The sequence below is a fragment of the Anomaloglossus baeobatrachus genome, chromosome 5 (genome assembly GCF_048569485.1).
Source record: "Anomaloglossus baeobatrachus isolate aAnoBae1 chromosome 5, aAnoBae1.hap1, whole genome shotgun sequence".
Taxonomy (NCBI): domain Eukaryota; kingdom Metazoa; phylum Chordata; class Amphibia; order Anura; family Aromobatidae; genus Anomaloglossus; species Anomaloglossus baeobatrachus.
The window spans coordinates 366,921,701-367,065,879 of record NC_134357.1 but is presented as its reverse complement, the minus strand read 5'-3'; the positions used below and the strand labels follow the sequence as shown (position 1 = coordinate 367,065,879).

Sequence of the window (144,179 nt, the reverse complement as noted above, 5' to 3'; positions counted from 1 at the left end):
GTGCCTGGGGTGATCTTTGGCCAGTTGAGTATGAGGCCTACTCCTTAATCTTTCTCTGCTGTTTTAGGACACTGCACTTTAGGTTTGCAATTGCCCTCTTGCTGCTGGGACTTGTTGTTCGTCCCCTTTTCTGTGTGGTAGACTGCGCAGGCCCTCTCTGGTGCTTCTCTGCTGGAGCCCACACCAGGCCCTTGGGATGCAGTTGTACCTTCAGATTGCTTCTGGGACAGGGGGCTTGCAGCTCTCCTGCCCTCCGGATTCAGCTACCAGGGATGGATTTTATGCCCTGGCAACTACAGACTCCGATGTCCGAGTCTCTGCTGTGCCTCTCTGCTCCCCTTGCTTCACTGGGCCAAGCTATCCAAGCTCTAGGCCCCAGTTTCACAAGGCAGCACTACCCTGCGTCTGCACTCTTTCACTCCTGTCTCCAGACTAAACCACTACTTCCTCCCTTCAGCCAGACTTAAGGAATCCTCCCTGAAGTTCCAGGTTCAGAGCTCCCTCTGCTGGCCGGAGGGAGAATTGTGTTGAGTGTTAACTTACTGGCCAATAGATCTCCCAATTACCTCCAGGCTCAGCATTAACCCTTTGGGAGGGCAATGCTGTTGTGGCGACCAGGTCCTGGGGCGCCACACTGGTAACATCAAACACTACAGAAAAGCCCTGTTTTTCCCCAACATTCCCCCATAGATTGGTACCAGGCTAGGGTTGGACCAATGGATGGCCGCCTAGTGGTGGAGCCAGTCCAGTCCACTAGCTGACCAGGTGGGAGGGGTAGACAGTGGACAGTCAGACAGGAACAGAGAAGGGAGTTAAGCAGTGAGAGTGAACGTGAGTAGACTCGCTGACAGGAGTGAACAGTGACCTGAGGGCCTAGACGGTTAGTTGCCGGTGGAGTACGGTGGAGTGCTCCCGGAACTACGGACAAATGGGGTACAGGACCCTAGGTCAGGCAGAAGCTCCAGGCAGGCCTGATAACACCTGCACAGTGAGGGGACCATCAAGGACCTCACTGACCTTGAAGTTCGGGACTCAGCAGCAAAGGGAGAACCGGGGACAAAACCAGAGACTCCAACCTCACAGGGTACTCGCTACCGTCATATGGACTGCAGTAGAAGACCACCAGGAGGGGAGCCCCAGCTGCTCTACGCCACGGGGACCCACAAACCAAAAAACAGGTGCAGGGGAAGAAGTCACCAGGTTACTAAACTGGCACTGGGACTAAGGGCACCTGAAGGTGAAACCAGCCGGCCTCGGGTGACCAGTTACCACCAGAAAGTGAGTAAAGAGCCAGCTGCACTGAACCCCTTGTGTGGACTACCTTCTTCCGACACCCGTCACATCACCTACCCTCTGGGGCCCGGCACTGCTTGTGTAGGGCCTAACATCCAGGCTGCCATTAACACCAGCCCCAGCAGCAGGAACTGCACAGCGGTGGCTCCATCTATATAGCCATAAAACCGCAAGTGGCGTCACATGTGGACATTATTCTAATCCCCTGTAAATATTCCCCTTTTCAAAAAGCACCCAGGGAATGGGACCTGGCAACGGCCACCAAAGTGACATTCCCCAGTTATACACAGCCCGGGATCGAGTACCCCATAACCCTGGGCGACACATATGTCAATTTCATTGTCTGCAGTAATTGTCATGCAGTAATGTAATTATTCAGCCACTGGGGGCCGCTGTCTTACTGCACAACAGAAAGGTTGTACACAGTGGCGTAACTAGAGTTTGATGGGCCCTGGTGCAAAATTTGGATCGGGGCCACCCCTCCACGTACACCGACACTTAGGGTACGGGATAAGGACATTGACACTCGGGGTACAGGATAATGATGCTGACACTTGGCTCTTACCCTCAGCACCCAGGTTTCCCATGATCTGAAATCCCTCTATCAGCACACAGCTTTCCCATGTTCTAATATCCATCTTGTCTTCGGCACCCAGCTTTTCCCATGCTCTGCTATACATCATTCCCTCAGCACCCAGCTTTCCCATATCAGAGCATGGGAAAGCTGGGTGCTGAGAGATGTACAGCAGAGCATGAGAAAGCTGGGTGCTGAGGGAAAGAGCCTTTTTCCCTCAGCACAAAACATTCCCATCCCATGCTTGTATCTTTGTCCCCCCTCGTATATAGTTCTCCAAATACTATAATGGCCCCCACATAGCCTTCCATATAGTATAATGGGTCCCACATAACCGTTCATATATTAGAATGCATCTCCATAGTCCTCCATGTATTATAATGCATTTCCCATAGTCCTCCATGTATTATAATTCACCCCATAGTTCTCCATATATTATACTGCACCACAGTCCTCCATGTTTTATAATGCATCCCCATAGTCCTCCATTTGTAAAGTAGCCTCCATAGTCCTCCATATATTATAATGCAGCCCCTATAGTCCTATATGTAGTACAATGCAGCCCCATAAACCTTCATATTGTATTATGCAGCCCCATAGACCTCCATGTATAATGCATCCCCATAGACCTCCATGTATAATGCAGCCCCATAGACCTCCATGTATCATGCAGCCCCATAGACCTCCATGTATTATGCAGCCAGCCCCCCCAGGGCCTCCATGTGTCATGCAGCCAGCCCCCCCAGGCCTCCATGTGTCATGCAGCAAGCCCCCCAGGGTCTCCATGTGTCATGCAGCAAGACCCTTCTCAGGCCTCCATGAGTCATGCAGCCAGCCTCCCCCCTCCAAGGCCTCCATGAGTTATGCAGCCAGCCCCCCCAAGGCCTCCATGAGTCATGCAGCCAGCTTCCCCTGGGCTTCCATGTGTCATGCAGCCAGCCCCCCCCCAGGGCCTCCATGTGTCATGCAGCCAGGCCTCCCCCAAGGACTCCATGTGTCCTGCAGCCTGCCCCCCAGGGCCTCCATGTGTCATGCAGCCAGTTCCCCAGGGCCTCCATGTGTCCTGCAGCCAGCCCCCCCCCAAGGACTCCATGTGTCCTGCAGCCAGAATCCCCATGTATTCACTGATTTATAAAAAAAAAATAAAAAAACAAGTACTCGCCTCTCTTCTCCTTCCACCGCAGCTCTGTCCTCACCTCTACTTGTTTCACCGCTGCTCGTACTCACTTCTGTCCTCATTCCCCCATGGCTCCGGTCGGCGTCCTCCTGCGTTCTGTGCTCTCACCACACGCAGCAGTCGCACAGGAGTGACGTCACCACGCAGGCACGGGGGAAGAATGATGATGCATAGTGCGGCTCCGGCCGCTCTATGCAATATCAAAGCCGTGTGCGGTGACGGGAGCGTGGTGACGGGAACCTGGTGCCGCCACCGCTGACACCAGGCAAGCGGGCCCAGTGTCAGTGGCGGCGACCGGGTCATATAGCGGCCGCTGCGCTGCATGGTCTGCGGCAGAGCAGCGCAGCTCCTCTCTCACAGAAAGGAGCTGGCTGCTGATCTGACGGGCGGCCCCGGGCCCCTAACCTCCCGGGCCCGGTCTCAATGGTGACCGCTGCAACCGCGATAGTTACGCCCCTGGCTGTATACACATGGATGTTAAACACAGGTAGGGGAAGTGCGGCCATTTTGAAGAGCAGTCAGGAGTTACCTAGGAAGAGGCAAGTCGTGCACAACAGGATCCAGGGTCATCTGCATGGAGAAGTAGCTCTACCGGACCAGAGCTTCGGCTGAGTGAAGCCAATCCTATCGTGTCTGTGATCAGATCCACAGCAAACAGGAGAATATTGCTGCCAGGAATGCCGCTGAAAGAGGGGAAAAGACCAGAGCCCAGTGTGAGCTGTATTAGAGACCATGTGGGTGTTGAGTCATTGCCATCTGCACCACAGTTCACCTGCCAGAGGAGATTCTTATCCATCTATATCCATTGGTTAGTTGTCTGGAACAGCCCATTAAGACAATGAAGACTCACTGCGCCACCACAGTGATTAACTGTACACGCAATACATTACGTTTTGGCATTAAAACACTTGAAAGTAAGACTGAACCTAAGGTTTATTGCAAGATCAGCCACCGGATCCTCTGGTGTCACTGCTGTGTTCCTTATTTCCTTGCTGCTATAAAGGACTTAATACCCACACTTAGGTGCCATCACAACATGCAAAAGATTTTGGGCCATATCTGAACTTTTATAGGAACAAGCTTCTGAAAGACATTTTAGGGTGAGATAATTGCTTAAGTTTGTTAAACTTAGTTTTCAGCGTAGCAGCTACTGCATTTGATTAAGCGTTTAAGTATACTAGATGTAATTGAGAAAGGATTATTTCTCTGATTTTCTAGGTCATTACTGGGTGACAGCCCTTGCACATAGTACATAGGCTTTACCAGTGTAGGAGTCCCACTCTTAATAATTGTAGTAAAAAATGTTGAGGCCTTCTTCTATGTGTCTTCATGGGTGTATTGGAATTTCTCCTTCTAATTTTTGGCAGCACTTGAATATAGTGCATAGGCTTTACTAGTGTAGGAGTCCCACTTTTAATAATGATAGTAAAAAAAATTCTGAGGCCTTTCTCCATGTGTCTTCAAGGGTGTATTGCAATCCCGCCTTTAAAGTTTTGCCTTGCACTTGCCCCTTGCCACTTGCCACTTTACCACTGTAGAAGTCAAACTTTTTTTAAAATTGTCTCAAAATTTATTCTGAGGAGATCCGCTGTGTGTCTTACAGGGTGTATTGCAATCTAGCCTTTAAATGTTTGCAAGGCTTTACTAGTGTAAAAGTCAAACTGTTTTAAAATTGTCCCAAAATTTATTCTGAGGTCCTCCTCTAGGTGTCTTCCAGGGTGTATTTCAATCCCTCCTTTAAATTTTTGCTAGGCCCTGCACTTAGTGCATAGTATTTACCGCTCTAGGAGACCCACTGTTTTTAAAATTGTCCCCAAATTTATTCTGAGGTCCTCCTCTACATCTACATTTCTTCCAGGGTGTATTGCAATCCCTCCTTTTAATTTTTGTAGGCCTTGTACTTGGTCCATAGGCTTTATAAGTTTTGGAGTTCCAGTTCCTAAGAATTTTAACAGAATATGTATGAGGCCTTCCTTTAGGTCTATAACAGGGTGTATTGGAGTGTATCTTCCTTCTAATTTTTGGCAGTTCTTGCATTGTCTGCATAGGCTTGTGAGTTTGTGTCCCTATTTCATAAATTAAACAGGATGTATCTGACCATGTCATACATACCACATGCCCAGATAAGGTAGAAAAATGTTAAAATTACATTTACCAATGAATGCGTTTTTTACCATTGAAAGCAATTAGAAAGTGCAAAAACGCTACGTGTGAACATAGCCTAAGAGTTGAAGGCACCGTTTTTTGTTTCTTTTTTTTTAATTTGCCTTATATAAGTCTTTATACGTGAAAGAATGTTTCTAACAATTTTTCCTGTAATAACGATTTTATCTTCAGTTTTGTATGTTTTATTGTCACTCCTTAAACCCTTCCTCCCCAAGCGATTTTTGAATTTTTCATTTTCATTTTTTCCTCCACTTCTTCCGAGAGCCATAACTTTTTTATTTTTCCATCAATATTGCCATAAATGAGCTTATTTTTTGCAGGACGAGTTGTATTTTCAAATGAAATCATTAGTTTTACCATATAGTGTACTGAACAATAAGAAATAAATTCCAAGTGTGATAAAATTGCATAAAAAGTGCAATTGCACAATAGTTTTGGGGTCTTTTATTCACAGTGATCACTATATGGTAAAACTGATGTGTCCTTATGATGCCTCATGACGGTACAAGTTCGTAGATACCAAAAATGTTTACTTTTATCTATGGGGTTAAAAAATATTCAAAAGCTTGTCCAAAAAAAAGAGTAGCACTTTTGTCTTTATTTTTCGAGACCCATAGCATTCTCATTTTTTGGGATCTGTGGCTCAGTGACAGATTATTTTTTGCATCTTGAGCTGATGTTTTTAATTATACCATTTTTGTGCAGATGTTACATTTTGATCGCCAGTTCAGGGCCGTATTTACCATTAGGCACCCGTGGTCCCGTGCCTGGGGTGGCAGGATGCGGGGGGGCGGCACCTTCTAGTAGTAAAAAAAAATAATTTTTTTTTTTTTACACATCCATTAAATCCGCTGTATTTTCGGAGGAGGGAGGGGGGAGAGGCGCACCTCCATTTATTTGTATCCGCGTCAATTAAGACGCGAATGCAGACAAACTGCGGCGGCAGGGCACAGAGAGCTGATTGACCTCGGAACTGCCGGCGCCTGCACTTCCGGGGTCACAGGCGCTCCAATCAGCTCCTTCCTCTGTGCTGCGTCCAATGCTGTGTGGACGTCACATGCAGAACTCACAGCAGGACGCCGTAGAGGACGCCGCGATGGAAGCTGGTGTCAGAAGAGGATACTCACATGAGCCAGGAAGATGACGGCGGGCCCTGGAGCAGGTAAGTGCTCGCAGAGCTGAAGTTTCATAAGGAGCGTGGGGGTGTCTCTAATGCAGACCGGAGACCTGCGCATGTGGTGGGGGGAGAGAGGCTAATACTGGGGGAGACTTGGGGGAAGAGACGCTGATACTGGGGGAGGCTGGGAGGAGAGAGTCTGATGCTGGGGGAGGCTGGGAGGAAGGAGGCTGATGCTGGGGGAGGCTGGGAGGAAGGAGGCTGATGCTGGGGGAGGCTGGGAGGGGGGAGTCTGATGCTGGGGGAGGCTAGGAGGGGGCAGGCTGATGCTGGGGGAGGCTAGGAGGGGGGAGGCTGACGCTAGGGGAGGCTGACGCTGGGGGAGGCTGGGAGGAGGGAGGCTGATGCTGAGGGAGGCTGATGCTGGGGGAGGCTGGGAGGAGGGAGGCTGATGCTGGGGGAGGCTGGGAGGAGGGAGGCTGATGCTGGGGGAGGCTAATGCTGGGGGGAGGCTGGGAGGGGGGAGGCTGATGCTGGGGGAGGCTGACGCTGGGGGAGGCTGGGAGGAGAGAGGCTGATGCTGGGGGAGGCTGGGAGGAGGGAGGCTGATGCTGGGGGAGGCTGGGAGGAGAGAGGCTGATGCTGGGGGAGGCTGGGAGGAGGGAGGCTGATGCTGGGGGAGGCTGGGAGGAGGGAGGCTGATGCTGGGGGAGGCTGGGTGGAGGGAGGCTGATGCTGAGGGAGGCTGATGCTGGGGGAGGCTGGGAGGAGAGAGGCTGATGCTGGGGGAGGCTAGGAGGGAGGAGGCTGATGCTGGGGGAGGCTGGGAGGAGGGAGGCTGATGCTGAGGGAGGCTGATGCTGGGGGAGACTGGGAGGAGGGAGACTGATGCTGGGGGAGGCTGATGCTGGGGGAGGATGATGCTGGGGGAGGCTGGGAGGAGAGAGGCTAATGCTGGGGGAGGCTGGGAGAAGAGAGGCTGATGCTGGGGGAGGCTGATGCTGGGGGAGGCTGGGAGGAGAGAGGCTGAATCTGGGGGAGGCTGATGCTGGGAGAGGCTGGGAGGGGGGAGGCTGATGCTGGGGGAGGCTGGGAGGGGGAGGCTGATGCTGGGGGAGGCTGGGAGGAGAGAGGTTGATGCTGGGGGCAGAGAGGCTGATGCTTGGTTCAGAGAGGTTGATGGTGGGGGAAGCTGGGGGAGAGCGGCTGATGCTGGGGGAAGCTGGGGAAGAGAGGCTGATGCTGGGGGAAGCTGGGGAAGAGAGGCTGATGCTGGGGGAAGCTGGGGAAGAGAGGCTGATGCTGGGGGAAGCTGGGGGAGAGAGGCTGATGCTGGACGAAGCTGGGGGAGAGAGGCTGAAGCTGGGGGAGGCTGGGGGGAGAGAGGCTGATGCTGGGGGACGCTGGTGGAGAGAGGTTGATGCTGGGGGAGAGGCTGCTGCTGGAGACGGGGGAGAGAGGCTGCTGCTGGGGGAATGGGAGAGAGGGGCCAATGCTAGAGACAGAGGACAAGGGTTGAGGGATAGTGCAATGACAAAATCGATGGGGGGCAGTGTAAAGACTCAGAATGAAAGGGGGGCAGCATTGGGAGCTCATTATGGAGAAGGATCAGCATGTGTGGGCTCAGTATGGAGTGGAGCAATGTAGGGGAGTCAATATCAAGAGTGGGGTAGTGTGTGTGGGGGGGGGTCTCAGCATAAGCGTTAGTGTGGTGGTCTTAGTATGATGAATGGGGCAGCATGGAGGTGTCATTATGGAAAAGAGGAAGGCAGCATTAGGAGCTCATGGAGAGGGGCAGCATGCATGGGACATTGTGAGGAGGGGGCAGCATGCAAGGGACATTGTGAAGAGGGGGCAGCATGCATGAGACACTGTGAGGAGGGGGCAGCATGCATGGGACATTGTGAGGAGGGGGCAGCATGCATGGGACATTGTGAGGAGGGGGCAGCATACATGGGACATTGTGAGGAGGGGGCAGCATGCATGGGACATTGTGAGGAGGGGGCAGCATGCATGGGACATTGTGAGGAGGGGGCAGCATGCATGGGACATTGTGAGGAGGGGGCAGCATGCATGGGACATTGTGAGGAGGGTGTTACGGTTGCTGTGGCACTGGAGTCTACGTCCAGATTTCTTGCTACTGCACATGTGCGAGCACTGGAGACTATGTCCAGATTTCTTGCTACTGCACATGTGCAAGCGCTGGAGACTAAGTCCTATCTTGGAGCCATTGCACATGTGCGGGTGACATCATCGCTGACACGAGGTCACATGTCTTTGACACCTTCTATGCCAATTGGCTGCTGGTCATGTGCTTGTGACACGTGGTCAAATGTCTCTGACACCTTCTATGCCGATTGATCGCTGGTCATGTGCTTTTGACGCTTTGCTCGGTGATAGGCCAGCGTGACGTCATTCCTGTCGTTCTGGCTGGCAGCGGATTGGCTCTGGTGTCCTCCATCTTGGATGAGGCACAGAGTCTATATAAGACCCTGACGCACGCCGCACGGCGCTCAGTCCTCTTGGTTCATGCATGAGAGTAGACGCTCTGTGCACGTTCCTCTAGGCATCTCTCTGTCTATGCTAGGTGAGCGCTACCGGCAGGGTAGCGTTCTTATACCTTACAGCTTCGGCTGCAGTCCGTATCCTTACCTCTTAGGGGAGTGGACATAGGCAGGTACTTGAGGCACATGGTCCGGCTGGGCCTTGTGATTCTACTCGTAGGTGGACGTTGCCGCTAGGGTAACATTCCTTATACTGCATCTGGCAGTTGTTCGTATCCTCGCACACTAGGGGAGTGAACAGAGGTAGGAGCTTTGTGCGGCTTACGCTGCTGTTCGTCTCTTTTGCACCACTAGAAGAGCGGACCTAGGCAGGTGCCATATCTAGTGGTTCGTGTCCTCGTACACTAGTGGAGCGAACGCAGGTAGGAGCTTTGTGCGGCTTACGCTGCTGTTCGTCTCTTTTGCACCACTAGAAGAGCGGACCTAGGCAGGTGCCATATCTAGTGGTTCGTGTCCTCGCACACTAGTGGAGCGAACGCAGGTAGGAGCTTTGTGCGGCTTACGCTGCTGTCCGTTTCCTGGCACCACTAGAGGAACGGACCTAGGTAGGTGCCATTTCACACTCACTGCCTTTGTCTCTGTGAATATTAACAGAGACCATTCCACACACCCTCCAAGTAAGGGAGGAATTGCCTTATTTACTAATTATATTCCTCTGTGAGTTTAACAGAGGTATTGCACTCTGCCATAGTCTGCAGCAGAGTCTTTGCACGGTGGACCCTGACTGTCTGTTACTCCTTTAGGTTTTATTATCAGACAGCCCCCCGTAACAGAGGGGGCAGCATGCATGGGACATTGTGAAGAGGGGGCAGCATGCATGGGACACTGTGAGGAGGGGGCAGCATGCATGGGACATTGGGAGGAGGGGGCAGCATGCATGGGACATTGGGAGGAGGGGGCAGCATGCATGGGACATTGTGAGGAGGGGGCAGCATGCATGGGACATTGTGAGGAGGGGGCAGCATGCATGGGACATTGTGAGGAGGGGGCAGCATGCATGGGACATTGTGAGGAGGGGGCAGCATGCATAAGACATTGTGAGGAGGGGGAAGCATGCATGGGACATTTTGAGGAGGGGCAGCATGCATGGGACATTGTGAGGAGGGGGCAACATGATGTGAGGTCAATGTGGAGATCATATTTCATAATTGAGGAAGGTGTGGTGGGTATAATTTATAAGGGAGGGCAGTGTGTAGTTTATTAGGGCCAGTGTGACAGTCACAGTATATAAGTGGGGACGGTGTGATGGGAATATTTTATACTCATGCTATGTTTTCATGTGCCTGTGGTGATCCCCATTGGGGGGGGTTAGTGCCCGTTTCGTTCGGGTTCGTTTCTCATTGATACTTTTTCAAGTGTTTTACAGAGTAGATCTGCCTTAAAAAGAGGTCGTGTGCGAAAACTCAGTGTTACGTTGTCACTAAGGGGCGCGAACACTTAAAGTGCCTAGGGCAGCATGAAGGCAAAATACAGCCCTGCGGCCTGTTATTGCATTTTAAACTATTTTTGTGGTGACTAAAAACTTAATTTTGGTGTTTGGATTTCTTTTCTCGCTACGCCCTTTACCGATCAGATTAATTGATTTTAGATTTTGATAGATTGGGCATTTCTGAACGCGGTGATACCAAATACGAGGGGCTGCTGATAAGTCTTTGGCTTTGTGATTTTTTTTGTTTCTATAGTAACGAATGTTACATTACATGAAAGCCTTATGTGTCCAATATATGTTTTCAAAATTTTGTGTTTGTTGTTTTTGCAACAGTGTTCTACATACGTGGGAAAACAAAATGGCGGAGTCTAATGCAATATTCACAGCAACTGAGAGCAGAGGAGTGATACAATTCTTGTTTCTGCAAGGAAAGTCTGAGAAGGTTATTCATGGTGATATGTCACAAACATTGGGGGATGAATGCCCTTCATATTCCACAGTTAAGAACTGGGATGCCAAATTTAAAACGGGCCACTTCAGCACCAATGATGAGGAACGTCCTGGACGACCGTGAGTGGTTGTTGTTTCAGAGATCGTCAATGCTGTGCACAACCTCATACTGGAGAATCGACAAATTTCAGCTAAAGCAATAGCAGATATCATGGGAATTTCCCGTGAATGTGTTTGTGTCATTATCCATGAACATTTGGATATGAGGAAGCTATCTGCAAAGCGGGTCCACAAATGTTAGACAACAGATCAGAGAAGCATGTGAGTGAAAACTTCCCAGTCCAATTGTTAGTGTTTCTGGACTGATAAGAACTTCCTGGATCGACCGGTCGCTATGGATGAGACCTGGATTTATTTATATGACCCTGAAAACAAGGAGCAGTCTAAAGAGTGGTGGCACAATGGTTCTCCTCATTCAAAGCAGTTCAAGGTGCAAAAATCAGCCACTAAGTTGATGGCGTCTGTGTTCTGGGATAAGGAGGGTGTGATGCTAGTGGGCTACCTTCAAAAGGGTTCCACCATCAATGCAAGTATTACATTGAACTTTTGGACCAATTGAAGGCAGCTCAGAAGGCCAAAAGGTGCGGCAAGCTGTCCAAAGGAATCTTGTTCCTGCAAGACATCGCCTCCGCTCACACTGCACAGGCGACCACGACAAAACTGGCAGAAATGGGCTTCCAGCTGATTGACCACCCTCCTTATTCACCAAATCTAACTCCCTCCGACTATCATCTGTTTCCAAACCTGAAGAAACACCTCAAGTGTACCAAATTTCACACTATTTCTGCCATGGCTGCTACGGATACCTGGCTTGAGGCGCAACCAAAATCCTTCTTTTTGCTAGGCTTACAGAACTTGGAATACCGATATAAGAAGTGTGTTGACATCAGTGGAGAGTATGTGGAATAAATGTAAAGTTTCATCATCCTATCTCATTTCTTTCTGGGTAAAACTAAAGACTTATCAGCAGCCCCCCGTATGTGTATAGTTTTTATTTTTATAAGTTTTATCTTCAATGTGGGGTGATTTGAACTTTTAGGTTTTTTTATTTTTTTTAAAACTTCTTATTTTACATTTTTTATTTATATTACTAGTCCACCTAGGGGACTTTATTACTGCAGTGTCCAATCGCTTGTTCACTTCTGCTGATCAGAGCAGCATCGCTCTAATCAGCAGAGATTCTCATCTCCTGTGAGTGCTGGCTCTCTGTTGGCTCTCACAGGAAGTTCTCCATGGTAGCGTGAGGTGTCATCCACTGACCCCGTGCTACCATGGCAACAAATTGGTGCCCCATAATAGCGTCATGGGGCCGCCGATGGCGGCGGGGAACGGCGCAATCCCTGCCGTGGCTATTTTATATTGTATTTGAAAGCATGATCTAAGGGGTTAACAGGAATGGCTGGATCTCCAATCCACCTGCGCCTGTTAGCCACACATCTCTGCTCTATGTTCCCCATGCGTTCCCCTTCCATTTGAAGGCCATTGCTCTCCATTTCAGTGATTTTCCTGCCCCTTAGACCTCCTGGAAGTGTCTGCCGAAAAAATGTTCCAGTTTCCTATTGACTTCCATTAGCTTCGTTACTTGAGTCGACCCCATCCTAGCGTCCGACCTGCTCGGATCAGGAAACAAGCACTCAAGCATTTTAGTGCTCGCTTATCACTAGATGTCAGCCACTCACCAAGCCCATAGTGAGTGAGCATACAGCAACTCCGGTGTCCGGCTGATGTGCTGAAGCCACGTGACAGCCCTGCACTTCTTGCTTATTAGCAGTGTTGTGAAAATAAGACTAAAGCCTGCTTTACACATTGCAATTTCGCATACGATCTCGTATGCGATTTGCAACGCCCCCATCATATGTGCGGCACGTTCAATTTGTTGAACGTGCCGCACAAACGATTAACCCCCGTCACACGTACTTACCCGTCCATATGACCTCGATGTGGGCGGCGAACATCAACTTCCTGGAGTGGGAGGGACGTTCGGCGTCACATCGACTTCATGCGACAGCCAGCCAATAGATGCGGAGGGGCGGAGCTGAGCGGGACGTAAACATCCCGCCCACCTCCTTCCTTCCGCATAGCTGGCCGGGAGCCGCAGGAGGCAGGTAAGATCTGTTCATCGTTCCCGGGGTGTCACACGCTGCAATGTGTGCTACCCCGGGTACGATGAACAACCTGACGTGCAATTCTAGAGAAAGCTACGATGTGTATGCGATGAACGTTTTACCGGTCAATCGCAATCGCACGTACCTGTCACACACTGCAATGTACCTTACAATGACGGATATGCGTCACTTACGACGTGACCCCGCCGACACATTGTAAGATACATTGCAGCGTGTAAAGCGGGCTTAAGGCTAGGGCCAGATGGTGACGTGTTGTGCAACAGCAATTCTCCAAAAAGTCAGGCATCAAAAAACTCTGTGTAGCTACTCTGTTACTTGCTGTAAAATGTATGGGTGTAACAGGGTCCGTGTTGGAGGAGAGCCTGTCTATTTCAAAATTTGAAACACACAGGGTCCAAAGGTAGATCGCATAGCTATACAAGCAACAACTCATAGATCATAATAAACAAGAGCGGATAGAGTCTTTATATTTGCTTAATGATGAATAAGATACCCAAACAAGCAGAATTTGAAAAAAATATTAAATATTTATTACAATAAGGTGCTGTGAGGTATAACAATAAATACATACAATGTAAGGTAGAACCGGAGGGGAAAGTGCTGAAGGGGAAAGAACCCCACATGTCCCGGAGAATGGAGAAAAAGGTTTTTCACTCCAAAGTGATCATAGAAAAGACTATAGGCATTTGCCCCAAGGCAACAAGAAGAGCTGCATCAAAGTAAATCAGAAGCTCACATGGAGTAAGGCACTTCCATGTGTAGCAGAATAAGGGCAGCACTACTCACCAAGCCAGATCACCGTAGACACCGGGGTAAACACGTGGGGACTGGCGTCCCAACACGTGTTTCGCATTGGTATTCTTCGTCGGGGGACTCTGTTGTTTTCCACCAGGTGGCGCTATAGGTGGTTTCATTGTGTAGCGCATGGCTACTTTACTATACCTAGACACCACTTCTATGCCTATAGCTGCCGCCATTCTCATGTTAATGGCAGTGGACAGGATATGGGTGGACACGCTGTATATATGCATTATTGATATGTCTGTTTGTTGCAAAGGGTGCATCCTATATCTTACAACCTCACAGATTCTTGGGCTTAGATGAGGGATAACTATGATTTCCATAGGGACAGCATCCGTTAAGCAGAGGCACCAAGTAATATTAGGGTGTTCTTCCGCTGTTAGGCAGGTGTTTTGCTTGATCAGGGTAAAGTTAGGGTCAGTTATAGAGCCAATCATAAATATACTAATCCAATTGGCAATTTATCGGTAACTTAATATTCTCTTTTATTGTATTTTGGAAGTTTTGTTTTGGGAGTAATTGTATTTTTTAAGTGCCAATTAATAAAAAAAATTTTAATCTGGGGTAAAGATATTTATATTGTCAGAATTTGGACCCTGGAAATGTATCTATCATATGTATACCTTTCATTATATGCAAGTAAATTCAGGTACAGGTATAGCAAATACTGTACATCTTTCATTCTCCAGTCTAACATAGCCCGGGCCTTTCAGGAGGATTACAGACATGACCTTATTCTCCTCCACAGATGCTGCCATAGAGTGAGGAGGCTGGTTTGTCTGCATCCTACTGATATACTACTACATGGGTGCACGTGTTTCGCTGTGGCTATAATTCCCCCAGCACTGCTATGCCACTTTCCAAGAACTGCTCTTTAGAGTTGTTGTCCCTGTGCAATTGTTCTTCAGCAGGGCGTCCCTTCCTCACTAAGGTCCCCTTTTTCTGCTGGCCTGACAATGTTTCCGCGCTTATTCACACAGCTTGCCTGGTAGTAGTCCCCGTTCGCTCAGTCAACCTCTGCCTCTCCCTTACTAGATTGTCTCTCTTGCTCCCACTACACAACAACAACTAAGGCTAAGTTCACATTTCCGTTGATTTGTATCAGTCACATGCGTCGCTTGACGCATGTGACTGATGCGCTGTTCAACGCTGTACAACGGATGACAAAGAACAGAATTCTTTGTCGGATTCCGTTGTGTGCGGGGGGCGGAGTTCGGGGGCAGAGCCGAGCGGGGGGCGGGGCCAGGCGCTGAGGATGTCAGTGGAAGTGCTGCGGTCTGCATGGCTGGGGACAGGTGAGTGTATCTGTGAGTGAGTGAGTGTGTGTATGTGCATGTATGTATGTATGTATGTATGTATGTATGTGTGTGTGTGCACATGCAAAGTGCGGGAGGGGGCGGAGCCGAGCAGGGGGCGGGGCCAGACGAGGGTGTCAGTGGCAGTGCTTGTCTGCATGGCTGGGGACAGGTGTGTGTGTGTGTGCATACATGTGCGGAGTGCGGGAGGGGGCGGGGCCGAGCGGGGAAGTGTCGGCCTCCCTGCACACGTAACCAGCCTAAATATCGGGTAACAGCAAAGCACCCGATGTTTACCTTGGTTACCCGATATTTACCTTGGTTACGGGCCTACACCGCTTAGCGCTGGCTCCTTGCACCGTAACCAGGGTAAATATCGGGTAACCAACCAAAGCTGGTGACGTGTGCAGGGAGCCAGAGAGCATGCGCAGCGAAATCCGACGGATCTCGCTGCTCAAAAAACGTTACATGCTGCGTTCTCCCCGCCCGGCGGTCAGTCGTTCCACGACTGATCAGTCGGGCGGAGGGTGCAACGCAGCATCATCAGTCACAATCCGCTGCTCATACAAGTCTATGGGAGCAGCGGAATCCGCTAAACGGATTCCGCTGTTTACAAGAGCAGCGGATTGTGACTGATAGATTTTAGCGGAAATGTGAACTTAGCCTTAACCGGAAACTGCTTCCTCCATATATCCCCTACCCCACCCCACTGTGGGCCGGCCCTGCAGTTAACCCTGCCATAAATATCCCTGTTGCTGCTGTCTTTTGCTAAGCAGGCCTACTCTCTCACCCAGTACTATACAGGAGTGAGCAGGAGAACAGTGACCTCTTGTGACTATTGGCAGTACTGCAGCTGTGAGGGATTCAAACGTTACAATAACTGATCATAAAATGCACGTCACACATTTATAATAAAGCCATTAATGTCTTCAGGAGGGTAAATGACCATAGGTCCACCCTCTTACGTAACTCCCCTCTTTAAATATAGTTGTCCCTGACCATGTGGCCTAGATGAATTCAATCATAAAAGCATACATAAAACCAGCATGAACACTTTGCTTCTCCGGGACATCAATGTTTTCTTTCCTCGGGTCACCAAGATTCTAGTCTCACTAGGTTAGGACCCCGAAACAAGTATTTTTATCAATTTTTAACAGTTACCCACAGGCCAATAGAGCATCCGCTGTTAAGGTTCCTGACCCGGCAGTATCATCGGGTTGTTCGTCCCCCTCCCCCAACAACAGTCCTTAAGACTAAGAAACAGCCACTCATTGTCAAAGTTCATAGGGATTTTTGGAAAAAGTCCATGTGTCTTTTAGGGCAAAGTCCATGGGGGGTTAGGTAAAGTATATGGCTGAGCGGTTATCCTACTCCAGTTATGCCTGCACTTCAGGAATCGGCTGAAAAGGGTGCAACAGATGCAACAAAAATAAAAGTCCAGGTCTATCCAGCCACGAGGGCAATTTTATTATTATTATTTATTTATAAAGCACCATTAATTCCATGGTGCTGTACATGAGAAGGGGGTTACATACAGAATACATACACAAGTTACAGTAGACAGACTAGTACAGAGGGAAGAGGGCCCTACCCTTGCGGGCTTACATTCTATAGGATTTTGGGGAGGAGACAGTAGGTGGGGTGTAGATTGGTTGGGCGGCGGCTCCGCTCGGTGGTCGGGCGGTGGCTCCGCTCGGTGGTCGGGCGGCGGCTCCGCTTGGTGGTCGGGCGGCGGCTCCGCTCGGTGGTCGGGCGGCGGCTCCGCACGATAGTGAAGCAGTGAGGTCATTGTAGATTATAGGCATTTCTGAACAGATGGGTTTTCAGGTTCCGTTTGAAGCTTGCAAGGGTAGCAGATAGTCTGATGTGTTGAGGCAGTGAGTTATAGAAGACTGGGGATGCTCGGGAGAAGTCTTGGAGTCGGTTGCATGAGGAGCGAATGAGAGAGGAGGAGAGAAGGAGATCTTGGGAGGACCGGAGGTGACATGTTGGAGTGTAGTGGGAGATTAAAAACAACCCTCTCTTAAAACAGTTCTCATTAAGATGCTGCTCATTAGAGAAGGTACGTGGAAATATAATCTGGAACATATGCCTCATTCATTACCAGAATGTTCCCTAGAGAAGGATCAGACAGGACAAAGCACTATCTCCCTCAGTATAGACGATAATCAAATTGTGCATATATGCAAATGCAAATTAGATGTGGGATGAGTTACAGAAACATGAAATATCAAATCTCAGCAATCAGCTTTATCTCATAAGAAAGCTGTATCAGTCTAAGCTGTGTGATGGCCAGATTATGCAGGACTATATAAGAAACACCCTAGAGATTGTGGAGTGCCTCAGGGATATTGGAGAAGAAATTAAAGATTTTCATGTTGCTGCTCTTCTACTAAGTGGCCATCAAGAAAGTTCTGACACACTTGTCACTGCACTAGATGCCCGGCCAGATGATGAGCTCACACTAGTTACATAGTTACATAGTTACTTAGGTTGAAAAAAAGACCTAGGTCCATCTAGTTCAACCTTCCTCCACCAGTTCTACATTTGGTCACTAAGTCATTTATAACCAACAATGCTTTGTGTACTGAGGAAATCATCCAGCCCTTTTCTTAAAGCTGTTATAGTATCTGCCATCACTACCTCTTGTGGTAGGGCATTCCACAGTCTGACTGCTCTAACTGTAAAGAACCCTTTCCTATTTAGATGTCTGAATCGCTTTTCTTCCACTCGCAGTGAGTGCCACCTGGTCCTTAGTATTGTCTTTGGAAGAAATAAGTCCTGTGCCAGTCCTTTATATTGACCACACATGTATTTATACATATAAATGAGATCTCCTCTGAGACGTCTTTTTTCTAAGCTAAACATATCTAACTTTTTCAACCTCTCATCATATGGGAGGCCTTCCATTCCTTGTAGTAGTCTAGTTGCCCGCCTTTAAACTGACTCTAACTTCTGAATGTCCTTTTTAAAATGTGGAGCCCAAAACTGGATCCCATATTCCAGATGTGGCCTTACAAGTGATTTATAGAGGGGTAACAATACGTAGGGGTCACGGGATCTAATCTCTCTTTTTATACACCCTAGAATCTTGTTTGCTTTTGCAGCCGCTACCTGACATTGAGTGCTGCTGCTCAGCTTATTTGTAATGAGAATACCCAAGTCCTTCTCCTGTTCTGTAGTCCCGAGTTTACTTCCATTTAATGTATACGCAGTTATAGGATTACTCCGTCCTAGGTGCATTACTTTACATTTATCAACATTAAATCTCATTTGCCAAGTATCTGCCAATTCTGACATCTTATCCAGATCTTTTTGTAATATTGTATTATCAAGGTCAGTTTTTAATATCCTACATAGTTTGGTGTCATCAGCAAAGACTGACACTTTACAATCCAATCCCATCCAAGGTCATTAATAAAGAGATTAAAAAGAATTGGTCCTAGTACAGATCTCTGCGGCACCCCACTGCTAACTATAGCCCATTTAGAGAATGTTCCATTTATGACTACTCTTTGTTTCCTATCTTTCAGCCAATTCCTTACCCAGTTGCATATAGTTTCCCCTAGTCCTTGCTTCTGGAGCTTTAGTATAAGGCTATTATGTGGTACAGTATCAAATGCCTTTGCAAAGTCCAAATAAATCACATCAGCTGCATTACCAATATCCAGGTTTGCACTTACCCCCTCATAGAACCCCAACAGATTGGTTAGACATGATTTATCTTTCATGAATCCATGCTGTTTGTCAGTTATTATATTCTTTTCTGCAATATATTTTTGCATGTCATCCCTTAAAATGCCCTCAAAAACTTTGCATACTACTGATGTCAGTCTTACTGGACGGTAAGTGCCTGGATCTACCCTCTTACCTTTCTTAAATATTGGTACCACATCAGCAATCCTCCAATCCTGAGGAACCAACCTTGTTATAAGCAAGTCTCAAAAGATGAGATACAGCGGTCTGTCGGTTACAGAGCTCAATTCCCTCAATATTCGTGGATGAATGCCATCTGGCCCGGGGGATTTGTCAATGTTTAATTTACTCAGATGTAGTCGTACTTCATCTTGTGTTAAATTAATTATATCGGGTGGTGAACTTTGATTTTTCACTTGTTGAATGATCCCTGGAACAGTCTGTTCCTTGGTGAACACGGATGAGGAATGTCTATTTAATATCTCAGTCTTTTGTTTGTCCTCGATAACTAACTTGTTATTATATTTTAAGGGGCCGATACTATCCTTTGTGTCACTTTTGGAATTAATGTACTTATAAAAGATTTTGGGATTTATATTAATGTCATTGGCGATTTTTGTTTCAGTAGCTATTTTTGCTTGCTTGATTTCTTTTTTACATTTCCTATTGATATCTTTATACTTCTGAAATGCTATTTCTGTATTCTCAGCCTTTAAGATTTTAAACGCCCTTTGTTTTTGTTTTATTATACTTTGTAGTGTCTTATTTATCCATAGTGGTTTCTTTTTATTCCTGGACATTTTATTACCAGAGGGTATAAGTTTTTTACAGCACTCTAGCAGTATATCCTTAAACTTACCCCATTTATGTTCGGTATCCCCAGTTACCATGACTTTGTCCCAATCTACACATTTAAGCTCTTCCCTTAATTTGTTGAAATCAGCTTTCCTAAAATTCCAGGTTTTAGCATTTCCCCTTTGAAATGTTCTATTGAATATTACGTTGAAGCTTACCATATTATGATCGCTGGTGCCCAAGTGCTCCCGGACCTGTAGATCTGAAATTGTATCCGGTCTATTTGACAGGACCAGATCTAGCAAATTATCTCCCCTGGTCGGTTCATCTACCATCTGAGAGAGGAAGTTGTCTTGAATAGTAGATAAGAACTTACAGCTTTTAGCACAACCAGAAGATTCTATGTCTCACTGTATGTCTGGATAGTTGAAATCCCCCATAATAGGAACCCTATTATTATTATTATTATTATTATTATTATTAGCTGCCTTTTCAATTTGTTGCAGCATTTCACCCTCTACTTGTTCAGGTATGTTAGGAGGCTTATAGCAAACTCCAATTAGCATTTTTCCATTATTCCCTTCCCCATGTACATTTACCCATACTGACTCTACATTGGTGCAGTTCCCCCCAATGTCATCATTCAACACAGGTTTTAGGTTAGATTTGATAAATATACACACCCCACCACCTTTTTTGTCTTTCCTGTCCTACCTAAATGTACTATAACCCTGTATGTTTGTCACCCAGTCATGGCTTTCATCCAGCCAGGTTTCCGTAGTGCCCACCACATCATAATCCATGGTTGACATAAGAGTCTCCAATTGATTTATTTTGTTTGCAAGACTTCTTGCATTTGCCAGTAGACATTTAATACTATTAACACCTCTATTACTCATAGCCTCCCTATGTTCCTTGCATGTCCCATCCCCCCTAATCCTTCATTGACCCCTACCGTCTCACTGTCTCTATCTGCTCTATCTATCCCCTTTTTTGCTCCACTACCCTCCCTCCCCCCGATCCTAGTTTAACAGCTCCTCCATCTGTCTGACCATTTTCTCCCCCAGCACAGCTGCACCCTCCCCATTGAGGTGCAGGCCGTCCCTACCATAGAGCCTGTAGCCGACTGAGAAGTCGGCCCAGTTCTCCATGAACCCAAACCCTTCCTTCCTGCACAAATTTCTAAGCCACATATTTATCTCCCTAAGCTCCCGCTATCTTTCTAGTGATGCTCGTGGCACCGGTAGTATTTCTGAAAACACCACCTTGGAGGTCCTGGACTTCAGCTTCTCTCCTAGTTCCCTGTAATCATTTTTAAGGACCTTCCACCGGCCTCTAACTTTGTCATTAGTACCAATGTGCACCATGACCGCTAGGTTTTCCCTTGCCCCACCCAGAAATCTGTCTATCCGATCCGCAATATGCCGAACCCGAGCACCCAGCAGACAACACACTGTTCGGCATTCACAAGATACACACCTGGTAGCATTGTTTATGGAGCACCTATTAAAAGGGGATAAACAGTAAAGTAGAAAAACAAAGAAAAAAAAAACAATGGGAAACGTATAAGAAAAAATTCAAAATATGTTCTTGTGTCAAACTATGAGATTGTGTTTAAACTATGCCTCACTTATCTGCAATCCCCGCACTTTGCTGAAGCACCTCGCACGCTCAGAACCTCGCTTGTTCTGGCTGGTTTATATAGTTCCACAAGGACTACCAGAAGCTTGTAGAAACAGGTGTGGCTAATACTACTAATTAAATCACAAGATAAACTTTTTTTTTTTCCTTTTTCACAGTAACACAGACAAACAGGCAAACAATTCCCTAATGAAATTAAACAATTACAGTTATCACCACTATAAGATTGTGTTTAAACTATGCCGCACTTATCTGCAATTCCTGCACTTTGCTGAAGCACCTCGCATGCTCAGAACCTCGCTTGTTCTGGCTGGTTTATATAGTTCCACAAGGCTTACCAGAAGCTGCCAGAAGCTTCTAGAAACAGGTGTGGCTAATACTACTAATTAAATCACAAGACAAACTTTTTTTTTTTTTTTCCTTTTCATAGTAACACAGCAAACAGACACACAATTCCCTAATGAAATTAAACAATTACAGTTATCTATCACCACTATGAGATTGTGTTTAAACTATGCCGCACTTATCTGCAATCTCCTCACTTTGCTGAGTATGTCAAAGGCAAACTTGTAGATGAGTACAAGAGAAAAACAGAGACTTAGGGGTGCTTCACACACAGCGAGCTCGCTGCCGAGATCGCTGCTGAGTCACGCTTTTTGTGACGCAGCAGTGACCTCATTAGCGATCTCGCTGTGTGTGACAATGAGCAGCGATCTGGCCCCTGCTGCGAGATCGCTGCTCGTTACACACAGCCCTGGTTCGTTTTCTTCAAAGGCGCTCTCCCACTGTGACACACAGATTGCTGTGTGTGACAGCGAGAGAGCGACAAATGAAGCGAGCAGGGAGCAGGAGCCGGCGTCTGGCAGCTGAGGTAAGCTGGTAACCAAGATAAACATCGGGTAACCAAGGTGGTTACCCGATATTTACCTTCGTTACCAGCCTCCGCAGCTCTCACGCTGCCTGTGCTGCCGGCTCCGGCTCTCTGCACATGTAACTGCTGTACACATCGGGTTAATTAACCCGATGTGTACAGCAGCTAGGAGAGCAAGGAGCCAGTGCTCAGTGTGCGCGGCTCCCTGCTCCCTGCACACACAGCTAAGCGGTGTGCGCTGGTAACTAATGTAAACATCGGGTAACCATACCCGATGTTTACCTTAGTTACCAGTCTCCAGCTTCCAGACGGCGGCTCTGTGCAAGCGCAGCGTCGCTTGCACGTCGCTGCTGGCTGGGGGCTGTTCACTGGTCGCTGGTGAGATCTGCCTGTTTGACAGCTCACCAGCGACCATGTAGCAATGCAGCAGCGATCCTGACCAGGTCAGATCGCTGGTCGGATCGCTGCTGCATCGCTAAGTGTGAAGGTACCCTAAAAGCAACAGTAATGTATCCAGAGCACAAGGAGCACTAAATACACATGTATTTTCTAAAAATAAGAGTAATGTAAGAGAAATTCGTGAATGTTTTGTCTGTAAAATGCCTGGCCGCCTTAAAGCAGACTGCAGAGTTTGGAAAGCTAGAATGAGTCAGTTTAAAAAGCAGGACAGTCCTCAAAGAGTTAAAACAGCAGTAAAGGAAGATTCTGCATGTATTGAAGCTGCATTAAATACCAGTACAGGCCAATCTGCAAAGCATATATGGTGTATAAATTCTGGTGCAACCAGTCATATAACAAACAACAAGGATTTCTTCTTTGACCTTAATAAAAGCAAGTCAGAAAAGGTCATCTTATCTAAAGGTCATTATACTTCAGAAGGAGTAGGAGATGGCTATCTCCACTGTCCAGTTTCCTCAGCATAAAGTAGAAAGATCCCAGTGAAGGATGATCTCTATGTTCCCAGCATTGAAAGCAATCTTCTGTCAGTAAGGGGTGCTTCACACACAGCGAGATCGCTACTGAGATCGCTGCTGAGTCACGGTTTTTGGGACCTCATTAGCGATCTCGCTGTGTGTGACACTGAGCAGCGATCTGGCCCCTGCTGTGAGATCGCGGCTCGTTACACACAGCCCTGGTTCATTTTTTTATTCTTGCTCTCCCGCTGATAAGCACACATCGCTGTGTGTGACAGCGAGAGAGCAACAATCCTGAATGTGCAGGGAGCAGGAGCCGGCGTCTGACAGCCTGCGGTAAGCTGTAACCAAGGTAAACATCGGGTAACCAAGGTGGTTACCCGATATTTACCTTCGTTACCAGCCTCCGCAGCTCTCACGCTGCCGGTGCCGGCTCCTGCTCCCTGCACACACAGCTAAGCGGTGTGCGCTGGTAACTAATGTAAACATCGGGTAACCATACCCGATGTTTACCTTAGTTACCAGTGTCCGCAGCTTCCAGACGCCGGCTCCGTGCAAGCGCAGCATCGCTTGCACGTCGCTGCTGGCTGGGGGCTGGTCACTGGTCGCTGGTGAGATCTGCCTGTTTGACAGCTCACCAGCGACCATGTAGCGATGCAGCAGCGATCCTGACCAGGTCAGATCGCTGGTCGGATCGCTGCTGCATCGCTAAAGTGTGAAGGCACCCTAAAGAAGCTCACACAGCAGGGGAATGTAATTACTCTTAAAGATAACAGCTGCATCCTCTCAAAGAAAGGTCACACTTTTGCAGAAGGAAAAATCAAAAATGAACTTTATTAGCTAAAATGCAAAGAAAGCGTGTACAGTGCTAGACAAGATCTGCATAAGAAATTTATACATGTATGACACAGATGTCTTGTGCACTAGTGATGTGTCGGTCGCGAACGATCCAACACAAAGATCCGGCTCCCTGCTGTGACTGACAGGAGCCAGATCACCAGTGTGAGCCAATAAAATCTCTAAATGGCTCTTTTCGCCGCCAAAACCCCGCCCACCCACGGCTAAACTCCGCCTATTCAACAATCTAATTGGTCGTGTGTAAGTGGGCGGGGATTAGTCGCGGATGGGCGGGGGTTTAGGCGGCGTTACTATAATCTTAAATATGTGTTCACCTGGGGTGAACACATATTTAATAAGGAGCCGAGAATGATCTGAAAGATCCGGCTCTTTTTGGTGAGCGGAGCCATGGGAACCGGATCACCAAAAAGAGCCGGACTGCCCATCACCATTGTGCACAGAGACCGACAAGCAGTAATGAAGCTAGCTCAACTTGCAAATGGTATTGAAACCAGTGTAGTCACATGATGAAGTGTACAAGCTGTTTTAAAGGGAAAATGTCCAGAAAATCCTTTCCTAAAATTAGCACCACTGGATCTGCACAACCACTGGATCTGCACAACCACTGGATCTGCACAACCACTTGATTTGATACATACAGATGTGTGCAGTCTAATGAGTGTTTAAACTCCTAGCAAGAAGAGATATTTTCTCACATTCATTGATGACTATTCCAGATACAGAGTCAGTTACATTCTTCACAGTAAGGATGAAGTGCCACAGAAACTCGAAGAATATCTTGCAGTAGTGTTAACAAATTTGAAATAATGCCAAAAGCTTTGTGTGCAGATAATGGAACTGAATTCACAACTGGTAAGGTGCAAACCATTTTGAAAAAGAATGGAACCCTGTCCCAGACTACCATTCCATACAACCCAGAACAGAATGGCATTGCAGAGAGAAAGAACCGTACTGTTACGCACGAGGACGGTTAGAGCAAAAACTAAAAAAAGCTCTAACATCTCCCGAGATCCTCTGGGCAGATGGTAATACTGTATTCTGTGTTCTTCTTCTGTATTTTTCTATCTATGTGAGAGGATACTTACTACAGAAGCTCCAGATAGAAACACACATAAATGATTGCTTGCTAATTTACTAAGCTTCATATTTGTTCCTGATTGTTCTTGAATAAACCAACAGTAATTGTTGCACGCTTGGAGAGTAACGCTGATAATCTGCTCCAACAAGCATCCTCCCAGAAAGTACCAAATCTACGTTCCTGAAATTACTGTGTATTTAGCTTAACAGTGCACAGTAATTTAGTTGTATTTAGCACAATAACCTGAACCTTGCCTGCCTTAGGCCTGAAACACATATCCGTGAAACACGTGCGTGTTTGGTCCGTTTCCGTGCATACTGGAGACACGGCCAAACGTGCACCAATGTTATTGTATGATAAAAGCTCCACGTGCGTTTTTGATGCATGTCCGTTTGTCCGTGTCCGTGATCCGTACCTGTGTGCGTTTTGCACGGAAGCATGTCCGTTTTCTGCACGCAACACGCAGCACGGACCCAATGAAAGTCAATGGGTCTGTGCACACGTCCGAGTGACACGGACGCATCTCTGTTTGCTCCTTTTACCAGCCAGATAAAGCCATACGACTGAAGGCTGGTATTCTCAGGATGGGGAGCTCCACGTTATGGGGAGCCCCCCAGCCTAACAATATCAGCCAACAGCCGCCCAGAATTGCCGCATACATTATATGCGTGGTGGTGACAGGAGCGGCAGTGTCTTCTGCAGCTCCGGTCACCTCCATGCAGCAGAGCTGGATGCGACGCTGGAGGTCCGTGGATTACGCCGGACATGGAGGGCTTTGTCGGGGTTAATAAATTGGTGATGATGGACTTTGTTAGTGTTTTTTATTTCTAATAAATTATTTTTTCGGGTGTGTGTGTTTTTTAACTGTCACTTACAGATTAATCATGGAAGGAATCTCGGGGAGACGCCTGACATGATTAATCTAGGACTTATTGGTAGCTTTGGGCTGCCAATAACTCCTTATTACCCCGATTTGCCAACGCACCAGGGCAAATAGGGAAGAGCCAGGTACAGTCCCAGAACTGTCGCATATAATGTATGCAGCAACTCTGGGCGGCTGCTGACGGATATTGTTAGGCTGGGGGGCTCCCCATAACGTGGGGCTCCCCATCCTGAGAATACCAGCCTTCAGCCGTATGGCTTTATCTGGCTGGTATTAAAATAGGGGGGGACCGCACGCCGTTTTTTTTAATTATTTATTTATTTATTTCTATACTCCATAGTGACACGCCCACCGGCGGTTGTGATTGGGTGCAGTGAGACACCTGTCACTCAGCGTGGGGGCGTGTCTCACTGCAACCAATCATAGGCGCCGGTGGGGGGAGAAAGCAGGGAATACGAGATTGTTTAATGAGCGGCCGGCTTTTTCAAATTAGAAAAAGCCGCCGGAGCAGTGTGAACGCCATGCAGCGCCAGTGATCGGTGAGTATGAGAGAGGGGGGGACACTTCAGTCACTCGGGGGATTAGCGGTCACCGGTGAATCCTTCACAGGTGACCGCTAATCAGTACACGGCACACAGACAGAGCCGCAGCATGACAATGAAGTCGGGTGAAGTTCACCCGAGTTCATTCTCATCCCGCTACTCTGTCTTCCGACATGTAGTAACGACATTTTGCATCACACACGTACATTTCACACGGACAACACACACACATGTCAGTTATTTCACTCACGCACAAACGGACATTCCACACGCACATACGGCTAGCATACGGGATACACATGCAGGCCACACATACCATAAAAACGGAAAACGGACCCGAAAAATGGTCCGTTTTACACGTGCGTGGTTTTCAAGGACGTGTGTTTTAGGCCTTAATCTGCTTTAAATGTTCCCTCCATTGCATGTCACTGATTCTGCAAACTGGTGACCCCCAACCACCTTATCTAGACTATCAGCTTTGAGTCCCTCATCCTCCTCTCATCATCCCCTCCCCCACCTCCCCAGCTTCCAAAGTGTGCCAACTTCCAGGTAGCTCAGTGACACATCAATCTTTAACCATTTACATTAAGATAATAAGTTATATTGCATAAAAGGCTGCCAGCTGCACAGCCTGGAATGCCTGCTGCAATTTTTTGTAATATATCTTATCTTACCGATTTTCTTGTATGTCTGAGAAACAATATCGCATTGCACATTATTAAATAAACTCATAGAACTGGGAGAATAAACATAAAGCTAAGCTGGTACACAAGACACACTTCTGCCTCACATACTTTATGTGCCAGACTAAGGCTATGTGCGCACGTTGCGTACAAGCCCTGCAGAAATTTCTGCAGCGATCTGAAGAGCACATGTGCGCTTTAGATCGCTGCAGAAATGTCCGCAGTGAGCGCCGATTCCATGCGCTCTGCCTGCAGCTCCTGCCATAGACAGAGCAGGAGCTGCCGGCAAAGCGCAGGAAAGAAGTGACATGTCACTTCTTTTTGCACAGCGCTTCGGCAGTAGCCGAAGCGCTGCGCTCTTAGACGCCACGTGCGCACGGCCCCTGCACAATCTCCATAGACTGTGCAGGGGCCGCAGGACGCATGCAGTTACGCTGCGCTACAAAGCGCAGCGTAACTGCATGTTTTTACGCAACGTGCGCACATAGCCTAACAGTGCCGACCTCTCCTGATTTATCGTCAGCAACGGTCAACACTCTGTCACACTACGCACGCAGAGCCAGAGACCCAAGTCACAGGCAGAGACTGCAAGGCTGCAGCTCAGCGCTGCTGACCATTTCTATTGGAAGTAGTCAAACAGGGCAGCTCCTTTCTCACTGAGATGATTCAGATGCTTCTCTGCAGGTACTAGAGAGGAAAAGAAGCAGGCATTGGCACTCAGCTCAATATATAATGCATGACAATCAATATATAAATAACCAGAAATCTTTTATTGAAAACATACCCCAATAAAAACATTTAAAAGGCAAAAAACACCAGACAAGATAAACAATGATATGAAATAACCCACCATAACAGAAGTACATCACTGTTAAGAGCCTAAGTAAGTAAAGTAGCAATCAGAAGTCTGGTGGATCCCCCCATACCCAACGCGTGTCGCTCATCAAGTGAGCTTCATCAGGAGAGAATTACTTAGGCTCTTAACAGTGATGTACTTCTGTTATGGTGGGTTATTTCATGTGTGCAATTATCCAGCTGTGCCATTATATATGTATGTTTTTGCATCTCTTGAATGGACTCATTGATATGTCCTATGGCTATTTTGTCCTTTGCTGGTTAATATTTTGCATCATTGTATAGCACCACAGCTTATCATTGTTTATCTTGTCTGGTGTTTTTTGCCTTTTAAATGTTTTTATTGGGGTATGTTTTCAATAAAAGATTTCTGGTTATTTATATATTGATTGTCATGCATTATATATTGAGCTGAGTGCCAATGCCTGCTTCTTTTCCTCTCTAGTACCAATTGTTTACAGCAGACTGTGCACCCTCATTTTCTTATATTGGTTGGCTGTGCATTCCCTTTTTCTTGCTTCATGCTTCTCTGCAGGGCGCGTCTCCAACACTGTGGGTCCCAGTCCCAGTCGCGACCCCTGCAATATCGAACAATACACCCCTGGCCCTGAGACACAATACCATTCATGAATTTAGATGGAAATCAAAAAATGAAATCTAATGCGCTCCGGCATGCGCGGCCCCGTGACGTGATCAAGGAGCACCAATGACAGCGTGGGGTCAGATGATAACTAATCTCTTTACCATGACTCACTTCCTGTGACTGTGAATGCTGGCAGAGCGCTGGTGTCGCAGGCGGAGGAGGGGATGCTGCGCTCACCCACTGCTCGGGTCCGGCTGCTGCTGCTGCTCGCTCGCTCGGTGGCTCGAGCGGTGGGCCGGATCCCGGCGACTCGAGCGGCGCTCCTCGGCCGTGAGTGAAAGGGGGTGGTTTGGTTTAGGGATATTGTCCGTGACGCCACCCACGGTTGTGGTGAGGTTGTGACACCACCGCTGCTCTGGATCGGGATCCCGGGAGCGAAGACAGGGAGCAGCTTGGATGTTGGTTCTCCCCTCCGTGGGTAGGGGGTTGGTTGTCCCGGGTCCCGGTGAGGGTTAGGGATGGCAGGCGGGTTACGGGGCCTGGTGAGGTGCAGGGTCGCGGGGGCAGCGCTGTGCTGCACGGCACGGTGGTACTCACTCAGCCAGTAATTTACACGGAGTCTCTGGTCAAACAAACGGCTGGATGGACGGGTCCCACAGACGGCTGTGGTGTTTTTCTCCTGACCCCAGGTTGGTAGTGTAAGTCCTTTCCTTCACCTTCGTGTACGCTCCTCCTGTGCTCCGGTTTCCAGCTGGCTCCCCGTTTCAGTACCGGACGGGCCACTACCCTGTCCCGGCTACCTACGGTTCCACCAAGACTGTCTTCCCGGCTCCTGCAGACGGCCACTACCGCCTGCCTCACTGGCTACACGAGGGACCTAGAATCCAACCTAGGCCCCAGTCTGCGTCTGCCTCTCTGCAGACCTCCTCACTTTTCCTCTGCCTGGACTTGTCTGAGCTGGTTTTTGCCTCAGGCCAGCTAGACTCCTCGGTGGGCGTCTCCATCTGCCTGACTCCGCCCACCTGGTGTGTCTGTCTGAACCTGAGGGAAGAAATCAGGTCTCACTGGGGATGTCTGCTGTGAACTGCTGGGGGTGGGGGTGTGTGTGTGTTGTTACCTGTGGCCCCTGGCTTGTCCAGGGCGCCACACTGGCACTCACAGGAGATGGGCATTTCTGCTGATCGAGCAATGCTCTGATCAACACAAGCGATTAGACTGTGCAGTAATAAAGTCCCCTAGGGGTACAAGTAAAATCATTAAAAAATGAAAAAAAAAGTATTAAAAAATATTAAAAAACCCCTAAAAGTTAAAACCACCCCCATTTTGCCCTATTGAAAATAAAACAATAAATTAAAAAAAATGCACATATTTGGTATCGTCGAGTTCTGAAATGCCCGATCTTTCAAAATATACAATCAATTTATCTGATCGGTAAAGAGCATAGCGAGAAAAACAATCAAAATACCAAAATTAAATTTTTTTTTGGGCACTAAAATGCAATAACAGGCAATGAAAGCATTGCATCTAGCCAAAATTGGTATTATTAAAAACGTCAGCTCAAGAAACAAAAAAATAAGCCATCACTGAGCCCCAGATCCTGAAGAAGCAAAAATCAAGCCTTATAAGGTTATATTGACCGAAAAATAGATACCGTATTTTTCGGACCATAAGACGCACTTTTTCCCCCCAAAATGTTGGGGGAAAGTGGGGGGTGCGTCTTATGGTCTGACTATAAGGTTGCGGGTGCGGGGAATGAGGGTGCCGCGGTGGAGCGGGTCATCGGCGGCACGAGCAGGCTGTAACAGCCTGCCGTGACCACGTGGGCCCGCTCATTACATATGCACGCCCATCCTCCCGCCCATCATCTCTCAGCGAAACCGGCGCTGACAGGTTGGCGGGGTGATGGGCGGGGGGGTGCGTGCATAATTAGCAGCCGGCCGTGATCACTCCAGGCTGTAGTTGCCAGGGGTGATCATGTGCGGCTGTATTCACTGCTCCCCGTGCATCATTATCAGCGCGGGGTGCAGTGAATCAGTGTACTCACCCGTCACCGTGTGTGGAGCCGCCCCCCTGCAGCATGGCGTCTTCCTGTCTGTGCCGGCGGTCAGCTGATCTGGACACTAGCGGCGCGCACCGCGATGACGTCATCGCTGTGCGCGCCGCTAGTATCCACCAGAATCGATCAGCTGACCGCCGGCACAGACAGGAAGACGCGATGCTGCAGACACCGGTGACGGCTCCACACAGCGGCGCTGCAGCTGAGACAGAGATCGGTGCTTCAGGGAGTGAGGAAGGGTAAGTATAAACGTTTATTTTTTTTTTCCTGTGCCACAGGATACACGCCATTTACCAGGATGGGGGCATTTCATGAGCAGGATGGATGGGGGCATTTCATGAGCAGGATGGATGGGGGCATTTCATGAGCAGGATGGATGGGGGCATATCTTGAGCAGGATGGATGGGGGCATTTCATGAGCAGGATGGATGGGGGCATATCATGAGCAGGATGGATGGGGGCATTTCATGAGCAGGATGGATGGGGGCATATCATGAGCAGGATGGATGGGGGCATTTCATGAGCAGGATGGATGGGGGCATATCATGAGCAGGATGGATGGGGCATTTCATGAGCAGGATGGATGGGGGCATATCATGAGCAGGATGGATGGGGGCATATCATGAGCAGGATGGATGGGGGCATTTCATGAGCAGGATGGATGGGGGCATTTCATGAGCAGGATGGATGGGGGCATATCATGAGCAGGATGGATGGGGGCATATCATGAGCAGGATGGATGGGGGCATTTCATGAGCAGGATGGATGGGGCATTTCATGAGCAGGATGGATGGGGGCATATCATGAGCAGGATGGATGGGGGCATATCATGAGCAGGATGGATGGGGGCATATCATGAGCAGGATGGATGGGGGCATTTCATGAGCAGGATGGATGGGGGCATTTCATGAGCAGGATGAATGGGGGCATTTCATGAGCAGGATGGATGGGGGCATATCATGAGCAGGATGGATGGGGGCATATCTTGAGCAGGATGGATGGGGGCATATCATGAGCAGGATGGATGGGGGCATATCATGAGCAGGATGGATGGGGGCATATCATGAGCAGGATGGATGGGGGCATTTCATGAGCAGGATGGATGGGGGCATTTCATGAGCAGGATGGATGGGGGCATTTCATGAGCAGGATGGATGGGGGGCATATCATGAGCAGGATGGATGGGGGCATTTCATGAGCAGGATGGATGGGGGCATATCTTGAGCAGGATGGATGGGGGTATATCATGAGCAGGATGGATGGGGGTATATCATGAGCAGGATGGATGGAAGGTATATTATTAGCAGGATGGATGGGGGGTATATTATTAGCAGGATGGGGGGTATATGAGCAGGATCATATACAAGGCAGGAGGATCCTTATCAGAATGGGGTACCTTAGTAGAGAATTTGGGGACATTACCCCCATAACAGTGTCAGCAGCAGATCCTCGCCCCATAACAGTGTTTCATGACCATATTTGTTGGTTAAAATTTTATTTTCCTATTTTCCTCCTCTAAAACCAGGGTGCGTCTTATGGTCAGGTGCGTCTTATAGTCCGAAAAATACGGTACATTCTGGCTGTTGGAAGATGGGAAGGAAAAACAAAAACGGAAAATCCCAGTTCAATTCCCTAACAGTATGTCTTTAAAGTGTGGAAGGAAACTTTATTGATCAGTCCATGGTAGAGCTGACCCAGCAGCTTTGCTATGCCGGTAGACACCTATCAATCATGTAATTGCCAGGTTCTATAGAATCGTGGACAATAACAATGCCTCTGTACACTTCATAACACTGATTAAGTAAAAATAGAATAAAAAAGCGTTAATAAACCGCCTTTGTCTTCCCTCCAGTATCCCCGGCTTTATCTGATAGCCAGAGACCCAATCTGTTCATACTAGATTGCAGGAGCAAGAGTTTTACCCTAGGTCAAAAAAACATTAAAAAAAAGCACTGAATGAAAGCCCAGGACTAGTGATGGGTGAATGTGCTCGGCACTGCTCTTTACGCGATCGAGCTTCAGGGTGCTGGGGTACTCGGGTAGTCGCAGAGCTCGACCAAGTATTGCAGGTGCTCTGATATTTTGTCCGTAAAACAATGACCACAACACACAGGCTTGCTTCACTGCATGATGGGTGCAGGTACCATAGGGAGAGCCATTTGCTGTCTCTGAATGGCTCTCCCAAGGGATAACACAACTCAGACGTAGTGTGACAAAAATAAAAACCTTGCCCTCCCACCCCCAGAAATGCTCCGTATATGGTGTTTCGACTCAGCGTTTGGCCACTTGTATGAGCAGTAAAGTATTCTTAATTAGGCCAGACATATGGGTTATTTGTTTATTAAATCAAGAAAAATTAACCATCGTCTCTTGTCAAACTGATCGGAGCCCTATTGTCTGTATATGTGTTTTCTCTTAACCCCTGACTGACTCTCATGTCTCCACCTTTGGCTGTATGTGGGTGGAGACCCAATCAGGCCAATCATTGACTTTCCATAATGCTGGTTACTTGCATCAAGCTCTAAGGAATAACGTTTGGAACACCATTCTAAGTCTGAACTGGGTGCAAAAACCTAAAAAAACATCACTATGGGGAGATAAGGTATGCACACCAGTGACTATGTAAGGGGAATACATGAAATAGCAGAAACTGCTGTGTGAATACTGACTTGAAAAATCCAATAGCTATATGTAAGAGTGAAAATGTGAAAAATGGAATCTGCATTACTGCCATGAACATATGAATAAAGAGAAATTTAGCTACTGAATTGATCAATGCAATAGAGCCCCAACACTACGCCAAAGTATTTCTCTACGTTGGGGTCCCTAGCTTGTGTGTGTCCTCTCATGCAGTTAAAAAACTTACCGTGTATGGGAAGCTGAGACCCAGGCTATATATGCGTATGATATGGATTGGCAATAGGTGTGAGTGGGGAGGGTTCACAAACGAAAAACTACTAACAATAAGGAATAACGTTTGGAACACCATTCTAAGTCTGAACTGGGTGCAAAAACCTATAAAAACATCACTATGGGGAGATAAGGTATGCACACCAGTGATTATGTAAGGGGAATACATGAAATAGCAGAAACTGCTGTGTGAATACTGACTTGAAAAATCCAATAGCTATATGTAAGAGTGAAAATGTGAAAAATGGAATCTGCATTACTGCCATGAACATATGAATAAAGAGAAATATACCTACTGAATTGATCAATGCAATAGAGCCCCAACACTACGCCAAAGTATTTCTCTACGTTGGGGTCCCTAGCTTGTGTGTGTCCTCTTGTGTGGCGTAGTGTTGGGGCTCTATTGCCCTCCCCACTCACACCTATTGCCAATCCATATCATACGCATATATAGCCTGGGTCTCAGCTTCCCATACACGGTAAGTTTTTTAACTGCATGAGAGGACACACACAAGCTAGGGACCCCAACGTAGAGAAATACTTTGGCGTAGTGTGGGGGCTCTATTGCATTGATCAATTCAGTAGCTAAATTTCTCTTGATTCATATGTTCATGGCAGTAATGCAGATTCCATTTTTCACATTTTCACTCTTACATATAGCTATTGGATTTTTCAAGTCAGTATTCACACAGCAGTTTCTGCTATTCCATGTATTCCCCTTACATAGTCACTGGTGTGCATACCTTATCTCCCCATACTTGCATCAAGCTCGTCCAAGCATCTGACCAGCTCAAATCAAGGAATGAGCATTCGAGCATCTTAGTGCTCGCCCATCATTACTTAGGACCTAGCCCCATAAACCTTATGCACTTAGTCCTTATCAGGTTAATGTTAAACTATCAAACAAGAACTCAAAAAACTGTTTTTCACCAAACTTTGCAGGTTTTATTCCAAAATAGTCTCTCGCTTGGCACAGTACTATTCCTCCCACGCTAAGCTTCCTGTCTCAGACCAGCAGACACATAGCTTGCTCTTTCGCTTCTTTAGCAGCAGCGTTTCATTGTTTAATAGACTTTACAAACAGTGGAAATTCATTATAAATTTCACCACAAAAAATTAAAAACTCCTTAAAGCTGGATATAAGAAATGCTTATTGAGTTATAAGGGGATAGACACAAATTGTTCCAGATTTTATTGGAAATAAATATGCTTTTGATCAAGCTGTCTTATATGAAGTAAAAATATTTATTGACATCTGTCAACTATTAAATAGTTGGGTCACCCTGACCCGGATTGAAAAACTCCCTGGGGCGGACTCCATTAATGGCCTAATAATATCTGATTACAGCTGGACACAAAGCAAATGAAGACATTCGATGGATACTGTGGAACCCATGGAGTGTGATGAGTGATAGTGAAGGCTTCACCAGATGCAAAGAGGGATGAATGTAATATAGAGGCTTCCATTTATTAAGTTCCCATGCCAGATTCTCCACAATAGTATACAAGCAGCGTGTTCGCACAGTGATTGTTCGGACTAAATTAAATCTTTATCGGGTATATGTGTGACGCTCCTGGACTATCAGGTCGTCACAGGGTATTGCACAATCTGCCCTCCCGTGCAGTATCCACCTCCTTCTTGGTTATGGATCCCCAACTATATGGTGTTGCCTACATCAGCTAATCAAAACCCTAGGTACACTCTGCACCACACCCACCAAAGACACCAGTGGACGGCTTGAGTGGAATAAAGTCGCCCACCTGGGGGGGATGGAAGGTCAGGAGTGTCAGGAGAAGAGAGTTGTAGTTTGGAAGTGAAGGAGAGAGGAGGTCAAGAGCAGGGCTCCTCGGAAACTATCTAGGTGGCAGACGGTGGACTGGGCCTAGAGGGGCTGGACCCCCGGTCGCAGGGGATCGTGGCAAGGGGCATGGAACTGTCGAGGAGGACAGCCGGTGGCCTTGCACCATCACCGGGCTGGGACCAGGGCACAGCAGTGTACATGGACCCTAGGTCAGGGAGTAGCTTCAGGCAACCTGACAATTTACCCGACGAGAATGGAGCCTTCAAGATCCGCTCTCCACCCGCTCCAAAATCGGGGTGCTAGCGCAACGAGGGGGATAGGACTTTCCACTGAAAACGGTCCAGAAAATTCTAAGCATGAACCCTGAGAGCAAGCTCCCACACTTAGCCATAGTGGGGAGCGGGACCCGGCAAGTTCCATACTACCGGGACCAACAGAGAAGTAAACTTAGTGCCAGGAGGCAGGTCACGGATCACCAGGCAGCACCATTAGGGATGGGGCCCAAACTAGCTCCCCTCAGTGGCAGCGGTATCCAGAACGTTGGTTTATCCAGTTGTCGGTGTCAGCTTAATGGACTGAGTGATGCGCAAGTGACCCCCTTCGCACCCAACGGCACTCTCCCACACCATCACCAAGTCCCCGGGGTATTCCCCCTACCCGTGGAGAGTCACAACACCTGGCTGCCCCGTTCTATCATCCCCTGGTACTCCCAACTGCAGTGGTGGTACTCCAATTATCACATACCACGGGTGGCGTCACGAACTTTACAATCCCCTGTAAATACCCCCTTTATTTGAGTGGCTGCACGACCCCCAGGTCCGGAGACCGCTCGAGCCACTGCGGATCCGGAACCGAGCAGCTCGGCTGCTGGCACAGAGCGGCACACCTCAAATTTCTGGAGTCACGAACAGGATACGAGCAGGACCCACTTACCTGCGTGACGTGCGCCTTAGAAGTCAAAACTGCGAGTCAAGATCCCCGTTTCCCAAAAATTACGCCATCTTCCGCAATCTTTTGGCACCAAAACGTCATCTTCTTCACGAAAGCGAGCGAAGTAGAAGCCCCGCCCTTTGCCCTGAGAGTGAGCCGGAACCGGAAGTTCCTGAAGGGCCACAGCACCAAAGTGAGTGGTGAGCGAAAACCGGGGAAGCGTGACGGCATGTAGCAGCGGAAAAGAAGCAGGGACGCCAGGACTCTGCAATAACGTTCCTGGACCCTGCAGAGGAAAGATGGCGGAGCATAACTGGTCACCGGAACGTGCTGTTCCCGGGACCGCGAGCTGGATTGAGGAAGAGACGGAGCAGCTTTGCAGAAGGATGCGGACACAGTTCCTGTTCATATTGGATCACTGGAGGGAAGAGATGAGGAGCCTAGCTGTGGCGATGCGAGCCAGTGTGATCAAAATCCCACGTGAAGAGAGGGTAAGCAGTTGCCCAGTCCCTGTTGGTTACCCTAATCCAGCTGATGCGGCTGAGGGATCCGGACCGCCCCCGCTCCTGGCAAGCACTCCGCCGCCACCAACCCTGTCCTCGGCGGACGCCGAGCTGCCTGCTTCCTACCATGGCAGCGGAACTTTCAGCCCCCATTTTTGAAGATGCAGCTGCAGAACCCCCGGTTTCGTCACCTGACCCGGTCACGACAGCGGTCATCCCGACACTGGCCCGACCATACCCGGCCGCATCACCGGGTCCATCCTTAGAGGCGGAGCACCCGGACCCTACAACCCCGGCTGTGGAGCAGTCGGTTCCTTTTCCCACAATGGCGGAGGTGGAGCTTGAAGAGTTGCCGGTTCCGCCACCCCACGGCATCCCAACGGCTCTTGGGGCCGCCAGAGTATAACCAAAGCCTATGCCAGCTAGGGAGCCGAGGCCGGACACTGATGCCCCCTACTGGGAACGAAATCAACAGAAGCTGCAGATGGAGATGACAGCACGAGACCGGCGATGATGGGAACTTGCCGCCCGCAACCGAGAAGAGAAAGAGCAGGTGAGGAACGCAGCTTCCCGAGTCCGGGGGCCACGGTGCCGTGGTCTGGTGGATCATTTTGACCCCGTACACGGATGGGGGTTCATCCGGGAGGCAGGCCTCAAAGCTGGGGTGTTTGTATCCCGACTGGATGTGGCACCGCACCTCCCCAGGGGACACCCCCAACGAAAATCTAGAGCCAGCAGATATGGTCACCTACACCCGGCATTGTGTAGAGCAGGGTTGGTATGCCTTAGATGTGAAGAGGGTCACTATGGTTGATGAGCGGGTTCTGCCAGCCGCCGCCATTGACTACCAGCCTCCAAGAGAGTGGTACCTGTAACATGAAAAGTCTAAATTATTAGGTATCTGTGTTTCTTTTATTGTTTTACAAAGTTTGTTATTTTTCATATAGAAATGTTCGCAAACAACAGTGTTTTAATCAACAAGGTTTAAAACAGCAGAGAAAGATACCTGATTGGAAAGAAGATTTTATAGTGTGTACACCGGGTGCATGGACTTCGTTTTGTTTATGCACCAATATTTTGTAGTAGTAAAAATTGGACCATGATCATGGGACTGGTTGTGACCAACACAGACTTGTGTATTATAAATAGCTGCACCTCCTGTGCCCACCAGAGTCGTCTTTTGCAACACCCAGGATCTTAACCTGGTCACAGACCCAGAACAGGTATGCAGCGGGTCAGATTGTTTGGGTGGCGGGTTAATGGGATCCGGAACATTGGGACTGGACTGTCGCAGAAAGAGGCTGCAATGGAGCAGGTTGAGCCTCCACTACTAACTTAACCGGTAGCGTTCCGCTGTTGAACTGATGAACTTAAGAGTTACGTAACATTTAAGTACTGAGCCTCCCTAATGTGGGATGAATCTTGTAAATGAAAATGTTCTTTTTTTCTACTTTTGCAGTTTTGAAAAAAAAAATGAAACCTCTGATGTCCTGTAGCTCGAGGACGAGCTACGTTTAACCAAGGGGGAATGTAACGCCCCTGGACTATCAGGTCGTCACAGTCTATTGCACAATCTTCCCTCCCATGCAGTATCCATCTCCTTCTTGGTTATGGGTCCCCAACTATATGGTGTTGCCTACATCAGCTAATCAAAACCCTAGGTACACTCTGCACCACACCCACCAAACAAACCAGTAGATGGCTTGAGTGGAATAGAGTCACCCACCTAGGGGGGTTGGAGAAGGGTGGTCAGGAGTGTCAGGAGAAGAGAGTTGTAGTTTTGAAGTGAAGGAGAGAGGAGGTCAGGAGCAGGGCTCCTAGGAAGCTATCTAGGTGGCAGACGGAGGTCTGAGCCTAGAGGAGCTGGACCCCCGGTCGCAGGGGATCATGGCAAGGGGCACGGAACAGTTGAGGAGGACAGCCGACGGCCTTGCACCATCACCGGGTTGGGACCAGGGCACAAAGGTGTACGTGGACCCTAGGTCAGTGAGTAGCTTCAGGCAACCTGACAATTTACCCGACGAGAACGGAGCCTTCAAGATCCGCTCTCCACTCGCTCCAAAATCGAGGTACTAGCGCAACGAAGGGGATAGGACTTTCCACTGAAAACGGTCCAGAAAATCCCAAGCGTGAACCCTGAGAGCAAGCTCCCACACTTAGCCATAGTGGGGAGCGGGACCCGGCAAGTTCCATACTACCGGGACCAACACAGAAGTAAACTTAGTGCCAGGAGGCAGGTCACGGATCACCAGGCAGCACCATTGGGGACGGGACCCGAACTAGCTCCTCTCAGTGGCAGCGGTGTCCAGAACTTTGGTTTATCCAGTTGTCGGTGTCAGCTTAATTGACTGATTGAGTACGCAAGTGACCCACTTTGCACCCAACGGCACTCTCCCACACCATCACCGAGTCACCGGGGTATTCCCCCTACCCGTGGAGAGTTACAGCACCTGGCTGCCCCCGTTCCATCATCCCCGGGTACTCCCAACTGCAGCGGTGGTACTCCAATTACCACATACCACGGGTGGCGTCACGAACTTTACAATCCCCTGTAAATACCCCCTTCATTTGAGTGTCCGGAGACCCCCTCGAGCCACCGCAGATCCGGATCCTAGCAGCTCGGCTGCTGGCACAGTGCGGCACATATGCATAGAATAAAAATAACATTTATTATACTCACCTGCTGTCACTTTGTGGGTTCAGCCCTGGCTGATTCGGTGGTCTGTGCCAATAGAAGCGATGATGTCAGGCCTAAGCCACATGGCATGAAAATCGGACCGAGTGGAATGCGATAAAACATCATGTGACGCCCTGGTCAAGCCAGGTAGTCACAAATAGGGCCCCGCATTACACCTGTCCCTCATAGGTAACACACAACCAAACACTAAAACCCTAGTCATCCCCTCAGGGCTTGATGGACACACCAGGGGGCGGAACCAGGCTGTTGGAAGACGCCCACCTAGGAGTCTCAGACAGCCTGAGGCGGGAAAGTGAGAGAACAGTTTGAGAGTTTAAGTTGGAGAGATGTGTGGGCTGGAGCTGTGTGCAGCTCCAGCAGAGGAGAGAAACCAATTTCAGCAGATGCCAGGGTAGGAGCTCTGGTACCTTTGGCTAGGAGGCAGACGCCGGTCTCCGTCTGTAGGAGCCGGGAAGACGGCTCGGTGGAACCGAGAAGGACCGGGACAGGGTTGTAGCCTGCTGCTACCAATCCGGGGAACCGACTTGGAAACTGGAGCACAAAGGGGGGTACTCAAACCCTGAAGCTAGGTCCAGAAGCTACTAGGGGCTAGCTAATTAACTGATTGAGGCCAGGACTAGAGGTCCTGTCCCAGCCAAAGTTCCGACTGAAGACAACAGCCCAACGAGGGGGATAGAAGGCCACCGCCATGGCTCAGAGATCCCACGGGCCAGCGTCTGCGGGCAACGGGCTCCTTAGGCGACCACAAGCCGGGAGCAGACTCCTGAAGTTGCAAGCACAGGCAGTCCACCATTTCACACAGGTGCAGGAGAAAGACAGAGACCACCAGCTGGGTGGGGGACCGGACTGCAGCCGGCTCTGGGCACCGACCACCATCACCTTGGTTTACCAGAGACTCGTGTGTTTACTAATAGTGAGTACATCAGCACCCTCCGGTCGCCCATCTCTCTGCACCGCCAACCAAACCCAATGGGTCCCGGGGCCACCATCCCTGCCCATGGAGGGGTTAACAACTTGCTGCCGAACATCTCCCCCAAGTGCCCCATAACTGCAGCGGTAGTGTCCACCTTCACCACATTCCGTGTGTGGCGTCACAACCTTAACACGGCTCCGGCCATACACCTACGTCCCCAAACCACAACCCCCTTTTCAGTTGAAGTGACCGCGAGACCCCCGGTTCCGGAGACCCTCGAGCCACCCACTGAAGGTCTGGATCCGAGCAGCTCAGCTTCCAAGCACGGGGCGGTACTATCACATTCCACTCGGACCAATACGAGGGGCGATCCAAAAGTAATGATAATCGGTTATTACTATTGCACACAGAAATTAAAATAAAATGTTTTCTTCTCTCTTAGGTACCCACTAGTCCAGGAAAAAAAAATCACTTAGATAGGCCACGATTCCCAGGAGCTACATTTATTTGAATATGAACTGCTGAGGAGTGAACATCAAAATGGAAAAAAACGAGCTCAGAGCTGTCATCAAATGCCTCTGCTTGAAAAAAATGACTACCAAAGACATACACAGCGACTTGGTGGAAACATTGGGGGACTCTTCTCCTCCATATTCCACAGTTGCACACTGGGCCAAGGAATTTAAGCTGGGAAGAACATCGACGGAAGATGAACATCGTGAAGGACGCCCATCCACGTCCCTCAATGAAGAAAACGTGAAAAAAGTTGAAGAAGTTGTAATGGCAGATCGAAGAGTGACTATCAGGCATGTAGCTGAGGTCACAGGGATCTCATATGGCAGTATTCAAAGAATCCTTGCAAAAGAATTGCATATGAGAAAGGTCTCCGCGCGTTCGGTGCCAAAAATGTTCACCGACGAGCAAAAGAAGAAACGAGTTGACATTTCAATAGCAAATCTCGAAAAGTTCCAAGCAGACAAGGACAATTTTTTGTCACGTTTTTTGATCATGGACGAGACCTAGATCCACCACTTTGATCCCAAAACTAAACAACCATCGATGACATGGAAACGAGCCGACGAACGGATGCCGAAGAAATTCAAAGTGTCAAGCTCAGCAGGGAAGGTTATGGCGTCCGTTTTTTGGGTCACTGAAGGATATTATGTTGGACTATTTGTAGAAGGGAGCCACTATTACGGGCTCCTACTATGCAGAACAAGTAAGAAGATTGCGGGAGGCTATCAAGGAGAAAAGGCGCGGCAAACTGCGGGCTGGAGTGCTGTTTCACCAAGATAACGCGCTGGCTCACAAAGCTGCAGTTGCCATGGCAACCATTTAAGAAGCGGGCTTTGAACTGGTGGAACCCCCCCCCTATTCGCCAGATCTAGCCCCCAATGACTTCTTTCTCTTTCCTCGCCTCAAGGAACACCTCCGGGGCAAGAAATTTGACGACAATAGCGACGTGATAACCGCTGTTGGGGATTTTTTTGAGGGTCAAGATCAAGAATTTTTTTCGAAGGGAATTCTAAGTTTAGAAAAGAGATGGACTAAATGTATAGACTTGTTAGGAGACTATGTAGAAAAATATATATTTTTTTTAATATATTCATTCTGTTTATTATTGATTATCATTACTTTTGGATCGCCCCTCGTAATAACCTATGTTCCAGCACCCATGAGCGATTATTTTCTCGGACACAATCGGACTAAGAAAACAATCGCAACATGCTGTGATTTGTAATCTGAGACTCTTTCTCTCACACTCATTCAAGTCTATGGGGCGAGAGAATAATCGAACTGCACTCACGGACACCGGTGTACCGCGAGTGCAGTGCGAGAATAGCAATAGCCGGCTATGGAGGAGAGAGGGAATTAAATCCCTCCCTCCCCTCCGCAGCGCCGGCCCGCCCCTCCTCAGCACTGGCCCGCCCCTCCTCAGTGTCGGCCCGTCCCCCGCAGCTGAGGTCCGATCGCATGATCGGACCTCAGTCACAGTGGCACTCGCATGACACACGGCTCCTGCTTTGCTGCCAGCGCAAGCCAAGTGTCATGCGAAGATCGCATTAGTCCCGTGTGGCCTTGGCCTCACTGTTCATCTGAGGTCTGTGATTGGCTGCAGCATACAGGTGACTATAATTGACAATCAGTGGATGTTTCTCTGATGACAAGTTTCAGTCACCTGACTGCTTAGTCAATCACAGGCCTACGACAGAAGAATGCTGATGTCATCGATTCCAATGAAGACCACCAGAGTGGCCGGTGCTTAATCCTTAAAACTGACAATAGAGAATGCTTGATTTTGCTATTTTAACAATACAGTGGAACCTTGCTTAACGAGAACAATCCGTTCTGGGACTGTGCTTGTTAACCAAGTTACTCGTTCAGTAGAGCAAGATTTCCCATAGGATTCGTTCCACAACTTGTTAAATGTCCCATCCTGGTCCCCTATTCTATCATTCCACACATGCACAAACGCACACAAACAAGTACAAACACACACAAACTCACAGAAACACACAAACACACAAGCACCCATGCACACACACATATTATATGCTCACCTTACCTTCCATTCCATCGCCGGTCTCCTGGGACTTGCTGTTCTCTGGTATGGGGCCGGGCTGTGTATCGGGTTACCATAACGACGAGGGAGGAACTTCCGCGGCCAGAGCGCTGACGTCAAAGGCAGAGCCGCTTGCCTCTGATTGGCCAGCGTGCTGCCTTTGCGTAGCAGTGACAGGAAGTTCCTGCTTCATCGCTATGGATGCCGATGCACAGCCTGGAGTGGAGCGGAGCGGCGAACTACAGGACCCAGGAGGCCGGCGATGAAACTGAAGGTACACATATTATATGCTCACCTTACCTTCCGTTCCACCGCCGGCCTCATGGTACTTGTAGTTCGCCGCGAGGACATCGCAATGTACCCAGGAACTACAAGAACCATGAGGCCGGCGGTGGAACTGAAGGTAAGGTGAGCATAATACTGTATGTGTGTGCATGCATGTGTGTTTGTGTGTGTTTTGTGCATACAAGTGTGTGTTTGTGTGGACTGCAAGTGCGGGTTAGAGTGCAGTGGATGTACGGAATCGGAAGTGTGTGCAGTGAGGATTTTGCTCGTCCAGCAAAGCTTTCTCGTAAACCGGGTTACAAATTTACAGAAAGCTTTGCTTGTTAAGCGAAATTCTCGTTAAGTGGGTTACTCGTTAAGTGAGGTTCCGCTGTATCCTAGCTCTGTAAAAGTTATTTTTATAAATCGAATAAACCCTTTAATGCACATTGTGATCTATGGTATGATAATCAAATAAAAGTAGTAGAATATTGTGTGACTGTAAAACTTCAGTAATGACATGTTTCCTTGATAACTGAAATATTTTGTAGGGTCATCTATTTATTATATTGAACCCCTTCCAAAAAATGATCATGTTTACACTGTACCCTATAGTAAGGTAAGTAAATAGGAGAAGTACATGTAAATTATAAAGGGTACCTTGAAGTCACTGACACAAAGGTTTCAATACTAAAGACAGGACCGTCCTGACTGGGTACACCTTGTTGTGGTGGGATGGCATCTACGCTTTTTGATCAAATAGTGTCAACCAAGTACCCTTTGCTATTTACATGTACTACTACTATATACTTATATATTTACTTACTATAGGGTATATACTCATTTTGATTTTTTTTTTCTCTTGGGTTTTATTTATTATACTGCCAACAGTGTGTTAAAGTGATGGATTTGGTCTTTGAGACCAGGAAGATGTCTGGGATCTTTCGTGGACCTGGAAACTCATAGAGACATGTCTGATTTTGATCTGAGGGTCAAATCAAAATCGGCGATGAATCTCTACAGGTTTCTGAAAAAATGGACCTAAGTGTGGTCCGATTTTCACGGACTATCAGAAAGAAAAAGGTGAAGAGTTTTTGTCTTTTTTCTCCGTGTATGAGAGAAACTGATGACTTTTGGACCACACTCTGATCCAAAAATTGATACAATTGAAAATGGGAGTATTGTTTTATTTTGTTCTTAGTATACTTTTTTAGATATTTGTTGATTCTTTAAAAAAAACACAACAAAAAACAAATAATGGAATATTTGAATATTCTCCTAAAGTCTTAGTTCAAAATAAGTCTTAGAAATATCTTTCTATACAAAATAATGAAGAATAAAGCCAAGATGTGTGAAAATACATAACTCCTTTACTAATATCTGCCAAAGGTGAGAACATCGCTCCTTGCTATGTATTTTCTAGTTTAGACCATGTGAAGTAAGTTGGAGACTGGAATGAATACAATGTAAAAGCAAAATAAAGTGACATTTATGTGATAAACTGTTTTAATAACACCTTATATTTCTTGTAAATATAGAGTATGATGAAATACTTTTACATCAGATATATAAGAAATACATAATTCTTATTGAAACCAATCTTTTTTTGTCCATTGAATTAAATGAATGTGAACCATAACTAACCCAATTCATCATTGTCTTTGCTCCTTTTTTGAGAAAAAAAAAGGGTGTAAGGCTATGTGCCCACGCTAGAATGTCCCTGCGGATTTTTCTGCCTGAAAATCCGCGACTTTCGCGGCAAATCCGCACCCGCGGATTTGCCGCGAATTTACCGCGGATTTACCGCGGATTTGCCGCGGATTTTGATGCGGATTTCATTTTTTTTTTTCCCCCATTCAAAACCAAAAATCCGGACCAAATCTGCACCAAACAATTGACATGCTGCAGATTTTTCCGGATCAAAATCCGCGGCAAATCCGCAGCGGAAAAATCCGCACAATGGACACAGCATTTCCAAAATGCCATTGAAATGGCTTGGAAGTGCCGCTGCTGCAGATTTTCGGGAAATCCGCGGCAAATCCGCGGTAAATCCGCAGCGTGGGCACATAGCCTAAGGGTGCAACAGTAGGTTCACAAGAACATATGGAAAAAAATGGACAGCACATGGACCAATGTTAAACAATGGGGGAGAACTGATGAACACATTTTTCACTGACCGAATCTACATGTGTAAAAAAAACGCAGTACTCACTAGTATCTTCCATGTGTCAGGTCAAACTAGTCCATTCGAGTGTATAATTGCAAAACAAAAATGGATTCTTTAAGGCTCACCTCACATCAGCAGTATTTTGCCGCAAAATTGAATCCGATACAAATGCGTTTCAGTTCCATTCATTTGAAATGGAATCGAGGCAAGATGCGGTCACATGCGGTTGTGTATGACGCACGCAACCGCATGTGACTTCATCTTGTAATTCCATTGGAAATTAATGGAACTGAAACGCATTTGTACCGGATCCAGTTTTGCGGCAAAATATTGCTGATGTGAGGTGAGCCTAAAATAGGTCCCGTAACTGAAAATGGTCTTGAAAACTATTGATAGCAGCTGTTAAAAAAATGAATTATATACAGATTGCACACAGATGACAAATGAGAAAAAAAGTGTCGGAGTTTTCTCGATGAAAGTGGTACAATTTATTATATGCTCGTGGGAACCCAGCTTAATAGTGACTGTTATATTTGCATCTTATTTCTTATTTAATTTGCACCTTTTCTAAGATAACATTACTTGTTTTCATTTGTTTGGCTGTTTTTTTTTTCGACAATATTGGTGTGGTTTTCATTATCTGTCTATTTTTATTATTGCACAGATGAAGACTGATGTAAGACATTTTAAAGTCTGATGTGACTTTTTGCTCTAAAATGAAGCAAAAAAAGGTAAAAGACAAAAAAAAACATCTTGGACTTTGCACAAAAATCATGATCATCAACCCATTTGGAAAAAGTAAGTCACTTAAAAAACTAAGTTAAACAAAACGGAAATGAATCATTGGGGTCTATATGTTTTTAGGTAAATCAAATATCAAACTAATGAACTGTTGTATAAAGGAGACTGCTTTGTGAGCACCAAAACTCTATAAGCTCTTGCACAGTATAATTTTATACACCTTAAGGCTATGTGCGCACTACAGCAAAATACCCGCGGATTTACCCGCGGATTTGCCGCGGAAATTTCTTGAGAAATGTCTGCAATCTTTGTGCAGACATTTCCCATGAAATTCTATGAGAAAAAAAAAAAAGCTGTGCGCACTGGTGCGGATTTTTCTCAAGAAAGTTTCTTGAGGAAAATTTCTCGAGAAACTTTCTTGAGAAAATGAACATGTCCATTAAATCCGCAGGTATCCCACGGATTTCTGCAGTACAGACTGCAAAAATCCGCAGGGAACCACCCGCGGGCAAATCGCGGCAAATACGCGGTAAATCCGCGGCTAATCCGCGGCAAATACGCGGCAAATCCGCATGCGGTTTTACCGCGGATCTTTTCCGGAGGTCAGCAATTCTTCACTCCCAGAAGTTTCTCGAGAAGATTTTCTCGAGAAACTTCACATCTCTAGTGCGCACATAGCCTTAAGATCTATGGAGCCATGATATGGCAACCATAGCAGTATAAGAGGCCATAATATTCATCTCAATGTCTCTTATTTCATACAGTGCTATTCTGAAGCTGATTGCTTCTAGGGGTGAATACGTTTGTAATATGGTGGTTGGTGGCTATGGCTTTGTTCTACAGAGCCAAAGGGTCACTACGTGCCAGCATATACGTTTTGGGTGTAGTTCCCTAAAATGTTATTCTCAATTTCTATATTCATGATATATCTTTGAAAAATGCCATAAATGTACGATAAATGGGAATCCCATTGCTGGGACTTCCATGTATCTTGAGAGTGGTGTCCCCTTCACACGCCATTGACAGAGGAGAAATAGCCATGAATGTGTAGCTCTATTCATTTATTTTTCCATTTGTCTATACAAGTAAATAAGTAGAGCTCACTATGTGCGGGTACATCTTCGCCTACAGCGGCATGTAACTGGACTCCATTCTCAAGATAAATGTGGGTCCCAGTAGTGGGTCTGCAAACTGTCATACATTTATGGCATACCCTTTTGATATGCGATCAGTGTAGAAGATAAGAATAAACCTTGAAAATACATGTGTAAGCTTGTTAAGTTGCACTTCTCAATCTTTTTTGACTATTATCCCTCTAAAGCTGAGGCCACACGAGGATTATTGCATGTCCTTGCATGACAGTTTTATCTCATGCTCACAGCACAGCGGGAGCCGAGTGTCACGTGAGGGTCATGCGACTGTGGTCCGATTGTACGATCAGACCACAGCTGCAGGGGGGGGGCGGCACTGCCGAGGGGAGGGCCGATGCTGCGGAGGGGGGGCTGGACCTGCAAAGGTGACGGAGGGATTTATCTCCCTCTCTCCTCCATTGCCGGCTATTGCGATTCTCGCACTGCACTCACGTTACACCGGTGTAACGCGAGTGCAATGCAATGTTTCTCTCACCCCATAGACTTGTATGGGTGTGAGTGAAACAGGATCGCATTCCACTTGCAGAATGCTGCGACTGTTTTCTTACTCCGATTAGGGCTGAGAAAATAATCGCTTATGGGAGCGGCCCCATAGAGTAATATTGGTCCGAGTGGAATGAGATTTTTTATCACATTCCACTTGCTCCGTCTTTCTTGCAGTGTGTCCTAGAACTAAGACAATGTCCTAACCTCATTCTGGAATATTTGTCTCCTCTATTGACCCTGAACCTGTGTTGAACTCTCAAAATTGTAAAGTATATTATTGTTAGACAATCCTAGAATGCAATATTTTGCCCTTAAACAACAATTTCAAGATGTATGGTTTCATTTTGATGAATGATTCTCTTGACGATCATGACATTCCCTTCAAAGATGGTCATTATGATAAAACATTAGAATAGGAAACTCTACTTATACAGGAATTAATATGAATGCCAGTACTAAGGAATAATACCCAGAAATAGTTGTCCTTATAAATTCACCAGACTTTTGAAGCCTTCATATGTGAAAGGAGGAATCTGAGGTGCACATGGTGGGTTCTTGGAGACGCAGGCAACAGGGTTCACGTCACAAGAACCATAGTTCTGTTCACTCTGGAAATAAACTGCATCTGGTGAATTCACAGAAGGGTCTACATCAAAATAATTAAAGGGCCTCAGCAAAAATCCCACAGCATTGCCTGGAGTGGCCGTGTTTGGCAGGTCCTCGGAGTGTGGAATATGAAGAAATCCAGCTGTGATCCAAGCAACCAAGTCCTAAGGCGACAAAGAGAACAGGTTGGACTCCAAATAGACAAGAGGTGCATGATGAATATGCATTCATTTGATTAATTAAAAAAGTAACAGTATATTTGTAATGTAGATGGTGTGTTTCTACAGCTCCTCTGTAGGCCTTTGTATCTCCACCGTTACCGATACGGTTATGGACTAAAAACACACCATGAGTGATCTGTTCTCCTGCAGAGATGTGTCTCTCCCTTGTGTCTGCCCTCTTTTTTTGTTACACTTGAAGATAGGGCAGATGGGCAGGAAAAAGGATTATACAAAAATTAATAAGATTTTAGTAATCAAAACTATTTACTATGATCAATTAGCAATAACATTAAAATGCATCCACATAGAGTAAAGGCAGTGCAATATACAGTAATATCCATAATGTGGACCATTCCAGTATTTGACTGGGGCCCCCTGACTGCTGTGCCCCGTAATAATGGGTTAATCTGGTCGTCCCATGTAATTTTATGCCTCCTCCCAGTTTGTTGCAGCCAATAATTCTTCTCTCCTCCTACTCCTGCTTCCCCCTTTATAATTTCAATCCCTTCTTTTTCCGGTCTCTCCCCACTCTGTGGGACCCAGAGGCAGCTGTCCCCGCTGTGCACCTGGAGAGAGTGAGTACGGCAGTCGATCTAACCGCTGCCATCCCAGACTATCAGGAGGGATGGGGATGCATGGCTGTCATCCCAGATCTCTGGCCAGTGTCCCGTCCCTCCTGATGGTTAAACTCCTGTCCCTGCTCACAGCCATGCCAGCAGGAGGTCAGCGTGCCTGCCTGCATCGGCCCAGTGGAGGCAGCGTGCACCTCCTCACTCACCTCCCCCTCCTCCCTCCCAGCCTTGATAGTCTGCTCTGGCTGCTCCTCTGTCAGTAAGGCTAAGTTCACATTTCCGCTAAAATCTATCAGTCACAATCCGCTGCTCTTGTAAACAGCGGAATCCGTTTAGCGGATTCCGCTGCTCCCATAGACTTGTATGAGCAGCGGATTGTGACTGATGATGCTGCGTTGCACCCTCCGCCCGACTGATCAGTCGTGGAACGACTGACCGCCGGGCGGGAGGAACGCAGCATGTAACGTTTTTTGAGCAGCGAGATCCGTCGGATTTCGCTGCGCATGCTCTCTGGCTCCCTGCACACGTCACCAGCTTTGGTTGGTTACCCGATATTTACCCTGGTTACGGTGCAAGGAGCCAGCGCTAAGTGGTGTAGGCCCGTAACCAAGGTAAATATCGGGTAACCAAGGTAAACATCGGGTGCTTTGCTGTTACCCGATATTTAGGCTGGTTACGTGTGCAGGGAGGCCGACACTTCCCCGCTCGGCCCCGCCCCCTCCCGCACTCCGCACATGTATGTACACACACACACACACCTGTCCCCAGCCATGCAGACAAGCACTGACACCCTCGTCTGGCCCCGCCCCCTGCTCGGCTCCGCCCCCTCCCGCACTTTGCATGTGCACACACACACATACATACATACATACATGCACATACACACACTCACCTGTCCCCAGCCATGCAGACCGCAGCACTTCCACTGACATCCTCAGCGCCTGGCCCCGCCCCCCGCTCGGCTCCGCCCCCTCCCGCACTTTGCATGTGCACACACATACATACATACATACATACATACATGCACATACACACACTCACTCACTCACAGATACACTCACCTGTCCCCAGCCATGCAGACCGCAGCACTTCCACTGACATCCTCAGCGCCTGGCCCCGCTCCCCGCTCGGCTCTGCCCCAGAACTCCGCCCCCCGCACACAACGGAATCCGACAAAGAATTCTGTTCTTTGTCATCCGTTGTACAGCGTTGAACAGCGCATCAGTCACATGCGTCAAGCGACGCATGTGACTGATACAAATCAACGGAAATGTGAACTTAGCCTATCAGAGCAGTAGCATCGCCCCCACCCTTTGTGCTATGCCCTAGTAACTGCACTGAACCCGTGGTTGGACTGTGTGGACGCTCCATTCTGGCCCCGCCCACCATCACTGAGCGATTGCCACGCCCCCTCTATACAGGGAGTGCATCGCTACTATTTTAACTACCTGCACCCACCGTGGATGAGCTTCTACCCTGTGGATGAGCCTGGAATGTATGGGCTCTTCCCAGGTGGTTAGTCCTAGAGTGTATGAGCTCCTTCCAGGTGGATGAGCCTGGAATGTATGGACTCTTCCCAGGTGGTTAGTCCTGGAGTGTATGGGCTCCTTTCAGGTGGTGGATGTGGCTGGTTTGGTTGATGGACATGGGATATTTCCTCGTGTCCGCTATAATAATTCCCACCCTCCTACCCCCATTATAGTGTATATGTAACAATAAATAGAACATTTAAAAAAAAAAAAAACAAACAAAACAAACGTTTATTCCCTCTAGAAATGTTGGGCGGCATGGAGCCCACACATTGTAGAATCTATCCCACCTATATACTGCCCCAATATCAAACCCACCCTGCAGTGTTAGTTGCCTCTATAATGGGCGAGCGCAGCGCCTCATTCAGTGGGGTCCATGCTCTGCATCATAGTAAACACACGTGATGTGCGTGTTCCCCTCCCCGCAGCTATAAAACCACTGCATTACTGCTTCTGCCCCCCACCCCATTATTAACCCCTAAACTGCATGTGCTGCCTCCTGCTGGCATGGCTCTTTAAACCCCCCCCCCCCCTGCCCCCTCCTTGGTCCTTGAGCATGCGGGTGCTGGATCCCCGGCATGGCGGTGCTGCCATTACAGCTGTGGTACCCGCTCCGCACGGTGACGCTCCTCGGTATCAGTCACTGCTGGCCGGCCCGTAATAGCCGGAGCAGTCGTTTGCATTACCACAGGCGTTCAGGAAGGAGTCATCGCTCAAGACGTTTGCCACGGCGTTCACCTTCATTGTCTGAAGAATCCCTAATCATTGGCAAGGCCCCACAGAAGGGCATGTTACAGGTCCTCCCGCCGACCCTCCAGCATCTGCCTGGGCCAGCCGGACTCTCCTGGTTCCTCCTGACAGCGGTGAGTACCCTTGGGTTGATTAGTCTTCCATGATCCCAGTTTATAATAATAGTAATAATAACAACTATAATGATGTCAGTAAAAAAAAAAAAAAAAAATGCTTTAGTTAACCAGATCCCCAGGAATTAAGGGTACACTAACCCCTGCTAGTAACCGCGGTATCCTAAAAGAACCCGCAGATGAAGAAGAAAAAAAAAACAAAAACAGGCGTTTCCAGTTCAGGGTTGCGCTATGACTAGTTATATAGCCTGTCGTACAGCGGTTTGGTGAGAGGGTTATAGCAGGTAGGCATCCACCAATTAAAGTGCAATGGATGAGAACATGGCGTCAAGTATTTGATCCCTGCGCGTTTCTCAGAGAGACGCTAAGTTACCGGGTTGCCATTTGCTTTTGGGGGTTTGCCCATGATGCTTTACTTGTTCTCCCATACTGGGGTCTCTGGATCCATCCCCGCTCAGGGTCAGTTTGTGTTAGGACACCCCTCTGCTGCCCCCTATCGCCAGGTCACCTACCTAATTATTATTAACCATTCATTATTAGATGATGTCGCGGCTATCTGCATCCATGTGTTCAGCCTTAACCATGGTGTTTCTAATAATGTCTTACAAGAGTTCATTGTTAACCCCGATATATCCGATAATGACATTTACACAAGTGTGTTTTTGTATGTGTATATATAGAAATATATATTATACTGTAGCTATCAGATTCCATCTCCTCTCTCAGGTTTACATCAGTAACATGCATCATCACACATCGGGTCCCACACTGTCACCGTTTTTTCTGCATTTTTGGTTACTTTGCAGACTTCAATTTATGACACGTTTCTTCTTTCGTTGTTTTATTCATGTTATTACATTCAGTCATTTTACTTCTTTCCTTTAATGGTCATTAATTACGTGACGGGGTCTTTCCATCATATGCCACCTTGATGATTTAATGCTTCTCAACTTTATTAACCACGTTTGTCCCTTTTTGTTTGGTCCAGTGTTCCTTATTTAGAGCCGCACCCTTTGTGATGGGTACTTGTTCATTTCGGGTAGTGATTCCCTCAGCGGGTGGCATTTTCCCTCCTCTGTTTTTTTTTTTTTTTTTCCTTTTCAGACTTGGCCTTTTGCCGTGATTACGACATAGCTCAATGGTAGTGTGCAGGTTACAGATAGAGCTCGGGGTTCAGTCCCATTCGTGGACATTTTTACATTTCACCATCGTGGTATCCTATAAAAATATTGTATAATGCTACATCCTTTTATCCTATAATTGCCTTACTGCAGTCCCTGGGTTGGGATTTTATCTTTTCAATGTTGTCGGTTCTGTGCGTTGTGGGGTCTAGGGTTTGGATACTTCACCTAGAATTTCTGTGTTGTTTCCCATTGATACTACACTTGATACCACACCCGGACTTGTTTTTGCTTTTGGTTAATAAACATGAGCATTCCTATTCTTAAACCCCTTACCCTCCCCCGGTACATCGCCTGTTAGGTTATTGTTCTTTAGTGTTTGGTTTCCCCATACCCGTGAAGTATCGTTGCTTAAGCCCCTCCTTGCTTTCATTATACTCTGAAAGTTTTGCCCCAATGCCCGAATGGAGGGGATCCATTTCCATCATGATGCGCTCGGTTATTGATGCTGGTGAAGTCGTTGGCGGCTCCACAACATGGTGAGCTTACGGTAAAACATGATGTGAGTGATATTCGTTTTCGATCACCATTTCTTCATATGTTTACTATTAAGTGTTTTTCCTTTTTCACACCATCGAGCCTTTAGGTATTGGTTCTTGCGTTCCTTGTTTTCTATCCTTGGACCAATTTTCTCCTGTCCTTAGTTTCTACTGACCTTTCTTTTGCAATCAATGTTTCTCCATACATTCACTGCTAAGTGTTAAGTGATTGCTTCCAAAAGTAGTAAGAACTATAAAAAAGAAAAAAAAAAAGTCCAAATGAGCGTAATCTAGGTTTCCAATAGTTTTATTTATTTTCGCCAGTCCATGTAATGGTTGGCAGCTGGTCTTTTACGCATATATACATATATAGTGTTTTTCAGTATTTCCTTATTGTACAGGTGATGGAATTATTAAGATGAAATCAGACATTGCCAAAGGTTCTCTCTACAGGATATCCTCAATCATGTACAGGAGCCTTGAAATGACTTCTAGACTGATCTTACTGTATTGTCTATTTCAGTTATACAATTTCACTTATGTAAAAAAAAAAGTACTTTCTTGCATTACTAAAGGCTGTGATTTAATTGCGAAGGATATACTGTATAGGGTAGTCTTGCACATTTGCACACCAGATACGACGCAGGGTGCTGACTATACATCAATTTCAACAAAAATTAGGAAATAAGGCCATCATGAGAAAAAGAAATAAAAATGATTGGAATGGTCAAACAAAAAAAAAAAAAAAAAACATTAGCTCTTAAAAATAGGTAGGTGCTACTTCTGGTAGGTGTGGTTAAGCGCCTTTACGCTGCTTTTGCATACTGGGTGATTTGCAGTGTCCCAATCATGGGAGGAGAAGTGGAATAATACAATTTTGTTCCCCAGAACAAGTCCTGGTGATCTTTGTTATGATACCGTAAGTTTTGCAGTTGGTCTTTTCAGTTCGGATTCCAAGGTCAAATCACAGAGCCTTTATGTACTGATTGTTTCCTCAGGTATATTAGACCAGTTTATTGCTTTGGTAACAATTTTCTCTTTTTCAGATGGTGTCAGATCCGTGCTATGGATTTTTTTTTGGCTGCTCACCATGAACAGCCCGGAGAATGGAGAGCTATGCAGGTGGAAGTGGACGTTCATTGGAGAGGCATCAGAGACCGGTTTTGGCAGTAACGATCTGCCAAAAGAGTTATGATCTTACTGGACGCATTTTTACATGTTACTTTTTGGGATGACCTCTGCCTCTTCCTTGTAGATTCTCACTATGATGAGTTCCAGGTTGATTTAGGAGCGAATACTGGTTTAGTCAGGTCATTCCTTGTGATCTTGTATTGATTTAGTCAAAGGTCATTCATCGCGTGGTATGACAGAGCGGCTATTGATGGATTGTTGGGTACACTTCATGCTGGAGTGCCACGTTTTATTTGAGGCGAACGATTCAGAGCTTCTGTTTCTCACTGGTATACGTTTAACATGACTAAAGCCCACTTTACACGTTGCAATTAGTTGTACAATCGCATTTGCGATGTGACACGCCCAGGTTGCATACGGGATCTATCAGATTTCACGTTGGTCGTTCATTTGCTGTCACACGAGCGTTAGTAGTCTATGTTAAATTGGTCAATTTTGTGTGCGATCCTTTAGATCATGTGTTCTGTGACGTATGCATTGAGCACCTTTTCTTTTTTTTATTTATTGACTTGCCAAGCGTGTGTAATGTGGGATGCGTTTTTACTATGTCATCTGCCATTCAGCTCTGCTACATGGCCGCTAACAGCAGACACAGACAGCCATGTAGCAGAGCTGAATGGCAGATGACAGCAGACACAGACAGAGCCGCACTGTCAGAATGAACTCGGGTGAACTTCACCCGACTTCATTGTGATGCTGCGGCTCTGTCTGTGTCGCGTCCTGATTAGCGGTCACCAGTGAAGACTCACCGGTGACCACTAATCCCCTGAGTAACTGAAGTTAGCAGCCCTCTCTCATATACTCACCGATCCCCGGCGCCGCGTTGCACGGCATTCACACTGCTCCGGCAGCTTTTACTGTTTTGAAAAAGCCGGCCGCCCATTAAACAATTTCGTATTCCCTGCTTTCCCCGCCCACCAGCGCCTATGATTGGTTACAGTGAGACACGCCCCCACTCTGAGTGACAGGTGTCACACTGCACCCAATCACAGCAGCCGGTGGGCGTGTCTATACTGTGTAGTGAAATAAATAATTAAATAATTAAAAAAAACGGCGTGCGGTTCCCCCCATTTTTAAAACCAGCCAGATAAAGCCATACGGCTGAAGGCTGGTATTCTCAGGATGGGGAGCTCCACGTTATGGGGAGCCCCCCACCCTAACAATATCAGCCAACAGCCGCCCAGAATTGCCGCATACATTATATGCGACAGTTCTGGGACTGTACCCGGCTCTTCCCGATTTACCCTGGTGCGTTGGCAAATCGGGGTAATAAGGAGTTATTGGGAGCCCATAGCTGCCAATAAGTCCTAGATTAATCATGTCAGGCGTCTATGAGACACCCTCCATGATTAATCTGTAAGTTACAGTAAATAAACACACACACCAGAAAAAAATCCTTTATTAGAAATAAAAACACACACATATACCCTGGTTCACCACTTTAATCAGCCCCAAAAAGCCCTCCTTGTCCGGCGTAATCCAGGATGATCCAGCGTCGCATCCAGCGCTGCTGCATGGAGGTGACCGGAGCCGCAGCAGACACAGCCGCTCCGGTCACCTCCACACAGCAAATGAACACAGCCGCGCGATCAGCTGCTGTCACTGAGGTTACCCGCGGCCACCGCTGCATCCACCGGTGGCCGCGGGTAACCTCAGTGACAGCAGCTGATCGCACGGCTGTCTTCATTTGCTGCATGGAGGTGACCGGAGCGGCTGTGTCTGCTGCGGCTCCGGTCACCTCCATGCAGCTGCGGTTGAAGCGACGCTGGATCATCCTGGATTACGCCGGACAAGGAGGGCTTTTTGGGGCTGATTAAAGTGGTGAACCAGGGTATATGTGTGTGTTTTTATTTCTAATAAAGGATTTTTTCGGGTGTGTGTTTATTTACTGTAACTTACAGATTAATCATGGAGGGTGTCTCATAGACGCCTGACATGATTAATCTAGGACTTATTGGCAGCTATGGGCTCCCAATAACTCCTTATTACCCCGATTTGCCAACGCACCAGGGTAAATCGGGAAGAGCCGGGTACAGTCCCAGAACTGTCGCATCTAATGTATGCGGCAATTCTGGGCGGCTGTTGGCTGATATTGTTAGGGTGGGGGGCTCCCCATAACGTGGAGCTCCCCATCCTGAGAATACCAGCCTTCAGCCGTATGGCTTTATCTGGCTGGTTTTAAAAATGGGGGGAACCGCACGCCGTTTTTTTTAATTATTTAATTATTTATTTCACTACACAGTATAGACACGCCCACCGGCTGCTGTGATTGGGTGCAGTGTGACACCTGTCACTCAGAGTGGGGGCGTGTCTCACTGTAACCAATCATAGGCGCCGGTGGGCGGGGAAAGCAGGGAATACGAGATTGTTTAATGGGCGGCCGGCTTTTTCAAAACAGTAAAAGCCGCAGGAGCAGTGTGAATGCCGTGCAGCGCCAGGGATCGGGGATCGGTGAGTATATGAGAGAGGGGGATAGACTGACATGGACTGAGAGTGAGGGACAGAGATAGTGACGGACTGACAGAGATTAGTGCATGACAGACATTGTGAGGCGCTTCAGAACGCAGCTTTTTAGCTGCGCTCTGAAGCAGACCTTTTTTAAGCTGTGGTGCAGAGCGCACACCTGCGCACATAGCATCAGACAACAAAATCGTATGAGGGATGTCACACGTTACAATTGACTAGGTTCGTGCAACAAAACGCTCAATTCTAGAGAATGATACGATGTGTTTGCGATCAACGGTTTTGCGTACAATCCTGATCGCATGTAGCTGTCACACGCAGATACCTCACAAACGATGCCGGATGTGCGTCACTTACAACTTGACCCCAACGACGGATTGTGAGATATATTGAAGCGTGTGTAGCGGGCTTTAGGGTTGATATTTCTTTGGTTTGCAGGTTGGTATTTAGCATGCCTTAGTTTCTGGGTGGGGGTCGGAGCACAGTTTGCCACTTTGCTCCTCCTTGGCAGTCAATTCAACAACGTTGGTGGTTTTTTGGTACAAAAGTTACCCCTGCCGGGAGTCCGGCTGCGGCACAACGCTTTGTACTGGTTTACTGTGATTTATTTCAATGGTTTTAGTTTGATATTTTGGGCTGTGACCGACCACCATCCACTAAAAGATGAGATTTGATTATTAAATCTCCATAATAAAGAGTTCTGATTTTATATACCTGAGTCTGATTCTTCATTACATGGGACGATTGGTTGTGGGTTTGTTGGGGTCTCAGCAGTCATGTATAGTGTCCGATTTGCTTGATAACTCCAATTTGTTTAGGGGTAATGGGTAGAGATAAGCAGACCCCTGGAAGTTTGATTTGACAGGTTCAGCTGGACTTTAGATAAAGTTCGGTTTGGGACCCAGACTTGACCTGTACCCCAATGGAAGTCACTAATTGGGCAATTCGGGTCTCATCCCACATGCAGTCAGCCATAAACAGAAAACGTCTGGAGGAGGGGGAGGGTTTTTTCATTTTTTTTTTGTTTGGTGCACACTATATCTGATAATGCTGTTCTTACCCCCAATGTGAGCCGATCAAACACAGGGATGGTCGTGCGAGTGGTGTTGCTCATACGTAAGGCATCCAAACTCTGAACCCACACACTTTTTTTTTAAGTAAAGTCTGTGTTCAGTATGAACACTGAACACCAAACTTTGGGTTCGCTCATCTGTATTAATGGGAACAACGATTACAGATTCTCTCCCCCAATAATATACAGTGTAGTGTTGAGCGAGTATGCTTGTCACTAATCGGTACTCGCACGAGTATCACTGTACTCGGGCTACTCGGCGGGGACCGAGTAATCTCGCGATACTCGTGCTGTACTCGTGGTCTTCAACCCAGCATGTTGGCGCTCATTTGAGAGCCAGCCCTCATGCAGGGATTGGCTGGCAGACCACTGCAATGCCACAGCCCTGTTAGTTGTGGAATTGCAGTGATTGGCCGGCCTGCACAGCGTGACCGAGCCTTTATACCGGCGGGCGCGCTGTGCTCTGCACACAGCCATCCAGACAGTCAGTGCAGGGAGAGTGTTGCTGCTTCAGGGAAAGGTTTGCGGCCCTTTATAGTTATTTCCGTAGCAGGGCTGCAAACAGTGTGAGCAGAAGTCCTTCTCAGGACTATTGTAGTTGTATACAGGCAGGCAGGGTATAGCCAGGTCGGAGTACAGGAGAAGAGTCCTTCTCAGGACTATTGTTGCTGTATACAGGCAGGGCAGGCAGGGTATAGCCAGGTTGGAATACAGGCTAGTGACCAGAAGAGTCCTTCTCAGGACTATTGTAGCCGTATACAGGCAGGCAGGCAGGCAGGGTATATAGCCATTCCTAGTGGTGATCGTATACCAGCCTTCATCATATCTGGGGCTGGTGTACACAGTCTAAAACAGTCCTGATAGTGTCAGACTTCTCAGTAATTGTCGCTCCTAAAAACCTGTTAGGTTCTTAGTGCGTCCGTACTTGCATTTAAAAACCGCACGTGTGTGCCTGTCGGTAGCAGCGTACAGGTGCACTTGTGTGCGTTTTTCACAAACTAGTATATAACGCACAAGTCTAGTGAATAATACACGTCAGCAGTGTCTGATAGTGTCAAACCTCTCAGTAATTGTCGCTCCTAAAAACCTGTTAGGTTGTTATTGCGTCCGTGCTTGCATTTAAAAAACGCACGTGTGTGGCTGTCGGTGGCAGTGTACAGGTGCACTTGTGTGCGTTTTTCACAAACTAGTATATAACGCACAAGTCTAGTGAATAATACACGTCAGTCAGCAGTGTCTGATAGTGTCAAACTTCTCAGTAATTGTCGCTCCTAAAAACCTGTTAGGTTCTTATTGCGTCCGTGCTTGCATTTAAAAACCGCACGTGTGTGGCAGTCGGTGGCAGCGTCAGGCTCCACATTGTCCCTGGATAGAGACGTGCATGATGGCCTGTAAACCTGAAGTGCCCATTGTAAGGAAGTGGGTCTATTGTAGTATAGCCCTTAGGCAGGGCAGCCAAAAATTTGGAGGCTCCACATTGTCCCTGGATAGAGACATGCATGAGGGCCTGTAAACCTGAAGTGCCCATTGTAAGGAAGTGGGTCTATTGTAGTATAGCCCTTTGGCAGGGCAGCCAAAAATTGGGAGGCTCCACATTGTCCCTGGATAGAGACGTGCATGAGGGCCTCAAAACATTGTTCCCATTGCAAAGGAGCGGGTCTCCTGTCGTTGTAATGCCCATTCTGAAAGAATGGGTGAAAAAATTTGCCACTGGGGGTATACCTGAAACAACGGCCTAACTATTGTAACGGTCATCATGGTGGCGCATGAGGAGAAGGAGGAGCAGTCCAGCGATTAGCCAAAGTCCAGAAGTGTGTACCCATGGGTGAGTGGAGGTACATGGCAAATTCCAGTTACAAACTTTAAATTCCGCTGTCATTTGCTGGTGAAGTCTGGCCCAATCCAACCCTTGTTCATCTTGATCAGAGTCAGCCTGTCAGCATTTTCAGTTGACAGGCGGGTGCGTTTATCTGTAATGATTCCACCTGCAGCACTAAAAACACGCTCTGACAAAACGCTAGGGGCAGGGCAGGCCAGGACTTCCAAGGCGTAGAGAGCCAATTCATGCCACGTGTCCAGCTTGGATACCCAATAATTGTAAGGCACAGAGGAATGTTGGAGTACAGTTGTTCGATCTGCAAGGTACTCCTTGAGCATCTGGGCAAACTTAGAATTTCTTGTGGTACTACCCCACACCTCAGGGGCTGTGGTATGTGAGGGGCTGAGAAAACTGTCCCACATCTTAAAGACTGTTCCCCTACCTCTGGCGGATTGGACTTGTGCCCCTCTTGGCTGTACGCCTTGGTTGTCCACTGATTCCTGACCTATGCCGCTAGCGTTTTGTCAGGGGAATGCTTTGCCTACTTCCGTGACTATGGCCTTCTGGAACTGCTGAATTTTGCCTGACCTCTCCGCCTCGGGAATAAGAGACATAAAGTTCTCCTTTTAGCGTGGGTCTAACAGTGTTACCAACCACTAATGATTGTCGGCCAAGATGTTCTTAACGCGAGGGTCACGAGACAGGTAGCTTACCATAAAGTCAGCCATGTGCGCCAGACTCTTAACAGCCATCACTTCAGTATCCTGACCAACACGATGACTTGACATGCTGTCCTCCTCCTCCTCCTCCTCATCTACCTTGTCCTCTGGCCAGCCACGCTGAACCGAGGATATGACTGCATGTCATATCCTCAATTTGGCCGGAGAGTTTCTCCATGTCTTCATCCTCCTCCTCGTCATAGTCCTCCACTGCACGTTGTGATGAGACGAGGCTGGGCTGTGTGTTATCACCCACACCCACTACTGTTTCTTGCTCCAACTCATCGTTCTCCGCCTGCAATGCATCATGTTTGTTTTTGAGCAGAGACCATTTTAGAAGGCAGAGAAGCGGTATGGTGATGCTAATAATGTTGTCATCGCCGCTCACCATCTTGGTGGAGTCCTCAAAGTTTTGGCGGATGGTACATAGGTCGGACATCCATCTCCACTCCTCAGGTGTTATGTGTGGAGTTTGACCCATTTCCCGACGGCTTAGGTGATGCAGGTACTCAACAACTGCCCTCTTCTGCTCACATATCCTGACCAACATGTGCAGAGTTGGATTCCAACGCGTGGGGACATCACACACCAGTCTGTGAGCCGGAAGATGCAAATGGCGCTGAAAGCCGGCAAGGCCGGCTGAAGCAGTAGGTGACTTTCGAAAATGTGCAGACAGGTGGCGAACTTTTACCAGCAGATCAGACAGCTCTGGGTATGACTTTAGAAACCGCTGAACCACGAGGTTGAGCACATGGGCCACGCATGGAACATGTGTCAGCTGGCCTCGCCTCAAAGCCGCCACCAGGTTCCGGCCATTGTCACACACGACCTTTCCTGGCTTTAGGTTCAGAGGTGTGAGCCAGTGATCTGCCTGCTGTTTCAGAGCTGTCCACACCTCTTCTGCATTGTGGGGTTTGTCACCTATGCAGATTAGCTTCAGCACAGCCTGTTGCCGCTTCGCCGAGGCAGTGCTGCAGTGCTTCCAGCTTGGGACTGGTGTGGAGGGTAAAGTGGATGAGGATGCGCAGGAGGAGGAGGAGGCTGAGGAGCATGACATTCCGGAGCTGTAGAGTGTAGGTGAAACCCTGACTGAGGTAGGGCCTGCAAACCTTGGTGTGGGAAGGACGTGTTCCGTCCCTCGCTCAGACTGGGTCCCAGCTTCCACAATATTAACCCAGTGTGCCGTCAACGAGATGTAGCGGCCTTGCCCACAAGCACTTGTCCACGTGTCTGTGGTTAGGTGGACTTTGGCTGAAACAGCATTGTTCAGGGCACGTGTGATGTTTTGTGACACGTGGTTATGCAATGCGGGGACGGCACACCGGGAGAAATAGTGGCGGCTGGGGACCGAGTAACGTGGGACAGCTGCCGCCATCAGGTCGCGGAATGCTTCTGTCTCCACCAGCCTAAAAGGCAACATTTCCAGCGCAAGCAGTTGCGAAATGTTAGCATTTAGAAGTGTGGCATGTGGGGCGTTGGCAGTGTATTTGCGCCTGCGTTCAAAGGTTTGCTGAATGGATAACTGAACGCTGCGCTGGGACAAGGACGTGCTTGATGATGGTGTTATATCTGCGTGGGCAACTGCAGGTGCAGGGCCAGAGGAGGCTTGTTCGCGGGCAGCATGGACAGGGGATTGGCTCGCATGCACAACAAGCGAAGACGCAGCAGTGACATCAGCAAGCACTGCTCCTCGACTCTGTTGTACATCTCACAAAGTCGGGTGCTTGGCTGACATGTGCCTGATCATGCTGGTGGTGGTCAGGCTGCTAGTTTTGGTACCCCTGCTAATGCTGGCATGGCAGGTGTTGCAAATGGCCTTTTTAGAATCAACTGGAGCCAACTTAAAAAACTGCCAGACTCGGGAAGACCTAACATTTGTACAGGCACCTTGTGTCGTGTTGTTGTTCCGGGGAACGGTTGCCTGACTTCTGCCTGGGGCCACCACCCTGCTTCTTACTGCCTGTTGGGATGCTACGCCTCCCTCCCCCTGTGCACTGCTGTCCTCGCTCTGCATATCCTCCTGCCAGGTTGGGTCAGTTACTGGATCATCCACCACGTCGTCTTCCTCTTCCGCACCCTGCTCCTCCTCCTGACTTCCTGACAATTGTGTCTCATCATCGTCCACCCCTTGTTGAGACACATTGCCAAGTTCGTGAGAACGTGTCTGCTCAAATATTTGGGCATCTGTACATACAATCTCGTCATGACCCACTTCAACAGGAGCTGGCGAGAGGCCAGAATGTGTGAATGGAAATGTGAACAGCTCTTCCGAGTGTCCGTGGACGTGTACTCGGCCTGGTGGTAGGAAGGAGGATCAGGTTCTGAAATGTGCGTTGCAGTATCACGGCTACTGACACTTGACCGTGTGGAAGACAGAGTGTTTGTGGTGGTGCCAATCTGACTGGAAGCATTATCCGCTATCCAACTAACAACCTGTTGACACTGGTCTTGGTTCAAGAGCGGTGTACTGCTGTGGTCCCCAAGAATTTGGGACAGGATGTGCGAGCGAGTAGATGTGGCCCTTTGTTGTGGCGAAATTAGAGCTTGCGCACGACCTCGGTCTCTGCCTGCACCACCATCATGTCCACTTCCTTGTTTGTTGCCAACGCCCTTGCGCATTTTGCAATGCTGTGCTGATGTGTATTCACTAGACTTGTGCGTTATATCCAAGTTTGTGCAAAACGCACACAAGTGCACCTGAACGCTGCCACCAACAGGCACACACGTGCGGTTTTTAAATGCAAGCACGGACGCACTAAGAACCTAACAGGTCTCTATCCAGGGACAATGTGGAGCCTCCCAATTTTTGGCTGCCCTGCCAAAGGGCTATACTACAATAGACCCACTTCCTTACAATGCGCACTTCAGGTTTACAGGCCCTCATGCACGTCTCTATCCAGGGACAATGTGGAGTCTCCCAATTTTTGGCTGCCCTGCCAAAGGGCTATACTAAAATAGACCCACTTCCTTACAATGGGCACTTCTGGTTTACAGGCCATCATGCACGTCTCTATCCAGGGACAATGTGGAGCCTCCCAATTTTTGGCTGCCCTGCCAAAGGGCTATACTACAATAGACCCACTTCCTTACAATGGGCACTTCTGGTTTGCAGGCCATCATGCACGTCTCTATCCAGGGACAATGTGGAGCCTCCCAATTTTTGGCTGCCCTGCCAAAGGGCTATACTACAATAGACCCACTTCCTTACAATGGGCACTTCAGGTTTACAGGCCCTCATGCACGTCTCTATCCAGGGACAATGTGGAGTCTCCCAATTTTTGGCTGCCCTGCCTAAGGGCTATACTACAATAGACCCACTTCCTTACAATGGGCACTTCAGGTTTACAGGCCATCATGCACGTCTCTATCCAGGGACAACGTGGAGCCTCCCAATTTTTGGCTGCCCTGCGAAAGGGCTATACTACAATAGACCCACTTCCTTACAATGGGCACTTCAGGTTTACAGGCCCTCATGCACGTCTGTATGCAGGGGCATTGGTGAACCTCACAATTTTGGACTGCCCTGGCAAAGGAAAATACTACAAAGACTCACTTCCTCAAAATGGGCACATTAGACTCAAGAGGCCTTCATGTACGTCTCTTCTCAGGGACATCGGAGTGCCACACAATGTTTTCACGTAAAATCTTTCATGTAATCTCCAAAAGTAACATACATTAGCTCTATCTCACTATTGGGTATGTGCCCTTAACATTTCCGCCATGAAAATTCATTTTGGTGTAATTTTTGAAGGTTTTCTGGTGAGTCCGTAAAAATGGCGTAAAACGCGGACAAAATCGTTCACAGCTGTGACTTTTGAGTGATAAATGCTTCAAGGGGTCTTCCCCATGCTGTTGCCATGTCATTTGAGCACTCTTCTGAGACTTTTGTGACATTTTTAGGGTTTCTACATGCTGCCGGGGGGTCATTTCATAAAAATACTCGGGTCTCCCATAGGATAACATTGGGCTCGGTGCTCGGGCCGAGTACACGAGTATCTTGGGATGCTCGGCCCGAGCCTCGAGCACCCGAGCTTTTTAGTACTCGCTCATCACTAATACAGTGTACATGACTGCCAAAAATAGACATGAAGCATGAACCAGTATAATATGTAATTCGTCATTTATATGTTTTCCACCCAACCTGTGTACACGGCTCCTCCAATGATCTAATCCTATATTTGAGCATACATTAATATTTTTATGGGCATGTGAAATGAGACATTTAAGTGCCCATGTGATATATATAACTGGTATTCAGGTCCGGTAATGGACATAATATACTGCTAGTATCTCTGCTATATATTACACTGGGAGTATATAATGATGCAGTGATGGAGATTTACAGATAATGTAGCACTATAAAAACCACATAGTCCCCAATCACAGTGATACCAAATATGTCAATTTTTTTTATTTTTTTTTAATTGTTTCAATGTTATTCTCAATTTAGCTTCTGCTTTACTGGGACCCAAGGCAATTGTCTAGTTTGCCCCCCCCTTAACTGTCTACCCATAGTATAGTGGCACATTGACATTGGTCACCAATATCAAAATCGGCACTGTTACATTGTGATATGACCAACTGCAGCATTTCCACTAGACTATGGGCTGATTGGTGGCATTGTTTATACAAGACATTAATACATCTATCCGGATGACGGCTTGTTGCTAATATTTTTAATATAGTGCTAATACTACTGATAGCATTATACATCAGTGACTATAAATCAGTTTTTAATGAAATTTAAAATTAGCTTTTTACAGTACCAGCAAACGCGATGAGATGTCAGGAATCTCATGCACACAAATGCTTTTTCTTGATTGAAATGGAAAACTTCAGGATATAAATTCTTTCAGCGGTTTTGCAGTTTTTTTGTAGCGTTTTCTCACTATAGAAGACAATGAGCAAGTGCAAAATCGCAACGGCTGTGTTTTTGCTGTTTTATTAATGAGTGAAACTAACTTTATTTGTGCTGTAGACATCTGACACGTGTAATCTGTACCCAAAATGCAGCAAAAACGCAACAAAAAGAGCAGTAAAAGTGCAAAACCTGCCTTTTGGAAGCAGCTCTTTTTTGTTTTACTGCCAAGAGAACAGTAAGGCTATGTGTCCACAGTAAAAGGTCCCTGCGGATTTTTTTGCCTGAAAATCCGCAACTTTCGCGGCAAATCCGCACCCGCGGATTTGCCGCGGATTTACCGCGGATTTACCGCGGATTTGCCGCGGATTTTGATGCGGATTTTATTTTTTTTTTTTTCCCCATTCAAAACAGAAAATCCGCACCAAATCCGCACCAAACAATTGACATGCTGCAGTTTGTTCCGCATCAAAATCCGCGGCAAAATCCGCAGCGGAAAAATCCGCAGCATGGGCACAGCATTTCCAAAATGCCATTGAAATGGCTGGGGAGTAGCTGTGCTGCAGATTTTCGGCAAATCCGCGCTAAATCCGTGTCAAAATCCGCGTCAAATCCGCGATAAATCCTGTAGCGTGGGCACATAGCCTTATTGGCTGCAGATAAAAAGCTGCAAAAAAGCATCATGTGACCATAGCCCAGGGAATCATAGAGGATACCGAGATTTTACCCACTCAATTTACTGTTAATATTTTAAGGTAATATAAAGAAAAAGTAAGTATAAAAGGGTCATTCCCATCCCCAACATCCTATCCCAATATGTAGTAGGTGTAATAATAAGAATATTAGCAAATACCTCTAATTAGAAATGTAGCATAGTTCTCCTGATATAGCCTTACCTCTTACCTCATGTGTAGGCATGGCTGTAGCTTAGGTATCCATGGTTACCACCACGAGCAGCTACCTAACTGTCTCTATAGGCCGTAACCATGGATACCTTAGCTACTATAATGCCCTGCACATAAGGTAACTGACATAGCTTTTCAGTAGAACTAGACTACATTTCTAATTAGAAGTATTTGCCAATATTCTTATTAATACACCTACTATATTTTGAGATGGGATCTTGGAGATGGTAATAACCCTTTAAATGCCGCTAGAGAAAGCTGGGTCATTAGTGAGGCCCTATTGGTATATTTGTTGTATCTTAACATTTTTAATGCATTGAGTGTCTCCTCTCAGACAGTCATCAAAGCATTGTAGTGTAAGAAGGGAATAACATTTTTAGTTATAATGCATGAGAAAGGAGGTTTGATGCAAAGTTTGCTTTGGGGCATATAGTATTCTAATTATGCCACAGTTAACTGGCATCAGCACTCTGCTCAGAGCCCTGCTGCCAGTATTATGGTCCCTGACTGCAGAGGCAAGAGATTTGCTGCAGTGGTCACATGCATGCTGGCGTTAAGGCTGGGGCCACATGAGCATATGGCATACGCTCTATTCACAGCTGCGGAGGAGAAGGTGGGCGCTGCGGAGGTGAGGGAGAGATTAATTTCCCTATCTCCTCCATTGCAGGGTGATGCGATTATCGCACTGCACTCCAGTGTCATCCGAGTGCAGTGCGATGTTTCACTTGCACCCACAGACTTATATGGGTGCGAGTGAAGACAGATCGGATTCCACCCGCAGCATGCTGAGATTGTTTTCTCCATCCGATTAGGGCTGAGAAAATAATAGCTGATGGAAACAACCCCATAGAATATCATGGGTCCGAGTGGAATTCGACCGTTTTACTTTCCATGTGTCATAGCCCTAAACAGAAGATCTGGAAGACAAGGGAGCATCAGCGCTGAAGAAAATAGTTAAGTAGTGTTGATTTTTTGTTTTATAACATCTCACCAGTTAAATTATCTGTTTTTATGTTTGGTGTCTAAATATTAATGTTCAACAATAGACAGATTCATATTGGAAAATATTCATGTTCTTTGCCCACATTTTCTTACCTGGTTCTGAATATTCTCATTATCTATAAACTTAGAGAACGTTACACTGGGATTCCAAGGATCATTTTGATTGTAGATGGAGCCACTTTCAGGCTCTGAATCCTTACGTTTGGTCACTGCTAACTTGTACCTTGAAAGTAATGAGATTACGGATAAATATTCACATAACTACCAGATTTCTCTTCCAAATAAACCAGCAGATCACAGACTCTTCACTCATTTATTACATGTTTGTAGATTAGGAGCATTAGCATTGCAAGTTTTAGAGACTTAAAATGACAGAAATATAAATTACATTACTACATTTAGCCATAAAATAAATTGATTTACTTTCCTTCAGTAATTATGAGGCATTTTAAACATAGCCTAGTTATATTAGTAGTTATATTTATAGCAACTGTCGCGGGCGGGGAGGAGGGTGTCAGCACACCGCGCTCACCCCTTTTGCTCGGGTCCGGCAGCTGCTCCTGGTGGCTCGAGCTGTGGGCCGGATCCCGGGGTTTCTCGAGCGACACTCCTCGCCCGTGAGTGAAAGGGGGTGTTTGTTGGGTGTGGGGATTGTTATAGTTCGTGACGCCACCCACGGTTGTGGTGATTTCACCACCGCTGCTCAGTATGGGGGTCCCGGGGATGGTGATGCGGAGCAGCCAGGTGTTGTGTTGCCCCTCCGTGGGTAGGGGTTGGTGATCCCGGGGCCCGGTGATGAGATGTAAAGTGTAGGGCCTGGAGGGCGCAGGGACGCGGGGGCAGCGCTGTGCCTTGCGGCACTATGGTACTCACTCAGCCTGACACACGGACACAGTTTGTACGGTAAACCAACGGCTGGTAGGACGGTCCCACAGACGGCTGCACCTGCACTCCCGGTAGGTGACGGTGATGTCTCTCTTCCTTGCACCTGTGTTGACTGATGGTAGCGGTGGATTCCCTCCGGTTACCCGCTCCCCGGCTGCAATCTGGGCCGGAGGAGCTCTACACTTTGCCCGCAGGCGCTGGCCCTGAGAAACTTGTGCCGTGGCGGTGGCGGTGTCTCTCCAATACGGGTTGGGCTGTTGCCTTCAATCGGGACTTGGTTGTTGGGGGATCTGCGTCCCCGTCACTGACGGATTTGGCAAATCTGGCGACTCCTAGCCTTGCCGGGGTCCGAGAGGCCCCTGCCCTGGTGCTGACTGTCCTTCGGAACACTGCTCCAGACCACCGGGCACACAGCCAACGGGGTCCTTCCAGGAACTTCCAAACGGTCCCCCTCCAGACAGTCACCGCCGTTGCTGACCTTGCTGTTCTGGCCCTCACAAAGCTGGACCCTTCAGGCTGTCTTTCTCTTCTGTCACTTTACTTGCTTTTCCTCCTTTTCCACTTCTCTACTCTCACTTTCTTAACTCCTCACACTTGCCCTGCCTGGGCTATCTGCTGTTCACTCAAGCTCGTCCCTGAGCTGACTGCCTGGTTACTTCCTGCCTCCAGAGCTGTGAGCTCCTTGGTGGGCGGAGCCAACCGCCTGGCCCACCCCCTGGTGTGCATCATCAGACTCCTGGAGGAAGGCAACAAGGATTTGTAGGTTAGCTGTGATGTGCCTACCTGGAGTGTGGGGTGTGGTGGTGTTGTGACCCGTGTCCCCTGGCTTGCCCAGGGCGACACATTCCCCCTTAGCAAAATGCAGACCGTCCGCGGGCTGCCGTCCTACACCGGTTTTATTTTTCTGTAAAAAGGGGATAACAGGGTTAAGCAAAACATAAATACATTTTTAATCAAAACTCTTCCCAAGACGGGAGGCACATTTACTTAAACGTTGCAACGGTATACGGTCACGGTTTCCGCTCTCTCCCACCCAAGCAATCTGGCCCTGATGCTGCCCCTAAAACCCAGGCAGCACCCCTTGACCCACAGTCCAGCACAAGTCACCCGAGCGGGATCTGTCCTTCCCCTCCAGAGGGTGGCCACCGGTTCCTTTGGTGGCTGGGCCCTGGCCTGCTCTGCTCAGGGCCCTCCCTCCAACCTGCCTCTCCGGAGACGGTATTGCGGAAACGGTAACGGTACCCAACATATTTACAAGCCACTTAACGTTTGTGGTGCCCTGCAAGTTCACGGGCTTGTCCATGGATAGTTCCCATGCTTTTTAAACTTTAAACGGTCCCCACGGGGACAACGGTGCCAGCTCCTGCCGGTTCAATCACAAAAGCAAATCAGGTAACACTTCAGGCATTTTCATTTTCTTCATTTTTAAAACTTTTAAACAAACTTGTAAACATGCTGACTGGTGGTCCCAACGGGGACAACTTTTAGGCGGAGGACCGCCGGCTTAGCAGTCCATCCTCAATCGCGGGGCTCTAGTGCCACCTTCACATGGTGCACCGCCGTGGACCCCGATGGTAGCTAGCTGCGGGTCATCTTCCTCCATATTCGTGCGGGCATGCACATCCGCTCTACACCCCTCTCGGGCATCGATCTCCCTGCGCAGCTGCTGTTGCCGTCGCTCCCAGCCGGGAGTACTTTCTTTTTGCTCCGGTTCAGCGTGTGCGGGGGACGGGCCCAGCCAGAGTCCCTCTGTGTCGGCTACGACCGGCACCTTCAGTAATGAGGGACCCCGTTTTGACATGGCCTCCTCTGCCTCCTGGCAGCTGCATCCCCGCCGTGGCTCCGGTGCATCTTTGCTGACGGACTCAGCCTTTGGCTTCTTCCATAGAAGCAGTTTAGGGTGGTCATGAGCTTCTGCTGCAGGTCGGTCCACCGGGGCGGATTGGCAGGGTACCGCTACCGGTGGTGGTGGTAGCGGGCCTAGTGGCGGGGCAGCAGCAGCTAACGCGGGTAGCGGGAGAGGCAGCAGGGTGAACGGGTGTAGGCCGGGCCCCTCAGCCGCAGCGGCCGATCCCTCGGGAATACAGGGACGTGGGTCTCTTACCCGTTCCTCCAAATCTTCCTCCACCTCACATCTCCGCGTAGCAGCCACCACTTCCACCATGTCGGCCTCCCACTTCTCCAGGAGGAGCTGCATGCGGACCTGCAGACGGCTGCTTAGCTGGGCGGTCCGGACTTCCACCCACGCCGCCATGCCAGGCGCGGGGACCACGGTGTTGTTGGTCGGACTCAGCATCTTTAGCAGCGGCCTCTTCCAGGAACCAATAAATGGCCGCAGGGTCCTGGCGTCCCTGCTTCCACAGCCGCGCTCACATGCGGCCAGCCGCCATCGCGTCCCCCTTAGCTCTTTCCGGCCCCTCCTCTCTCGGGGCGGAGTTTTGGCCTTCGCGCTTCTACTGCTCGAGAAGACGCTCGAGCGGGAACTTTTCGCGCCAAAGATGGCGGCTTCTGAAATTTTTCTGTCGGATGCCTCCGGCGGTAACAAGGCGCACCTCTACCTGACGGCAGAGCGGTAGGATCCTGTTCGTGACGCCAAGTTGTCGCGGGCGGGGAGGAGGGTGTCAGCACACCGCGCTCACCCCTTCTGCTCGGGTCCGGCAGCTGCTCCTGGTGGCTCGAGCTGTGGGCCGGATCCCGGGGTTTCTCGAGCGACACTCCTCGCCCGTGAGTGAAAGGGGGTGTTTGTTGGGTGTGGGGATTGTTATAGTTCGTGACGCCACCCACGGTTGTGGTGATTTCACCACCGCTGCTCAGTATGGGGGTCCCGGGGATGGTGATGCGGAGCAGCCAGGTGTTGTGTTGCCCCCCCGTGGGTAGGGGTTGGTGATCCCGGGGCCCGGTGATGAGATGTAAAGTGTAGGGCCTGGAGGGCGCAGGGACGCGGGGGCAGCGCTGTGCCTTGCGGCACTATGGTACTCACTCAGCCTGACACACGGACACAGTTTGTACGGTAAACCAACGGCTGGTAGGACGGTCCCACAGACGGCTGCACCTGCACTCCCGGTAGGTGACGGTGATGTCTCTCTTCCTTGCACCTGTGTTGACTGATGGTAGCGGTGGATTCCCTCCGGTTACCCGCTCCCCGGCTGCAATCTGGGCCGGAGGAGCTCTACACTTTGCCCGCAGGCGCTGGCCCTGAGAAACTTGTGCCGTGGCGGTGGCGGTGTCTCTCCAATACGGGTTGGGCTGTTGCCTTCAATCGGGACTTGGTTGTTGGGGGATCTGCGTCCCCGTCACTGACGGATTTGGCAAATTTGGCGACTCCTAGCCTTGCCGGGGTCCGAGAGGCCCCTGCCCTGGTGCTGACTGTCCTTCGGAACACTGCTCCAGACCACCGGGCACACAGCCAACGGGGTCCTTCCAGGAACTTCCAAACAGTCCCCCTCCAGACAGTCACCGCCGTTGCTGACCTTGCTGTTCTGGCCCTCACAAAGCTGGACCCTTCAGGCTGTCTTTCTCTTCTGTCACTTTACTTGCTTTTCCTCCTTTTCCACTTCTCTACTCTCACTTTCTTAACTCCTCACACTTGCCCTGCCTGGGCTATCTGCTGTTCACTCAAGCTCGTCCCTGAGCTGACTGCCTGGTTACTTCCTGCCTCCAGAGCTGTGAGCTCCTTGGTGGGCGGAGCCAACCGCCTGGCCCACCCCCTGGTGTGCATCATCAGACTCCTGGAGGAAGGCAACAAGGATTTGTAGGCTAGCTGTGATGTGCCTACCTGGAGTGTGGGGTGTGGTGGTGTTGTGACCCGTGTCCCCTGGCTTGCCCAGGGCGACACACAACAACCATATGTCATAAATCCAGAATAAGTGTGGCTGTATTGTACTAAACTTACTTCTGAAAGAAATTGGTGAACTTACCTTTATTAAAAGGAATATGTCAGCAGGATTTCACCCCCAAACTATATATAAGGGCATGTATACACAAGAGGAAAAAGAGTATATGTGCAAAAAATAGACAATTTTATTAGATATAAAAAAAAACACAATAGACAATTAAAAACATGATAAGACATCACTAAAATGAATCATCTGGGGGAATATAAAGATTGTTACACAGACAGGGATGGTCTCAGGAAAACCACCAAAAATACTCAGGATAAACATAAATCCTGTAATAAATCGGTCACAGTGTGATTGATTGCATTAAAATCTTAATCAGGTGAATCCTGAGACCTCTGGTCAGTGTTGAAGTGTCACAAACTGAGGGTGTAATGACTAACCAGGACTATACGTCTGAATGGCTTAGGACAGTTATAAGGCTCAATATAGGAGTAATCCCATGTGGAGTGTATCTAAGCAAATCAGCCATTCACCTCGTGCCTCTCCATCTTGAAACAGCTCTTGTACCATGCGAAACGCGCGTCGATGAAGTCCAGGTTCCTCAATGGGGAGTCTCTCAAACTGAAGGTTTAATCTTTATCCATCTGACTTCCAGGTAATTAACTTTCTATTTGTTAGGCATTATATTGAATGGCTGATTTGCTTAGATACACTCCACATGGGATTACTCCTATATTGAGCCTTACAACTGTCCTCAGACATATAGTCCTAGTTAGTCATTACACCCTCAGTTTGTGACACTTCAACACTGACCGGGGGTCTCAGGATTCACCTGATTAAGATTTTAATGCAATCAATCACACTGTGACCGATTTATTTACAGGATTTATGTTTATCCTGAGTATTTTTGGTGATTTTCCTGAGACCATCCCTGTCTGTGTAACAATTCTGTCCGTGTAACAATCTTTATATTCCCCCAGATGATTCATTTTGGTGATGTCTTATGTTTTTAATTGTCTATTGTGGTTTTTTGATACCTAATAAAATTGTCTATGTATTGCACATATACTCTTTGTCCTCTTGTGTATACATGTATCTCTGAGTAGTGCAGTCTGGGGTGGTGGTCCTTTGTGACCGTCTATCAGTACTATTGCCTCTAGTTCTAAATGTTGAGGTTTCTGTATTTGATATATATAAGTGCATGTAGCTCTTTTTAAAGACAAGCCTAGCAATACTGCTAAATGGCCAGTCCATTCATTTGTTAATGAGAAATCAGCTTTTGAATTGATATGCAAATAAAGCTGAAGAGCTATGATAGATCTGAGGCCTCTGTCACTCCAGCTCTATTCGCTGCCTAGTACTGCCTCCTCCTGCTTTACTCACAGCCTCTATACTAAGTGGTAAGTGGATAGCAAGGGAGCAATCAGTCATGAAAGAAGTGGGAAATAGAGCTGGAGTGACAGACGCCTCAGATCTACCTTAGTCCTTAAGCTTCATCTGCATATAAATTCAAACACTGATTTCTTAGTAACAGAGAAACAGATTTTTGCAGAGATCACATCTCAATGGCCATGTCCAGAAAAGGATGGGCCTCATATCAGTAAACAGGGTACTCTCTTAATAAGCAATTATCACCTAACCACAAGACCCACAACATCCGAGATCCCCACTGATTGCCAAAATAGAGGTCTCATATCCCCATTTCAGTACAGTAGTGATTGAACATGAATGCTGCTACTCCTTGGAAAGCGTGTTCTATGCAAAAACTTAATTTCAACCAAAGTAGAGTTGCAATTTCTGGCTATCTATCTCCACTAATTCCAACAAATACAGGATAGAAGTCATAGTTCAAAGAGAACGGCTATGGTTGCCTTACTAAGATAGTTCCTGCACACTAGTCCTCAGATATTTATTTCCATCCATAGGATGGGGTAATTGGTAACCTTACCATGGGGATTACTTTGACTTTTACAATCATTACTAATTAAAGAGAACCTGTCAGGTCCCATATGCGTTCTGACCTACAAGCAGGGTGATGTGTGGCCTAGAAATCCCTTCCTACCCATCCATGTGTTGTAATATTGTGTAATATGAATGTATAAAAAAAATGTTTTATTACTTACATATTCCCTATGTAAATGATCAGAGGGTCTAGTCCCATGGGCGTCACATCGCCCTCCTTGGGGCGTTTGCATGCATTCCGTGGTATCATGCCCCTGTGGGCGTGATACCATGGATTTACATGAGCAACGTCACCGTCAGCTCCTTGAGATCCCGCGCGTGCGCACTTGCCATTCACGCCCACGTGATACCATGGAAAGTATGTAAATACCCACGGGGCGATGTGACTTCCACTGGACTAGACCCTCTGGTCATTTACATAGGGAACATGTAAGTAATAAAACTTTTTTTTACATTCATATTACACAATATTACAACACAGGGCTGGGGGTTTCTAGGCCCCACATCACCCTGCTTATAGGTTAGAACGCATATGGGACCGGACAGGTTCCCTTTAACTGCTTTGTGATATATACTGACCAGCAGGTCCCACAAACTTTGATACTAGCTGGTTCCCACCTCTTGTTTTCTACTAAAAGACCTCCTCCTCTTCCTCGCCGAGCTATGCTGCATTTAAGCGGGCTTTACACGCTACGATATCGTTAATGAATTATCATCGGGGTCACGTTGTTTGTGACGCACATCCGGCGTCATTAACAATATCGCAGTGTGTAAAACTTAAGAGCGATCTGAAACGATCACAAAAGAGGGCAAAATCATTTGCCGCGGAGAGGTCGTCCTGAAATAAAAAATCGTTTTCTGCTTTTTAGCGAGGTTGTTTGTCGTTCCTGTGGCAGCACACATCGCTGTGTGTGACACCGCAGGAGCGACAAACATCTCCTACCTGCGTCCACCGGCAATGCGGAAGGAAGGAGGTGGGCGGGATGTTTACTTCCCGCTCATCTCCGCCCCTCCGCTTCTATTGGACGGCTGCCGTGTGACATCGCTGTGACGCCGCATGACCCTCCCCCTTAGAAAGGAGGCGGTTCGCCGGCCAGAGCGACGTCGCAGAGCAGGTATGTGCGTGTGACGCTGCCGTAGCGATAATGTTCGCTACGGCAGCGATCACCACATATCGGCCGTACGACGGGGGCGGGTGTTATCGCGCTCGACATCGCTAGCAATTGCTAGCGGTCACAGCGTGTAAAGCCCGCTTTAGTCTCTCTCCTTTCATGTTGCACACCACTACTGAGTGCTATTGTCTGAGCTGCTCCCCATTGCAGTGTCCTTAGTAGTAAATATAGTTTCAAAGCAATCACTACTATGGATCTAGTCCTATCTCTATTCTACATCTCTGAATGCTGATTAAGTCATTGACCAGAATTTTTGAAAAAAGGACTGAATGTACCTGTGAAATGCTTATTATTGCATACAATTTCCTGCTATTATCTTGTTTTATAAAAATCCTGGTCTTGGACTATTCATTTTAACAGAGCGGAATAGCATATCATTGGGAGTCTAGAGGTGGGGCTGCTAGGAAAATTCACACTATACACATATTTATTACATTTCTAATTTAAGCTGAGATAGATTTTGCTAAATAACCTCTTTTTATGAAATGTGGTGCACAAAAAAGTAGTTCTACAGTGGAGTTAGTCTACAACTACTCAAGACTGTATATTATTGTGTGCTATCATATTCTATAACAAAGAAAATAAACCTTGACTTTTCTTACCTGGCCCATCCCATGGCTTTTTCAACTGGACTTTCTTCTGGTAAAAAGTCTCCTGCAAAGCTGACGATCTGAATCCTGTAGGAACGAGGATGACCCCATTTGTTGGTTGAGTTGCTTGAGAAATGAATATAACGAGGTGTCTTGGCGTGAAGCTCAAATGCTGCTTGATTCTCGTTCTCCAATACGCTTCTTACCACTTTTGGTCGTTGTATCTTAACATTTGGCTCCCATGGTAAGTTTACAGGATTAAATTTCATATCCTGAGTCATAATTGAATTGTGAGTTCCTAGAAATACAAATTGGCTAATACATCAGCTTCATTAGTTGCAAAGTAATAGTCACAAATTTATCCTTATCTCTGCAGTTTTTATAAATCTCTCGTATTACACATGCTTCATGAAATAACCAGATCGTTCATCATGGAAAAAAAATAGTCCCTTGAGGGCTTAAGAAGACTTTTCCAAATAGTCTAAAGAAGGGACTTAGCTATAAGCTTTTGGGTTCTGGTGCAAAAGTCAACCTTGGACATTCTTAAGCTGTGCGATGATGCTGCAGGTATTGTTGAGGTGTGATTTTTAAAGTAGAGTTTAAAGGTTTTCATCATGAATGGTGAAGAATCATGTCATGGAAGGAATGAACAACTGTGTAGAGGTCCTGTGAGTTCTGTAGTTTGAAGCTTTACCTGAATTGTAATATTTCTTTTCAGTTGATATGAGAAATGTGGCAGCATCAGGCAGGGGCGTATCTAGGGGGGGGCTGGCGGGGCATCTGCCCCGGGCGTAACTGTGAGGGGGGGGCGCTGTCAGGCGCCTGATGCAGCTCTGTGTAAGTCTCCACGTGGGCTGCGGTTGCCACTCTGCAGTGGGAGCCGCTATTCTCTGAGTGCGGCGGTTACACTGACAGCCGCACTCATAGAAAGTGCACCGCACGGCTCCCACTGCTCAATTGTCCTCGTATCTGTCAGACACGAGGACAAGTGAAGCAGTGATGCCTGGCGCTGACTTCCGGGTCAGAGCGATGGCTTTCATGTGATCATGTCAGCTGATCACACTGCTGAAGTCAGGCCCGCAATGCAGAGGCGGCAGAGAAACGCTGATAAATGCTCCACTGTGGAGCTGAAGACACGGACGGAGTAACATTATGAGGTGAGGGGGGAGGTATCTATGCACACGGAATGGGGGGACAGAGGGTGGGGAGAGGGAACTATTAGTGGACACATTATGAGGGGATAGAGGGTGGGGAGGGGGCAGTATCTAAAGACAGTATGGAGGAGAGAGGATGGGAAGGGAGCAGGATCTATAGATACAGTAAGGGTGAAGGGGAACGATATTTTGACAGTATGGTGGGAAGAGAGGTTGGGGAGGGGGAAGCATCTTTGGGCACAGTATGGGGAGAGAAATGATGAGGGATGATGTATGGTGAGAGAGATGATGAGGGATGATGTATGGGGAGAGAGATGATGAGGGTTGATGTATGGGGAGAGAAATGATGAGGGGTGATGTATGGGGAGAGAAATGATGAGTGATGATGTATGGGGAGAGAAATGATGAGGGGTGATGTATGGGGAGAGAGATGATGAGGGATGATGTATGGGGAGAGAGATGATGAGGGATGATGTATGGGGAGAGAGATGATGAGGGATGATGTATGGGGAGAGAGATGATGAGGGATGATGTATGGGGAGAGAGATGAGGGATGATGTATGGGGAGAGAAATGATGAGGGGTGATGTATGGGGAGAGACAGGATGCGGGGTAATGTATGGGGAGAGGGAGGATTCAGGGGTGATGTATGGGGAGAGGGAGGATGCGGGGTGATGTATGGGGAGAGAAATGATGAGGGTTGATGTATGGGGAGAGAAATGATGAGGGATGATGTATGGGGAGAGAAATGATGAGGGGTGATGTATGGGGAGAGACAGGATGCGGGGTGATGTATGGGGAGAGGGAGGATGCAGGGTGATGTATGGGGAGAGGGAGGATGCGGGGTGATGTATGGGGAGAGGGAGGATGCGGGGTAATGTATGGGGAGAGGGAGGGGTGACGTATATAGAAATGGTATGGGGAGCAAATGGGAATAAAATTTTGAGGACATAGAATAAAGACTGACATGGTATGAGGAGCAAGTGGGCAGGATGGAGAGTGAGGTGGAAAAGTATAAGGACACGCAGGAGGTAGGGAGGAAGACAGTAAGGGATGAGAAAAATGTGAGGGGGCACAGAATAGAGACTGGGTAGTGGAGGGACGTGGTATGGAGAGGGGCAGAATTGGAGGACAGTGTGAGGCCATAGCGAGGAGGGGGTGTGATGAGAGGGCACAGTATAAAGACTGGGCAGTATAGGGTGATACATTGAGAGCACAGTGTGAAGAGTAGTATGGAAAGGAGAGGAAGTGTTTGGGGCATGTAAGATAAGAGGGACAGTGTGGGTCATATTTTGTGCAGAGAACACAGTGAGGGGCCATTATTTGTTCAGGGGCACAGTGTAGGGCAGATATTTTTAAGTAGAAGTATTATAATTATTCTGCTATTTTTAGGGGCATCGTGTCTGGATGTGCTGCAGAAAACCGGAGAAGATGGAAATCTGCAGAGATGAGATGTGAATGTGAAAAGTCATCATGGCATCAGGACAAGGTGAATAGAAAAAAACGACTCAGAGGCAACATCATCTATAAGGTACCTGAATGTAAATGTTTATTTGTGATACTATGTCCCATCATTAGGCCTTGGTCCCACTTGTGCATTGCTTCTGATGTGAGCACAATGGGACCCCCACTGATCAGCTGCTCTTGAAATGCTTATTTCTGGATCTGCTCCGTCCTCTGATGGTGTCCACAGCCGGGTACTGCACATCAGCCTCATTGATTTTAATAGGAACCTGTTGCCACTATCAGAAGACGGAGCAGATCCAGAACTGAGCACTTCCGACTACCTGCCACCACCGACATGGCACCTAGAACAGGCGATTGGCAGGGGGGGTGCAATGTGCCGGATCCCGACCAATCAGACATTGGTGACCTATCCTAAGGAAAGGTCTTCAGTGTTAAAGTAGTGTACAATCTCTTTAATAAAGTCTTGTGCCGTCTGACAAGTTAAGGGTTACTCTCTTTTTATTTATGTTGTTAGGAGCATTAAAGGGGTTGTCCAAGTTTGTGATGTGTCTGCAGTCACTCCTTTGTCACTCTATGTGACTGCAGACTTCTGAATTCTCACAGTGTGCACACTGCACGCTGTGAGGATTCTCTGATGCCGGCAGTGACAGTGGGAGGTTATGAAGCTGCAAGTATGCGATTTACATAGATGTGGTCTTGTGCTGAACCGACATGCTCACTGAAAATGAATTGACTGAGGCTGAACACATCAAACCAGAATGTGGCCAGAAGTGTACAAATCTCATACTTGTGCTCACATGATCGTCCATTCTTGTCACTGGCACCGGAGAATCCTAAAAGTGTGCAGAGCATGCATTGTAAGAATTCAGAAGCCTGAAGTCACGAATAGATTCACTGCAGACTTTCATCTCTAATCTGGACCATCCCTTTAATTACAAAATTAAGCAGTGTATTATCCTCAGTTCTAACAGCATGTAATATACCCACTGTCACAATTCAGCTCTGCTCGCTAGTCACCACATGGCCACTCTACTCATATGGGATTTTCATACTTACATGTGACAATTAGCTTTTCTTCATACGTTTCTCATTGAACATTGAGAGAATTATTAAGAGAAGCTTGTTACCACATGACTGTAACTGTGCAAATCACATATGAGTGACTGGTCACATGACGATCACCCAAATTGCTTAATGGGGGGGGGAGCCAAACGGAATTCTTGTCCCGGGTGCTGGAAAGCCTAGATACACCTCTAGCATCGGGGACGGAGCAGGGAGTTAACATTTTAAATAGTTTCTTGGGGTTATAGGATATAGAAATGAGAGTAGCAGAGTAGTCCTGTTTGGCAGAAGTGAGTTCAAATTTGAAGATGTGCGTAATAAGCTCTACTTTGGTTAGTCTACTTCCAACCTTCTAATGCTGTTCTGTGACCTTGGATGCTTGTTTCAGTTTTTTCATCTTAATATGGCAGAACTTTGCTGAGTTCTAATGTATGTAGAAATTAAACAGTATAGAACTAATGTAATTCTGGTGTTATAGAATGCAGTGGCTGCTTCTGTGTCATGAAATAACTTGGTATGGTCAAGATTGTGAGATTGGTAGGGCGAGAACATGAGAGTGTCAACTCATAAGGTTCCTATGAGGATCTGTTCATTTCTAAACTAGTTTCTAAAGTAGTTGAAGAGAAAAAGATGAGATAATACTAATAATACTAATAAGACTGGGTGGATTAAGGTCCAGTCACACTAAACAACTTACCAGCGATCCCAACAACGATAGGGATCGCTGGTAAGTTGCTAGGAGGTTGCTGGTGAGATGTCACACTGCGACGCTCCAGCGATCCCACCAGCAACCTGACCTGGCAGGGATCGCTGGAGCGTGGCTACACGAGTTGCTGGTGAGCTCACCAGCAACCAGTGACCAGCCCCCAGCGCTGCGTGGAAGATGCTGCGCTTGGTAACTAAGGTAAATATCGGGTAACCAACCCGATATTTACCTTGGTTACCAGCTCACGCAGCTACACGTGCAGAGAACAGGGAGCAGCGCACACTGAGCGCTGGCTCCCTGCTCTCCTAGTACAGCACACATCGGGTTAATTACCCGATGTGTGCTGCAGCTACACGTGCAGAGAGCAGGGAGCAGCGCACAATGCTTAGCGCTGGCTCCTTGCTCTCCTAGCTACAGCACACATGGGGTTAATTACCTGATGTGTGCTGCAGCTAAATGTGCACAGAGCAGGGAGCAGCGCACAATGCTTAGTGCCGGCTCCTGCTCTCCTAGTTACAGCACACATCGGGTTAATTAACCCGATGTGTCCTGCAGCTACATGTGCACAGAGCAGGAGCTGGCACTGACAGTGAGAGCGGCGGAGGCTGGTATCAAAGGTAAATATCGGGTAACCAAGGACAGGGCTTCTTGGTTACCCGATGTTTACATTGGTTACCAGCCTCTGCAGAAGCCGGCTCCTGCTGCCTGCACATTTAGTTGTTGCTGTCTCGCTGTCACACACAGCGATCTGTGCTTCACAGCGGGACAGCAACAACTAAAAAATGGCCCAGGACATTCAGCAACAACCAACGACCTCACAGCAGGGGCCAGGTTGTTGCTGGATGTCACACACAGCAACATCGCTAGCAACGTCACAAAAGTTGTTCGTTAGCAGCGATGTTGCTAGCGATGTTGCTTAGTGTGACGGGGCCTTTAGGGTAGAGGTGAGATTGAGAGTCAGTTGAATGGCATGTCTCAATGTTGAGATAATCCATTATGATGACGACAGATCCCTTGGAGGTTCGACGGGGACTAGAATCAAAGAGAGAATACTTCAAAGGAAGGTGAGGGAGCGTAGATGTAGGCTTGCAGATGTAGATATGTCTGCAGACAGAAAAGGTAACCCATACGATTCCCCTCAAAGTACAGCTAATGGTCCTATCAAAAGATCTTCTTGACCAGCTTATTTTTGAGGGACACCTCTCACCAAAGAAATGTTATGTGAAGGCAATCACTTTAAGTAGCAAGTGTCTCAAATTTTCTAGATTAAATTACTTAAAAGGAACTTGACATTAGCAAATTGCATAATCTGGTCCGATACTTCTGCAGGCAATTGTGTGATAATAATAATGGTGTTTCTACCAAAGCTGTACAATTAGTTGTGGCATAGTTATAACATCTAATGTGGTTTACTATGCCACGTGTGGCTGCAACCTTATATATATTGGACTCACTACACATGAGCTACGGTTGCGCACACGTGAACATGTTAGAAACATCATGGCAGCCTCTGATTTGGACTTTGATGACCCATGTCTGACTACACTACTCCGTCATCACAAGGTGAGCCACGGATGTGACCCAACTCACTTTAAAGTGAGGGGCATTGACGTGGTACACCTTGGGATGAGAGGTGGTGATTATAGTAAAACACTTGCCCAAAGGGAGTGTGCCTGGATCGTTCGCCTGGGGACCATGACGCCGAATGGTCTCAATGAGAAACTCAGCTTTTCGCCTTTCCTGTAGTTATAGCATACTACTTAATTAATTATTATTAATTGACTTTGTTCTGTCTCTCTGGGGGCAACCCATGTGTGTATTTTTCACATATGTGTTGCTTAATTGATTTTAATTTTTTTTTTTTTTCCAATTTAAGATTTTATTAATTTTCCAGGAAATACAAAATTAGAACATACATCCATACTATTGCAAATGAAACAGATCAGAAGTTAATGCTAAACCAAGCCTTCGCCGGCTTCGCAACATTCTATGGATGGTATAAATGGAACATAGATAATCACTTAAAAAAAAAACAGAACAATAAAACGATAAATCAAGGAGAAGATATTCAAACAAGAGGAAGTCACAGAGTCTAGAGAAATAGGGGTAGTGCAGAGAAGGGAGAGAATAGAAAGCAGAGTGAGGCGACCGGGACTGATGCAATGTCCGTTGAGCTGAAAATTTGTCAAAAGTGCGGTGTGAACTATCTGGAAAAGAAAAGGCCAGAGTGCCCCCCGTCCGGAGGTTAAAGTAGTTCAAGAAGTGTTTTACTAGACAAGAAGGAGTCCCATTGGAACCACTTGGAGGCCGTTTCCACCGTCTGCCCTCGAGATTGGGCCATCACCATTTCCATGCGGTGAATAACATTTACCTCTGTTATCCACTCATCTACCGTCGGGGGGTTAGGATCTTTCCACCGCCGAGGAATCACGGTCTTGGCGGCCTGGAGAAGGTGGCCTAGGATCGATTTCCTAAAAACCTTTTCTGATACGTCAAAGATATACAGTAAAACTGCCTCCGGGCGACTGGGGACCACAATTCCTGTGGCCCCCCGTATGGCTGCCAGTACCTTGCTCCAAAAGACCGACAGGCTCGGGCAGTGCCACCAGATGTGGGACATGGTGCCTCCCGAGGCTCCACATCACCAGCAAGAGTCAGGTATTTCGGGGCACCACGCGTGTAGAGACGCCGGAACCCTGTACCACCTGGAAAGTATTTTATAGCTAGTTTCCTGCATCCTAGTGGCAATCACGGACCTGTGGGTCAGGCGATAACAACGTTCCCATTGGCTCCCGGTAATCGGTTGGTTGAGCTCTAACTCCCAAGCTTTACAGAAGCGAGGAGGCGACGCCTCTACTGTACTCGTCAGAAGCTTGTACACCCTTGATATAGCATGGCGCGTATTAGAGGAACCAGTGCATAGATTTTCAAAAGGGGTTTGGGGTGAGGGGTGAGTCATGATAGTATCTTGGGAAGTCAAGAAGTGCTTGAGTTGGGCATATTCAAAATGAAAACGTAGTTTAAAATTACAACTCTCTACTATCTCCTGAAGTGGGATAATGGACCCACTCGGAATCACTCGATTTAGCCTCAAGGGGTTCAATTTCGTGCTTCCTAGAAAATTGTTGGATGATGCCCCCGGCAGAAACTCCGGGTTGTCCGTCAGTGGCATAAGGGGCCCTCTAGGTTGGATCAGGAGATTACGTGACGGCCCAGAGTGCACCATTTTCAGAGTCTGCTTGGTGCTATAAGACATCTCAATCTTATGTTTGGTGAGGAGTGGCCAGGTCCACGGCAGGGTCGGAATTGATAAGGGGCATATTTCTTGTGCCAGGCTAACCCACAGTTTAGAGCTAGAATTATGTAGAAGATCCAAAACCCTGGCATGAGCTGCCGCCAAGTAGTATCGCCTACAATCGGGCAGCCCCGTTCCTCCTGCACCTTTGGTCCTAGTCAAGACGCCACTTCCAATACGAGGGCGTCTTCCAGACCAGACAAATCTACCGAACATGCGCTGCATCTTGGCCCAATAGGTTGCCGGTACATAGACCGGGGCCGTCTGCAGCAAATATAGCAATCTCGGGAGGGCCGTCATCCTGAGTGCACTGATCCTGCCAAACCATGAAAGAGTGCCCCCATGCCACCGAGTCAGATCCCCCTCGAGCCGTGACAGAAAACTCTGGTAGTTTAATTGAAAGAGTCTGGATAGGTCAGATGGAATCTTGATGCCTAAGTATCCGATGCTACCATGGGGTGGCCATCTAAAGGGGAAGTTTGGTTTTATAACATTTACAGTCGATTGGGGCAAGGAGATATTTAGGGCCTCTGATTTATCAAAATTAATTTTAAAATTGGACCACTTACTAAACCGGTTTAGTTCCAACATTAAGGACGGGAGGGATGTGGTGGGGCTACTTAAATATACCAGAAGATCGTCGGCGAAAGCAGCGCATTTATGCTCCCGATTGGCAATCCTAATTCCCCGTATGTCTGGGTTAGCCCGGATGGCTGACAACAAGTGTTCCATGACTAATACATATAGTAACGGTGACAAGGGGCAACCCTGTCGTGTCCCGTTTCGGATGGAGAAGGGTTTCGTCAGAGTGCCATTAATCCTAAGGAGAGCAGTCGGGGAGTGATACAACGCCATAATTTTAGACGAGAAAACTGGCCCCAGGCCTATATGGTCTAGGGTCTGTGATAACGACTGCCAGGAGACTCTGTCGAAAGCCTTCTCAGCATCCAAAGACAGTAACATCATGGGCAGCTTTTTATTCTGTGCATGTTGGATTAAATCCAGGGTTTTTATGGTATTGTCCCTTGCCTCTCTACCTGGGACAAATCCAACCTGATCAAGGTGGATCAAGTTAGGGAGCAAGGGGCTAAGTCTGTTTGCCAAAAGCTTGGCATAAATTTTTAAATCTACGTTAAGTAGTGATATTGGTCTATAACTGCTACATGTCATGGGATCTTTTCCGGGCTTTTGAATTAGGGAAATATGAGCTGTGGTGGAGTGGGGCGGAAAGGGGACTGAGTCCGAGATTGAATTGAAGGAAAGGAGCATTAGAGGCGCTAATTGTTCCGAGAAGGATTTATAAAATTTGGCGGGGAACCCGTCAGGGCCAGGACACTTATTGCCCGGGGTATCGCGAATCACTGCCAATAAATCTTCCAGTAAAAATGGACTTTCCAGGTTGTCTATTATAGAACTGTCGGGACATCTAAAAGGTGAGGGCATTGAGGGATTTACATCACTCGGTCTATGGGGCTCGACAGGTAGATTATACAACTTGGAATAATAGTCATGAAAGGTATTTGAGATGTCTGGGGTGGCGTATGATTTTAATTTTTTGTTCCTTTTCCTTTCTCTTGTCCCATTGTGTGGCTTTTTGCTATAGGCAATTGAATCCTCCTGTGGTCCCTTGAACATTATTTAACATATGAAATACCCGTTTTGGTCATTGAACATTCCATACCTGGATCAGGATGAGCATATATACAGTCAAGCTATACTTTTATACTGCATACCTTCAGATGCACAGATGGAGATAAGAAGAAATATGTGGAATTATTACTGAATATTAGTTTCTCCCCTTTATATGTGCTATCTGATGTATATACAAATGACTGTTTTTCATCTATGTGTCTCAGTATGGGAGTTTATATTTTGTTTTCACTATTGGACCACTATTATATCTCCTATATATGCCCCGTCTCCCATGTGTGCTCATGACTTTGGAGTTTCGTCCCCACGATCCACATTGATCTACTTATATACCTGCGGGGTTATGGTGGACTTTACATCACGTCTTTATGATGTTTGTGTCCTGCCCTCTCGTTTATTTATGGTGTTCTAATGTGGCCCGGTGGTGACGCTGCTCCCGCCATGTTTAGGATGGGCCTGTGAAGCTGGGGACGCCCACTTCCTTACCCACAATAGAGATGTCTGTGGCGCATGCCTCCTGCCGTTCCCTGTCTCGCCCACACTGAGGATCTCCTTAGCGGTGGGAGGTGACGTCACGAGTGAGTCACTTCCGCCGACGAGACCCGGAAGTGGTGGGCGAATGGGGGACGCCCGACGGGACGCATGCGGCGCAGGTGATGGCACTCTCTATCACCTTTGGAGCATATATGGGTGGATTTGGAGGTACACTAGTGTGACGCCCTGGCACAGCCAGGTTGTCACAGAAAGAGTTAATCCTCCTTGGTAATCTGATCTCACACCGGTGCAGCCAGACAAACCACAGCCCCCAGTGTAAGAGAAAAGCAGAGGAGAGGGGAGGGGCTGGAGCAGAGAGTGTGTGGAGAGCAGACAGGACAGAAGTCTGGAGTTTAGCTCCCAGGCTGGGAGTGAAGCGTGCTCTGAAAGGGCCGGGACAGGCCGTAGTGAGGAAGGGGCCAGAACAGGTAGCCGGAGCCGGGCGGTGGCCCCTCGGTACCTGGGTACCCGGATCACTGCAGGGGAGTGGATTCCCCGTTCCTGGCTGAGGAGAAAGAGGAAGAGAGAGGAGAGAAAGGCACTTGGCTGCAGGGAAGGAACAACAAGGGCTGCTGCACCGTGTGTGGGACACTAACACCCCCGTACCAAAGGCTGCGGACACCGGCAATTCCTAGTTTACCAGTGACTCCGTGTGACTTTCTTGTGAGTACACCCGTGCCCTCGGGCACCGCACTGCAGCACTGCGCCCTGCTCCCTGCTTACCCCATCACCGGGCCCCGGGACAACCAACCCCCTACCCACGGAGGGGAGAAATAACATCTAGCTGCCCCATACCATCGCTCCCGGGATCCCCGTCCAAAGCAGCGGTGGTGTTCCAACCTCACCACAACCGTGGGTGGCGTCACGGACAATCTCCCTTAACAAAACCCCTTTTACTTTGGATCCTGGGATCACAGACCGGGTCACGCCACCGTGAAACCCACAGAAGTGACTCTGTGGCCCGGATCTGAGTACCCCCTGGTCCCCGGGCGAAACATTTGGCGTCACGAACAGGATCGAACCCATCCAGTTACCTGGAGGAAGTGCGCCTTGCCCCGTCCGTCAGCGGCGTCCCGCTGAGGAAAAATCCCGAAGTCCGCCATTTTAGCCGCCATTTTAGGCGCCAAAAACAACAACTTGGCGCCTTCTTCTCCGAGCGGCGGGCGCGAAAAAGAGGCTCCGCCCCCTGAGAACGCGGGCGGAAGTGAAGCTCCGGAGGACCGGAAGCGAAAGAGAAACTTTAAAAGCTGCTGGAAGGACTGCTCCCGAGTACCAAGGGGGAGCAGTAGGAAGGAACTGCAGTTCATGTGACCAGGACTGTAAAGGCAGGGACGCCAGGACTCTGCCAGCTTTTGGTTCCTGGAGAGGCTGCCGCAGCGATGGACCGACCCGTTACCCCTGTTACCGGTAGCGGAGCCCGCAGCACCTGTTGGGGAGGACCCAGACCTGGGGTCCCCAGGCCTCTCCTTTGTGACCGCCCTGCCACCGGCCCCGGCAGTCCGCCCGGCCGCGACGGAGATGACGACGGCTCCGGCAGTCCGCCCGGCCGCAACGGCAGCGAAGTACCGGTCCCGTTGACCAATCTGGAGCCGTTTCTGGACTGGGGTCAAGGGGTGTTGCCTGGGTTTTAGGGGCAGCACCAAGGCTAGGTTGTTTGGGTGGGTGACTGAAGGACCCGTTACGTTAACATTATTAAAAGTGTTATTTGTTGTTGCAACGTTGAAGCAATGTGCATCCCGCTGTGGGAAGATTGAAAATGTTTAAAATGTTTTATCCTTTTTCCAGTTTTAATAAATGTTGGTGCCTCGACGGCCCGAGGACGGGCCATGTTTTACCAAGGGGGTGTGTGACGCCCTGGCACAGCCAGGTTGTCACAGAAAGAGTTAATCCTCCTTGGTAATCTGATCTCACACCGATGCAGCCAGACAAACCACAGCCCCCAGTGTAAGAGAAAAGCAGAGGAGAGGGGAGGGGCTGGAGCAGAGAGTGTGTGGAGAGCAGATAGGACAGAAGTCTGGAGTTTAGCTCCCAGGCTGGGAGTGAAGCGTGCTCTGAAAGGGCCGGGACAGGCCGTAGTGAGGAAGGGGCCAGAACAGGTAGCCGGAGCCGGGCGGTGGCCCCTCGGTACCTGGGTACCCGGATCACTACAGGGGAGTGGATTCCCCGTTCCCGGCTGAGGAGAAAGAGGAAGAGAGAGGAGAGAAAGGCACTTGGCTGCAGGGAAGGAACAACAAGGGCTGCTGCACCGTGTGTGGGACACTAACACCCCCGTACCAAAGGCTGCGGACATCGGCAATTCCTAGTTTACCAGTGACTCCGTGTGACTTTCTTGTGAGTACACCCGTGCCCTCGGGCACCGCACTGCAGCACTGCGCCCTGCTCCCTGCTTACCCCATCACCGGGCCCCGGGACAACCAACCCCCTACCCACGGAGGGGAGAAATAACATCTAGCTGCCCCATACCATCGCTCCCGGGATCCCCGTCCAAAGCAGCGGTGGTGTTCCAACCTCACCACAACCGTGGGTGGCGTCACGGACAATCTCCCTTAACAAAACCCCTTTTACTGTGGAGCCTGGGATCACAGACCGGGTCACGCCACCGTGATACCCACAGAAGTGACTCTGTGGCCCGGATCTGAGTACCCCCTGGTCCCCGTCGAAACACTAGTCACACACTACACCCCGAAGAAGCAGACGCAGTGAAACGCGTTGGGGTCTCCTCCTCTGTACCGGACTTCTGCCCTGGCATCTGCCAAAGCACTACTGCACTTTATTTATGGGTAAGCGGCAATCTTAGCGGTGACATATTTATTTCTTCCTTGGTATGGGATTGCTGCGGGCCCATTTGTATATCCTTTGTGGCAGAGGCCCATGGTCTGGGAAACACCTTGTTCTCTGGGACGTCTTTCCTGCACTTATGTATGTTTAGTATTCATCATGATCACTGTCTCCTTGTTCATTATTGATTGTATAATAAATTATTATTTTGATATTCACAAGGAGTCTGTACATGTTTTTGCATATCATATGGGCCTTTTAACACTCCCTCTTTTTCTCTGTTTAATTATAACATAAAAATCAGCCTACTTGTGTGAAAAACCACTACCCTGCATCTTAGGGGTATTCCAGCATCCTGACCTAGTCACCAAGTCAAATCTTTTCTCTTTTGACCAGTTGTTCCAAAGTATGTTGACATCAGAGCAGATGTCTTTCTGAAATCATGCACATCCTCTTTTAGACTGAATCCAAAATGCCCCTGCCACGCACAGTAAACCGAAGCTTACTGTGCATGATCAGTATCCATCCCACACATCACCCCTGCGTCTGATCTTAATCTGCATCATACACTTGGGAGAGGTGTTCTGAGCCTGGACACTAAAAGAGCATGTGCGGCACTTAAGAAAAATCTGCTGTGACATCACCATACCATGGCACTATCAATCGAAAGACGTGTTTACATGGATTACTAGGTGACTTGTCATAAATGGTGTAATGTCCTGATGATAATTTTTACGAAACATTTATTTTGCATAAGAAGACACATTTCTATTTTATAACCATGCAATAACAACTATTGTACATCTGATCAAAAAACATTATTATTATTATCATTCACTTGCTTGAAGGAGCAGAGCATGCGTCAGATTAATATGCAAATTGCTGATGGAGGGTTTCCTATATTGTACATGATCAGTGCACTTATCCAGTTATTTATTAAAGAGGCTTCCAATTTATAATCCATTTTTATACTCAATATTCTGAGGTAGTGGAGTGTGTGTCTGTATGTTGGATAAAGAAGGTAGTCATTGCCGAATACTCATTTCCAACAGTAGAGGAGAGTGGTTGCGTAGATTTTCTTTTGCTTGGACCTGTCCTGTCTAGCATTACACAGGGATCCCATTGTTTTGAAATGCATTTTATTGCTTAATTTCCCCTTAGGTGGTGCTTTATGTGAAGTTGAACACTTAAGGCTGCTTTCACACTATGTTTTTTTAACATGCGTCATGAACGTTTTTTGCTGTAAAAGCGGATCCTGCTTTTACAGCAAAAAAACGCATGCAAACGCTTGTGTTATTTTGCAGGATCCTGTCACTTTAAGTTTATGGGTGGTCATTGGAGTCATGTGATCGGGAGTCAGTGGAACTGAACGTGATAGACTGGCAACCGGCTTCTGACAGCTGCGGAGGCTCATAACTAAGGTAAACATCGGGTAACTTGCTTGGATACCCGATATTTACGTTGGTTACGAGCATCCGCAGGTGCTAGAAGCCGGGCTGCCTGCTCCCTGCCCACGTAACCAACGTAAACATTGGATAACTAAAAGAAGCGCTTTGCTTGGTTACCCGATATTTATCTTGGTTACGAGTCTCCGCAGCTTTCAGGCAGGGGAGAGAGAGAGGAGAGGGAGAGGGAGGAGAGGCAGAGAGGGAGGGGGAGAGAGGGAGGGGGAGAGAGGGAGGGGGAGAGAGAGACTGATCACCCGAGGCTGGTTTCTGGGCATGCTCAGTAGAGCAAGCAGGATCCTGTCTATCAGCATGCCAGCGTTCACCTGCGTTTGGATGCAGTATAGTCAGGATCCAGCAATTTGCAGTATTTGGACGCAGCTCAAAAACACTACAAGTAGCGTTTTTGAAAAATGTTAAAAAAAACTGCAACTCGCTGGATCCTCACTATAACGCACGCAAACGCAGGTGAACGCATGTTGACGCGAGTCCATTGCAAATGCATTGAAACAAAAACGCATTTGCACTGGATCCGTTTTTGCATTAAAAAAACGTTCATGACGGATGTTAAAAAAACGTAGTGTGAAAGCAGCCTAAGGGTGCTTTACATGCTGCAACATCGCGAGCGATTGCTAGCGATGTCGCGAGCGATAGCACCCACCTCTGTCGTTCGTGCGGCATGTGGTGATCACTGCCGTAGCGAACAATATCGCTACGGTAGCGAACAATATCGCTACGGCAGAAGTCACACGCACATTCCTGTTCAGCGATGTCGCTGTGCCCACCAAACAATCCCTCCCTCAAGGGGGAGGTGCGTTCGGCATCACAGTGACGTCACAGCGGCGTCACTAAACGGCCGCCCAATAGAAGAGGAGGGGAGGAGATGAGCGGCCGGAACATGCCGCCCACCTTCTTCCTTCCTCCTTTCCGGTGGATGCAGGTAGGATGATGTTCGTCGTTCCTGCGGTGTCACACATAGCGATGTGTGGTACCGCAGGAACGATGAACAACCTGCGGAATGAAACACCAACGACATTATGATTAGGAGCGACGTGTCAATGATCAACGATTTTTGCCATTTTTGCGATCGTTGATCGTCGCTCCTAGCTGTCACACGCTGCGATGTCGCTAACGACGCCGGATGTGCGTCACAAACACTGTGACCCCGACGATATATCGTTAGCGATGTCGCAGCCTGTAAAGCACCCTTAACTGCCAGTTTTCCCCTGGGAATTGGTCACTGAGGGTCCCATAGAAAGATACTGTACTTTGTGATCTGTTCCCCATCAAAGAACAGTTCTATCAATGAGGAATTGTTCAATAATGAGAACCTTTTTAACCTTTGTCAGGCTGCATAATTTTACAACATTAACAGGCTGCAGAGGTACAATTGTACCTTCATATATACCTCCACTGTGGGAAGACGTTCTCCTTTTCTTGGTTTCAGAAACTAAAGTTCATTCAGCTACAAATGTTATGCTGATATCTATTGGCCAGTATTGTTACTGCTCACTTATGTTGCTGTCAATTAAGTTGATTCAAACTGGGAGTGGCTTCTACTTCTCTTCCTGCCTCCCTCCTCTCAGTAGCCATTTTGCTGTTCATCTCATTGCTGTGAGCACACACATTTCTAGGCTTGTGAAGTCTTCAATTTCTTGTATACAAAGGTAGGAAAGTCTCACAGCATCTAACAGCCAGTTATACCTTCATTCACCTTATGTGGGGACAGAACAGTCAGAAATTGTCTTTGAGCCTGGACGTGGCTTACATATATTTTGTATGAAACTTATCACTATAGGTATGATTTTTACACGAAAAATGGATAATAATTAGTATCTACAGATTGTTTTACGATGTTTTACTTCTATTCAGCACAAAATAAAGATGGTGGCTTTGTTACAATTTTCCTATTGGTCGAAAAAACAATCGAAGATGGAATGAAAATTCTGAAACCGTATACAGTTTACATAATATATAAATGACATATATAAATAATTATCACTAGAAATAATTTACTTTTTTATCTGCACTTTAGAATCGAGTTTCATTCTACTTGCTACGTGTTACTGAACTAAATTACGAAGCCAAAATTCATCTACCAAGTCATCATGAGTGATAGTGATGCTGGCTCTAGTTTCTGCCATAATCCAAGTAAATGTGTTTGCAGGTTAGTATCATTTTGTGAAAAGCCAATAAGGTAGTATTGTGTAGTATTTCGGAAAATTATTTATTTTTCATTTTTTCATATTTACAGATTTATGTCTGACGAAATAATGCGAATGCTAGAAGAATCTGATTCTGAGCATGAGGAAGAGCCATATGTTGCATCTGATGATGAAAACTATGTACCACAAGTGGATGTTACTGAAGAAGATTCAGACATTGAACAAGAAATGGTCATAGAGCAGGAAACAGAATACGAATCAGACGAAAGTGTTGAGGATGAGTCTGTGCCTCAAAGTGCAGGCGACATTTGGACTGCTAAGGATAAAACTCAATGGTGTAGTGATCCACTGCCAAATGCACAAACAAAATCTCGTAATGTCTTACGACAAAGAGGTGGCCCTGCAGCAATCAGCAACCTGTATACAGCAAAAGAGCTATTCAAGTCAATCATGACTCCCGAGATGTGTGACATCATATTACGAGAAACGAATCGAAAGGCCAAGAGAGTTTGTGATGTAGTACAAACCAAATGATGATGAGAAACCATTTTCTTCGAGGTGCAGTAGAAATGGTGCTTGGACAATGCATTCTGGTAGCATCGCAAGCAGCAGCTGGCCCTCAAATACCTCATGGTAGTCATGGACCCTCCCCTGTTGTTGGTAGTTGCTATGTCTGCCAAGACCTGAGGCGAAAACAACGTAAGACTAGAAAGTCTTGTGTGGTTTGTGTGAAACCCATTTGCGATGAACACTCAGTAGTAAAGACAACATGCATTACTTGCGAAGAAAATCAATAAAAAAAGTTTCTTACATTTTCTTTTATAATGTAAATGAACAGTTGTTTTACTTGTTTATAATAATAAAATAGCATTATCATTAAAAAAATATTACAGCCATATGAAAACGTTTGGGCACCCCTATTAATGTTAACCTTTTTTCTTTATAACAATTTGGGTTTTTGCAACAGCTATTTCAGTTTCATATATCTAATAACTGATGGACTAAGTAATATTTTTGGATTGAAATGAGGTTTATTGTACTAACAGAAAATGTGCAATCTGCATTTAAACAAAATTTGACCGGTGCAAAAATATGGGCACCTCAACATAAAAGTGACATTAATATTTTGTAGATCCTCCTTTTGCAAAAATAACAGCCTCTAGTCGCTTCCTGTAGCTTTTAATGAGTTCCTGGATCCTGGATGAAGGTATTTTTGACCATTCCTGTTTACAAAACAATTCCAGTTCAGTTAAGTTAGATGGTCGCCGAGCATGGACAGCACGCTTCAAATCATCCCACAGATTTTCAATGATATTCAGGTCTGGGGACTGGGATGGCCATTCCAGAACATTGTAATTGTTCCTCTGCATGAATGCCTGAGTAGATTTGGAGCGGTGTTTTGGATCATTGTCTTGCTGAAATATCCCCTGCGTAACTTCAACTTCGTCACTGATTCTTGCACATTATTGTGAAGAATCTGCTGATACTGAGTTGAATCCATGCGACCCTCAACTTTAACAAGATTCCTGGTGCCGAAATTTTACTGTGGGTAGCAAGTGCTTTTCTTGGAATGCCGTGTTTTTTTGCCACCATGCATAACACCTTTTTGTATGACCAAACAACTCAATCTTTGTTTCATCAGTCCATAGGACCTTCTTCCAAAATGTAACTGGCTTGTCCAAATGTGCTTTTGCATACCTCAAGCGACTCTGTTTGTGGTATGCTTGCAGAAACGTCATCTTTCGCATCACTCTCCCATACAGCTTCTCCTTGTGCAACGTGCGCTGTATTGTTGACCGATGCACATTGACACCATCTGCAGCAAGATGAAGCTGCAGGTCTTTGGAGGTGGTCTGTGGATTGTCCTTGACTGTTCTCTCTATTCTTCTTCTATGCCTTTCTGATATTTTTCTTGGCCTGCCACTTCTGGGCTTAACAAGAACTGTACCTGTGTTCTTCCATTTCCTTACTATGTTCCCCACAGTGGAAACTGACAGTTTAAATCTCTGTGACAACTTTTTGTATCCTTCCCCTGAACAACTATGTTGAATAATATTTGTTTTCAGATCATTTGAGAGTTGTTTTGAGGAGCCCATGATGCCACTCTTCATAGGAGATTCAAATAGAACAACTTGCAAGTGGCCACCTTAAAAACCTTTTCTCATGATTGGATACACCTGTCTATGAAGTTCAAGAAACAAATGGGGACGGCACCACCTTAAATAAATAGATTATGGAAGTGTGCTCCAACCCATAAATAGAACATAGAACACAACACATGGGAAAGAGTGGGCACAACTACACCAAACATGTACTGGAAAATCCAGAATAATGGAATGAAGCAAGAGGAGTCCCTTGTTGCATGCAAAAAGTGTGAAAAAGTTTATTAATAACACAGAGAAATATTATTAAGAACACTTAAAACTGGGAAAGATCAAAGGGGTGATCCACCCATGAGCAGTTTAGCACATCACCACTAAAACCTCATGAAATAATGCAGATGGAATAAATCACATAGGCTCAAAAATAACAGTACCAGAGAACAGTATACAGCAATACATAGTCACCAAATGTAGGACTAACATAAATATGGTACAGATCAGAGAGAGCCAATACAATACCAGATGAGTAAATAGTGAGAGAGGAGGTGTGGGTGCGCCTGCCCCACGTGTTACGCCACCATGTGTGGCTTCATCAGGGGTAAATGAAGTAGTGACCAGAGCCTAGATATATATATACAAAAGGACCATAGATAATTACTGACCGGTGTGTTGAATATACCGCTCACCAAACAAACAAGGAGGGCGGAATCCTCTGTAACCTCCATGTAAGCTGGAACCAGGCTGTGGGCGTGCATTCAGCAGTGTAATGCAGCACCATGTGGTCCGGTCATGTGACCGGAGTGACGTCAAGCCCCGCCCCTCAGCTCCTGTGGACTGGGGAAGCAGATCTCAGCGTCATTCAGAGTCTGGTATCACTAAGGATACCACAGGTAAGACCCTGAATAGCAGATGTGCACATCTATTGGTTCCATAGTAATGTAATCCTTTAGTGCAAAACAGGAAACTTGCTTCATTCCATTATTCTGGATTTTCCAGTACATGTTTGGTGTAGTTGTGCCCACTCTTTCCCATGTGTTGTGTTCTATGAAGTTCAAAGCTCAATGAGGTTACAAAACCAATTTAGTGCTTTAGTAAGTCAGTAAAAAGTAGTTAGGAGTGTTCAAATCAAGACATTGATAAGGGTGCCCATACTTTTGCATCGGTCAAATTTTGTTTAAATGCGGATTGCACATTTTCTGTTAGTACAATAAACCTCATTTCAATCCAGAAATATTACTCAGTCCATCAGTTATTAGATATATGAAACTGAAATAGCTGTTGCAAAAACCCAAATTGTTATAAAGAAAAAAGGTTAACATTAATAGGGGTGCTCAAACTTTTTCCTATGACTGTATTTTTTTTCCTTGTATTATCTTCATTCAAAATATATGAGGGTACATTTGTACCGATGCAGCTTGTTATGGATCCAAAAATATCTCAACCCCTTATCTCGGAAGGGGGTAGAGATATTTTATTAAAATTTGGCCAATATATTCTGGACCAAAACTGCAGAGATGTCACGAAATTTCAGCCCTCTACGGCTTTTCGAAAAAAAGTTATTGTAATTTTAAAACGGAATAGTTACAATTGTACCTACTCAGTCGGACGAAGATTAATAAAGTATCTAATTATGTTGATACTTCCACACCAAAATTACGTCTAATATATAAAGCTGAGTGTATGTGTGCGTGTATGTGTGTATGTGTCTATGTATGTATGTCCGCTAAAGGAATCCACACTGTCGCATTTAGAATCACAAAACTTTGCACAGACACCCCATGTTTCTCAGGCAATGTCATAGACTTTGTTTTGACGGGAAAATGTAACCCCGCGCTTTACAGTTACTCTCCAAAAAACCTGCCTCCATTAAAGTGAATGGAGCTATAAGCTACAGGTTAGTAATAGCAGCTGTGAGTGGTTGCTATAGGAACAAAAAAATTGTAAGTATAAGAAACTTATGTGTGAGGTAATAAGATGTCGGTTGGGAGATGGATAGAGAGAGCCAGAAAGAGACAGACAGACATAGACACAGACAGAGTAAGAGACAGACAGGGAAAGAGACAGAAACAGACAGACAGAGATGTGCCTCCCCTGTGTCAGCAGCCGGGCTGCTCGGATCCAGATCCGGGGTGGCTCGAGGGGTGTCCGGACCCGGGCGTCGTGCGGCCACTCAAATGAAGGGGGTATTTACAGGGAATTGTGTTAGAGTTCGTGACGCCACCCATGGTATGTGGTAATTTCGAGTACCACTGCTGCAGTTGGTAGTACCCGGGGGTGATGGAATGGGGCAGTCAAGTGTTAGAACTCTCCACGGGTAGGGGCATTGCCCCGGGACTCAGTGATGGTGATCGGGGAGTGCAGTGGGGAGTGAAGGAGGTCACTTGCGTACTCACTCAGTCCATTAAGCTGACACCGATAACTGGATAAACCAACGTTCTGGATACTGCTGCCACTGAGGGGAGCTAGTTTGGGCCCTGTCCCTAATGGTGCTGCCTGGTGATACGTGACCTGCTTCCTGGCACTAAGTTTACTTCTCTGATGGTCCTGGTAGTATGGAACTTGCCGGGTCCCGCTCCCCACTATGGCTAAGTGTGGGAGCTTGCTCTCAGGGTTCACGCTTGGAATTTCCTGGAATTGTAGTGGAAAGTCCTATCCCCCTCATTGCGCTAGTACCACAATTTTGGAGCGGGTGGAGAGCGGATCTTGAAGGCTCCGTTCTCGTCGGGTAAATTGTCAGGTTGCCTGAAGCTACTGCCTGACCTAGGGTCCACGTACCCCGTCGTGCCCTGGTCCCAACCCGGTGATGGTGCAAGGCCGCCGGCTGTCCTCCTTGACAGTTCCGTGCCCCTTGCCACGATCCCCTGCGACCGGGGGTCCAGCCCCTCTAGGCCCAGACCACCGTTTGCCACCTAGACAGTTCCTAGGATCCCTGCTCCTGACCTCCTCTCGCCTTGACTTCAAACACAACACTCTCTCCCTTACACTCCTGACCTCCCCTAGCCAACCCCCCAAGTGGGCGACCCTATTCCACTCAGGCCGTCCACTGGTGTGTCTGGTGGGTGTGGTGCAGAGTGTACCTAGGATTTAATTGGCTGATGTAGGCAACGCCATGTAGTTGGGGACACATAACCAAGAAGGAATCGGATATTGCATGGGAGGGCAGATTGTGCAATACCCTGTGATGACCTGATAGTCCAGGGGCGTCACAGAGACAGACAGGGAAAGAGTCAGAGAGAGAGACAGACAGTCAAAGAGACAGAGGAAAACAGACACAGACAGACAGGGAAAGAGACAGGGAAAGAGACAGACAGACAGAGACAAACAGGGAAAGAGACAGAGAGAGACAGACAAAAAGACAGCAGCAGACAGAGACAAGCAGAGACAGACAGACAAGGAAAGAGACAGAGAGAGAGAGAGAGACAGACAGTTAAAGATACAGAAGCAGACAGGAAAAAAGACAGGCATAAAGAGAAAGAGACAGACAGAGAAAGAGACAGACAGACAGGGAAAGAGACAGGGAAAGAGATAGAGACAGATGGGGAAAGAGAGACGGTGACCGAGACAGACTGGGAAAGAGACAGACGGGGAAAGAGACAGACCTGGAACAAGACAGACAGGGAAAGAGACAGACAGACAGACAGAGACAGACACACAGAGATATACAGAGACAGACACTATCTCGGGCAATGCCCGGGTACTACAGCTAGTAAATATATATTACTTACAATAGATTTAATGTCATACATTTCCATTTTTTTAATTAATAACACTGGGCAACAAAAACTTTTTTTCTTCTGTATCTGGTTAGAAAACAAGTGATTTTAACTTATTTTGGGGTGCTGATTTCAGTGGAAAAGTTGGATTCTTTCTATCACATCACATTTAATAGATACACAGCATTTTAAGAAAGACGATAAGAAACTATTAGGCCTACTTAAAATTCTACACTATCAATGTCATAAAGTCATAATGATGACTCAAAATAGCAATAGCACTTAAATTATACACTTTCAGCTTAATTGCTATGAAAATCCAAATTCTAATGTCATGTTGTTTGGGCAAAATGGGCTGATGAGGCTTTCCTTTTGTCTCATCTGTCTCCCTACACAACATCCAGCAGTAGTTGCCCATCATTGCAGGATACCAGCGTCCTTGGTAGCATTTCTCCTTGGTAAGAATGTCCTGGTGAAAACGCTCATCTTGTTCGTCACTAAAGGCTGCTTTACACACTGCAATATCGGTACCGATATCACTAGCGTGCGTTCCCGCCCCCATCGGTTGTGCGACACGGGCAAATCGCTGCCCGTGCCGCACAACATCGCCCAGACCCGTTACACTACTTACCTGACTAGCAACGTCGCTGTGACCGGCGAACTGCCTCCTTTCTAAGGGGGCAGTCCGTGCGGCGTCACAGTGACGTCACTGAGCGGCCGCCCAATAGAAGCAGAGGGGCGGAGATGAGCGGGACGTAATATCCCGCCCACCTGCTTCCTTCAGCATTACGGCCGGCGGCAGGTAAGGAGAGGTTCCTCGTTCCTGCGGCGTCACACATAGCGATGTGGGCTGCCGCAGCAATGAGGAACTACATCGCTATCTGCAGCAGCAGCGATTTTTGATCATAGGGGGGCATGTCACCGATGAGCGATTTTGAACGTTTTTGCAACGATTCAAAATCGCTCATAAGTGTCACACGCTGCGATAACGTTAATGCCGCCGGATGTGTGTCACTAACAACGTGACCCCGACGATAAAACATTAACAATATCGTAGCGTGTAAAGCCCCCTTAACAGAACCCAAGTTTGCTTGAAAAAAGTCAAGGTGCGAATGTAAAAAATGAATTTTCAATGATATTCTACAGTCCATTTCTTTGTAGTTTTGCAATAACTCATTAACTATGGAAACATAGTCATCATCTTTATTGTTACCCAAGAAGCCATCAACAATTGCTTTGAAGGAGGACCAAGCAGATGACTCATGCTTCTTGAGTTTTCACTTGAACGTTTCATCTTTTAGCAATTTCCTGATTTGAGGTCCAATGAATATACCTTCCTTTAACTTAGCTGCACTCAATTTTGGAAACATAGCAACCACATGATTGAAAGCTGACCCTCTTTATCAATAGCTTTTACAAAATTCTTGATCAACCCCAGCTTTATATGTACAGGTGGCAGAATTATTTTCTTTGGATCAACCAGTGGGATATATTTGACATTTTCTTTTCCAGGAATGTACAATTTCCTCACAGGCCATTCCTTGACTGTGTAGTAGTTTTTGGTGTCTTGGCTGTCCCACAGACACAAAAAGCAGCAGACTTTAGTAAAACCACCCTGTAAACCTAAAAGCAGAGCAACAACTTTTAAATCACAGCAAATCTGACATTCATGATGGCATTCATGGTTTACGCAACAACAACGACATTGAGCAGTTGCCATTTTGCTATTTTGCTGTAATTAAATAAGACAAGAGTTTTAAAAGGGTCTCACCAATGCTAAAAAATACACCAGAACTCTATGATTGCACATTTATATACCGTTCAGACATTTCACTCATTCCCAAGCTTTACATAACATTGCGCAATACCATTTCATTGAGCAATACCACGGAAGCCCGCTAAATCAGATTACGCAATATCAATCATATTGGATGCCTGCCCTCTGATGATTGTTTATAGCTTTTTACACTGAATATTACACCAAAATGAAGACTATCACATGCTTAGTCAGGGATTCAATCATTTCAAACAAAAAACAAAACAGGGAATACATTTAAAAAATCTGCAATATCTAAAAAATCTTACGTGATACACTATTTCTGATGGTATATTTGGAATCTGGAGGCGAAAATATGTATATTACAAACCAAATGCAATTTTGCTGTTGACCAGTGTACCATATATAATTTTAGCTTTTAATACATATGTCTTACCTCCAACATCCAAATCCACTTTGTAATTGATAAAATGTGTGTGAAGAGTTCCCAGTGTATGTTCTCCAACTCTTGACCCATACTCTTTTCCATCAGCAAAGTAGAATGATGAGCTGATATATCCTGTGGCATGCATCTTGGCTTCGATGACTCCATTTTGATAGAAGATAAAATCCCAAACATAATCATAGTTAATAAGAGTAGAAGCGGCGCGGACAATCAAAACAGTACTGGCAAGCCCTCCATAATACATGGAGTGCATATTGGAATAGTGTCGTCGAAGGGGTACACCCAAGTTTTGCTCAAAAATGCATATGGCATTTTTATTCTTCTCTGGAGTTTCAGATTCCATTAGATAATGAGCATCAATATAAGTGGCAAGATGAGGGCAGTCAACGCCCCTCACTAATTCGAATGAGAATCTTCCAATACCAAAGCTAGAATCCTGGTATCTGGTGACCATCCCTCCAGGTGCATTAGATCCATAAATTGCAATTGCTTCTTGAGCGCTAATTTCATATGCAATACGTTCATCGTTAAATCGGATATCAAACAGACGTAGACCAGAGTTTACATTTGTTCCATATGTGAAGCTCCACGACTGAAAAGCAACTTGGTTCTTATTAACTGTGTACCGATTACCAGCTGGGTTGAACTGCAGTGGTGCTCCAGGTTGAGGACTGACCTTTGGATTCATAGAACCAATATCATTTTCTCGTTTAACTTTTTGGATTTCTATCACTTTAACTTTTCTTGCATTGAACTGTTTCTCCAAATCTGCCATATTCAAGAAATAGGCACCATTGTAGAAGACTTTTGTTACTTTCCACTTTGTGACATCTAGACTTTTGTGGTCCAAAAGTATTTCCAGTCCAACTGGATGGACACTGAAACAGCTTTCTTTCACTTTGAAAAATAAAACAAACCAGGAGCTTCTATCTCCAGATTTGACACCTCTTGGGACTGTGGTGAGAGCTGCAAAATTGGACCCATCATACCCAAGTGCTTTTAGAAACTGTGGTGCTGTAGAAAATTCCTTTTCATATACTAAAGCATAAGCATCAGTATACTCTTTACCAGTCACAGGTCTGCGGTGGTAAGGGAGTTTTTCTTTGTATTTTTCCAGTGTGATATCACGGTGGTATGATGGATTGGGAAGAGGACCTACCACATATTCTATAATGGCAGGTTCTTGTTGATCTCCAAAGAAGACAACAGCAAGAGCCTCACGTGCAGGCTTTGCTCCCCCTCGATCTAAGTAATCTAGAACCTGTTGCTTTGAAGGGTATTTTACATCTATATAGTAAATGCAATTTTCAGAAGGTTTTGCATCAACTGCATTAACAAGTTTCTTGCCAAGATTTTTTTTCAGGTAGTCAACAGTTGCAGAGTACTCTTCTTGTGTCAGGTCCGAAAACACCGAGCCTTTGTCACTTTTCTGTTGTGCCACATTGGATCTAAAATTTCCATGTTGAGGAACAGAACAGCTCTCTGAAGTCTTCCCTGCTTCCGATAACAAAACAGAAACCAGTGCCAAGATAGTAACCAATGCCACAGCCAAGAGTATGAGAACAGCCTTCACGTTCATGGTAGTCAAGAATATGTGCTACGAAGCAGGCAAGAAGTCCTTCAAACACATAGAATAGAGTTTGTGAAATACAAAACTGGTGTACAATGTATAACAATGAGGGAGGAGAATTCTGAAAATAGCTGAAAATTATACAGCAGTGGGCTTAGTTCCCAGTTTCAAGAGGATAACATGGATGCTCTTAATTGAAAGCATTCTTGGAAACTATTTTGGCAATAGAAGTCCTAGAAAAATAGAAACATAAGCAGACAACAGAAAAAAGACACCTGGTCTATGCACTCTGTCCTTACATTTTGAAATGTTTATTTTATCTGAGGCTAGATATATAGTAGGTTTATTCTTTGGCATGCTTCACTTGCTATGGACTTTACAACCATATCTGCTGAATATTTGTTCCAAGCATCTGATACTCTTTCAGTAAAATAGTATTTAGTCACATTTCTTCTTATCTCTCTCATAAAAAAAATTCAAATTGTGCCCCCTATTTTTGAATTTGTTTCTTATTAGCCCCTTACTAATTAATGCTAAGCAACAGCATAGGGGAGATACATTGGGGCTAGTATTATTTCAACTGGAGGTGCCTTCTCAAACTCCTCCTCAGTTGAAAACTATTGCAGAGCAGAGAACTGCTGGCTCCCTACCCCACACATACACGGACGAGAAAAAGGGTAACAATGTTGCAAACTTTTGACTTTCAGGCTCAATATCTCACCATACACTACAGCTTCGAGCATGAGACTACCTTCATTTTATAGACTTGGCTATCTCATACATAAATTTGACTTGCAACTATTTAACATATGAATAGTTATGCAGATTTTTGTCATGTGGCTTGGTCGGAGCAATTCTACTGTATTGGGGCAAAAATGGGACATAAACATTACTACTGAATGGGGAAAATATAGGGTCACATTACCACTGTATTCCATTTTATTCTTGGGATATTGTTACTACAGGTCTAAATGAAGATACTGTTAGTGTAGAATTGGAGGAAACATGGGGAGGGTGCTCTAGTAGTTATGAGCCATAGATTGTGTGTTACATTTTGCAGAGATGAGTCTTGAAGCTATAGCGGACTTCACCAGACGAAGAAAAGATAGAAAGTCAATGAGAAACGTGAGCATTTTACTGTCAGATTCTTCCGGGAGGTCTGTAGAAATGAGAGAGAGAGAGGGACCAAAAGATTATCATACTCCTGAAATACTCCAGTGCTGTGGATGAAACCTGCACTTTCCAGCTTGTGACCTACTACAATATCTCGACATTCATTATCTGAAATACTAAGTGCTGCTGGAAGACGATTCTCCTTTCACTGTGTAACTCAGTCTGTAACCAGCCACAACATTTTTGTACCCCTAAAATACTGTGCTGTCAGGGCGCCTTGTATCATTCACAGTGTAACACACCATCTGTACCCTACCACAACATCAGCTTACTGGTTTCCTGAAACACTCTGTGCCTCTGATCTCCTATAAAAAAATGCAAAACAGGACTGCCGCGGAAACAACATCGCATGTCTCAACGCTGGCAGGAAACTAGCCAGGTCTTTCACCGGGAAGGAACAACCATGGGAAGGGCAGTCTCCAGTCAAGGAAACCGCCTATGCCAAAACATGGTATCCATCCACAGACAGCTGTTTCGGGGTATTTGCCTCTCATCAGTGTAGAGTAGGAAACTGGCTAGTGGGAGCAATGCCTAGTAAAAGACTACATAAGCAAGGATGATTGACCTTAGGGAGATCAACATCCAGCACCACGGAGACACCATCACGTGTTTCTCAACGCAGTGATTCTAGAACAAGGCCCCCTGGGAAAATATGCAAAACAGGACTGCCGCGGAAACACCATCACATGTCTCAACGCTGGCAGGAAACTAGCCAGGTCTTTTACCGGGAAGGAACAACCATGAGAAGGGCAGTCTCCAGTCAAGGAAACCACATATGCCAAAACATGGTATCCATCCATAGACAGCTGTTTCGGGGTATTTGCCCCTCATCAGTGTAGAGTAGGAAACTGGCTAGTGAGAGCAATGCCTAGTAAAAGACTACATAAGCAAGGATGATTGACCTTAGGGAGATCAACATCCAGCACCACGGAGACACCATCACGTGTTTCTCAACGCAGTGATTCTAGAACAAGGCCCCCTGGGAAAATTTTTCCCATGTGATGGTGTTTCCGCGGCAGTCCTGTTTTGCATATTTTCCCAGGGGGCCTTGTTCTAGAATCACTGCGTTGAGAAACACGTGATGGTGTCTCCGTGGTGCTGGATGTTGATCTCCCTAAGGTCAATCATCCTTGCTTATCTAGTCTGATCTCCTATAAGACTGTTACGTTCCTTTGCTGTATTACTCTGTGCTGCTGGGAGACTCTTCTTCAGCATAACACCACCATATAGTAATTACATTACATTATATAGACCCAACATTATAGTACCATTACCTACATCTGTCTCTGCTCTACTACCTCTGACCTTCTCACTCAGATGTAGGAGAGCTGAGACACTCAGATGTAGCAGAGCAGAGATGGTCAGAGATGGTACATTTGTCTCTGATCTGCTACATCTGATCATCTCACTCAGATGTCGCAGAGCTGAGAAGGTCAGATGTAGCAGAGCAGAGATGGTCAGAGATGTTACATCTGTCCTTGTCTACTACATCAGACCATTTCACTCAGATGTTGCAGAGCTGAGACAGTCAGATGCAGCAGAGCAGAGATGGTCAGAGACGCTACATCTCTCTGCACTGCTACATCTGACCGTCTCACTCAGATGTAGCAGTGTTGAGATGTGAGATGTAGTAAAGCAGAGACAGTCAGAGGCCCTACATCTGTTGTAGCATCTCTGACCATCTCTGCTCTGCTACATCTGACTGTCTCAGCTCTGCTACATTTGATTGAGGTCAGATGCATCAGATCAGAGAAAGATGTAGTGTCTCTGACCATCTCTGTTTTGCTACATGTAACCATCTCAGCTTTGCTACATCTGAAATGGTCAGATGTAACAGAGCAAAGACAGATGTAGCGTCTTTGACCATCTCTGCTACATCTAATCATCTCAGCTTTGCTACAACTGAGTGAGAAGGTCAGATGTAGCGAGCAGAGACAGTCAGATGTAAGAGTGATAGAGTCAAAGAAAGAGAGGGAGAGATAGAGAGAGAGAGGGGGAGAGATCAATAGAGAACTAACCCCGGAGTTATTCAGCTCTAAAAAAAAATAGCTGAGAGAGGAAACGCGTTTTTGTGCGTTTTTTGCGGCAAAAAACGCACCCGCGTCAAAACAACGCGGCAAAAAACGCACGCGTTTTGCCACGATTTGGTGCGTTTTTTTGCTGCGTTTTGCTCACTGCGTCTTTATGCGTTTTTTATCAGTGAACAAAAAAAAAAGGTCTGATGTCATTTCCTTCTTCAGTGTGTTCTTCATTCTCCACTAGTGTATGCAGAAGAGCAGACAGCTGTCGAACTACAAGGCTCAGCATCCTCCTTCCAGGACTGTATGCAGGATTTCTTTGCCCCCCCAAACAAAAAAAATTACGTGGGCTTCGCCATATTTTTGTATGCTAGCCGGGTACAGCAGGCAGGTACGGGCTGCCCCCAACCCCCAGCTGCCTATTTGTACCCCGCTGGGAACCAAAAATATAGGGAAGCCCTTTTTTTTCAATTATTTCATGAATTTCATGAAATAATTTTAAAAAAAAAATGACGTGAACTTCGCCCAATTTTTGAGTCCAGCCGGGTACAACTAGGCAGCTGGGGATTGGAATCCACAGTGCAGGGTGCCCATGCTTCTCTGTGAATTGCAGTCCCGCAGCCATCCCAGAAAATGGCGTTTTCATAGAAGCGCCATCTTCTGGCGCTGTATCCAACTCTTCCAGCTGTCCTGATGCCGGGTGGCTCGCTGGGTAATAATGGGGTTAGGGATAGCTGTATAGCTGGCCCTAAGCCCGAAATTCATGGTGTCACGCCAATATTAGACATGGCCACCATGAATTTCTAGTAAAGATAAAAAAAAACACAACACAGAAATTTTTTTTTATTAGAAATAAAACAACACAATTAGTGACTCCATCTTTATTGAAATAAAGAACCCACCTCCACAGTAATCCTGGGCCAGGGTCCCGCGCTGTCCAATCCGGATCCAATATCATCTGATCGGTTTGCTGGAAGGCAAAGTGATCAGATGATGTGTCAGGTTCTAGGGGCTGAAGCACATCACACAGCAGCTGATTGTATAAAAGCCGATTATACAATCAGCTGATGCATCGGTGCAAAAAAAAAAAAAAATACTCACTTATGTGCTGATTACCGGCACCTCCTGGAGCGATGGGGCGGGAGTCTGATCCTGTCCGATCGCTGCAGCAGCTGCCGGTAATCAGGGATGAAGTCTCCTGACGCATCCGCTGATAACCGGCTGGGCGCCGGCGTCAGCCCAAGACTTACGATCAGCTGATGCGTCAGGTGACTGCATCAGGTGATCCATCGCCAGGTCCTGCATCCTGCAGGCATACGTACCCGGGGAGACTGCACACACCCGGAGCGCCGGTACCGGTAGGAGGATATGGGAGCGGGCATGGAACCGGGACCCTGCAGACAGGTGAGTATAACTTTTTTTTTTTTTTCTACTGTTCACTTTTGTTTTTGCAGCCGCTTCCACCTCCCGCCCAGACATGGCGCCGCACGGCAGCATACATGCCCAGGACGGGAGGTGGACGTGGCGGTGACGGTACCGGGAGGATTCACGCTTCTGTGTTTACTGACAGAAGGAATCCTCTTCCTGTACACGTCACTTTGCTACCCACCTCCTGCGTTTAAAGCTGCGTTTTTGGTCTTAGAAATGCACCAAAACGCAGCTATTTGTGTTTCTCATTGCGTCTTTCAACATCCCATTGCACTCAATGGATGAAAAGCGCAGTGAAAAACGCGGGAATAATTGACATGCTGCGTTTTTGTGGCACCACAAAAACGCAGCTGAAAAAAAACGCTGTGTGCGGACAGCAAAAATGAAAACTCATAGACTTTGCTGAGGAAGCAAAGTCATGCAGTTGTCTGAGCAAAAACGCACCCGAAAACTGTGCAAAAACGCCGCGAAAAATGCACTGTGGGAACTTACCCTAACTACACAATGTGTGGCACTGCTCATTATTTGATCGACTACTCCAATACTGATCAAGTAACTAGTAGTGATGGGCGGACACGGATCCGCACGGTTTCAAACTTATCCAAGTGCCAGACCCGGGCCCAGGATTCCAGGTGTTGATTTGGATCCGGCATCTCGTGGAATAAAAACAAAATAAAGGAAAAATAAAGAAAATAAGAATAAAGAAAGCGCAAGAGACTGAAAACATGTCCAATCTCTCCAGGCTCCGGGAAACATTAACAAGGGGACAGCAGTGACATCACTCAGTTCACCGGAGGTCATACCCGGGGTCCCACGGTATGACCTCTGGTGACCTGAAGCACTCTGACTTAAAGTGCGCCTGCCACTTTCACACTGTGCTGGCCGGGGTCGAGTAGTATGGAGCAGCCCCGCACTCTTTCTCCCGGCGGACACTGTCACTGTTAAAGTCCATAAAGTGCAGGGCTGTGCCGGCTGAGGGTCAGGGAGTGCGAGGCAGTCCTACACCACCTCCCTCTGGCTGGCACTGTCACTGTTAAAGTGCAAGACCGTGCCCCGTATCTGCCAGCCCTTTAACAGTGACGGTGACCAGAAAAATGCCCACAGGAAAATTGCCCACAGGAAAAATGCCCACAGGAAAAATGCCCACAGGAAAAATTGCCCACACAGGAAAAATTGCCCACACAGAAAATTGCCCACACAGAAAATTGCCCACATAGAAAGTTGCCCACACGAAAAATTGCCCACATAGAAAGTTGCCCACACGGAAAATTGCCCACATGGAAAATTGCCAATTGCAGCATCAGAAAGTTTCAGATCTATGATATTTGAGGTGCAAGGTGAGGATGTTCACATGATATGTGAAAAATGTCCACAGAAAATTGCCAACAGACATGAATGCCCACTAGGATTGGGGACCATGTAACTCAGGATGGGAACATATATACCAGGATGGAGACAACGTGGACCATACATACCAGGATGAGGACCTTATATACCAGCATTGGATCATATACACCAGGATGAGGACATATTCACCAGGATGATGGGCATATATACCAGGACGGATTACATTACTACATAATGAAGGGGGAGGGGAGGCATTTCATAAGTCTTGATAGAAGTTAGAACACTACAAGGGCCCGCACATGTGAGAACATGTGTGAGTGGGGGGGGGGGCAGGTCCAAATTTCACACTGGGGCCCATTGGACTCTGGTTACACCACTGCAAAAACATATCATACATTCCCAGCACGAACACAAGGTGGTACAAGCGACAGAGTCTCACCTGTCTGCTGTGCCTTTGGGGCTTTCAGGACCAGCTATGGCAACTTTCACAATTGCGTTGTTTGGCATCCGTCACAATGCGTTGTGTGACGCATGTGACGGATGCGTCGTAAATAGTGTGATAATAAAGGCAACAGATTCCTGTGAAATAACACGTTGCGTTAGTTTTCTTTAGCCGAAAGAGAGCGAGCCCCCATCATCACCGCACACACACAGGCACTACCGCCCCATCATCACCGCACACATGCAGGCACTACCGCCCCCATCATCACCGCACACACCCCGGCACTACCGCCCCCATCATCATCACACACACGCAGGCACTACCGCCCCCATCATCACCGCCCACACACAGGCACTACCGCACAAACCGTCACTACCGCCCCCATCATCACCGCACACAGCGGCACTACCGCCCCCATCATCACCGCACACAGCACAGCACTACCGCCCCATCATCACCGCACACACCCCAGCAATTCCGCCCCCATCATCACCACACACACACGCAGGCACTACCGCCCCCATCATCACCGCACACACACAGGCACTACCGCACAAACCGTCACTACCGCCCCCATCATCACCGCACACACCGGCACTACCGCCCCCATCATCACCGCACACACGCAGGTACTACCGCCCCCATCATTAATGCACACACCAGCACTACCTCAGTGACATCTCTGCTGACAGCGCGATTCACTTCAGTTGCTGTGTGGAGCTGACAGAGAGCGGTAATGGTCTGTGGCCGCTCCTGTCACCTTCATGTAGCAGAGCTGAAAGCGTCATGGGACCTCTGTGGATCACGTTGGATCTGGAGGGGTATTTGGGGATTTTAATAAAGTGGTGAAAAAGGGTGTATTTTTGTCTTTTATTTCAAATAAAGGATTTTTGGTTGTATGTGTTTATTTACTTTCACTTACAGGTTAATCATGGGGGGTTTCCCTTAGATGCCTGCCATGATTAACCTAGGACTTAGTGGCAGCTATGGGCTGCAATTAACTCCTAATTACCCCGATTGCTACCGGACCAGGGCAATTTGGGATGAGCCGGGTAGAGTCCCGGGACTGTCGCATCTAATGGATGCGGCAATTTCGAGCGGCTGCTGGCTGATATTTTTAGGCTGGGGGCTCCCCATAACGTGGGGCTCCCCATCCTGAGAATACTAGCCTTCAGCCGTGTGGCTTTACCTTGGCTGGTATCAAAATTGAGGGGGACCGCACGCCGTTTTTTTAAAATTATTTATTTATTGTACTGCATGATATAGACCCGCCCACCGGCGGCTGTGATTGGTTGCAGTGAGACATCTGTCACTCAGCGTGGGGGCGCATCTGACTGCAACCAATCATAGGCACCGGTGGGCGGGGGAAGCAGGGAATACGAGATGGAATAATGAACGGCCGACATTTTCAAAAGAGGAGAAGCCACCAGAGCATGGTGACAGCTGTGCAGCGCCGCGCCCATGATTGGTGAGTATGAGAGAGGGGGTGAGAGGGAGAGACCGACCGACAGAGAGTGATAGAGAGACCAGGAGTGATTTTAAACAATTTAGATCGTTCTGCTGGACATGCTGAGCATGTGTGATGCCCTGGATTAGCCAGGTTGTCACAGGTAGGCCCTTGCACAAACACCTTCCCCTAAAAAGGTACCAGCAGCCAACCTTAAAACCCTAAGTCACCCCTCTCAGGTCTTGACGTTCACACCCGGGGGGTGGAGCCAGGCAGTTGGCCACGCCCACCGAGGAGTTCGGAGAGCCGGAGGCGGGAAAAACAGAGAGTTCAGTGACAGGAGTGGAGGAGAGTGGTAGCAAAGTGTGCACGTCTGTCAGGGATCTGGGTTGGAGCCCGGATACCCTGTGGCCAGGGGGCATACGGTGGTGGCCGCCTACAGGAGCAGGGATTATTAACAACACCCAAGACAGTCACAACAGACTTCAATGAAGTGAAAGGCAACAACTTCAGGAACATATAAAAACGACAAAAAAGAGAAGTCTTTGGATTTGCCTCATATACCATTATATCCCATGGCCCAAAAACCACCAACAACAATGCAAATTGCACATAGAAAAATCTTTAATTGATTGGGTCAAGCATATAATTTTACATGGGATATAAAACATTATAACAGGTAAGGAGGTAAAAAGACACATGAGAGCGAACAAGAAATCCCCATGTGAGGCTGCATGGATCTAGCAGGGTAAACACAAGGGTATATTCCCAGCAGGGCCAGTGTAAGTGCCTTCACAGCAAACAGATTCAATGTGAAAGACAGAGCAGTACTAAGTAAAGAATCATTCAGGGGCATGTCAGTGTTTTACTGAATGCACCCTGACTGCTGTGCCCGGGTAGTAAGGGGTTAAGTTCCCCTCGCATGTCCGATTCTCCCTCCTTCCCTTCCAAAGGGTTTGTCCAATGGGAATGTTCCCATAATCCCTTTCTCCCCCCCCTATAAATATTCCCTCTTTTCCGGGATCCGGTCTCTCCTCACCTTGTGAGATCCGGACGGTGCTGTCCCACCCTCCCTCCCTAGTTTTTGGTTATTCTTTTACAGTCACAGCGGTTTCAAGGAACACAGTTCAATTACGAAGGCTAAAGTGCGCCGGAAGTCCGGCCTGGCACAAAGTTTCGTTTTGAAAGTGGTTATTTATAATGGTTAATTGTGCTGTGACCGACCTCCATCCACAACAAAAGATGAGAGATGTTTACCAATTTTATAAAGCTCTCCTAATAAAGTTTGTATTTTGGTTAACTTGTCTCAGAGTGGTTAATCGGACATGGGAGGGTTTTTGGTTGAGGGTAATCTGGTCTCAGCAGTCTAGGCACATTTACCCAAACACATAGCCCGGCAAGGAATCCACCAAATGTAAAACTCACATGCAGACGCACAGGGGGAGCAGTCCCAATACGTATTTCGTGATGACTTCCTCAGGGGACCGTGGACAAAGGAGGGGAATGGACAAATTTATACACTAGTGTATATCAAATCATTTGCAGCACCTGTCACGGCTGCAGAGCTAAAGCACACTGAGCAGGCGTGGGCGGCTACTCCAGCATCACCTGGGCTAGGGAAAACCCTATGATGACGTCACTTTTACCCAGAAGACGCTTCAGGGAGAGCCGTACACACTGCACATGTGCAGAGCCGCAAACAGGAAGTAAAGCTGCAAATGCCATGTCTACTCCTGGCAGAAGAAAGGGCAAATCGCATTAGGAATCACAGATAATATAGAACACTGTACAGGGACAAGAATATATACAATTACATCATAATAGCATCCAAAAAAGATGTACATGAAAGACATTAACACTGTTTATACAATATCAGATATAACAACATTTTCATCAATAAAACAGAGTCTAATAAAGAATCACATATGGAGGACATGAGCATATTGTATTCCTTCCCAGATCATGTTCAATGCAGACGGACCACCAGGTTAATGACACAGAAAGATATGCACCAAGGGTACAAAGTAAAAAACTGTAAAGAAAAAGAGACATAAAGGGAGTCCAGTTAAAAAAAATTTTAAAAACCATTATATACAGAGCAGATTCAGTGCAGGGAACCCGCAGCCAAAACCAATTACACCCTATAACGGGAACCACATCAACCGCAGATGAGATCAACTGATTTATAAATAGGAAATAAAGGTCTGCCTCTCATTCAATCCCCGAGGGACCACTGTGTCAAGGAGAAATATCCAGCGACATTCCACCCGTGCCAACGCCTTATGGATGTTACCACCCCTCAGTCCAAGGTGCACACGGTCAATCCCCCTCACCTTAAAACTTGAGGGGTCAGACCCATGATACAACCTAAAATGGCGGGGGATGGTCTTAAGGGAATCAACATCCTCAGATTTCGCTTGTTTGGCAGCGATGATATCTCTAATATGCTCCCTCGTCCGGACCCGTAATTCACGACTAGTGAGTCCGACATATATTAAGTCACAGGCACACGTGACTTCTTGCACTACTGCAAGAAATATATTGTCGGATCTCAAATGTTTTGGAGCAGGGAATACGAGATGGAATAATGAACGGCCGACATTTTCAAAAGAGGAGAAGCCACCAGAGCATGGTGACAGCTGTGCAGCGCCGCGCCCATGATTGGTGAGTATGAGAGAGGGGGTGAGAGGGAGAGACCGACCGACATAGAGCGATAGAGAGACCAGGAGTGATTTTAAACAATTTAGATCGTTCTGCTGGACATGCTGAGCATGTGTGATGCCCTGGATTAGCCAGGTTGTCACAGGTAGGCCCTTGCACAAACACCTTCCCCTAAAAAGGTACCAGCAGCCAACCTTAAAACCCTAAGTCACCCCTCTCAGGTCTTGACGTTCACACCCGGGGGGTGGAGCCAGGCAGTTGGCCACGCCCACCGAGGAGTTCGGAGAGCCGGAGGCGGGAAAAACAGAGAGTTCAGTGACAGGAGTGGAGGAGAGTGGTAGCAAAGTGTGCACGTCTGTCAGGGATCTGGGTTGGAGCCCGGATACCCTGTGGCCAGGGGGCATACGGTGGTGGCCGCCTACAGGAGCAGGGATTACAGCCAGTAGAACCGTAAGGAACCGGGACCGAGTAGTGGCCCGCCGGTACCGAACCGGGGAACCGATTGTAAACCAGAGCACCAGGAGGGGTACTCAGACCCAGTACGAGGCCCAGAAGCCACTGGACCGAGTTGAATTCACTGATTGGGGTCTGGACTTTAGGTCCTTTCCCACCCAAGACCCGACTGAAGACAACAGCCCCACCAGAGGGATAGAAAGCCACCGCCCAGGCATCGAGATCCCACGGGCCAGCATCTGTGGGCAAACGGGCTCTACTGGCACACACAAAGCTGGTGAGCGGACTACTATTGCTCAGGCATAGGAGTCACCATTCTACTAAAAGTGAGGTGCAGGAGAAAGGCGGAAACCACCAACCTGAAAAAAGGGGAGAGGCGCAGCCGGCTGCGGGCATCGTCCACCATCTTGTTTGGTTTACCAGAGACTCCAGTGTGTCTGTAATAGTGAGTACAACAGTTCCCTCGGGCCGCACACTGCATCGCACCAACAAGCCAGCACGCATCCCCCCTCCTCAGCACCCTCGGGCCCCCGGGACCATCATCCCCTACCCACGGAGGGGTCAACACCAAGCTGCGCAACACCATCCCCGGGAGCCTAGTCAACAGCAGCGGTGGTGTCCATCCATTCACCACAACCCGTGGGTGGCGTCACAAACTTAACCCCCAAAAACAACCGCGGCCTCGGCCGTGGACCTCCCCATCGAACACCACCCCTCATGTAGCGTCAGCATCCCTTCAGAGTGACGTGACCCCCGGGTCCGGGAGGAGCTCGAGCCACCCACCGATGAGCCCGGATCCGAGCATCTCTGCAGCCGGCCAAGCCACGGGGCGGTACATATGCTCAGTAGAATGTGATGAAATCCATCAGCGGATTCCGCTGCTTAGTGCATAGCAGCGGAATCCGCCACCATAGACGATCATTAGACACTTTGGCGGATTCCGACGGAATCCACCAAGGTGAGTTGTTTTAACGACACCAAAAATGCTACATGCTGCGTTCCCTCCTCCCGGTGCTCAGTCAAAATAACGACTCAGAGTCGGCCAACGGATGAAACGCAGACACTGCGTCACAGTGCGTTGTCAATATAAGTCTACGTTAACGGACTGCGCTATTTTCCATAGTGGCGGATTGCGATGAACGCAAGTGTGAAAGTACCCTATCTCTGCCAGCAGCATCCTGCTTTTGGTGGGCTCCCCTGAGATGATAATGTATTAGATGTGACTTCCACCAGCCCAAAACAGCAGCACATGCAGAACCAGCAGCAGTGTGATCAAGAGGAGCAATCACTACTATCTGTACTCACAAAAGTATTATCTGTTGAGTTAGGGTACCTTCACACTTAGGTGCACTTTGCACACTGCGACATCGCAGGTGCGATGTCGGTGGGGTCAAATTGAAAATGACGCACTTCCGGCATCGCATGCGACATCGAAGTGTGTAAAGACTGGATGATACGATTAACAAGCGCAAAAGCGTCGTAATCGTATCATCGGTACAGCGTCGGCGTAATCCATAATTACGCTGACGCAATGGTCCGATGTTGTTCCTCGCTCCTGCGGCAGCACACATCGCTGTGTGTGAAGTCGCAGGAGCGAGGAACGTCTCCTACCGGCCTCACTGCGGCTTCCGTAGGATATGCGGAAGGAAGGAGGTGGGCAGGATGTTTACATCCTGCTCATCTCCGCCCCTCCGCTCTGATTGGCCGCCTGCCGTGTGACGTCGCAGTGACGCCGCACGACCCGCCCCCTTAACAAGGAGGCGGGTCGCCGGCCACAGGGACGTCGCACGGCAGGTGAGTGTGTGTGTGAAGCTGGCGTAGCGATAAGTTTCGCTACGCCAGCTATCACCACATATCGCTGCTGCGACGGGGGCGGGCACTATCGCACTCGGCATCGCAGCATCGGCCTGCGATGTCTTAGTGTGCAAAGCCCGCCTTAGGGTACCTTCACACTTAGCGATGCAGCAGCGATCCCACCAGCGATCTGACCCGGTCAGGATCGCTGCTCCATCGCTACATGGTCGCTGTTGAGCTGTCAAACAAGCAGATCTCAACAGCGATGCAGCAAGGATACGGCGACCTTCACAGCGATCTCAGCGGTCGCAGGGACCATGTCACATAGCACGACTCTAATCTTGATTTGTAACATAGGCGTGCACCTTTTCCGCGCCCCCTCCACTCCTATTGGTGGTTGTAGGTGCGTTGTGACTGAGCGGTGACTTAATATTCAACTGCCCAGAGTCGCTGATTTTCAGGTAACCCGTAGAGGACGCAGCTGCGTCACGCAAGTCCCTTGCGTCGACGTTATAATTCTATTGGATGGTGCTGATTTGGGGCGGGTTTTCCCAGTGTTGTTGTTTGGGCCTAGTGTTGTTGTTGTGACCTGCAAAAATATGGCGTCCAGAAGTCGATCTTCAGCATGGGGAGAGGCAGAAGTGACTTATTCCATTACAAACATGGACAGGAGAGATTATCACTGTGCTGGACACCATGACCATCCTGTCCTCCACAAGAAGGCAGTGCTGAGCAGGATTAGTTGGTGCCTTTTTAGAAAATTTGGGGTGCAGCGTTCAACAACGCAAATAAGGAAGAAGCTGGCAGATCTGCGGTACAGGTCAAGCAACCGCATTGCCAGCATCCGTTCTCAGAGCCAGCCCCAACCTGGTGAGTGGTGTTAACTAAAGTTGATCGAACAGCCAATAATCCGGGGCCGGCGAATCACTGACCGATTTAAAAAAACAGTCCGATCTGCTCCGGAATCCGGTGCCCATATAAGTCAATGGGGTCCGGTCCCGGGGATATCACTGACAGATTTAATAAAAGAGTCCGATCCGCTCCGGAATCCGTTGCCCATATAAGTCAATGGGGTCCGGCCCCGGGGATAGCGCAAAAAACTTGCGGATTCAGACGTTTACAGTCCGGGTCTGCTCAGCACTAGTGTTAACATTGGTTTGCACAGTATATGGCGGCTCTTTTACATGAGTAGTACCACATGAGTAATTCCGCCCACATGAGACACAGCACATGAGTAGTACCACAAGAGTACTTCTTGTGAGTTACCCCCACGTGAAAATATTATAAGGTATAATTTTATCCAGACCCGCAGCCCCAGCAGGACCCACCTACAGACCAGCAGCCCCAGCAGGACCCACCTCCAGACGTGGAGCCATAGCTGGAGCCTCTACCAGACCCGGAGCCACAGCTGTAGCCTCCACCAGACCCGGAGCCACAGCAGGAGACACCACCAGAGGCGGAGCACCAGCAGGAGCCACCTGCAGTCTCTCCCTCCTCACTCAATGTCATGGGAGCAGGCTTGCCTTACGGTAATTTTTGAAGATAAAACTAGGGGCATATAACTTTGACAGGATAGAGCTATCTTACCCACAGCACCCAGATTTCCCATGATCTGAAATCCCTCTATCAGCAACCAACTTTCCTATGTTCTGATATCCATCTTGTCCTCGGCACAGTGCTTCCCCATGCTCTGCTATACATCTTTCCATCAGCACCCAGCTTTCCCATATCAGAGCATGGGAAAGCTGGGTGCTGAGAGAAGATGTATAGCAGAGCATGGGAAAGCTGGGTGCTGAGAGAAAATGTATAGCAGAGCATGGGAAAGCTGAGTGCTGAGAGAAGATTTATAGCAGAGCATGGGAAAGCTGGGTGCTGAGAGAAGATGTATAGCAGAGCATGGGAAAGCTGGGTGCTGAGAGAAGATGTATAGCAGAGCATGGGAAAGCTGGGTGCTGAGAGAAGATGTATAGCAGAGCATGGGAAAGCTGGGTGCTGAGAAAACGAACCTTTTTCCCTCAGCACAAAACATTCCCATCCCCTGGTTGTATCTTTGTACCCCCTTGTATTTAGTTCTCAAAATACAATAATGGCCCCCACATAGCCTTCCATATAGTATAAAGGGTCCCACATAACCAATCATATATTAGAATACACCTCCATAGTCCTCCATGTATAATATTGCAGCCACCCTCTCCAGTCCTACATGTATAAAGCAGCCTCTCCAGGCCTCCATGTATAAAGCAGCCTCTCCAGCTATCATGTACTATGAAGTGTTTTGTCTCTCCCTAGACGTTGATGCTGATGCCAGAGGATTCGGGTGGAACCTCAGCCCATCATTACCGGACGAGGAGGAACACCCAAACCGTAAGTTTTAACAACAAACATGTACCTCTAATTTATATGTCTACATATAATTAGCCTTTTTAAGTTGTACCATTCCCTCCATAGAAATACCAACATTAGAAGACCTTCAGGCCTCTCACAGGAGGATTCTGGCGACACAGCGCACACTGGCAGCGGCACAGCGCACACTGGCCACAGCAGTGAAGCAGCACGGAGTGCTGCTCGCCAAGTATGTGGCGTCCCAACAACAGGGCAGCAGCCGTTAATTTTTTTTTTCTTTGTTTAAAATAATGTTTTTGGGTTTTTTTTGGTTAAATGTGTGATTATCTGTGTTTTTGGCCGTAGCCACGAAAACAGTGACAATAAAAGTTTTTTCATGCCTCATTTATGCGGTCTCCATGAAGAGTTGCAGCAGGACTGCATTTTGCTTGGAGGAATTGATCTGTTTGAAGTTTTGCATGTACATCCATACTCACCATGTCCAACGTAACACTGATGCTGCCAATCCATGTCCGTGTCCTGGGTAAGCCTACGATTACCATGCAATCATCCAGTGGGCATTATCGCCGGATAGGTACAGGGAGTTGAAGGACCAGTGACGCACGTGCGGTCACTTTGTGTGGTGACGTCACGAAGGTCTTTCAGGTAACTGTACTTCGCAACTTCACCTGCGCTTCTGCACACAGGACGATTCTACTGGAAGAAGACAAGATTCCCACCAGGAGTCGGACATGAATCGGCAGCATTGGTGGATGTGGACTATGGATGGATGTGGTTGTGTGTATGTATGTATGTGTCGCGGGCGGGGAGGAGGGTGTCGGCACACTACGCTCACCCCCTTTTGCTCGGGTCCGGCGGCTGCTGCTCAGTGGTGGCTCGAGCGGTGGGCCGGATCCCGGGGGTTTCTCGAGCGGCACTCCTCGCCCGTGAGTGAAAGGGGGTTGTTGGGTGTGGGGATGATTATTGTCCGTGACGCCACCCACGGTTGTGGTGATTTCACCACCGCTGCTCTATACGGGGCTCCCGGGGATGGTGATGCGGAGCAGCCAGGTGTTGTGTTGCCCCTCCATGGGTAGGGGTTGGTGATCCCGGGGCCCAATGATGGTGAGGGAGGTGCAGGGCCTGGTGGGCGCAGGGACGCGGGTGCAGCGCTGTGCCTTGCGGCACTGTGGTACTCACTCAGCCTGAGACGTGACACAGTTTTTACAGTAAACCAACGGCTGGATAGACGGTCCCACGGACGGCTGCACTTGCTCTCCCGGTAGGTGACGGTGATGTCCCTTTTCCTTGCACCTTGATGAACTGGTTGGTTGCGATGGGTCCCCACCGGTAACCCGCTCCCCGGCTTCAAGCTGGACCGGGGGAGCTCTACTCTTTGCCCGCAGGCGCTGGCCCTAAGAAACGGGTGCCTTGGCGGTGGCGGTGTCTCTTCTATACTGGCTGGGCTGTTGCCTTCAATCGGGACTTGGTTGTTGGGGGATCTACGTCCCCTTCTCTGACGGATTTAGCAAATTTGGCGACTCCTAGCCTTGCCGGGGTCCGAGAGGCCCCTGCCCTGGTGCTGACTGTCCTTCGGAACACTGCTCCAGACCGCCGGGCACACAGCCAACGGGGTCCTTCCAGGAACTTCCAAACGGTCCCCCTCCAGACAGTCACCGCCGTTGCTGACCTTGCTAACCTGGCCCTACACAAAGCTGGACTCTTCAGGCGTTCCTTCCTTCTTGTCACCTCACTTGCTTTCCTCCTTTTCTACTTTTCTTCCTTCACTTTCACTTAGCTGTTTACTTTAGCCCTGTCTGAGCTACTCCTCCACTCCTTCCACTTCCTCCTCCCTGACTAGACTCTTGTCCTGCCTGGACTCAACTGCCTGGTTTCTCCCGCCTCCAGAGCTGTGACCTCCTCGGTGGGCGGAGCCAACCGCCTGGCCCACCCCCTGGTGTGAATCATCAGCCTCTGGAGGAAGGCAACAAGGATTTCTGGTTAGCTGTGGTGTTCCTACCTGGGATGTAGGGTGTGGTGGTGTGTGACCTGTGTCCCCTGGCTTGCCCAGGGCGACACATTCCCCCTTAGCAAAATGCAGACCGTCCGCGGGCTGCCGTCCAACACCGGTTTTATTTTTCTGAAAAAGATAACATAGTGATATAACATATTTACATTTTTAATAATAACTCTTCCCAAGACGGGAGGCACATTTCTTTTAACGTTGCATAACGGTTTACGGTTACGGTTTCCGCTCTCTCCCACCCAAGCAACCTGGCCCTGATGCTGCCCCTAAAACCCAGGCAGCACCCCTTGACCCACAGTCCAGCACACGGTACCCGAGCGGGATCTGTCCTTCCCTCCAGAGGGTAGCCACCGGTCCCTTTGGTGGCTGGGCCCTAGCCTGCTCCGGTCAGGGCCCTCCCTCCAACCTGCCTCTCCGGAGGCGGCATGCGGAAACGGTAACGGTAAACAACATATTTACAAGCCACTTAACGTTTGTGGTTGCCCTGCAAGTTCACGGGCTTGTCCATGGATAGTCCTCCATGCAGAACTTTTTAATGGTCCCCACGGGGACAACGGTGTCGGCTCCAGCCGGTTGCAAATCACACAGATAATCAGGTGAAATTTCGGTATCATTTTCTTATCATTCTTTCAACTTTTAAACAAACACAATGGTGGTCCCAACGGGGACTGGACAACGGTGCTCCGCTGCCCTACTCCAGGCCTTCAGCTTCAGGTGCTCCTTCCCAGGGAGGGGGCGCGGCGCTCGCTCGGGCCTCTGGGCTGCCCCTTAACTTAGCGTCCAGCGCGAACCACCCCCGCTCCCCACAGTGCCGGGTGTATTGCACGATGTCTCCCGGCATTAGGTTGCGGCCGGGATGCTCCTCAGGCAGGTGGGCATTCACATCCCGCCGGGCTATGAACACTTCGGCCTCCAGGCCCGGTTCGTAGATGAACCCGTAGCCCTGGCGGACATCAAACCGCCTCACCTGCCCCACGTACAACGGGCCCCGGACACGGAACGTTGCTTGCCGGAGGTTCTCTTTCTCTCGGATAGCTCGGGCCACCAGCTCGGCGTTCTTCCGCTCCCTCTCGGCGATCTCCAGGCCCAGCGGTACCGGCTCCCTATCCCAATACGGCGCTGCCGCCAGCGCCGGCGCACGGGTCGGGCCCCGCGGGACATCCTGGACGTTGCCCACTGTCAGGAATCTGGGCGGCATGTCCCGCGGTGTCTTGGCCTTGGGCGCTGCCTTGCAGCAACAACCCGGCGCTACCTCAGCCGAGGTGTGGGGGATGGGCATAGGGGCTTTCTGCTGCTGGGCCTTCGGTTCGGAGCGGGTCATCGGCTCCGGCTCGGGGAACTTCTCGGGGGATGCCTCCGGTTCAACCTTCGGGATCTTCCACGGTAACACCTCCGGTGTGCCGCGGGCTCCGGCTACAGGTCGGTCCGCCTGGGCGGGGACGCTGGGTACTGCTACCGGTTTCGGTGGTAGCAGGCCTAGTGGCGGGGTCACGGCCTCCGGGACGGGTGGCGAGGGAGGCAGCGGGGGGAGAGGGCTTGGACGGGGCCCCACAGCCGCGATGACCGGCCCTTCAAGGGCATCGGGACGTGGGTCACTCACCCTCTCTTTCTCTGCCTCCTCCTCGCGTCTCCGCACGGTGGCTATAACGTCCGCCATGTCGGCCTCCCACTCCTCCATGAGGAGCTGCATCCTGACCTGCAGCCTTTGGTAGAGCTGCGCGGTTCGGATCTCCACCCACGCCGCGGTTCCAGGCGCGGGGGCTACGGTGTCGCGGGACGGCATCCACATGATGGCTTCTTCTTTACTTCCAGGAACGGTATGTTTGCAGAGTCCTGGCGTCCCTGCTTTTTTAGCCGCAGCTACGTGCGTCCAGCCGCCATCGCGTCCCCCTTAGCTCTTTCCGGCCCCTCCTCTCTCGGGGCGGGGTTTTGGCCTTCGCGCCTCTACTGCTCGAGAAGACGCTCGAGCGGGAACTTTTCGCGCCAAAGATGGCGGCTTCTGAAATTTTTATGACGGATACCTCCGGCGGTAACAAGGCGCACCTCTACCAGACGGCAGAGCGGTAAGATCCTGTTCGTGACGCCAAGTTGTCGCGGGCGGGGAGGAGGGTGTCGGCACACTACGCTCACCCCCTTCTGCTCGGGTCCGGCGGCTGCTGCTCAGTGGTGGCTCGAGCGGTGGGCCGGATCCCGGGGGTTTCTCGAGCGGCACTCCTCGCCCGTGAGTGAAAGGGGGTTGTTGGGTGTGGGGATGATTATTGTCCGTGACGCCACCCACGGTTGTGGTGATTTCACCACCGCTGCTCTATACGGGGCTCCCGGGGATGGTGATGCGGAGCAGCCAGATGTTTCGTTGCCCCTCCGTGGGTAGGGGTTGGTGATCCCGGGGCCCGGTGATGGTGAGGGAGGTGCAGGGCCTGGTGGGCGCAGGGACGCGGGTGCAGCGCTGTGCCTTGCGGCACTGTGGTACTCACTCAGCCTGAGACGTGACACAGTTTTTACAGTAAACCAACGGCTGGATAGACGGTCCCACGGACGGCTGCACTTGCTCTCCCGGTAGGTGACGGTGATGTCTCTTTTCCTTGCACCTTGATGAACTGGTTGGTTGCAATGGGTCCCCACCGGTAACCCGCTCCCCGGCTTCAAGCTGGACCGGGGGAGCTCTACTCTTTGCCCGCAGGCGCTGGCCCTAAGAAACGGGTGCCTTGGCGGTGGCGGTGTCTCTTCTATACTGACTGGGCTGTTGCCTTCAATCGGGACTTGGTTGTTGGGGGATCTACGTCCCCTTCTCTGACGGATTTAGCAAATTTGGCGACTCCTAGCCTTGCCGGGGTCCGAGAGGCCCCTGCCCTGGTGCTGACTGTCCTTCGGAACACTGCTCCAGACCGCCGAGCACACAGCCAACGGGGTCCTTCCAGGAACTTCCAAACGGTCCCCCTCCAGACAGTCACCGCCGTTGCTGACCTTGCTGACCTGGCCCTACACAAAGCTGGACCCTTCAGGCGTTCCTTCCTTCTTGTCACCTCACTTGCTTTCCTCCTTTTCTACTTTTCTTCCTTCACTTTCACTTAGCTGTTTACTTTAGCCCTGTCTGAGCTACTCCTCCACTCCTTCCATTTCCTCCTCCCTGACTAGACTCTTGTCCTGCCTGGACTCAACTGCCTGGTTTCTCCCGCCTCCAGAGCTGTGACCTCCTCGGTGGGCGGAGCCAACCGCCTGGCCCACCCCCTGGTGTGAATCATCAGCCTCTGGAGGAAGGCAACAAGGATTTCTGGTTAGCTGTGGTGTTCCTACCTGGGATGTAGGGTGTGGTGGTGTGTGACCTGTGTCCCCTGGCTTGCCCAGGGCGACACATATGTACCGGTTAAAGTATGTTTGTGTGTGCGCGTGCAAAACTGCAGCAGTACAAACACAGCAAAAAACAACACAAAAGTAGAATATTTTCTGGTGTTTTTTGCAAATAAGATATGGTAGGCTCCGGCAAGCAGGCTCATAGGCGACGGCGATCTGGTTGCGGTACACCTTAAGTGTTAGCCATTAAAACCCACAGAGATCCGGAGGCTCAGATTTCGCATGCCGGAGCTCACAACATACGTAATGGGAGTGGACTTGCATGTTCCAAGCGGAGTTGTCCCAGTGAAGACACAAACACTGAGTGCAAGAGGAAGGGACCCCTGTTTGCTACACGGGACTCTGTGTGTAATTCTTGAGAACTGTGAGCACACCATTTACCGCCGGTCCAACTCTGCACGTCACCTTCCACAGCAATTTATGCCATACACCAGGAACTACACCTCCCTAACCGTCTCACCATCAGTCACCGCAACCCACGGGTGGCCTCACCAACAACACACTCCCCAGTACGTACGAGCACGGGTCCGGCCACCGCTGGTTACTACCAGGCCAAAGGTGGGATGCAGATGGGTTGGTTCATGTATACAGATGGAAGATGAAAGCATGGAGATCTCTAGTAAGATCCGAAAAGCAAAGCCGCAGTCGTGACCACAGATCAGGATTGAAGACAGCGTTAATAAGATCCGCAAATCAGCACACAAGCCTGGAGGTCTCTAGTACGATCCGCAAAGCAGTATGTGCTCATGAACAAAGGACGGAAGTGCGACCTTGTTGCCTTCTTTTCAAGCAAACCTGTAATTGCAACGCTGTAGTTGTGACTACCAATCGGAGTTGACGAGGGTGTGAAGCCCCGCAAACGCTGTGTCGGTGCATTACCTTCAGGGACTCCACGTAGATGGATCTGTCTGGTCACAGGTAGGAAACCTTCTTTGTAGTTTGTCGTGACGCCACTCTCAGTATTGCGGCCAGTAGGGACCGCCACTGCAGGTTGAGGGTCGCCTGGGGCTGATGGTGTGTGCAGTTAATTGGAATAGCCTCCTGAGAGTGAGGCAAGCCCCAGGGCCCGGTGTAGGTGCGTAGTACCACAAGGCGCAGAATGACTCAACACAGGCAGGATGTCTTTCAGGGTTTTTACTCACAGTTGATGGCAGGGTGAGTGACCCGGGCGTAGCTGGGATGAACCAAGTGGGAACCAGGTGTCCTTCAGGCTGACTTGTGAGGGTGACTACTAACTCGCCTTCCTTAGCCCTTGGTGGTTTGGGGTAACCCCGACTTTGAGTCCCTATGGGGGTCACCCAGGGAAGATGCTGCAGCCTCTCTCCCCTTCGTTTGCCGTTTGCTTGTCGCCTGGACCAGGCCACTCCAGCTGCTTGCCTCCTGTGACCTATGGGCCCTAACTGTGGCTACGTGGCTGCGGCTTTTGTGGTGTTGTGGCGTGGGCTTTGAGAGCCCCACACCGGCAGGTTTAGCAAAAGAAAGCTGGATCTATCTCCGCTTCGGGATCTGCCGCCCGTTTGGGCCTGGTACTCTCTAGCAGTCTCCTTACTTCCCACTCCGTTGCTCTCTCTCTAGCTGAAGATGGATTTCGGGTAGCACTCCTAGTTGACCGTTCTCCCCCGTCGGTAGCCACTGCGCGGACGCTGTCAGACTACAGCAGCCCACAGGATCTGCTCCTCACTCGAGCTCCCTGGACTCTGCACTGCACCGGCTCACATCTGGGACCTTCACTGCTGCTCCTGTCTGAGCTTCACTTTCCTGCTCCTCACTCCTCCACACTCTGCTGCAGACTCTAGACTGTTTACTCCTCCTTCTCTTTTCCCTTTTGTGCCTGCCTACAGACATGAGGTCCCTTGACGAGGGTGTAGGCTTACGTTTTATGGCCATAAATACCAACAAAAACCTCATATTTTTTTGTTTGTACAGGATACAGCCAGGCCCCTTTCTGTTGGGCCTTGCATTGTACAGTGTCTGTCCGTGCATGATATACAGTGGAGTACGGCTTGGCAGCCCGCCTGATCTAATAGAAGGGCGTTACCTAATAGGCTGCGGGTTTGTGACTGTGTCATCTGCATGTGAACAGCGCTCTATGCAAGCCACTTGTGTGCAGTTTTATCATCCAGCAGTCACCTCCCCTCCATTCCATGAAGGTGTGTGTGTGATCTGCTTCTCCTGCACCTGTGATGCCTCCACTTAGTGGGGGTTTAGCTGTATCCTGCTAGAGCATCAGTTTTTGGCCAGGGCGATGTACACACTGCAGCCCAACTTGCTGTGAGTAATACTTGATTTTTGGAGGACATTATCCTCTTTTTGTTGCTTTTTTTATATTTAGTGTAGGGACCTACAGACATGAGGTCCCTTGACGAGGGTGTAGGCTTACGTTTTATGGCCATAAATACCAACAAAAACCTCATATTTTTTTGTTTGTACAGGATACAGCCAGGCCCCTTTCTGTTGGGCCTTGCATTGTAGAGTGTCTGTCCGTGCATGATATACAGTGGAGTACGGCTTGGCAGCCCGCCTGATCTAATAGAAGGGCGTTACCTAATAGGCTGCGGGTTTGTGACTGTGTCATCTGCATGTGAACAGCGCTCTATGCAAGCCTGCAAGTGTGCAGTTTTATCATCCAGCAGTCACCTCCCCTCCATTCCATGAAGGTGTGTGTGTGATCTGCTTCTCCTGCACCTGTGATGCCTCCACTTAGTGGGGGTTTAGCTGTATCCTGCTAGAGCATCAGTTTTTGGCCAGGGCGATGTACACACTGCAGCCCAACTTGCTGTGAGTAATACTTGATTTTTGGAGGACATTATCCTCTTTTTGTTGCCTACGCCACCTAGCAACCAGACTCTCTTACCACACCCCTTGAGAGGAGATGGAGGCTTTTGGCCCCCTCCACTATTCCAGTGAAGGTGAAGGCTTTTCCCCCTCCTGGGATCCCCAGGGGTCCTCTCAAAGGTACATGTGTGAGACCTGATCACTATGCGCCTGTGTACCACACCCCAGTCAGCCTTCTGGATTACCTGTGTTGTACTGTCCCCAGCATGGGTGCAGTACTCAGTGGTGCCTGACCAGGTCAGGGGCGCCACATTCCCCCTTAGTTATCACCAGCACGTCCTCGGGCTGCAAGACAACATTTTAAAAAATGCATAAAACATTAAAACATGTAAAACATTTTAAAAGCACCAGGTACCATACATCACCACCCTCCACCCACAAGTCCGTTAACCCACCCAAACCCTTTCAGGAGGCAGGTCACCGGTCCTTTTGGTAACCAGATCTGGGCCATCTACTTCCCCAGACCTTTCCTCCAATCTGCCTCTCCCGTTGGCCGCGCCTTCAGCCACTTCTGGCAGGATGTAGAGGCGGCTTTCATGGGCTGGTGGTTTCAGGGTATACCTGGCTTGGTGGATCCGCGCCTTCAGCCTCTTCTGGCAGGATGTAGAGGCGGCCTCCACAGTTGGTGCTGACCAGGTACCCTCTTGTGGTGGAGAGCCAGGCCCCATAAACAGGCATGCTCTCTGGTCGCAGGCGAGCCAAGGCCCTATATACGGACGGGCTCCTCCTGGTTGCAGACGAGCCAAGCCCCTAAACAGGCTGACTCTGGTGGTGGTGGTGCCCTCTGGTGTAACTATTTACACTGCGAGAGTTTGTGGCTATAGCCAGTTCATAGCCTTAAGGTTTATGGTTTTCTCACACAAGTTTATGTGGGCACATACTTAAACGTAAACGTTGCAAAACTTCCAACTTTTCAAAACTTTAACTTGCTGTATGCTTTACTTTATGCAGATTCCTCTACTCTTCCATACCAGGGCTTGGGCCTGTAGGGCTGCGGCACCTGTTGGTTTCTTGATCTCTTTCTTCGTCTGTGGGTTCGTTGTATTTTCTTTCTTCTTCAGTGTCTCTGTCTTCATCTTCTGTTGTGACTGCAGGGCTTCTGCAAGGACTTCTAGAACATGGTGCAACATCTAGGGCATACCAGCCTCTTTCTCCCTGATGCATAGTGAACTCCACTGAGTCTCCTATCTTCAAATTTCTTCCAGGGTGTCCTCTGGGCAAATGGGCTCTCACATCCCTTCGATTGACAAAAATCCCTTCCTTCACACCAGGTGATACTATAAAGCCGTACCCTGATTTGAGGCTGAAATCTTCGACAATTCCTCGACGCAGGGGTCCTCTGATCTGTGCTTTGGCTCTTCTCAGGAACCGTTTTTCTTGTAGGTCTCTGGCCGTGACTTCTCTCTGCTCTGGGGATGGCGGTGCAGGGAAAGACTGGGTTCTACTGCGGCGCTGTGTCTTGCGGGCTGGATTCTGCGAAGTGCAGCTTACAAGCTCCCAGGTGGGGCGGTTGGGCAGGTCTTCTTCAGCAGGAGGTGTCAGGTCTTCCTCGTCCCAGCGGGAATATGGCAGCATCTCCGGCTCTGGGACTAGCACTGCTGCTGGCTCCGGGGGCAACTCCTCAGCTTCTTGCCCTCCTCTCCCCCTTAGTTCTTCGCTGCACTCTGGTCGTGGCAGCGCTGGGGATGAGTGTTCCTCAGCTGGCCCAGGCGGTGGACTCTTCGGCGTGGTTGCCGCAGGGGTTGCCTTAGGGGTGTGCGGAGGGAGCATGTACTGATCCACCATCTCCTGTGGGAACTTGGCCTCCAGGTAAGCCTTCAGCTGCCAGTATGCGGAGTCTTCACCTATCAGGGATTTCCTTGCAGGGACCTCCTTAGACTGGGGAGCGGTGTCTGCTCTGGCCTTGCAGGCCGGGGTAAATGGTGATGCAATCTTATCTTGGCGGGCCGCGCCTGGCATGGCGGCGGCCTGGTCTGTGCGGGCCGAGCCTGGCATGGCGGCGGCCTGGTCTGTGCGGGCCGAGCCTGGCGTGGCGGCGGCCTGGATCTGCGTCGCTGTTGCGGCCAGTTCTTGGCGGGCCGGACTGGGCATTGCAGCCGCGGTCTGAATTGGCGTCGCATCCCCAATGGGGTCCGTGCAGGTGGAGCTGGGCGTCGCTGCAGTGATCGGGGCTTGACGGGCCGCACCTGGCGGGGCTGCGGCCTGGTTCAGCATCTCACTTGCGGCTCGGACGAGCGTCGCTGCTGCGGTGGGGTCTTGGCGGACTGGGCTCAGCAGGGTGGCAGCCTGGGTCAGCGTCACACCTGCGGCACGGATGAGTATCGCCGTGGCAGTCGAACCTTTGCGGGCCAGGCGGGGTGTCGCTGCGGCGGCCTGGATTTGGCGGGCCGCACCTAGCGTGGCTGCGGCCTCGCTCAGCGTCGCCGCGCCAGGCGCCTCTTCTGGGACCGCGGTCGTAGCAGCAGGGGTCGGAGCACTTGCGCTGGCCGGGGCAACTCTGGACTCACCCATCGGTGGCACCATCGGGATCTGAGTCGTCGCCGCTCGATCTGGCATGCGTCGCGCGGCTCCCTCTTCGTAGGTCCGAACCGCCGCAGCCATCTCCAGAAGCTCCGTGCGTCCCTCACTGAGCTGTCGTATAATCCTGGCCTCCAGCTGATCGCAGAAGATAGCAAGCTCCCGGCACCACCAGGCAGCAGAGCCTGGTTCTGGGTATCCACGTCTGGACTCCATTTCTTCTCTCTGCAGCAGCAGGCTTGTGGCTCTCTTTCCTTCCCGCCGTCTCTGGACGCTTCCGCTCTCTTCACAAGCGAGGTCAGAACCCTGCAGGGGATCTCTGGGTAGCCACACCTCTTCGTGGGCGGTAACTTCTTCCAGCGCGGGCTGCTGTTGTTTTTCAGCGCGCTTTTCATGGTGGCAATATGGCGGCGCTTCCAATTTTTCAAGCGGACCGCCCAGGCACATGGTCACCTGTCTGGACAGGTCTAGTCCTTATCCTGTTCGTGACGCCAGATGTGAAGCCCCGCAAACGCTGTGTCGGTGCATTACCTTCAGGGACTCCACGTAGATGGATCTGTCTGGTCACAGGTAGGAAACCTTCTTTGTAGTTTGTCGTGACGCCACTCTCAGTATTGCGGCCAGTAGGGACCGCCACTGCAGGTTGAGGGTCGCCTGGGGCTGATGGTGTGTGCAGTTAGTTGGAATAGCCTCCTGAGAGTGAGGCAAGCCCCAGGGCCCGGTGTAGGTGCGTAGTACCACAAGGCGCAGAATGACTCAACACAGGCAGGATGTCTTTCAGGGTTTTTACTCACAGTTGATGGCAGGGTGAGTGACCCGGGCGTAGCTGGGATGAACCAAGTGGGAACCAGGTGTCCTTCAGGCTGACTTGTGAGGGTGACTACTAACTCGCCTTCCTTAGCCCTTGGTGGTTTGGGGTAACCCCGACTTTGAGTCCCTATGGGGGTCACCCAGGGAAGATGCTGCAGCCTCTCTCCCCTTCGTTTGCCGTTTGCTTGTCGCCTGGACCAGGCCACTCCAGCTGCTTGCCTCCTGTGACCTATGGGCCCTAACTGTGGCTACGTGGCTGCGGCTTTTGTGGTGTTGTGGCGTGGGCTTTGAGAGCCCCACACCGGCAGGTTTAGCAAAAGAAAGCTGGATCTATCTCCGCTTCGGGATCTGCCGCCCGTTTGGGCCTGGTACTCTCTAGCAGTCTCCTTACTTCCCACTCCGTTGCTCTCTCTCTAGCTGAAGATGGATTTCGGGTAGCACTCCTAGTTGACCGTTCTCCCCCGTCGGTAGCCACTGCGCGGACGCTGTCAGACTACAGCAGCCCACGGGATCTGCTCCTCACTCGAGCTCCCTGGACTCTGCACTGCACCGGCTCACATCTGGGACCTTCACTGCTGCTCCTGTCTGAGCTTCACTTTCCTGCTCCTCACTCCTCCACACTCTGCTGCAGACTCTAGACTGTTTACTCCTCCTTCTCTTTTCCCTTTTGTGCCTGCCTACGCCACCTAGCAACCAGACTCTCTTACCACACCCCTTGAGAGGAGATGGAGGCTTTTGGCCCCCTCCACTATTCCAGTGAAGGTGAAGGCTTTTCCCCCTCCTTGGATCCCCAGGGGTCCTCTCAAAGGTACATGTGTGAGACCTGATCACTATGCGCCTGTGTACCACACCCCAGTCAGCCTTCTGGATTACCTGTGTTGTACTGTCCCCAGCATGGGTGCAGTACTCAGTGGTGCCTGACCAGGTCAGGGGCGCCACAAGGGTGTTGTAAAGAAAAGGCAAAACCACATGCGTCGCTGAAATCTGAGTCGCCAAAGAAGTTGCTGGTTGTTGCTTCGTGACAGACATGTTGCCCAGCGGGACACCAACAACTAAAAAATGGTCCAGGCCGTTCAGCAACAACCAGCGACCTCACAGCAGGGGCCAAGTTGTTGCCGGATGTCACACACAGCAACGTCGCTAGAAAGATCGCTGTTGCGTCACTGCAGATCTTACATAACTTTTTTTTTTTATTTTGGGAGAACTACAGCAAAACTTTTCAAAAAAACATGTTTTCTAACAAAAATATATTACTGGCTGCCGCCCTGGTGTTGGGACACCATATACTTTGACAGCATCGCCCCGTGCTGTTCAACGGCTTCTCCATGATGGGCGACTGCTTCAGCCAGTGTCCTCTGTGACGCCTTCATCCTCCGATGTGAGGCCAAGATGTCCTCGAATGTAATGATTTCTATGGGGGGGAATGGTAAAAGTTAACAAGGCGATTTATATTTATACATATAATTCAGAGGTACATGTTTATTGTTTCAAACTTACGGCTTTGGTTTTCCTCCTCATCTGGTAATGATGGGCTGAGGTTCCATCCAAATCCTCTGGCATCACCAGCTAGGGAAAGACAAAACACTTCATAGTACATGACAGCCCTTGCCTAGCCAAGTTGAATGGACCTTTTTTTATCATCAAGGATTACCGGAAGGCAAGCCTGCAACCAAGTGACGCAGTGATGCTGGCGAAACTGCAGGTGCCTCCTGCTGTGGATCCAGGTCTGCTGTTGCCTCAGGCTGGGGATCAGGGTCTGCAGGTGCCTCCGGCTGCTCATGGTGTGCAGGTGCTGGAGATAATATACCTTATTATACACCATTGTAAATACAAATAACTGGAGGTACTGCACTGAAATTACTGTTGTTATGCGCGCGGAGGCAACTGAGAAGCCATATACTGTGCTAACCTAACAGCCGCCATATAGTGAATTAACCGCAGAGCCGTCACATACTGCCTGAAACAAAGAGCCGCCATATAGTGCATTAACCGCAGAGCCATCACATACTGCCTGAACCAAAGAGCCGCCATATAGTGCATTAACCGCAGAGCCGACACATACTGCCTGAAACAAAGAGCCGCCATATAGTGCATTAACCGCAGAGCCGTCACATACTGCCTGAACCAAAGAGCCGCCATATAGTGCATTAACCGCAGAGCCGTCACATACTGCCTGAACCAAAGAGCCGCCATATAGTGCATTAACCGCAGAGCCGTCACATACTGATTTAACCAAAGAGCCGCCATATAGTGCATTAACCGCAGAGCCGTCACATACTGATTGAACCAAAGAGCCGTCATAACACCACTCACCACGATGGGACTGGCTCTGTGCCCGGATGCTGTCAAGGCGCTCGCTTGATCTGTAGCGCAGATCCGCCAACTTCTTTCTAATTTGTGTCCTTGAACGCTGCACCCCAAAGCGTTTGGATAGTCCATGACTAATCCTGTGCAGCACTGCCTTTTTGTGGAGGAAAGGATGCTGATGGAACTCATTGCAGTCATAATCCCTCTTGTCAACTTGGGCAATAAGAAACCGCACCTCAGCATCCCCCCAGGGTGTGGAACGCACTCTGGATGCCATATTTCTTGCCTAGGCCACAGTAAAAATATTGAACCCGCCCGCCAGAAACATATCACCCAATTGAATTTCAGCGTCGCTGAAATGGACTTGCGATCGCGTTGGCGACGATACTGCGTCGCTGAAACCCCTCTCCGTCTCTCCTCAAAACCCCCACAATGTTAAATACTGGCGCCCGCAGGAGACGCTGCTGCGTTCTCTAAATGACTTGCTTCCACAATAAATACAGCGTCTCATAGCTGTAGCGATCAATATATTTACATTTATATATATATATATATATACACATATCAGTCTGCAAACTGTTGTTGTGTGACGAAGGGGTTTGTTTGTGTGTTTATTTAGGTGATTTAATTGTTGGCCACTAGTGCGTTGTCCTTCTCTGATTGGGTAGCCACTGCTCAACAAGTCTTTCTGTGATTGGGCTATACCTAGAGATGAGCGAACCGGACGCGGTTCGGCTCAAGGTCGGTTCGCCGAACGGAGCTCCCGTTCGAGTTCGGTTCGTCGAACGTTCGACGAACCGAACTCGAACCAATAGGCTATAATGGGAGGCAATCACAAACACATAAAAATGCATTATAAATGTACACATACAGTTAATAAACATTGCCATAACACTTACCGGTCCCCGCGATCCCTCCTGCACTCTGTCTCCTGCCGCTATTCCAGCTGATGATCGCTGAATCCTCCCGGTGACCGGCACTGCCAGCAGTGATGCAGGACCTATCGTGACGTCAAAATAGCCATGTGACCAGTCACGTGGCTATTATCTCATTGGCTACAGACTGGTCACATGACTATGACGCGTCATGTAGGACCTGCGAGTGCATCTCTCCGGTACACGGTGCACATTTGTGTATCGCCGTGTACCGGCGACATGCTGTAGCACACGGTCGACTCCCCGTTCCGTTAGGGACCGGCTGACACAGCCGGTCATTAACGGAGATCACCGTTGCCATAGCAACGCAGTTAGCTGTGACGTCACCGCTAACCGCGGCTCCGGGAATCACATGATCGGAGCCCTGTTGCTATGGTAACGCGTCTGACACCGCCAGCAGCACTGATCTCTCACTCCGTGAAGGCTGCACGCTGCTTTCCGTGCACCCTTCACAGAGTGATTTCTGCACGGGAAGCAGCGTCTTCCCCCATGCAGCAGTGATGGAGCAGAGCTGCATTTGTTGAACGAGAAAGACAGACGACCATGGATCGTGGAGGGCTGACAGGGGGTAATAAAGATGGAGTCTCTAATGTGTCTGTGTATTTATTTCTATTAAAGTATTTTTTCTCTGTGTGGTGTTTTTTTTTTAACCCTTTATTGGAGATTCTTAATGGCTGGGTCAAACGTGCCTGACATTAAGAATCTCTGGCTTAATACTAGCTAGTAAAACAAAGCCAGTATTAACTCATGATTACCCAACAAGCCACCCGGCTCCAGGGCTGTTGGAAGAGTTGGATACAGCGCCAGATGATGGCGCTTCTATGAAAGCGCCATTTTCTGGGGCGGCTGCGGACTGCAATTCGCAGCAGAGGCGCCCAGAAACCTCGGGCTAACCTGTGCTGCGGATTCCAATCCCTAGCTGCCTAGTTGTACTCGGCTGGACACAAAAATGGAGCGAAGCTCACGTCGTTTTTTTTTAATTATTTCATGAAATAAGTGAAACAATTAAAAAAAACGGGCTTCTCTATATTTTTGGCTCCCAGCCGGGTACAAATAGGCAACTGGGGGTTGGAGGCAGCCCGTGGCTGCCTGCTGTACCTGGCTAGCATACAAAAATATGGCGAAGCCCACGTCATTTTTTTGGTGGGCAAAAAACTTCTGCATACAGTCCTGGATGGAGTATGCTGAGCCTTGTAGTTCTGCAGCTGCTGTCTGCTCTTCTCCATACAGACAGACAGCAGCTGCAGAACTACAAGGCTCTGCATACTTCATCCAGGACTGTATGCAGAAGTTTTTTGCCCCCTGAAAAAATTATGTGGGCTTCGCCATATTTTTGTATGCTAGCCAGGTACAGCAGGCAGGTACGGCTGCCCTAAACCCCCAGTTGCCTATTTGTACCCGGCTGGGAACCAAAAATAAAGGGAAGCCCTTTTTTTATTATTTCATGAATTTCATGAAATAATTAGAAAACAAATTACTTAGGCTTCGCCCCATTTTTGTGTCCAGCCAGGTACAACTAGGCAGCTGGGGATTGGAATCCGCAGCACAGGTTGGCCTGAGCTTTCTGGGCCCCACTGCTGCAAATTGCAGTCTGCAGCTGCCTCAGAAAATGGCACTTTCATAGAAGCGCCATCTTCTGGCGCTGTATACAACTCTTCCAGCACCTGCCTTCTATACCTGGCTAGCATACAAACATATGGCGAAGCTCACGTCCTTTTTTTTTGTAGATTTTTGGCAAAAAAAATAAAAAATGCTTCCCTGGATTTTCCATTGCCAGTGAAGGTAACACCAAGCAGTGGGGGTTAGCAGCCAGTAGCTGCTTGGATTACCCTTAGCTAGCAATACGAAAAATGCAGCGGGAGCCCATATATATTTTTTTTAATTATTTATTTAAATAACTAAAAGCAAAATGGGCTTCCCTGTATTTTGATTGCTGGACATCACAGTGCTGTAAAAATAAATCTTTAAAAAAAATGACGTAGCGCTCCGCGGTATTTTTGATTCTCAGCGCAGATAAAGCAGACAGCTATGGGTTGCCACCCCCATCTGCCTGCCGTTACCTTGGTTGGCAATCAAAATACAGGGAAGCCCATTAATTTTTTCTATTTAAAAATTAGTTAAAAAAAAAATGACGTTGGGTCCCCCCATTTTTGATAGCCAGCTAGGGTAAAGCAGACGGCTGTAGCCTGAAAACCACAGCTGGCAGCTTTACTGTGGTTGGGGATCCAATGTGGAGGTCCCCCCAGGCTCTTTTTTTATAATTATTTTATAAATATTAATAATTGCACAAAAAAAGTAGGGTCCCCCCAAATTGGATCACCAGCCAAGGTAAAGCGGACAGCTGTGGTCTGGTATTCTCAGGGTGGGAAGGTCCATAGTTATTGGGCCTTCACAGCCTAAAAATAGCAGGCTGCACGCACCCCAGACGTGGCGCATCCACTAGATGCGCCAATCCTGGCGCTTCACCCCAGCTCATCCCGTGCCCTGGTGCAGTGGCAAACGGGGTAATAAATCGGGTTGATACTAGCTGTAAGGTCACCTGACATCAAGCCCAGCAGTTTGTGATGTCATGGCATCTATTAGATACCCAACATCATAAACTGTCAGTACTAACAAAAAAAATCGACAAAAGAAATTTATTTGAAAAAACAGTCCCCAAAACATTCCCTCTTTCACCAATTTATTGTAAGAAAAACAATAAAGGGGTCCCACGACGACTCTGGACCGTCTAGAATATGGGGGGGAGACACTCAGGGAACGTATCCCCATTTTCTAGGAGTGCAGACCCTTCATGTGAGGAGTGTGGGTGCAATGAATCTGCACTCACTCTCCCCGGGTCCACAGCAGCAGAGTCCATGTCGTAATGGTTGCTACCAAAGCTGCAATGCCCTGCTCATGAGGTAAGGGCATGCCTAATCAGGAGAACTATTCTACATTTCCAAATATTGGTATTTGCTGATATTATTGCTATTCCACCTACTATATATTGGGGATAGGATCTTGGAGATGGAATACCCCTTTAAGTCCAGTTATCCAGCTGAATGAATACTTAACAACAGAGCTCGCTATTTAGATGTGTTTTCTTGTGGCGTATAACGGACTCTCATGTTTGGTAGTCATTCAGCAGGGCAACTATAAAAGCAAATCCCTCCATTTGAAAATGTAGTATAGCTCTCCTGATCAATTATGTTCCTTACCTCATGAGCAGGGCATTGCAGTAATAATAATAATTTATTCATTTATATAGCGTTATTAATTCCATAGCGCTGTATGTCTTTGGAGTGTGGGAGGAAACCGGAGTACCCGGAGGAAACCCACGCAAACACGGGGAGAACATACAAACTCCTTGCAGATGGTGTCCTTGGTGAGAATTGAACCCAGGACCTCAGCGCTGCAAGACTGCAGTGCTAACCACTGAGCCACCGTGCCGCTCATTTAGCTTACAGATGCATAACCACCGCTCACTGTGTCTGAACACAGGAAGCTGAGCTGACAGCCGCTCTGTGCATGCGGCAGCGTCTATTGTGAAGGAGAGGGCCGCGGGGGATCAACGCTGCACAGGTACCGTGGGACACCGGGGAACACCGGTGGGGTTATAGGGGGTGACCTGGCAGGGCCTGGGGAGGAGTTTTCTGTCGCATGTGTCATGGCACATGCGACAGAAATCAGAGGAGTAGGGTGAATGCGGCCGGCGCGCTGCTGTGCGGGCGGCCATCTTGGATTTCTGGGAGGGCATCAGGGGGGGCACTTTGGAAACACCGGGGGACCGGAGGGGACCGGGGAGGAGATTTATCATGTTTGTTCATGCCAGATGGGAGATAAATAATTTTTTACCGGCGCTGTCATTTACTGTAACGTGATCATCGGTGTACGGTGTATACCTGTGATCACGTGAGCGGGGACCGGAAAAACCGTCCTGAATCATGATCTCCAGGGTCTCAGCTAGCCCTGAAACCCCGGAGATTTTCTGATGCTGGGGGGCGCTATTCACTTATTTCTGCCTGCTGTTTATAAACGGCAGATCAGAATAAGGCTACATTAACACGACCGATCCATTTTTGCGGTCTACAAAAAACAGTCCGTTTTTTTTCACGGGTGCATCCGTGTGGCATCCGTTTCCGTTCCGTAGACGGTCCGTATGTCATCTGTTTGTCATCCGTGTGCCTTCCGTTTTTTTTGTGTACTGCAAAAAAACTGAAGGAGGGTAAATGCATAAATTTACCCAGGATCCATAGCTTCATCCTACATGAGGCGGTCACATGTTCACTCCAGTGCCATTTTCTACTGCTTTTCACAGCGTAGAGTGCTCTGGTGATTTTCTTGTGCTTGTGCACTTCATATCAGTCTTTTCTGTCATTATAATGGCAGAAAGACACATAATGTCCCACTCTCCTGCATTTTGTAATTTTGCACCCTTTGGTGCCTTTCATGTGGCACTAAGGGGTGCTTAGCTTTGTATTTAGCCAAAAAAATGAAAAAAAAAATGACGTAGGGTTCCCCCAAGTTTTGTAGCCAGCTAGGGTAAAGCAGACGGCTGCAGCCTGCAGACCACAGCTGGCAGCTTCACCTTGGCTGGTAATCCAAAACTGAGGGCACCCCACGCTGTTATTTTAAATTAAATAAATAATTAAAAAGAAAAAACCACGTAGGGGTCCCCCCAAAATTGGATCACCAGCCAAGGTAAAGCAGACAGCTGGGGTCTGATATTCTCAGACTAGGGAGGTCCATGGTTATTGGACTCTCCCCAGCCTAAAAATAGCAGGCCGCAGCCGCCCCAGAAGTGGCGCATACATTAGATGCGCCAATCCTCGTGCATCGGCTCAGCTCATCCCGCGCCCTGGTGCGGTGGCAAACGGGGTAATATATGGGGTTAATACCAGATGTGTAATGTCACCTGGCATCAAGCCCTGGGCTTGGTGAGGTCAGCCGTCTATCAGATACCCGACATCACCAACCCAGTCAGTAATAAAAAAAAATAGACGACAAACACATTTTTATTTGAAAAAACACTCCCCAAAACATTCCCTCTTTAACCAATTTATTAGAAAGAAAAACAAATCCAGGTCTGGTGTAATCCAAGGGGTTGCCATGACGATCCACACTGTCCCAGTCAATGAAGAGCAGGATGTTCCCCATTGGCTGGGAGAGCAATGCAGTGACCTGAGCTAACATCAATGGGTCAGCCCAGGTCACTGCAGGGCATGACAAGTGCTGCTGTCAGGAGCGAGGTACATTACCTGCGCTGATCTCCAGCACACTGACAGCACCTGTCACTGAGTTCAATGACCGCCGCCTTCACAGCCAAGTATCGCGAGAGGCCCGTGATGTCACCGCTAGTCAGGCTCAGGTCGGAAGCGAGAGAAGGTGATGTGACAAGTGGCGGCCATGGAGGACAGTGACAGCGCTGAGGTCGGGACTTCATCACCGCAGGTAAGCCGAGCGGGACCATGTGTGCAGAGTGCAGTGTGCAGAGTGTGTGTGTGTGTGTGTGTGTGTGTGTGAGTGTGTGTGTGTGTGTACACGTACATGCCGCGTGCAGGAGGGGGCGGAGTGAGCTGAGTGGGGAAGTGTGGGCTTCCTGCACGTAACTAGGATAAACATCGGGTTACTAACCAAAGCGCTTTGGTTGGATACCCGATGTTTATCTTGGTTTCCAGCTTCTGGCAGGCTGCCAGCGATGGCTCCTGCACACTGTAGCTGTAAAAAGCCCTGCTTTTTGCTGCTAGAACCGTTCTCGAACGTATCTAGAACTATCGAACTTTAGCAAAAAGCTCGAGTTCTAGTTCGATCTAGAACAGCCCCCAAAATCACTCGAACCGCGAACTGGAGAATCGCGAACCGCGCTCAACTCTAGCTATACCATGTCAATAAAGAAAGGCAACGCAGTAGGGCTTCCATTCTGTGTTCTAGGTGCCTTTAGCTCTGCAGCGTTCTCTTTAAAGTCGCTATTGTGTCCTGTAATTTGTGGCTCTACACACCATCAATTTTGAAAGGTAGGTATTTATTGAGTTCTCTAATTATCTTTGTAGCTTTTCTTTAATAACTAGAATATGTTTTTCATTTTTATAATATTAGATTTGATATATTTGTAGCTATCATTTACTTGTAATCATAGCTCAATTCTATTTTGTGTCCATTCTTTATATGTAACATTGTGGCCAGGATTTCATTACACTTTGAAGCAGTGTACATAGGTTTTTGCATGGACAGCCATTTTACAGGGTGGGGTAGGGGGTTTGATTCTCGTGTGCAAATCTCCATTTTGGGCTTGCTTCAAATACATGTGGAATCACCTGTACTCGTGGGCTGTATTTGTGAACATACTTGCATCATTAGTTGTGTACTTTTATTTACATGTTTTTTGGGTTTTTTGTTTTTTTTATATAAATTACAGATGTCTTACAATAGCCAAGAATTTGTACGTGAACTGATTGAGCTGTATCGCTCCTTTCCCTGCCTTTGGCTAGTTAAATCGCCGGACTATTGTAATCGAAACAAGAAAAGGGAGGCATACGCGAAATTAATTGCCCTATTTCGGCAGCATGACCCGTCTGAGACAGTCGATGAGACGATGGTTCGCAAAAAAATCCAGGGCCTCCGCACTGTATTTAAGAAGGAACTGAACAAGGTTGAGAGGTCCAAAAGGTCTGGTTGTGGTACAGATGACATTTATGTGCCTTCCCTGTGGTACTTTCACTTAATGGACTTCACCCGCAACCAGGAGTTAACACGGGCATCTGTATGTTATTTTGGGCCCACCAACACAGAGACACTGACAGATGCCATAGATGAAGATGTAAGTACCTTCTGGTCTTCCCGATGAAAAGCATGTAAGCTTTGGATGCACGTCATTGATTTATTTTGTATTGATTAATTGTGATTAATTGTAAATATAAAGCCTAGTACACTTTTCAAGTTTAGCCGCACTCTGTTCTCATACCGTTGAATGTCATGTAAAATCTCGTACTACTTGTGCCACCACACTCCTTTTTAACATTGCATGCTAACTGTATATCTCTAATGGGGTATCATTTTCGTGATGGGGTTGTGAGTTCTAGTTTGTGAAAATTGATGGGTTTATCTGAAACTTAAATTTTCTGTTTTGTTGTCCAGCAGGACTGTTCCCAAGTTGCGACACAATCTAGTGGCGACATCCCGAGTGTGGGGAGGCAAATGAAGAAAATTCGCCCTCAACTGAGCCACAACCACAGCGGCTACGAAATATCAGAAGAAAGGCTGCCACAGCATCATCATCAGAACAATTAATTTCTTTAGCAAGCCAAATTTTAGAAAAACAGTCCAATGCCGGCATGGACTTCTTTGCCAGGATGACTGCAGATCGACTGCAGAAGTTGGACGCCAGTCAAAGAAGTCATGCGGAAAGACTTATACTTGAAACGCTAAGTCGAGCCGCAGCCGGGAACCTGGAAGAGACAACAACGCTGACCGCAACAACAAGGCTAGACCGTGGTCCAGGTCCACAACACTTATGGCCACAAATGCCAGATACACTGCACAGCACACCTGTGCGGAGGATGGGGCCTCCACAAAACATGCTTGTGCACCCCACTCCAGAGTGCTCTTTTATGCCACAGTCATTCCTTGCACATCTAAATTCTCCGCCAAGGCAAGGTTATTCCAAATCAAACAACCACTATGAAACATGATGCTTCTTGTCGGTTTACTTTTCATTTTCCATTATTTTTAGGAAAAAGTTAATTTTAGGTTTGTTTTGTTAATTATTTCATTTTTTAGACTTATATATATATATAGAGAGATATTTATTTTTGTTTTGGTTTGTAATAAAATGTGTTTTGTTTATCACTTGACGCACGTTTTGCTTAATTCTTGAGATAGCTATAAGCAGGCCTACTTGGTTTTGTAATGAGCTGTGTCCATCTGTTTCTCAACTCCAGTCCTCAAGACCCACCAACAGATCATGTTTTCAGGATTTCCTCAGCATTGGATAGGGAATACGTCCATCAACCTGTGCAATACTAAGGAAATCCAGAAAACCTGACCTGTTGGTGGGTCTTGAGGACTGGAGTTGAGAAACACTGACTATACAGATGCATAGATATAATGGGTGTCAGCAGGGTCGGTCTGGGGAGTCTGGAGCCCACCATGGTAATTGACTCTAGGGGTCTACCTTTCAGCTTTCCACACACTGTAGCCACATACATAACTGTGGTACATATATATGCTGCTGGGGGGACACACTGCAGGAGTGCTACAAAGCACAAGGGTACCTTCACATAGCGACGCAGCAGCGATCCTACCAGCGATCTGACCCGGTCAGGATCGCTGCTGCGTCGCTGCATGGTCGCTGGTGAGCTGTCAATCAGGTAGATCTCTCCAGCGACCTAGTGACCAGCCCCCCAGCCAGCAGCGATGTGGAAGCAATGCTGCGCTTGCACAGAGCCGGCGTCTGGAAGCTGCGGACACTGGTAACCAACGTAAACATCGGGTAACCAAGCTCTTGTTACACGATATTTACGTTGGTTACCAGCACACACCGCTTAGCGCTGGCTCCCTTGCACTCGTTGCCTGAGTACACATCTGGTTATAATTTTACCCGATGTGTAGTCTGGCTGCGTGCAGGGAGCAGGAGCCGGCGCTGGCAGTGAGAGCGGCGGCTGCTGGTAACTAAAGAAAATATTAGGTAACCAAGGAAGGGGATTCCCTGGTTACCAGATATTTACATTGGCTACAGCAGTCTTTCAGACGCCGACTCCGTGCATCCTGCACATTCAGATCTTTTCTCTCTCGCTGTCACACACAGCGGGAGTGCAAAGATTAAAAAATGAACCAGCAGTGTGTGCAACGAGCAGCGATCTCACAACAGGGGCCAGATCGCCCGATATTTACCTTCGTTACCAGCCTCCGCCGCTTCACGCTGCCAGCGCCGGTTCCTGCTCTCTGCACATGTAGCTGCAGTACACATCGGGTAATTAACCCGATGTGTACTGTAGGTAGGGGAACAGGGAGCCAGCGCTAAGCAGTGTGCGCGGCTCCCTGCTCTCTGCACATGTATCTGCAGGACACATCGTGTAATTAACCCGATGTGTACTGTAGCTAGGAGAGCAAGGAGCCAGCGCTAAGCAGTGTGCGCGGCTCCCTGCTCTCTGCACATGTAGCTGCAGGACACATCGTGTAATTAACCCGATGTGTACTGTAGCTAGGAGAGCAGGGAGCCAGCGCTCAGTGTGCGCGGCTCCCTGCTCTCTGCACATGTTGCAGCACAGCGACGCGTGTCGTTATGATCGCTGCTTCGGTTGCTGTGTTTGACAGCTAAGCAGCGATCATAACAGCGACTTACAAGGTCGCTGCTACGTCACAGAAAATGGTGACGTAACAGCGACGTCGTTGTCGCTGTCGTTTAGTGTGACCCCAGCTTTAGGCAGAATCAGTGAGATTAGAGCAGACTGTATCTATCTATTGCTGATAATGACAGACTGCTACAAACCACAGATCTTCAGCATTTTTGCAGTTTTGCACTAGGTCAACTGTAAATCACAAGTTGATGACCTATTATGTGAACATCCCCACCTTGCACCTCAAATATCATAGATCTGAAACTTTGTGATGCTGCAATTGGCGATTTTCTGTGTGGGCAATTTTCCGTGTGGGCAATTTTCCGTGTGGGCAATTTTCCTGTGGGCAATTTTCCTGTGGGCAATTTTCCTGTGGGCAATTTTCCTGTGGGCATTTTTCAGGGAACAAACAGTGACATAGGTGGCCGGGGGGAGGGGGAGCGAGGCTGCTGTGGCTCATGGGAACCTGGGTATGGCCTCCTTTGAACTGATTGACATTACTGCTGCCAGCCAGATCCCTTTTGTCAGTGTTTCCCGGAGCCTAAAGAGATCAGACATGTTTTCAGTCTCTCCAGGCTCAGATGTAGCAGAGTCAGGACCGTCGTGGGATATCACTTGGATTTTTCTTTGTGTTTATTTCTTTTTACTTATAGGATTAGTGATTAGGATTTCATAGACCCCTTCCTGTTGTGAATATCATAAGAGATGGTGCTGTTCCCAGGAGTGTTTCTGGACTCCCTCTGGTGGCTAGTGCTGGTAGTGAGTCTGATTCTGCATCTGTCGCTTAGACAGGTGTTGGTTATGATTGCTGTTTCAGGAAGCCTATGGAGTCCAGCTTGGGGGGATATAGGAAGGCAGTCTCTGTTTAACCTTTGCCGGTGATAATTGTTTCTGCTTCATGTGAAGATGTCCTGAATTTTATCCTCCAGCCTTTAGGCTTTTGTCTTTCCCTTTAGGTTTTTGTTTTGCCTTTTTGCGCCTTTTTGGATTCTCCAGGAATGATTTCTATAGCAGTTTTTCGTTCCTTTGCATTGGTTTTGTTCCCATGCCATCCTGAGTCTGCAGCTATGCCTGATAAGTATTTTGTTCTCTTAGTCTGGGCTTGGTTAAAGGCTGAATTTGCAATGAAGGACGTTTCTGCTTAATCTATGTTCTTTTTCTAAATCAGTGTTTGAGAATATTCCCTTTTGTTTCTTGCAAGTGAGTAAGTGCTCTTCCTGCACTATTTTTGGAGGGTGATTTGTTCCCAGCAAGAAAGGGAGTTTTTACTCCCTGTTTGATCAGGAGTTTTGTATTTTTGTATCTCATGTGTTTTTGTATTTATGTTTTTTTCTATTATATTTGCATTTTCTATTTAAATGTATTTGCACAAGAGTTCCTGATATAGTGGGAGGAAAGATCGTGTGATCTTTAAGGGAATTTTTGATTATCAGGTGTTGGTATTATTCAGGGTTTTAACTGGCGGCAACCAGTAATCTATCTTATACTTTTGTATCTAGCTAGCAGGGCCTCTCACTTTGCTTATTTCTATATTTACCATCTGTGTGTTGTTTTTTTCTTACATCACCATCATTATATGTTGGGGGCTTTGAGGCTGCTCTGAGGCAAGTCAGGATTCCTCATTCCATCTTTGAGGTTAGTTAGTTCTCCGGCGGTTATGAGGTGTCTAGGTTTGTTAGGAATGCTCCACCGCTACTTCTAGTTGTGTTTGTCTAGTTAGTGGATTGCAGCCAGCTAAGTTTCCAACTACTTTTGTGAATTATCATCAACCTTTTTTATGGGATTTTTGCAAGATCTTTTGCGGTCTCCTGACCATAACACCTTTCTGTCACTAATTTTGGGGTTGATGACAGTTGTGAGCTGTTATTTAACCGCTTATTACCCCAATTGCCACAGCACTAGGGCAATCGGAAGAGCCGGGTAAAGTGTCGGGATTATACATCTAATGAATGCGACAATTTCGGGGCATTGCTATTTTTAGGCTGGGGAGGAGCTCCCAATAACCATGGGTCTCCACAGCCTGTGAATACCAGCTTCCACCTGTTGTGCTTTATCATGGCTAGGTATCAAAATTGGGTGGGGGTGGGGGTAGGGCATATGCTGTTTTTTAAAATTATTTATTTAAATAATTTAAAAAAAAAAGTTGCATGCAATTCCTCCTATTTGATACACAGCCAACATAAGCACACTCCTGGGGGCTGTTCTCTGTAATCGCATGCTTTATCTGTGCTGGGTATCATAATACTGGAGTACCCTATGCAAAATATTTTATTTATTCATTTTTACTGCATGATATAGACCCGCAGAAAGCGCCTCTGATTTGTTGCAGGCAGACACAGTCACGCAGGATGAGGGCTTGTCTGACTACAACCACTCACAGATGCTAGGACGGGCAGTGGGCAGGGAAAGAAGTGCATATGCAATGAAGGTAATGAGCGGCACCTGACGTGAATGCGTGGACTGGAGGCAGTGTATAGCGGCCCGGAGCATTGGCAAGTATGAAGCGCTTGCTCCTATCCCTTATCCCCAATCCCTACTACCACCATTTTTAATCGCCAGACTCTGGTTCCCATAGACTTATATTGGACCGGAATCTGTCCCAGATCCGGATTTTAAAAAACAGATAACAGGGAACCGCCAGTCCCAGTTATCTGCTACTCCGCTCATCACTAGTAACGAGCAATGCCAAGCACACTTGCTCATCACTAGTGAATACCCATAACTAATCATTTTCTTAAATGAAACAGTACTGCTAAGGTGTGAATATAGGAATCCCTTTATAATGATGTAAAAACCTAACATGAGAACTAGGAAGTGTCAAGTTGTAATAGTATTGCAGCTTATATGAAAACTACTGAACTACTACACCCAACCATAGACCTAGATGTCAGCAATGAGAGCCTTTCTTTCCATGGCAACCAATCGACATTTTGTAATATGATTGTTGGGGAGGAGGGTGGAATGATGGGCGTCAGAATGAATGCACCACTGCTGTCAGATTGCTGCTGTGTAACCAATTAAGGCCTAAGCCACACGGCGAGAAAAACAGTGCGAGTGGAGTGTGATAAAACATCGCATTCTGCTCGGACCAATTCTAGCCTGTGTGTCAGAACACATGAGTGATTATTTTCTCAGCCCTAATCGGACCGAGAAAACAATCGCAGCATGCTGTGATTGTAATGCGAGACTCTTTCTCTCGCACCCATTCAAGTGAATGGGGCGAGAGAAAAATCGCACTGCACTCGCGGTACACCGGTGTACTGCACATGCAGAGCGAGAATGGCAATAGCCGACTACGGAGGAGATAGGGAGATAAATCCCTCCCTCTCCTCCTCCGTGCCGGCCCACCCCTCGCAGCTGAGGTCTGCTCGTAGGGTCGGACCTCGGATGGAGGCACACTCGGCTCCTGCTGTGCTGCCAGCACGAGCCGAGTCTCATGCGAGCATCGCAGTAGCGCCCCGTGTGGCCCCAGCCTAATTGCCGCTGTCAATCAGACGTCTTTTTCAGGCACTCATCACTCTAGTTTTGTGCTTCATGGCTTTTGACATAATTGTCTCTTAGTGTAATATTCACA

The 144,179-nt window shown here is 48.1% G+C and overlaps 1 protein-coding gene across 1 annotated transcript; it reads right to left on the bottom strand.

The window, feature by feature from the left end:
• Window positions 1-44,440: 44,440 nt before the first annotated feature.
• LOC142311484 (amine oxidase [copper-containing] 3-like) lies at window positions 44,441-101,475 on the bottom strand. Its single transcript, XM_075349958.1, has 4 exons — window positions 99,847-101,475; window positions 75,576-75,861; window positions 67,209-67,338; window positions 44,441-48,405 (listed from the first exon to the last, which is right to left on the bottom strand). Exons 1-4 carry the CDS (start codon window positions 101,432-101,434, stop codon window positions 48,121-48,123), a joined length of 2,289 nt encoding a protein of 762 aa, XP_075206073.1. The 5' UTR covers window positions 101,435-101,475; the 3' UTR covers window positions 44,441-48,120.
• Window positions 101,476-144,179: the final 42,704 nt, after the last annotated feature.

Coding starts and splice junctions, on each gene's coding strand:
- LOC142311484 (XM_075349958.1), bottom strand. CDS start 101,434: ATGAACGTGAAGGCTGTTCTCATACTCTTGGCTGTGGCATTGGTTACT. Junction 67,339..75,575: donor AAAGCCATGGGATGGGCCAG/GTAAGAAAAGTC, acceptor ATTACTTTCAAG/GTACAAGTTAGCAGTGACCA. Junction 48,406..67,208: donor ATGAGAATATTCAGAACCAG/GTAAGAAAATGT, acceptor TTGTCGCCTTAG/GACTTGGTTGCTTGGATCAC.